General features: G+C 41.2%; 7 protein-coding genes across 17 annotated transcripts in view; 3 read left to right on the plus strand and 4 right to left on the minus strand.

Annotated features, from left to right (window-relative positions):
- efnb1 (ephrin-B1) overlaps positions 1-7,034 on the plus strand; it is a 58,813-nt gene extending 51,779 nt beyond the window's left edge. Inside the window, exons 4-5 of the mRNA XM_040120416.1 lie at positions 2,556-2,672; positions 5,010-7,034. Coding sequence (XP_039976350.1) covers positions 2,556-2,672; positions 5,010-5,401 — 509 coding nt within the window. The 3' untranslated portion in view covers positions 5,402-7,034. The remainder of the gene's footprint in view (positions 1-2,555; positions 2,673-5,009) is intronic.
- Positions 7,035-38,777: 31,743 nt separating this feature from the next.
- On the minus strand, positions 38,778-46,857 carry LOC120784946 (androgen receptor-like). Of its 2 annotated transcripts, none has more exons than XM_040119107.1 (9): positions 45,980-46,857; positions 44,651-44,787; positions 44,308-44,424; positions 43,752-43,898; positions 43,405-43,614; positions 42,802-42,946; positions 41,862-41,992; positions 41,568-41,719; positions 38,778-39,980 (listed from the first exon to the last, which is right to left on the minus strand). In XM_040119107.1, the coding sequence occupies exons 1-9, from the start codon at positions 46,855-46,857 to the stop codon at positions 39,816-39,818; spliced, it is 2,082 nt and encodes a 693-aa protein (XP_039975041.1). In that variant the 3' UTR covers positions 38,778-39,815. The 2 variants fall into 2 exon arrangements, with proteins under 2 accessions (XP_039975041.1, XP_039975042.1); XM_040119108.1 differs by having other exon boundaries at positions 39,816-39,980; positions 43,755-43,898.
- A 1,127-nt stretch (positions 46,858-47,984) lies between these two features.
- LOC120784947 (moesin-like) lies at positions 47,985-58,150 on the minus strand. Of its 3 annotated transcripts, XM_040119109.1 has the most exons (15): positions 58,061-58,150; positions 57,390-57,437; positions 57,096-57,179; positions 56,926-57,021; positions 56,614-56,736; positions 55,028-55,179; positions 54,859-54,942; positions 54,634-54,780; positions 53,637-53,733; positions 52,824-52,987; positions 52,555-52,685; positions 52,208-52,368; positions 51,624-51,716; positions 50,686-50,919; positions 47,985-48,633 (listed from the first exon to the last, which is right to left on the minus strand). In XM_040119109.1, the coding sequence occupies exons 1-15, from the start codon at positions 58,067-58,069 to the stop codon at positions 48,469-48,471; spliced, it is 1,788 nt and encodes a 595-aa protein (XP_039975043.1). In that variant the 5' UTR covers positions 58,070-58,150; the 3' UTR covers positions 47,985-48,468. The 3 variants fall into 3 exon arrangements, with proteins under 3 accessions (XP_039975043.1, XP_039975044.1, XP_039975046.1); XM_040119110.1 differs by lacking the exon at positions 57,390-57,437; XM_040119112.1 differs by lacking the exons at positions 55,028-55,179; positions 56,614-56,736; positions 56,926-57,021; positions 57,390-57,437; positions 58,061-58,150 and having other exon boundaries at positions 57,096-57,154.
- A 931-nt stretch (positions 58,151-59,081) lies between these two features.
- Positions 59,082-67,482, plus strand: zc4h2 (zinc finger, C4H2 domain containing). The gene is made up of 5 exons (XM_040119116.1): positions 59,082-59,342; positions 60,029-60,200; positions 60,465-60,637; positions 66,345-66,507; positions 66,807-67,482. Exons 1-5 carry the CDS (start codon positions 59,290-59,292, stop codon positions 66,918-66,920), a joined length of 675 nt encoding a protein of 224 aa, XP_039975050.1. The 5' UTR covers positions 59,082-59,289; the 3' UTR covers positions 66,921-67,482.
- An 89-nt stretch (positions 67,483-67,571) lies between these two features.
- Positions 67,572-69,030, minus strand: LOC120784949. Its single transcript, XM_040119115.1, has 4 exons — positions 68,984-69,030; positions 68,327-68,671; positions 68,073-68,225; positions 67,572-67,954 (listed from the first exon to the last, which is right to left on the minus strand). Exons 2-4 carry the CDS (start codon positions 68,654-68,656, stop codon positions 67,718-67,720), a joined length of 720 nt encoding a protein of 239 aa, XP_039975049.1. The 5' UTR covers positions 68,657-68,671; positions 68,984-69,030; the 3' UTR covers positions 67,572-67,717.
- Positions 69,031-70,545: 1,515 nt separating this feature from the next.
- Positions 70,546-73,157, plus strand: LOC120784948 (ankyrin repeat and SOCS box protein 12-like). 2 transcript variants are annotated; one of them, XM_040119113.1, is made up of 4 exons: positions 70,546-70,646; positions 71,049-71,373; positions 72,023-72,551; positions 72,651-73,157. In XM_040119113.1, exons 2-4 carry the CDS (start codon positions 71,089-71,091, stop codon positions 72,794-72,796), a joined length of 960 nt encoding a protein of 319 aa, XP_039975047.1. In that variant the 5' UTR covers positions 70,546-70,646; positions 71,049-71,088; the 3' UTR covers positions 72,797-73,157. The 2 variants fall into 2 exon arrangements, with proteins under 2 accessions (XP_039975047.1, XP_039975048.1); XM_040119114.1 differs by having other exon boundaries at positions 70,546-70,641.
- Positions 73,158-73,895: 738 nt separating this feature from the next.
- On the minus strand, positions 73,896-115,040 carry LOC120784945 (rho guanine nucleotide exchange factor 9). 7 transcript variants are annotated; one of them, XM_040119099.1, is made up of 16 exons: positions 114,964-114,991; positions 114,017-114,084; positions 111,928-113,607; positions 110,408-110,746; positions 109,465-109,591; positions 109,272-109,375; positions 90,579-90,758; positions 89,808-89,897; positions 88,514-88,714; positions 85,881-86,060; positions 85,240-85,472; positions 84,020-84,149; positions 83,033-83,164; positions 81,033-81,276; positions 80,587-80,655; positions 73,896-78,476 (listed from the first exon to the last, which is right to left on the minus strand). In XM_040119099.1, exons 3-16 carry the CDS (start codon positions 113,533-113,535, stop codon positions 78,301-78,303), a joined length of 3,813 nt encoding a protein of 1,270 aa, XP_039975033.1. In that variant the 5' UTR covers positions 113,536-113,607; positions 114,017-114,084; positions 114,964-114,991; the 3' UTR covers positions 73,896-78,300. The 7 variants fall into 7 exon arrangements, with proteins under 7 accessions (XP_039975033.1, XP_039975035.1, XP_039975032.1 ...); XM_040119101.1 differs by lacking the exon at positions 114,017-114,084 and having other exon boundaries at positions 109,272-109,372; positions 114,964-115,040; XM_040119098.1 differs by lacking the exon at positions 114,017-114,084 and having other exon boundaries at positions 114,964-115,040.
- Between the last annotated feature and the right edge of the window lie 21,111 nt (positions 115,041-136,151).

Genomic DNA, 136,151 nt, shown 5'->3' on the forward strand with positions numbered 1-136,151 from the left:
GATTGATTCCAATAGTGCAGGAGGGATTTGCTGATTATTTTGCTAAAGGGTCAACAGAAAATTCATTTGATTGTCATTTATACGCCATTTGTCAAGAAAATAATTGCCAACAATTGCTGGTTCTAGCTTCCGAAAGTTGAAAATGAGCTGCTTTTCTCTGTTTTATTTAATCATAAATGTAATATATTTGGCTTTTTGATTGCTGGTCAGACAAAACAAATAATATGAAGATATCACCTTGCTCTCTGGAAAACTGTGAAGTGCTCACTGTTTTCCGACAAATGAATCAACTTATTGAAAAAATCCTCCAAAGACTGATCAGTGATGAAAATAATCCTTGTTTGGAGAATTAGACTCTACCTTCTGCAGCCACATGGGTTGTTGATTCAACAAACACAAAAAAAGCTGGGCTCTGCTCGGCTCTGCCCCAAGATCGAATTGTTTTCAAGCCACATTTGCTCCGTGTCTGCCTCTGAATGCCAACACTGTCTCTAGCCAAGTCCCCAAGATTTTCCCATATGTCCACTCTTACTCCTTTGCACTTTGCACTATGCATCATATTTTGGTGGCTCATCCTAGTGTAAGATATGTGCACATTCTTTTAATATTACATTTGCATTTTTTTGTGGAGACAGTCCCATGTGTAATTACGTTGAATCATCCATTTGTGGGAAGTTATGCGCCCTGACACGTTGATATCTAATTGTGCTTTAAATGCCTTGTGTTCCGTCTTTTGTCTTTATATAAAATGTGAAGTAAAAAGGAAGAGAAATTGAATGAACGGGAAATACGTGGAGCCCATAATTTATACATCCATTGCTGTTCAGCGCTCTCTTTCTCCTCCACCACATCATGTCATTGTGCTCATTAGAAATATGTTGACTCACACACACACAGACCTCGCACGCAAACCCCCCCAACCCCCCGCTCTCTCGTTTTCTCTCCCTCTACCTCTCCCAACATATCTTTCTCTCTCTAGTGTCACTCGATCATTGTCTCCCTCACTCTCACTCCTCCTCTTCCCCCCGCCTTTAGGGAAATGTCAGCAGTACACACAGAAAAATGGGTCAGAACAGTACAACGTTCCCTGCACATGCTCAGTGGTTGACACACAGTGTTGGGGCTATATGCATGGAGTGAATCAGATCACTGTGTCCTCTCATATCCTTTGCCATGCGTGAATGTTCCCACTTCTCACTCCTGTCTTTTCTCATCAATTATTGATGGCACACAACAGCTCACGGCTAGGTTCAGCCCTGCTGCAATCAGTATGGAGCAATGGGGTGGTCTGGACATGGAGAAGACAAAGGGGGATTGGAGATCAATTTGTTAATAGTGTGGTTATGTTCACCAAATACAAACTAAAGAAAAAAGAAGAGGACACTGCCATGTATTCCTTTTTCCCCTTTGTCTCTCCACATTTTTTTCCCTCTATCTTTTCTGTCATTTAATCTGCGAGACGTCCCGCACCCAAATCATTTCCTTCCCCAAGTCTCGGCCAAACCGGTGGAAAGAGAAAAGAGACTACTAGACTGTCAGGCCCTTTTCACTCACACACACACTCTCTCACACACACACAGATGCAAAGCCTCACACATGCCTCACAAACTTGCCATGAGGGACTCAAATGTAAATTGCCTCACCACACGCCCTCCTCTCTGTTTCTCACACACACGCCTTAAGCAGGCCTTTGGGCAGATGCAGATAAGGCCTGATAGAGGAGAGGTATCTGATAGCATTCTGTGGAATCCATCTGACTGGCTTCAGTTAATAGTTTATAATAGTCCTCTGTCTGCCGGCCCTGCCCTCATAAAATCCACGCCGCGGACCCACCAGTGTTTACCGCACAAAGACTTCAAAGTGCGTGTGCTGAAATCACAACAGACAGACAGATAAACTGTCTATTTCCTTTGCGTTTCTCTCAAAGCTTATGTAACCCCCTCCCCTCTTCCCCTCCACTCCTCCTATTCTCCCTTCTTCGGAAGTGTGCCTCTGTCAGGCAGAGCAAAAGCCAGAGCAATAAATAAGGCATATTATGGCCTTTTAATGTGATGAATAATGTAAGACAATAAAAAGTTAATATATACCTACTTTACCCTCATTCTGCCATGCCTAAGTGTATTGTAAGTATATTCTAGGTGTGTGCATGTGTGTCTGTGAGGTTGTGTGTGTGTGTGTGTGTGTGTGTGTGTGTGTGTGTGTGTGTGTACGAGAGAGAGAGTGTCCTACGCTCTCATGAAAGTGTCAGTGTTGGAAATGCCTGTCTGAGTGTTTGCTGAAGGAGCTGCTGATGTAGATGTGAGCTCATTTTTTATGACAGGACAGGGATACTGGCGTGTTTCACAGACGTTTGCTAACTTGTCCTTCCTCTTTTCATGCTTTCATCTTCACTTCTGAGATAGTTTCAACACATGCAAAGATAACCTTCTCTGTGTATAAAAGATATATCAAAAGATAATAAAAAATAATCCTTGCCGATGCAGAGGAACAAGTCATTGTAATTCAGTGCGTGCAGCTTGCCAAGGCTGAGTTTCTGTGTTTTTTCATTCCCACAGTTCCAAACGCAGCAAACCCTGTGGCGCCAGAGGCTACAGAAGACAACGCCATACCGGAGTCCACTCCCAGTCCGCCTGACCAGGGTGGGATTGGACCTGAGATACCAGGAAACCCTGGTGAGCAGATTGACAGACCGACAGTGGGCCCATAAACTGCTTTTTGAGACTCTTTTCAGAATGCTTATTAGTTTCTAGAGTGCAAATATTTTAGTAAGATAAAGGTTTTTGAAATGTAAAAAAGAATATTCACAGCCTCAAGGGTTTTACTAATAATTAATCACATTTAGCCTGAAAAAAGAAAATAAAAATCATAGTTGACTCTCCTAAAGTGCGTATTCTCTCATATGGCTCTTTCATGCCGCAGGCGTTCCTTTGATTGCTGTGGGTCAACATGCTAAAATAGGTGTAAAACGAATGTTGTACAGAATAAAATAATACTCACCAAAATGCTGCTTGCAATTAAACAATACCCCACCCAAAACAAATACAGCTCACCCTGAGTCACTTCACGTATTCATACTGTAATAAGAGGGTGTGCTGCACCCAAGCAGACTCAAAGACATACTTTATTATATATCTTTGCAAACCTCATTAGAATTGCAGATCGATGAAGATTAAAAGCTGAGATAATTGAAGAAGTCACTTGAGCCTCATCGGTTGCTCTGGGCCCTCCTTGTTTCCTGTTTTCACCAGCACCTTTCATAGCTGCTTCCCACAGGACCGACTGCTTCCACTTCCCACTGCTTTTTTTTTTTAGATAGCTCCCTACATTAACTTTTTGACTTACTCAACAACTTTGTATGCCACAAACTTCCTCCAAGTACAGACTGTTCTGCCTGTCCCAATGTGATAAGCCGTCCTCATTTAATAATTGCTTATTTGACATTAGTTGCTCTATAAAAAGATTTCCTAATGTCGTTTTTCCCTATTCCCGGGCTTTTACCTGTCTACCATTGTTAGATCAGTGATTATGTCAAGTGAAGAAATAGAGGGTGGAATGAAGGACGTGTCACTGCGGTTAGAGGGGCTGATATTTCAGGAATGAAATTTCTGACAGCCTCTCCTCAGCGCCTAGAATGTACAAAATTCCTAGCGCCTCTGATTTCACCGATAAGACTGGAATCAGTAGCTTTCAGTGATGTCATTTAGTCGTGATAAGGCGTGGGGCGCAGTTATCCCCTTCTCAATAAATAGTTAAGTGCAGAGTGGTCAGCCGAGTGCGGAGACACAGTCATTAGTGGGGATGTCAGTCTCTGGAGGTATGAGGCTTTTATGTGCCTGTGTGTCTGAGTGTGTGTGTGTGTGTGTTGGGGGGTTGGGGGTCATGGACAGTAAAGAGGTGGTGCTGGTTGAAGGGGGGTGAGTCCTGCTCTTTGGCAGCAGCTGCGAGCATACATGGAAAACAGATTTGGTTCTTCTCAGATTTCAGTCAGTGGAGGACCCAGTCATTCTCTTTCCCATCAAGTAACAGCCCCCCCCCCCCTTCCTTCTACCATCCTGAACCATTTAGAGAAAAAGGATAAATAAAATCAGATGTTTAGATATGCCCTCTTCATTTTTTTCATATCGCACTTGGCCTTTGCCATATAACTTGGCCTTGACATGTCATGCAACTTGCCTGGGTTCAATCTTATCAGAGCAGGAATCTTTGTTATGTTGATAGATGACTACAGATTTCATTAGGAGGCTATTTTGATTGAGCAAATTCAATTAGATTACATCAATGAGGCTGTTAGTCATGTAGAGCAAACAACAAACCGGACTATGATCATAGTCGATGTAGTATCAGAACAGTAAGATCTACATATGACAGGACCGGCTTACTGTAAATGTTATTACCCCTCTGATTGTTCAGCAGTCTCTAAGGCGCTGTATGAAAATTGCTGTGACCGGGAGGAGTGCTTATAAATCTTGTATGTTATTTTATAAAAGAGCAAGGACATCCCCAGGGTTATGAATGTTTTCTTTGGACCATTTCTTTCAGTTGGAAAAAGCTGCAGTACCCTCTCTGCAATACTTCAAAATTATATATATTTATTCAAACAAATGGTGAGAATACAGCCCCGTTCTATTTGTGAATATAGAGCTGCTAAATAGTTGCTATTTTAATAGTCACCGAATGAGTGAAACAAGAACAGGCGACTGTGATGAGGTGCTTTTGCAGCGCACCTCATATTGTCTACATATTGTAAAATAAAACCCTATGGCACACATGAAAATCATCTTTTTGATGTACTTATTTGACGGGTTTTTTTCATATGGTAAATCTCAAATATATAATATAGAAAAATGGGAGGAAAAAAAGACCCTCCTCTCTTCTCCAAAAAAGTTAGACTCCGCTCCCTTCAGCAAAAATAAATTGACAATACCCTCCTCCTTCTCTGACCCTCCCTCTCCCCATAAAAACTTTTGTACAGTCCCTAACTCCCCTCTCCTTTTCATTTCTCTCTCTAGACCACATGAACCAGGACCAGGGTTCCTCGTCAAACTCGGATGGCATCCTTGGTTCCAGGGTGGCCGTGTTCTCTGCCATCGGGGCCGGCTGCATCATCTTCCTCCTGCTCATCCTCCTCCTCGTCATCCTGCTCATCAAGATGCGCAAGCGCGCCAGGAAAAATGCCCACTCGCAGCCCCGCCCCTCGGCACTGTCGCTCAGCACGCTGTCCAATCCCAAGATGCCCGGGGGCACGGCTGGCACAGAGCCCAGTGACATCATCATTCCGCTGCGGACAGAGAACAACTACTGCCCTCACTATGAGAAGGTGAGCGGTGACTATGGCCACCCCGTCTACATTGTCCAGGAGATGCCCCCGCAGAGCCCTGCCAACATCTACTACAAAGTCTGACACACTCCGCAAAGCCAGCGACACAGCCAGGAGAGAGAAAGAGAGGAGCGCTTGATTTATGTTCTTGGGAAGAACACCTTCCTTTGCATTCTGGGGACTTGATGCCACTTCAAGCCCCTGTTTTTTTCTACCACCTGCTGCACAAATCTGGAGAGACACGCACTGACCAGTAACCAGTGGGATTGTGAGCTGAATGATGAGAGGTTTATTCTGTTTGTTTGGGATGTCTGACAATCCCCATCCCCCTCCTCCTCCTCCCCTCAACTCCCACCTTTTACATCTCCCTGCTGTGCTCCGATGGGCGGGCGGTGCTGGAGCACACCAACAGATGGAAGTCTAGCTTCCTGGTTTGCTGTCCCCTTTAATGGGCAGGATATAACTTATCTCAGTTCCCTGAAGTACAGTCTGTGCTACACCCAATTAAACACACCATCCTAGCACACTAGCCAGGAACAGGCAGACACAGGCCCCGAACGCCACTCAGCCAGCAGTTTGTGTGCAAGCATAAAACATGTATGTGTGTGTGTGTGTGTGTGTATGTGTGTGTGCATGTGTGTGTGTGTGTGTGTGTGTGTTAGACAGGGCTCCGTGCTGGGCCAGGAAACTCTCCAGATAGCTCAGGTATCAGACACAGTGTGTGAAATAATGTGTTCCTCTCCCTACGCACCTCTGATGTTTGCCTTACTTACTATTTTTGATGGAGGATTTCTTCGAACCCTGAGTAAGTTCACAAAGCAGTTGTATTTTGTTAGACTTTTCCTACAAGTGCACAATGTATAGAGTTGAATAGATCATCATTATTACTCCATCTTCTCACTACCCATGTCATCCATTGCGCTCATTTTTTTTCCCAAGAGAGTACCATGACCTGGACTGTTGATGTCGAGGGGTGTATGTGTATGTGTGTGTGCGTTTCCGGGAATACTCCCTTCTCCACTGGTCTGATGTGAGCTTTACCATTACTCTGGTATTTATGATCTACTTGTGTTTATCTGAGGGTGTGTCCTCTGTGTGTGTGTGTATGTGTGTTTGGGCATGTCCAGACCAGTTTCGTATCTGGGCAGGCTTATTGGCTTAGGGTTAGAACAGTAAGTTACTGTATCATAAGTTTCAAAAACAAGACAGACAGACTAACGTGCCGACAGCTAGGCATGCTCAAGATCTTAAAAAACCCTTCTAGCGCTCCAGCTGGCATCAATTGAAGGTTTTATTGCGTCTGATTAGCTTTCAGGGAGAAGGTTTTTAAGACAGCAGACAGGTTGATATTTGTTTGTTCTAGCTTCTGGTGCTACAGTGTAAGCATCAAACAGTTAGTTTGGTGCCTGCTGTCTTGGCGAGGTGGGCGTAGGTTGGATGGTTGGCACTGATTGGCTGGCCTACATAGGTAGGATGCCCTATACAAGTTGGACGGCGAGCTACGGCTGAATATTGGGATACAGTATTGTCGGATGCCAATTGGCTGCCATCTTTAGATGAGTCAGTGGAGTGCGCAGTCGGTGTCGTTGCCAGCGTGTGACTAATCTATGTGCCATCGCCATGCCCACACTCACCAGCCGGGGAGGAGAGAGAGCGAGAGCGACAGATAAAGGAGAAAAATGTTCCTGTGACTTGGCTTTAACCTGAGAAGAGGATGGCGGGCGGGTGGGTGTTGGGGGTGGGGTTGGGGGTTCGGGTGGCGGGAGGGGGAAGGGGGGTGAGGTGGGAGGCAGAGGTAGTTTAGCATTCATTTTTCCATCCTCTCACCAGTTGTGCTGTGAATAAAAATGCTGTGCAGAATATTCCACAGTCAAGGTGTTCAGCCAGTGAGGACACTGCAGCTCAGCTATCACACAGCCCAGGGCAGTGTCTCCGAGACAGGATTTACTGCAGCTGGATGTGTGCACGTGTGCACACCGAAGCTCGCCTTTCGGTGGGGTGGGGGGTTGGAATGCACATGTAGGTGCGTCTGTGTGTGCTTACTTGCGCTTTTATTTGCTGTTTTTCTCTCGGTGTACGTGCATGAGAGCGATTGCTTCTGTGGTCTAGCAGCTGAACAGACTTGTTTGGGACTGGAGCTAGGTGCTCCAAACAGTGGGGCTGCCAAAGTGCAGAGCACCGCAGTCCCAGTTAATGATGTGTGAGAGGAGAGGAGAGAAGGTAAGAACAGCTATTCCTCAGCACGCAGACACGAGCTGACGTTTGATGCACATGTGCACACATATGCACAGACACACTGAGACTGACGGGTCCAGGTTTTTCTCCAGTCAGACGGTCACACTGCAGGTGAATGTTTATTCACCAGCAGAAACACCTATCGTCTGCAGCCATAAACCGTTGCCATCCACGGATGTACACTGCTGAGATAAAAGGCAGCCCAGTTCGAAGACTCGGGGAAGACTCCAATGGCTTTTGCGTGTCGTTAACCTAAGAGTTAACAAGCTGAACAGCTGCTCGTACTTTTGTGGTCCTGTGTTTTAACTCAGCATGCAGCCCTCAGTGGCCCTCTGTGAAACACATCTAGATCAAATATTTTTGTTTCGGATCGGTGCTCATTCATTCACCTACACCAGCCGAGGGAGTCATTACCAAATCACCACAAACCATATCTCATTTTCATTCATTCTCGCGACCACTTAATTTTATTCAAATTTGGGGGAGAAAAAAGAATTAAGAGGAGATAACAGAGAAATGTAAATATATGGATAGAGCCCAATTTAAGATGTAATGTCACCTGAACACTGCTCATAATAAAAATTTAAGATTAGATTTTTGTAATGGAGGATGTTTGTAAATAGCTGTCTTTTTAAAGTGTGTTTTGTATGAATCCTTGCATTTTCGTCTCTGTTTGCAATATGTTCTTATTTTATTTTCTTTTAGAGTTAAACTGAATATTGCAACGGACACATGAGCTGTCTTTTTTGCAGTGTCCAGTATTGTCAAAAAGTCTTTGTTACCACATGTGTTAAAAAAAACTGGGGTTCAGAGTTTTTACATCGTCATTCAACAGGATTCTAGTTGCTCAAAAACTGTTACGGGACTGAAGTTTTGCCACCGAGCGGCTTTGAAATGGAGAGGTCATTGAAACTATGAACGATAAGGCCCCTTTCCTGTTGGAGACGGCACTTAACTCTGCATATGAAGACTGTGTTATTCCACTGCCTTTGAGTTACATACACCTTCTACTCCATTATAAGATGTAACAGAAACATTTTGGTCCACAAAGATGAATCTTTTCTCAGTTATAATAAGTCTATTGGGCCAGGCGGAGAGAGACGTAGAAGGAGAGGGGGAGAAAAGGAGAGGAAAAAAGAAAAGGGACCACGTATGAGAGTGTGACCGTACTGCGCTTGCCAATAAATCATCCAGTTTACACCACTCATTATCTCCCAGGCAGTCCTTTGATTTAAAGTTGCTCTCTCTCCTTCTCTTTCTCTCCCTCCGCCCCTTTCCTTTGTCATCCCTCTTTTCGTAATTTAGCACAAGGATGTTGGTCTCTCATGGTATGAGTCTCACTGTAGGTTGATTTCTGCTATTGTTCAAAGCCACAGTATTATTTTTCAATGTGCATGTGTAAGCAAAACCTGTTGAATTTGTTTCCCTTTGTTTGAATCATAACTGTCAAGTTTTGTTATTTCATTTCTTTTTTTTTTTCTGCCATTCACTTTTCCGCCGCTTCTCAGCGTAACCTATTGGCACCAGCTACAATGGACATAAAGTTCCACCAGTTTGGAAACAACCGCATATTGATAAATAAAATTTTTCCCATGGAAATCGTTCTGGAGTGATGTTCTTTCTTTCTTCCTTCGTTGTTTTTCCTTTAAGCTTTACAATTGTGGGTAAATGATTTCATTTGCCATCTCACTGACCACCTCGGTTCGTGGTGGGAGCATAAACCAGCCGCCCACACTCACAGCACTTCCCTCTCAGCCCCCCCAACCCTCACCTCAGGGGTCAGTGCTGCACAGATGGGTTTGTTCTGATACATTAGTCAGATTGAAATCAGAAGCAGGCTTCATAAATTCATATTCGGGGACTATGGACACGCCTTTTTGCCTGGTAACTAATGCCCCTATCAACCCGCTCTGCCCTGGTGTCCTCCAAAATTACATTTTTTCATACATGATTAAATCTGATTGGCTGCACTCGGCATTTCCATTGCATTTGTCTGAAATTACAGTCTGCGTTTATCCGACTGAGGAACAAACTCCAAGTCCTCGGTGAAAGCAGAGATGGCATGAAATGTTATTAAAGTGATTGGGCATTTTCGCAGACAAACACATCAGTGTTTGTGGGCATGGCTTTCGTGTGGCCGACGATGTGAGCAGAGACAGAGTGGGCGAGTGAAGAGACTGATGGCAGGAGAGAGAAAAAGTCAGGGCAATGAGAGACATAATGTGCCTGTGGCTTCACTGCCCCCCACACACACACACGGGCACACACACACCCCTCACTCCCACCCCCACCCCATTTCTCTCTGTGCCCCAGGGCAGGTACGTTCATCTGGTTTCCTGGCTCAGTTCCAGGATACCCCCATAGATCCATGTTGCTGTGGGTTTATTAAAACCTTCCCCCACTGAGCTACTGTGTGAGTGACTACATGTTTCTGTGTGTGTCTTTGTGTATGTGAGTTGTGTGTGTGTGTGTGTGCGCGCGCGCGCATTTGCCACAGGGTTCTTCTGTTGTTCTACAAGAGAGTCATCATCACAAAAATAAGAGAATATTACTATTGCAGCATGTACTGCAGCATTTTTACTATTCATTTTTGGGAAAATGCATCCTCTAGATCCCTATTAAATTAAATATTAGCTCTACATTCAATTGTTCAGTTTATCTAGCAGTTGAGGACTTTACATTGTTAATACTAGACATATATATGCATATATATATATATATATATATATATATATATATATATATACAAGTATATTGCTGCATCATTAGAAGATTCTTCAGCAGCTTAGATGATGATCAAAGGTTGTCTGTTTTCATTGCAAAGATTTTTTTCCATTATCATGTCAGTTTTGAAGCATATGCCAGTTTAGACTTCACTTCATTTGCATATTTAGAGTCCAGTACATTTTTAAACTGCAGCAAAAACACCCTCATGAGTTTTCACAATGTGAGCAAGTGTAATTGCCCACATTGTTTTTTTTTTTTGTATACCGTGGTGGCGCACTTGTCTTTACAGATGAAACAAGTCACCTGGGAAAGCAACAGCTGCCAGCAGTTTGAGGTGGCTTGGGAACAATTTAACTTACACTCATTTTCATCCATGATCATGAATACTAATCATGAAAAGATTTTTTTTTTTTTTAACCCAGTTCAGTTTGTAATGTGTAAAAGAAGTAAATCAGTGGAGATTATCGTAGGGTCACTTTTGAGGCACCGAGACCTACAAGCAGAGCAAACTTGCATTTTTATTTTTGAAATGATGGTGAACTTTCTTCCTAAACTGACAAAAATTCATAACATAATTCATAGCGTGGCCACCATAGTAACTACTATCAAATTAATGTAAACTCAATGAGACTTTTAAGGTAAGGAAGAAGACTCATTGAGTAAGGAAGATAAGATTAATGCTTTTTTTTGGCTGAGCAATGCCTCAGATGATCACCAACCAACATAGTTTACTTATCATTTTGTTAATACATCACTGCTTGAAAGGCAATTCCTTTTCAGTTCTGAGGAGGTCACGAGCCTGGGAGACCCTGTGAAGAAGCCATGGATGGAAAATAAAGTTGGCCGCTGGAGATGCAAAGTGATAGTTAACCAGAGAAGAGAAGGAATTCAGTAACACTGGTACGATTCCTTTAGCGGTGTAAGATGGAACCGCATCTTAGTTTCCCCTCACGTCATTTCACACACTCCGCTCCGCTACAAAATCTGCTGCATGTGCAGACACAACCCTTGATCCGTTGCAGCAAGCAAGTTCGAACTCTGCAACTACTCAGCCGTGACCATGCATCCAGAGGGAGAGGCCGTCAACATAGATCTTAAGTGATTTTGGTGTGCCATCTCCTAATGTTTTTTCATATGGATCGTGCAGGAGACTCACACCACAATCAATATGACATGCTATTGGACATGTTCTTTCTCATGTAATGTACACATACATATTTAATGAGTTAATGCATCACTCGCCGTTCATAAATAATGCAGGCCCACTAATGCCTTTCATCAAATGCTGCTCATCAAATATCAAGCAGATTTTTTGGTCAATCTTAGAGCTACAGAGGAAACCTGAGATGGCACAAAGCAACGGAAACTGGGGGAAGAAAAACCATGAAAGGAGAGTTCATTAGTCAAACAGTAACATATGGATTCTTCGTGAAAGGCTAATTAATGTGAATCAGATTCCAATCAATGGGGGGAACTATATCTAAACAATGTTCCTCTTTAATCCCTCAGAGGGGCAGGAAATGGAAATTCCAGCAAAGCATCTTGGTTCTCTTGGGTTATGGTATGCTTCATTTTTATGTTTCATTGCATACATTCTCACAGACACAGCCATCAGCCACATATTGATAGCAATGTTACGACCAGAACATGCCTGATCAGGCCTGGGCTATGGCAGGTATCCAGGTCTGACCGAGTCTCATCAATCATGCAGGGAGTGAGAGAACCTAAGAGACTTACACAGGAAAAATGCGCGCACACACACACACACACACCACCCAGGCAGCTGGCTGCTGGGTCACAGGTGTGGAGACCAAGGAAGAAAGTGGGAATTATTCCCTTTCTTTTTCTCCCTCCTCCCGTTTAAATAGAAACAGCTCTCACTCTCTCACTGCTTCCCTCCTTTCCACATCTTTGAAAACATCCCATTTCCATCCACATTTCCTTCACCCAATTTAAAACCCACACTTCATTCGCCCCCTCAGCATCACAACCCCTCTCCTCCTCCATCTCCTACTCTCAATTAGGCCATGCCTCAAATCTCAGGCATTATCTCTGTTGGCCATTTATATAACATGACTCCAAAACGCATTTGCACAATTTTCCAATTACAGTATTATGCCTTGAAGCTTGGGTTCCTTCTGTCTCTCTCATTTCCCCCCTTTCACTCAAACTGCTCTTGATGTTTAACACTACAAAAGAGTCAACCCTGCAAATACAGACACACATTTCTACTGTAGAGTAATGTTTTTGTTTTTCCTGTTATACATTGTTGATCTTTATGAAACTTTTTTTCAATCTTTTTTTAAGCTATATCCAGGATTTGTGTGCTGGCCTTGGCTGACTGACAGGTAGGTGAAGGACAAGAAACTCAATAGGTACATCTGGAAAAGCCCAAGAAGTAAATTAAAGCCAAAAAATGTAAAAAAAAAAATTATAATCAAATATACTGTCTGAGTCACTGATACAGCTTTCAGAAAATACTGACTAAAAACCTGAAAATTTTAAATCAAACCTGACACTGCTGGATGAAAACTTGACAATATTGACACAGTCAACATTCAAAAATATTGAATACAAATTTAAGAATGTTGAATTTGACTGAAAATGATGATACTGGGGGAGTGTTGGGTCTCTGTAAATATAACTATAAAGAGTACGGTCTAAACCTGCTCTATATGAAAAGTGCACTGAGATAACCTCTGGTATTTGGCGCAGTATAAATAAAACTGAATTGAATTGAAATGAAAGAAAACCTGAGAATTTTGAATGAAAATGTAAGAATACTGAATTAGAATCCGAGAAAATCGATGAAAACGGCAATTGATCACAGTCCTTAGGATACTAAATCAAAGTTTGACAATATTGTATGAGAACCAGTGAATACTGGGTGAAAATTTTAGAATACTGCGCAAACACCAGCAATAACTGAACCTGAGAATTTTCAATGAAAATAGAGAATGTTGAATGAAAATCTGAAAATTAAAAAAAAAAACAAATTTAAAATATTGAAGGAAATGCTGAGAACAATGAAGAAAATATTGAATAAAAAAAACTGATTATACAGATTGAACAAACACCTGGGAATATTAAATGAATGCTTGACAATATCGAATAAGAACATAAGAAGATTCAAAGAATACCAGAAATATACCAAAAAATATTAAACAAAAAGCTATAAATAATTATCAAACCTCACGAATATTGGAAGGAAATACTGAGGATATTAAATGAAAATATTAAGAATACTGAACAACTGCCAGAAATCATTTAACCTGAGAATTTTCTATGTAAATTTGAGAACACTTAAAACCTGAAAATACAGAACAAAAACTTTAAAATTTTGAACAAAATGCTGAGCAAGAAAAACAGGAGAATATTGTATGGACAAAAACCTGAGAATATGTAATGAAAAGCTGAAAATATTTGGAAGAATATTGAATAAAAACCTGAGAATATTTAATAAGAAGCTGAGAATATTGCATAAAATCTTGAGAAAATTGAGTGAAAACCTGACAATAATGCACAAATATGTAAGATAATGTACAAGAATATTAAGTAAAAACTTGAGACTAGTACATGAAATATAGACATACAGTACTATGCATTATGTTCACATCAGGCTGCGTCATCTTTGGTGTCCATCGTATACTATAATACAGTATCAGCCTATGCTGTGTGTGAATGAGTGAGCTGACACTCAATCTGAAATAACCAGTGCATTTATACTCTTAACAGGAAAATACCTGATGATGAACTAGTCGTGGCCACTGAGGGCTGTATGGTGGCAGACAGTAGTAGTGACATAGGTGGTGTATAATCACATGAACAATCTCATTTCCACAGCTACACTAGAAGCATTCATGTGTACACTGGATTTTCATCGCAGTCTATGTCTTGTAGCTACAGTCATTAGCTGGACCTCAACGCTGTTTGGTATCCGTAAGTGAACACTGTCCGTTATTATTACAAAGGATTGCACTTCCGGCCTCTCTGGGGTGGCCACTGAGAGCTGACTGGTCTATTGTATCAGTTCCTGGAAACCCAAGCTAATACAAGCGTTGCTGACCACCCATCTGCAAACTAACTGACCTAAATACTGAGCAACATCTGTGGGGGCAGAGATGGTGGATGCTGACAGATAGTGTGTGTGTGTGTGCAACTGAGAGAGAGTGTGTGCGCATGCCTGTGTGTGTGCCTGCGAGTCTGTTTGACGATGTCAGTGTCAGAATAACAATATCTCTCAGTCAGTGCAGCAGTGAAGGATCTCTCAATGTCACTCGCCTTGAGGAGATCAAAACAGACCTTTTATATTTGGAGCCTCTCAGCTTAACAGACAAATTCGCAGCAAATATCCCGCTGAGAAATTAAAACTGAGAAGAGCAGTCAGGAAGCATCATGAGCGGGCGCAGACATGCCTTTGTGTTCCCTGCGATGCTGTGGCTGCACAGCGGTTGACAGGAGGCATTAGAGAATCCCTCAGTGAAGGGTGACTGACCTAAACATGTGACCTAAGTGCTGCCCTAGTTTTAAGGGTGCCACATGAGATCAAGAAGATTTCACTCAGCTGTGTTTTATTACTGGCTCCAGACCAGCACGCTTTGCATTTTGGGGATGAACTATAATACACATCCTAGTTTCTTTTTTTTCAGCAGAAAGAACAGCTTTTGGGGAACATTGTTACCAGGGCAACTTGTTTTCCCACACGCAAGATGACATCAGTGAGACATCAGTGGAACGCAGGGGGTAGCTGAATATTCATGAAGGGCAGGGACCCATTTCAGACCAATGAACACTCCCTCCCTCTCTCTCTCTCTCTCACACACACACACACACACACACACACACACACACACACACACACACACACACACACACACACACACACACACACACACATAGTCCAGTCACAAAATCACACACACACAAGAAGTGCAAGGACTTGTTCCATACCAGCAGGCACATACTCATCTCACGCCTCACTGCACTCATTCATATCAAAAGCGCATGCTCATTATATACAACAGCAGAACACACACACACACACACACACACACACACACATTAGGCCTCGTACAACTAATCTAACTTGACTTTTCTCATATAATAAACATTTGAACAATATCTCTTAGCAGAATTCATTGGCTCAATAAGTGCATTTCTTGTTTCATTATAAAATAACTGCTTAAAATGACTTAAGGCCAAATCGGCCATATGCAAAAAAGCATGGAGAAGAGACAGCTCTGCCTTAAGCAGATGGTTCCTAGCTGCAACTAACAGCTGGATTCATGTTTCCTGTTCATGCAGACATTGTTTGACATCGTGATTATTAAACAGGCCCTTTTCAGTGCTGTTCTCCCTCTGTGTTATTCTGATATTGGTATGCAGAGGCGGCCGCGAGAGGAGGTGGAGTTGACGGTGTGATGAGAGCATAGACTTGGATGTGATGAGAGGCTGAGGGCAGTCAGTCAGTCTGGACGTTTGGCACAGAGACAGTAGATTCCATTTCCATGCCAATCTGCCTTGTCTCTTTCTGAATCAGACTTGACCTTCACAGGCTGATGACTCCAGAGGCCTGGGACCAGGAGACGCTTTCTGCCTAAAACCAGATACACGCACACACACGAAGATGTATGTTACAGAAGGAAGCATGCACAATGGGAAAAACATTCCCCCTCTGTGCACGCACATCTATATTTGCACACATACATTCACAGTCATGAGTGTACAAAAGCTTTAACCATCGGAAAAAAGTCTTTCCCTTGATTTACTGTAAAGGAGTGATACAAAGGATTGAAATGAGACCAGATCGTCTTTAGAGAGCCAACCCTCAGCACAGATGGCTCTGTTTTTCATCTTCTCTCTCATGAGATCTCATTTTCTGAGCTCTGTTCAGCAATTTCACTGTTTTTCACCATTCGAGTTTGTTTCCATAAAACGACAACAGAATCCAGTTCAACAAAACAAATAATAAACAAAACAAATGGTTCTCCAGAGGTTCTTTTTCTTCCTCTCACAAGTTTTATACCTCCCCCATCTCCTGCATCTACAACTACAACAACCTGAGGTTCAAGTACCAAGCACCCGGCCTGGCTGCACCCCCTTTGTATTTTAAGCCAGACTAAAATAGACCTTTACAAGTTGTCCGGGCCCTCTGGTTAATTGACCACCTTTAATGAGTGTCAAACTGCAGCGGTCATTAGACTGGGGGCTGTTACGGGTCACCGCTGGGGTGAGACAGAAAGAAAAAAAAAAAAAAAAAAAAAAAGAAAAAACCTCAGCAGCAAAAAAAAAAAAAAATTTTTTTTTTTCATGAGTTCTGGTGTTGTTTTTGTTTTGTGTTTGTTGTGTGTGTGAACAGTGAGAACAGTGTGTGTGCATGTGTTTTGTGTGTGTGCACTAAGGGGCAGCACCTGTCCCACTAACAATCCTGACAATAACGTGCAGCAGTGTATATATATGGGGAAATTTTTTTTGTAATAAAACTCTACATCCAGATCAGCTGTCCTTCATCCCTCCACTAGCCTCATTCAGTTTCCTGGCTTAGCAGCAGCTGAAAAAAAAAAAAAAAAGGGTGAAAAACAAAACAGCATAAAAATAGCTCAAATTTTTTCCTTCTCAGTTCTGGCATTGTTTTGCTGTGTTTGTGATGTGTGTGAACAGTGTGAGGAACAGTGTGTATGCATTTGTTAATGTGCACAGCCTAAGGGCAGCACCTGTCCCACTAACAATCCCTGACATAACGTGCAAAGCAGTGGCCATATGGGTGGAAATATTTTAATGTATAAAACTCTACATCCCAGAGATCACTTCCTTCATCCTCCACTAGCTCATTCAGTTTTCCTGGCTTAGCAGCAGCTGGAAAAAAAAAAAAAGGAAAAAAACCGAAAAGCAGTAAAATAGCTCAAATTCTTTTCCTCAACATGAGTTCTGGCATTGTTTTGCTGTATTTGTGATGTGTGTTTTGTGTGTGTGTGGTGTGAGAAAGTGTGTGTATTTGTGTGTGTGTGCAGCAGGCTAAGCAGCAGCACCTGTCCCACTAACAATCCCTGACATAACGTGCAAAGCAGTGGCCATATGGGTGGAAATATTTTAATGTATAAAACTCTACATCCAGATCAGCTGTCCTTCATCCCTCCACTAGCCTCATTCAGTTTCCTGGCTTAGCAGCAGCTGGCCTCTTTTCGACAAACAAATCTAATAAACAAGGCAAGGAAAATAGAAAAATGTTCCTCAGTTTTTGCATGAGCCGGCAAGAGGCTGTCTGTCGTTTTCCATCTCTCATTATGATTTAGGAGCCTGGGGCAGTAAATGGCCACTATCATCTAGTCTGTCATCACTGATAGGGAAGAGATTTCTGCTTTCATGTGTGTCAGATGATCATGTGTACCGCTTTAAAGGCGTGCATTTACAGTTGATGACCTCATTTCGAAAGCATATTGCAAACAAACAGAATGTCCTTGTCCTTTATTTTATGTACTCTGCAAACGCTCCTCAAGGGTACACGCAGACACATCCATACATGTGCAGGCACGTGCGCACGTGCACACACGCACACCTAAAGCCCTTGTGTTATTGGATTGAAATGGAGCCCACCACACATTTCCTTGGAGTATTGATTTAATCAACTGCATATCATGTTTAGACCCGTATCATCTAATGCAACACACACCACCAGCAGCAAAAAGAAGCGATCCATCACCATTTAGCCGGACAGGCCCCTGTAGTCTAAACACGGAACCATTACGCATGGTTTAACATGGACACTTTGACCTCTGGGAGGTGACAAGGTCAATGACATCATTAGACAGGAGTCAGTCTGTGTGCCGGAGCAAGACTAATTGCTATCAGACCTCAATCACAAGTAATAACTGCTTAGATTTGTTTCGATACTCATATTATCCACTTCTAATATCCTGACAGATTTGTTGTCATTTCCACACCAACACAGGGAGAAGCTAGTTTGCACCTCATTTCGGTTTGTTGCTACGGTAGCTCAGTAGATCCCTTTATCTGAAGGCTCTGTTAGTCTATTCAAAGGTAGCTAAGCTTACAAAATAGCTAGAGGGTGATTTCCCACACACAGATAAAGCCCAGACTTGAAAATCACTTTCAAAGCAGGCTCTCCTCTTAAGATGCTTTGAAGCCCTGGAGAAGAGCTTGAAAAAGTTAAGCATGGGAACCTGAATTCTGAATCTAACAGAAATATTCAGACTTTGTTATCCCTCTTGTGCCCTTATGCTGCAGTTCACATCTGCGGTCACACCAACCCGGGCTCGCCCCGGAGGCGCCACATGCAGCCTCGCCCATCACGGCTTTGTCAGCGACCTCACTGGACCATGAATGTAGACAGACCACTCCGGAATGTCGGCAGGGCAGGTATCGACCTAAGCGCTCAAATGGAGGAGCGCACAGATGAGTGCATGCAAACTCACACGCATGCGAGCCGAAGTAACTTGATCCAATGACACAGGAGCTGCCTCAGTGTGCGGCTAAATGCCTTATCTCCCTCTGGCCGCGCTCCTCTTTCCTCTCAACATTCTTTCAGGTATTTGGCCGAGACCTTTTCTCTTTGTCTGCCCTTTTCAAAGACTTGCTTTATGCTGGGAGCCCTCCAGCCGTCATGCTGCAATCTCCTCAATGCCTCTCCTTCTCTCGCTTTCTTTCTTTCTCTCTATCTCTTTCCTTCTAACCACACATCTCCCAAACTTGCTTCCCCGCTTTCTCTTTCTAGTAACCCCCCCCACACACACACACACACACACACACACACACACACACACACACACACACCTCCCCAGTGTGTCTCCCACATCCTTCTCTTCCCTACTCTAATTTCCCCCCACCATCCCAGCTCACAATTGAAGATACCATGCCTCCTGTGCTGCCACCTAGAGACTTCAGTTCCTGGCCTGTGACGTTCAGACAGAGGTGGACTGAGGTTAGACTAATGGGACCTGTGATCTGGTGTTTGTAACTGAGCGAGAACAGCCTCCTTTGAAGAGACAGGTGGAGTGTTTCTGGATACATATGGGGGCGGACTGCAATCAGTGTGCATCTGTGAAGGGCCATCCAGCATCATCAAAAACCACCAGACTAATCTGTCATGGGATAACTGAGTAGTGATCACACTTCAGAAAGCAATTGCACCCTGCTACCTACACCGATGCTCTTTCCCGAGGTGATCTATGGATTTTTATTTTTTTTTTGCACACGTTCCTATATGAATACAATCAACACAATACCTGCGCAGCTTTTGGAGAGCTTTTGGTCTAATCAGCTCTGACAAGTGGAACAAAACAATTTAATACAGGGCTGATTTCACATCTGAGCGGCTCGTCATTTACATAAGCTTTTCACAGTCTGCTCACTGAGCTGCGACAGGCATGTGGTGCACCCAGAGAGACTGGAGGGCTGCTCCCAATATTCCCTCTCTATCTGACCTCACCAAGGAGAAGGCTACACATGAGCCTGTACATGCAAAGACACATTAGGATACACATGTGTGCAGATCTTAGCCCACAGTTGCCTTGTTTCCATCACACAGACACAAAAGCATGCATGCACTCACAGATTTTTAGTATCTTGTGGTTAGCAGAGAGAGGAAGCAGTGGCGCATCTCTGCTGACTTAATGTCTTTTAACAGTTTGGCTCCAGGACCAGGGGTTGGTCAGAGCTGAGCTAAAGCCAAAACTGGGCCTGATCATCTGTGACGGCAAGAAAAACCTGAGGCAAAGTGTGTGTGTGAGATATGTGTGTCCTCCCTATCTCTCGCTCCCCTCTCCTCTCATTTTCTCTCTTTCAGCCTCTCCGTATCTGCATGTGTGTGCATGACGTGTGTGCAGATGTGTGTGACACATCGCTGGTGGAAGCTACAGGGCACAGAAACACCAGCGGACTGAATTACCCTGGACAAAGCCACTGACAGAGGCATTAAAGTGACAATAGAATATTTACAGCCCATAGAGCTGATTCACTCTACTGCCTAATATGCAGCACATCAATATCCCGGAGAATGCTCGTAGCACAGTGCAGTGCATCGTGCTGGAAATTAGCCTGATGTACAGTCTCGCAGACACACATTTGCACAAACACACACACGCACACGCACGCACGCACGCAAACACGCACACAGACAGACACACACACACACACACACACACACACACACACACACACACACACACACACACACACACACACACACACACACACACACACACACACACACACAGAAGAAACTACTAACTGGTGCTGACTTGAAGGCAAACGGGGAGGGACTGGGAGCGGAGCGGAGCACAGCAGAGTGGGGAAATAACTGCTGCTCTGCTTGAGTAAGTTTCTCTCAGCACTGAGGAAAATAGATTGCTGTGTCCCCTTTGCAGAGCTTTACCTCTCAGGTGGCCTACAGGACACCAAGTCACCTTGCCATTTAATATCAGACACAGTAGAACAGTTGTACCTTATGAATGTTTATGCTGGTGGGGATTGGTGGCGTAATTACCTGGTGCTCTGTGTGTGTGTATGTGTGTGTGTGTGTGTGCTCATTTATGTTTGGAAATGATTTGAAGTTCATAGCCCAAAGACCCTGGGTTACCCCAGTCCACCACAGCTCCTCAGAAAAATCTGCATCAGATCACACAAACATGTCATTCAGTTTGCTAACTTTCCTCCCCAACCACTAACCGCTGGTCCATTCCTCGTATTCACAGCCAGTTAGATCATGCTCACATGCACGACAGACCTCTCTCCTCCTGTCTCAGTTTCACAGTCCAGAGCTGCTGAAATAGCCAACACATGTTTGGAAAATGAATGTACTGCTCAGAGGTCAAAAAGTTATGCAGTACACAGCTCTGGGCTCATTTAGTTAAGTACGGACCACCGCGTACTTAGCTTGATTATGAAACTCTCTCTGCTGTTGCCGTATGCTGGTTTTTAAATATTTTATATCATTTATAATTTAAAATCTCTAGAAAATTAAGAGCACTTATAAAGGTTGTAATTTGGGAGAAGAAACAAGTCGGTGGAGTGCCGCATGTTGACAGTGATGTATTTACACTGCACTGATTAGAAATGTACAAATTGTTATGTTACATGCATTAAAGGAGAAATAGAAACTGATATATTGCATGCTGGCACACAACACAGAACACTGAAGTGTTGAAATACATTGAACTCTAATGCAGGAGTGTGGCCTCTATGAAATGAGCCATTCTCTCATGTGTTTGGCATTGAACATAGTATATAAGATGATCGAGGGAAATGATCTGCAGTCTTTCTGCAATGGTACATTATGTGTTAAACCTTGACTTCCGATACAGTGATGTTAGAGTAATTAAAAGAGGGTTATTAGTGTTTTATCACATGCACTGCAAATATCCCTTTCTACAAACAAGCAAAATACTGCTTTAACTACAAAATGCTGCTAGTATCAAACAAACAATTTGCAAAGGGGGATGCCAAAAATGACTTGGCAAGGTTTCTTTAAAATTACAAGAGAAGTCACGCACAATGCAATGTTGCCACAAAAATAAGAGCCAGAGCCTTTCCAACAACAGTTTCTGACTTTTGATCACTGGCTCTTACCAAATAGTTGTTGTGCCTAAAACCAGCCAAATCTCAACCATAGAGGTGACAAATCAGAAAACACACACGCATGGATCATTTTTAACGTTGTTGAAAGGCACGGGTGAACAATGTTGATGGGGGCACTAGATCAGAAAACACTCGGGGGGCTCATTTTGGGAAGAGATGACAAAAGACCTGTTCGTTCGTTTAGGTTGTTGTACATGTGGAAAACATCTGCACAGTTCAAACCAACAATAATGAATGCAAAAAATTAAGAAAAACTTACTTTATAAAACACAATGTGGGAATAATGTATGACAATGTATGCTCTACACTTAAAATTGGTTTACAAATGAATTCATGCTATATATGTTCAGGTATATAAAATGTTCTGGTAATTGCTGAATATTTCAGTGGTTAGTTTTTTATACAGAAGACTACCTTGGTCACAATTGTGACCAACCATAAAAAAATCCTTTTTCACTGACTTTTCCTTTTAAATGAAAAATGATGCGTACTCCTTCAAGAAACTGCCTAAGGAGCATAACTTATGTGGGCACATATCTGAGAAGAAACTGGGATTAAATTGGTTAAATTAGGCAAAGCCATCTAGGTTTCTGTTACAGTAACAGATGTTTGGGATATGAGTGCGACAAAGCATGCAATAAACTTTCCAGACTTTCTCCTTGTCAACTCTAGCTGAAAAATAGACTGAATATCGTAGTAAGACAAATTAAGACCAGTTGTGTCATGTTAATAATTCATGACAAATGGTGCTTGACATTATTCATCTTGGATACACAATAAAATTAAAGATTTAGTCATCCTAAAATATTATAACTTTCTTGAACTGCCTCTAAGTTTATCATTTAGATTCATATCACATCGAGGTCAGTTTGTTCCCACAGACAGAGAAGTTGGTAAAGTAAGTATTGGTGGGTTTACTCTCCGCACATCCAAATGAACTAAACCGGAGAGAATTACCAATCCCACTGCGAGATGTTAAACTTTCTCCTCAAAGCCAAGTGGGAGCATGAGCAGAACCAGAGCAGCAGGGCAGAGGTGTGGATATTGACCAACAACAGATGACAGATGAAAGAGTCCAGCCTGTCTGCTGTCCTTCATTAAGACTTGTCCGGGATGCAGCTGGATGTACTTACCTTTAATAGTGCTGATAATTAGCCCTGCCATTCTACATTCTCCCGACGTAAACACACTTGCCACTCACTCACATACACAACCACACACACAACACAGAGTTTATTACTTGGAAGGGAATCATTATCAGGGATAATTTGAAAGCAATTTTGAGGCTCACCTATTACCTCTGTTTTGGTTCCTCCTGGTCATTAGCAGAGCTGTCAGGAAGATTGAATATTACACATTTAGAGGGGGGTCCCTGACTCCAGGTGTCAGGAGAGGTTAGGTAGAGCAAACGCAATGACAGACCATCACGCATAAAGCCCTGGCCTGTCCCCTGAACTGCACCTACATTTGTGTTTCTTGTTGAAAAATGAGTTTAGTTAGTAATTTTGCTAGTTTGTGTATTTATCACTGGGGGGATGATTCTTGCTGAGATAATTCTGGGCTCTGAGTGGTTAAACCAGTTCAGCCAGAGGTGCAGGAGGAAGTTAAGCACGTCTCAATGCAGTTTTTTTTTTTAACTTTCTTTTCTTTTTTTTTAATGTGAAAGATTAATCACTGTTTCAGGAAATGCGCTGAAGAGGCTGTGGAATATCAATAAAGGGCCCAATTATGAATGTGAGGTGTGGCCATTGTCTGTGGAAGACTTCCTCTTTGCTGGATTAATTATGGGGCTGCCTTTTACCTGCTGATTTTATTAAACCTTTTCATGTCTCAGGTTCCATCTATTCTTTGGGCATTAATATGCAGATCAAAAAAGAGACAGATTTTCTCTGGCAAACAGCGAGGTCATGCTTCAAATTAGCATATTACTAATCTACATAAAATTGCACCAAAGACATCGTCTTGTTAGAGTCACAGCTCTGGGTGCAGTTTCACGTCAGCTCAACCGTGACAAGGTTGAGTGAGGTTGTTATTCTAAATGTAACACTAGCCTATTAACTTTACACTGGTACATTCCATGGTATATGCTTGCATATATTTCGTATAAATGGCGCTGCGTTCATGGTCTGCGATTTACAACTCTTGTATTGGATATCAGTCCATTTTAGACTTCACTCACTCAACTGTTTCAGCTCAAAGTTACGAGGGAAATTGAAAGACAGAGAGAGATGTCTGTGCCAATGTCTGAAGGCTTATTGAGAGACAGTAGAGGAATAGGCAAACCTAGACCTATGAATAATCTGCCCAAGTGTTGTTGATATTTACAAGCTGGATGCAAATGTCATCATCTCTATAGATCATCTTTTTTCCCCTGTGCCCGGTGCTTGGGTCTGTTTTGTATTCTCTCAGCACTTTAAGGTAAAGCCAGAGAAAATTAAATCATGAAATCATTACTGAGAAAGGTCAGAACATAAATATTTCATAATCTGATATTTTCTATGTAAGACGGAGTTTATGCACGGTGACGTTAAAGCTGTGAGAATACAGAAATATCAGGCTACTGTGTCTTTATCTTAGCCAAGCAAGTTCACACTGTGAAGGCAGGGAAATCACTGGCAAAATTCTTGCTGAATGTCCAAACTCCGTCATTGTCCAAACAGTCTGGACAATGACGGATGAAAAATGGAACTGCTGCACTTCTTTGTAGTCTGCTCCAGCTGTTTTGCATAAATTAATCCTTTTTACCACTTCAGGCAGATCAATAAGGTTCTATACCTGCTGGTCTGGCTAATAAAACGGTCCGGTGACCCAAGTCTCCACAGCGTGTCCTGGGGTGCTGAGGCCCACAAGTCTGTGCACTCTGGCTCCCCACACCCTTCCCTTTCTTAATGATCAGGATTAGAGAGGCTGGGGCCTCTACTGTAGGAGGAAGCAGCTGCTTCCATGCTCATTATAACCTCACAACTCCATAGAGTGGTAACAGCTGGAACACACGTTTCAGAGGGAGAGAGCTGGGATACTACGAAGATCTCATGTGGCAATAAGCATTCCACAATGAGCAGTGAGCTGCAGCACTGCGGCATCGCATGACAAGCAGATGACAAGGAAAACAGAAGTGAACTGACGGATGCATTAACCGAATCATTTGTTTAGGTATTTTGTAATTTGATGTTATCAGCCGATGTCGGAAATGCTGCTCAATTTTCCAAGGCTTTCATGTCATCTCATAATCACCCAAATTTCTGTGTAGATGAAGAGATGGATTTGTGGCAAAATAACAGCAGTGTCACTTAATAAAGCATTTTAATCAAGGGCTGAGGTGTAGTTAAATGGCAACTGTCCACCAGACTATATCTGCTGCTGATGATAATAACGAGATGAGGTGGGCTAATGAAAGGGATGGGGGAGTACACTGATAAGGCTGCCTAGCCACAATCCAGACTCAAATATTACTTTAATGACTTGAACATCCTTTGCATGTATAATGGGACAGGGCTTGTCTGCACTGGGTTGATAAAACGGCTACAGTGTGCAACAGTGACAGGCCATTTGCTAAACATAAAATCTCACGACTTTACCTGCAGAGAAACACAGATGTACTGCGAATACAACTGCAGCGACAGAGGCAGACATCAGTGTGACACCAAGACACTTAACAATAACTTTTAGAAATTGGATGTCTGGGGCTGCCTCACTCGACATCTCCTAAATACCTGTAGAAATTGAGTTTGCTCCCATTTAAGTTCTCTGAGAGCATCCATTTTCTTTCTCCCTGCCTACGGCATCACATCCCCCCTGCTGTGAGAATGTGAAATGTCCCTGCTGGCAGGCAAGGACAAGGCTAGGGCTGAGGCGAGACGGGCTCTGTAAATTACCTAACGCCTCGCCTTCTATAATTTTCCACTAATTGTCTGAAGGTTCTGCATTCAGGTGTGGAATAATACTGACCGGTTGGTGTATTGAAATTCCACTGCTCTGCTCCCTGGGGTCACATTCACAATATCCTGCTCCACGGAGCTGTGAATCTAGAGTTTAGCCTTCTGCATGAGGTAATGAAGAGCCGTGTGCATTCAGAAGAGTTCCTCCTCCACCCCAGTGAGGCAGTGGCACCTTTGGGCTTATTATCGCAGCACTGCTATGACAGGTACAGACTCTTCACACCCAGACACACTGAACTTTCATTACAGAGCACCTCTGCGGAGGTGCCGGAATCATACCAAGGACTTTTATGTTCCTACATCCATCCTATCATGCCTGGGAAAGAGAAGAGAAGAGAAGACAAGAGAGGAGAAGAGAAGAGAAGAAAAGAAAAGAAAAGAAAAGAGAAGAAAAGAAAAGAAAAGAAAAGAAAAGAAAAGAAAAGAAAAGAGAATAGAAAAGAAGAGAAGAGGTGGAGTAAATAAATGAAACAGGCACAATAAGAGATGATAATGGAAAATAAGCAAGACAATAGGACAGGCAGAAAAAAGAAAGGATTTTACATGATAAAGTAGTGCATAACAAAAGCTCCACAGCAGGCCTAAAGCAACTCCATAGCAAGCCTCCTTTCCATTGTAACCCTGCTATTGAATGTATAGACACCATGTGGGTATGCATACACCCTGTACCACAAACTCCCCCATGATGACTAATGAAGTTGACGCAGGGCTTTCAACTATTCATGACTGGAGGCTTGAATTATTTGTTGGGTTGATGTAAGCAGGCAAACTGTGTTTCCATCGATCAGGCCCTGGAAAAAAAAAAAACAAAAAAACTGTCCCCCTCTGTGGGAATCTTCTGACTAGGCGTGCCTTTGATTTCAGAAACACTGTCTCTGTTTCCTACATCAGCCCCTCACAGTTTACAGCAGCTCCTTGGGGTGGATGCTTTGTGCAGCTGTGGGCATTTGAGAGAGAGATGGAGAGACACAGGAAAAGAGAGGGAAGAGGCTAAGCTAAAGCTCATTATGCTTCTTGCTTAAAGGCGTTGTGTGGATATTCTATTAGCCATATCTAAAGTGTAATTGTACCGTTGGGGGGGACAGTGTTGTCGGGGTGCCAAGCTTTCTCTCAGTGACTAGCGAAGTGTGGTAATCTCACACACCATCTCATTACAGTTTAAACCCCCAGCAGCTGCTCGCATTAGACTTTTATTACACGCTGCCGCTCACAGCTGTGCTGGCATAGCCCTGGACAGGATGGTGAGAGACGGGAACAAAGGCAGACAGACACAGGGATTCCAGCACAACATTTGGCTCCCATCAAAAAAGTGGAAATATTGAAGCAGAGGGTTGTAATGACCCTAACAGCCTCTCAGTGTGATAACTCCACAGCCCCCTCTACCCCGGACCCTAAACCGAGGCCAAGGACAGACACACAGATGGACCAAGTCAAACCCAGTCAGAGTGGGATTCAATCAAAACTGCCATACCAGTGGTTATGCAAAAGCTTCACGCAGGGCCAGCTTTCATAAGCATTAGTCTCATTCGGAGAGCAGCATGGGGCAGGGGTACTCTGTTATCTCAACAGTCACATCTGTTTTATGCAACTGTAAATGTTTGTGTGTGTGGTACATGGGTTTGTCTCTATGCATGCATGCAGGCAACAGTGAGCACAAGAACATAAACAACTGTACAACGTATGCAATATACTATAATATGTCTTATAAGCCTGAATGTTAGGTCATGAGTCAGTGGTCCAAACCCCAACACAAGAAAATTTTGACCAGACACCAAAAAGAATCTTTGAAATTGTTAAAAGTTTTTGGTTTTGCATATTGTATTTATTGAATTACCAGTTCAACTTTATTGTCTCTAAATTACAGTATATTTGCCAACATGAAGGTAGATGGGTTTTAAAGCCGACGCACTGGGGGTGGGGAAATTTATATTGATGTTATATAATATACAGCCTAAGAATATGTAATCAGTTCTATAAAAAGTCAACCAAGTGTTGACTTTTTAATTGCTAATTAACCATAAACTCCCACCAGTCAGCTACAAGCCCCAGATTCACAGAAAAAATACTTACAACCTTGACTCAGCATCATGCAGCCCTGCTTGTAGGGGTTTTATTGTGAGGTTTAAATTGTTTATAGGTAAAATGCAACACAAGTGAAAAAAATGAGACAACATATTAGTTTAAAATATGAATATGTAAATTAGACCATATTTCCTAACATAAATCAAACTTTTAATTAAAAAAAAAACTCTGTAAAGCTCTGTAAAAACATGGTGTTTCTAATCAATTATTTTAGGCATGGGAAGAAATAACTGACCCCTTTTTGGCGTTCTAAGAAAGATGCTGGTGTTTGTGGATGGTATATTTAGACTGAGCCAAAAAGAATTCAGGTCTACCTAAGAAGAATGTTTTTTATGATAAAAAGCAAGACGGTAAGAAAACACGTAGTCTAGACAGTTTATCAGGGAACCACGGAATGCCAAATATCCTGGAAGGTGTTCATATTATTTTGCAACCTCTGTATATAGAGCACCAAAATGAAAGCAAGAAAAAGAAAAAATTGGTTATTGGTGTGTTCATATTACTGTGTCGATCGTCTGTACTCGTCTATGCATGCATACACTGTTCTCTCTATGTGGCTGCACGTCCGTCTGTGCAGGTTCTGTGTGTGTGCGCACTTGTCTGTGTATCTCACCTTGACTTCAGTGAGAATGCGGCGTGCTTGTAGAGGACACTGGGACACAGGGCCCAGCTGGGGAGGGAGATGAGGCACAGCTGGGGATAATTAAACCCAGCACTGTCCTCATGACGGGGACAGGCAGCCAGGCTGGCCTGGTGTCCCCCAAACAGAGCAGCTTGGATTGGGACTGACTGTTCCCAGATCAGAGGAAAAGGCACAAATCTGACAGCGACTCAGCAGTGGAAATGCCTGGATAAAAACCCAAAGACACAGCTTGACTTTGTTATTATTTCTCTAAATGAACAACACATGATAACGCCACTCATTTGCAGTGATAGACAATGCAAGAGTGGAGGCATCTGAGAAGATAATTGGCCAGACCACTGATAACACGGAGGTTAACTGTTACGGACCTGGCCAACTTTATCAGCTCTAAATTTGCCTTGGCTCTGGTATGAAGCATGGAAGCTGGCCATGTCACAGCCAGGGCCTGCCTGCATCAAGCTGGGGCTGGGGTTTGTCTAATTTGAGGAATGCTTTTTCCTGTTTTTCCTCCACAAGGCTGATTAATTTACAATGGCACCGCACTCTGTCTCTGCTGCGCTGGTTCTGTATCATTGGAACTGAAAAGGTTTACTTTGAGTGTTGTGTTAGAAAAGTGAAACCCTTTCCAGATCACCCAAATATCTCTTTAAAAACCTATACAGCTTGCCAACTCAAACAGTTTTACATCGAATGAATTGACCTGTCCTACATTTAAAAAGCCTGTACTTGGTGCGATGATAAAATGACACTTTCCGAGAACCATCAAACTCCTGGCTCTTGCCAAAACCGCTGAGGTGAATGACCTACGGCGCAAAAACTGCAGTGTGATTAATCAGGAAAGGCTTGGGAGGAACGTACTGCTGACTGTGCCTGTGCTATCGCCACAGTTTTCACTTCCCACTGTTTGTTTAAATAAGTTCGACTGCGGAACGGAACCATTTGATTACAAAGGCATCGAGCTGGCTCATTAATGATGCCGCTAATGGCATCTTCCATCATTGTGGAATCACTGTGTTGTTGCACAAGCAGTCAATACAGCAGGCATTTCACCGCCTTTATCAAGTAACACTTTACTGGTCTGTAAAATTTGACTGTAGACATTTTATTTGCCACTTCTTGATAGCTGTGCTTGAAATATGGGCAGTGTGAGGTACCTATCTTGCTCTTCAACATGAGCTTATCTTACATTTGCTAGGTTGCAAATAATGTTTGTCTCCCATTTCTCTTTACACACTGTTTCATCTGTGTGTAACTTTGTCGCCTTCGCCATAAAATGAAGTGAACAGGGGCCAGTGGGAGATCATTAGTTGCAGTTAGGTGAGTTATTTCTCTGATCAGAGCCTCAGTGGTTAGTCTGAGAACGTGCTATATGTCTTCATTACAGAAATCATTATCATGTATTCTGAGTAATGGAGAGCCCAATTTCACTAGTTGTGAGTGAACATCTACAGGAATTTTGATTAAATCCCAAGGTACAGACCTAGATGAAATGATCTTTATTGGCAGTGATATTACTATCTATTGCCTGAACTTTCACAACAAATGGTATTTTAACAGAGCAAAGCTTATTTTTCCTATGCAGTCGATCTCCATGACAGGCATGGATCTCACAGGAAGATGTGTCGGTAGCTCTGCTACTGTAAACAACACACAAAACCGATACAGGCAGGCACACAGACACGTGCACACACCATGATCAGTCAGCCGTGTGTTGCAAAATAGACTCTGGATGCATTATCAAGCGGATTAGGAGCAAAACTGATAAACCCTGTAAGCAGAGCAGCTCACAAACAAGTCATGTGTTTGTTCATTTGGCCTTCATATTTACTCCAGTCTCTGTAACCAACAGAGAATGAGAATGGCACTCATTTCATATCAGGTAACTACAGAGATTAACAAACACTCTCTCCTGCTTCAGTGGCCATCGCAGCAGACAGATAACAGCGATCCCTCCCTCAGTTCTACACATACACAGTGCAAAGTAAAACAATTTAATTTCAGTGCATCTTCATGTCTATGAAAGGATCATTAAACTGAGGCCTAATAAATGCAGCTAACCATGATGGATGGCTGAACAACTTCATGGTCCTCTTCCTGCCTCGATGGAGATAAGTTGTTTCTGTGATGCCTCATTCATTGTGACATCTCCTCCGGGTTCTTGTGGGGAGGGAACTCACTCCACCCCTCGAATCCATCAGGCTTTAGAGCGGGGCTCTATACAGCTTGTTAGCGTAACACGTATGACCATGTAGGAGCCCTAATGAGCGGGGAGCTAGCCGAGAGAACTGTGTCTGGACGACAGAGAACATAAATCTCCTGTCCTGCTCAGCACCCTGGGGACTGCACGAGCACCAAAAATGTGTGAGTCTACGTGAATCTACGGACCATGCGTGTGTGTGTGTCTGTGTGTGTAGGGCGTGCATGCATGCGAACACACACATAATGCAGAAGACTATAGCAGTATCCTCCTGGGAGCCTCATCTACCATAGTTGAAAAAAGCAGGTTGTTTGAATTATGATCTAACAATAGTGTTCCACTCCCGCTCTAAATGAAAGCAATACTGGCATATCTATCATTACCACAGGACTTGCACTCAGCTTGCTTATTTTTATTTGGAATGAGTTTTGGAAATCAATCCAGCCCTACTCTGCTTTTCACAAACCACCATGCAGGTTATGATAATTTCTCTCTGTTTTCACATTCCCTGTACATAAACTCCAGTCTGTGGCATTGATCAGATTTAGTGTGTCTCACTCGCTTCCTTCCTGCTTCCGGAGAGAACTCTGTCTGCTATGCTTATCTGCTGTACCTCGGCGATAGAGAGCAACGTGTACACTAGTAGTCTTCTTCCTGAGACATACCTTCCTTCACCTTGCAGGGCAAAGGACTGCGGTGTGAGGTGTGTAATGAAGGTATGAAACTCCATTAAAGTCTTGATTTGTGGATAAATTTTACCTCTTCCACTGTGGGGTGGGAGCTTGTGTGCAGCTTTAAATAAAACTGTGTGTTCATGTCTGGGTGTCTGCTTCAGAGTGAGAGAGAGGGAAAGAGAGAGAGAGTGTGGTATGGACAATGTGCTTGCATGTGTGCCACAGGAATGTGTACCAGAGGGTGTGTGCGTGAGAGAGAGAGACAGTGTATGTGTGAGTTATATAGCCCCGGGGAGCTGCTATGGTCATATTTTAATAACTCGCAGTAAGTTGGATTATGTACTGTGGACTTGTAATATCACACCATCAGGACAAAGGCCTAACAGATTCTCTATTAGCTGGCCCTTAGCAGAAACAAAAAAAAAAAAAAAAAAAACACATATCAAGGGACTCGCCAATACATTGTTTTCAGTTTTGCAGCACTTGTGAAAATGTGAGCTCCCACATGATTCCAGTTCAAAGGTATGCCTTCACCTTTTTGTCTGCCTCAGCACGCAGTGCTCTCTCTTCCAGCTACAATGAACAGAGCTCCAGGTTTAATAGGCCTTAAGTAGAGCACCCCCTTTGCTGCCTTTGAAGAGCAAACACTCTCTACCTCGCACACACAGACACACACATACACACACACACACATATATATATATATATACACACACACACACACTGCTGTGTGAGCAATAAAAAACAGTGGAACAGTGGCTAGTTCTCTCTCTGACACATCAAAAGGGGAGCTGAGGGGAGTAATGTGCGGAATGATGTGTGTGTAGACCAAGGCCGGGATGCCATTCATGGTTGTACTGTTGTGGTTTTAACCGCCGGAGGAGACTTTAAGGCTGTGGCTGGCAAGTTCCACACAGTAGTTTTAACACATGGCCTGCTGCAATCTTAACTGCTGTTTGTGTATCATCAAAAAAAAAGAGGGACAGAGAGATAGATTTGCTTTAGTGCCTTTTTTCTTTACCTGAATAAAGTGCAGAGAACACAACTACATGACAGTCAGCAGTATCACTTCTTGTCGTTAAAATCACATAGCTCACTCTACAAAACAATAAAGACTCTAATGAGCATTGGGAAAAAACTGTGTTTTTGAGAAAAAGACAGTGAAACTTAAGCGGGTGCGAACACACAGCATGGGTGCATCTGTGTGGGTATGTACTTGCATGTAAGCACATATGCATGTTCTTGTCTGACTGTTAGCTATCGTATAACTCAGGCACTGAAGGAGAAGGGGAAAGTTACAATTAGCCTGCTGCCGAAAGCATAGCCTCATGCTATAGGGCATGTTTATGCTTTAGTCACGCAGTAATTACATATGTCATCTTTTGTTTTCTATTTCCCATAAAATGGGGAACATAATGAGGGAAAAAGCAAATTAGAAAAAAAAATTACTACATGGTGTTCTTTTTGTCTTCAAGCTCATTTAGACCTCAGAGAACATCTATGGGGTTTGAAATGGGAGGAGAGGAGGGGAAGAGAGGACTGTAAACAAGGACTTTGCTTCTCCAGATGGGAAAGTTCTGCTAAGCTGTAATGAGAATGCATAATGACGCAAATGAGCTTGATGGAGCTAGACATGGCAGCACCCTCATTCGGGAATGTGAAAACAAAAGAAAAACCCTATTATCATTTTTTTTTTATTTTCTTGTTTTACATGATATCCATTTCGAGCTGTTAGTGGAATGTTTAACGGAACATGTTCCATTTCTTTTTCATATATATATTTATTTATTTTTTACAGCTGTGCCCAATAGGGATGGTCGATGAAAAGGCAAGTATAAATGATAAAAAAAAAAGAATAGGAGTGACTGGTCCTAATGGGACTGTTTTCAGCAGCTGGATTAACAAGCCTGTTTGATTTCCCTCTCCTAAGTGAAGTTGTCAGCCCATGTGTCCAGCATGCTGGATGTTTAGGATGTCTAAAAGAGTTGTGTTTTCTGGCACCGACTGATAATAAATGCTAAAGGGGTGACCTTATGTCTCTTTCCCCCGTGTTGCTCTACGGTCATTCTCAAAACAGACCGAGAAATCCTCCTGAGCCGAGGGTCAAGAATCCATCACCGAGGTTTTTACAATAACACGCATTTCCATACTGGCTCTGTGAGAAACCGGCCTGAGGGAAGAGAGAATTGCCTCTGGTTGGTAGTGAACTCCTCTCAAAACATCATAATGCAGCATACTGTATTACTTTCAATTGGATCTCTCCTGTGTTAAATAAGGTTAAAATACTTGTAGCTCTCTGAGTGTGGTTCTTTACATATGCAAATGTGAGAATACTGAATTGTCTGTTTCATTTCCATAATGTGAATCATAAATGTGCCATAGATTTACTTGGGTGATTTCAAGCTATGCTCAGAAACAAAATCCATATCCGGACCTGTAAAAAGGAACAAAAATTAGAGTTGTGTAAGGAATGCTAGATTACACAGACATATATGGACAAAACACACACACGTTTCATAGATCATTGTATTGTGAAAGAGTACTATGATTGTGAATTACTTTACCAAGAATGTTTTGATGAAAATGTATTGCCTTTTCCTTGGAAATGTGGCACAGCAGTCGATATGGTTCTACAGACTCTGTAATACTCTCCACTGTGAAGGCAACAAACTAAAGACGCTCTTCGACTGATGAAACAATAGAGTAGGAGGAAGGGGGGAACATTCTTTTGCCGAGTCTGCATTATTGGATTTGGATTGTAACATGGTAGTATCAAGTTAGACTGAGAGGGGTCTGTGAATATCGTGTTGGAATCACAATAGACAAGGGCCGATTGTTATTGCACCGCACTTCCATTAATAATTCAATCATTTGACCCGTGACACGATTTCCCGTAAAACAATCTGATCCTCTGAGGGCTGATAGAGATATTTGAAATCTATGTGTGTGTGTGTGTGTTGTGTGTATGTGCGTATGTCTGTTTTGACCTTCCCAGTATGACACAGAACCGATGCCTGAGGCTAGAACTACAAGTATAATATTTAGAGGAAAGGAGAGGAGAGGAAAGAAAAAGGGAAGAGAGGAGATGAGAGGAGAGACAAAATATCAGAAAGTGTGAATACCGCACTGATCTGTGCTGCAGTGTTTCCCGAACTAAAGATGTGCCTGCCCCAAGGGTGCTCCGATAAGCACGCCACAGAAATGGAAGGCCTTACTCAAACTATGCACTTAAAACTGAGCAGCACTCTGAGAGCACAAGCAGAAATCAGAACAGAGTATGCAGAGTGCATTAAATGTAAAAACACAGTTTGTGAGTGAGTGAAAACAAAGCCCAGTAATATTATAATACATTGTTTGGGGGATCACTACTGACAGAGGTAATGTTGCTGTTCCAGCTTTGGCCTACGCACACACTAAGACTCACACAAGTGGACGTAGATGAATGAAGGGATGCAAATGCATACGCAGTTACACACATATACACAAAATAACAACACACTCACATGCATGTGCAGGAAAATAGCAGGGGTGCCATCTATCAGGCTGGAGACTGGAGCATTGGAAGGGGAAATCTTTCCTGTGATGGCTGCACATGAGGTCTGTGGCAGCGCTGTCACATTGTGTTTGGCTGGGACACAGGAGCTATGAGGGGCTACGAGTGGCAGAGGGCATGGACACAGTGTACAGATATAATGAACTTGGGAAATAGCTGGAGCATGGACAGACACTGTGATTCTGTCACAGCTACTGGTGCACCTACTGCTGCTGCAAAAAAAGGGAGGAAGGAGGAGAGGAAGTGAATTGAGTGCAGAGAAGAAATGAGTGAGGAAGAGGCAAAGGCAATGATCAAGACAGAAAAACAGAGAGAGAATTAGAAACAGAGAAGCCCTGGGAATGCATAAGCAGCCCCGCAGAAAAACACAGAGCTAATCACTCCTGGATTGGTGAGGCAATACCGGTGTTATACCAGAAGAATATTTACTCTAATTAGAGCCAGCTAATGTGTCTCCAGGTATAAAGGCTGTCGGCACTTTCCTGAGAATAATTAGAAGTACAGAGCATGCATTCTCCAGGAGAGCTGTGCAGAGCTCCCTTTGTACACCATTAACAGTTCACTGACAACAAAAGCGGAGTTAATAGAATGTAATGTGGTCTCCTCACCCATCCGTTTGTTGAAATGGTCATTAGGGTAATGCAGAATAATTCCCTCCTTCTGTGCTTCAACCCAAAACTCAATGACCCCTCCCAGCCCACAAGTGCCCTTCTGCAATATTTTTTTTAAAGTCCTGCCTCCATTTTCCTCTCATTCCCCTTGACGGAGAACTTCTCTAGTCTCTGTCCTCCACATTAACATGATAAACAGGATTTCATGCCGCGTTACAATCATCAGTCTTCGTAAAACATACAAAATCCTCTATAAAAGAATTAATTCTGCTTTGGAGAGACAGAGCCAAATGTATAGATTTACAATTCCACACTTGAGTTCCCCACCATGTTTTAATGCATCATAAACACTTGGTGTTTTCTGGTCTCTGTTCCAATAAAAACAGAGCGTGGGGGTGTAATATCTGGAGCTGGGGGAAATTAAAGCTGAAGTTCCTCTCCTCCTCAGTGCACTCCAAGCGCACACACACACAAACACACACACACACACACACACACACACACACTTAGACATACAGATACACACACGGTTAATCAGCAGCCCAGAGAGAAATCTAAGACCACATCTACACCCAGTGGAGGGAACCTGATACAACCACATCTTTTCCCCCCTTCCGACATTCCCCTCTTTCTCTTAATCATCAACAAACACACACACACACACACACACACACACACACACACACACACACACACACACACACACACACACACAGTTCCTGCTGATAAATTAGACGCAAGGCTCAGTATGATTAACTAAAGTTAATGAAGACTGAAAGTGATCTCAAACAAGGTAACCATAGAAAGGAAGTCTTTGAAAAAACATGAAAATTGAACAAGAAAACCAGTGGACATTTTTTTTTTCCATTTCTGCTTCTACTACTATTTCCAAAAGCCCTTTCAGTGTGCAGTGACAAACATAACCCTTCTGACTGGTGGAAAAATAAATCATACTTTCAAGTGAAGACAAATGCCTTATCCGTTGGGAGTAGCCTAAGGCTGTAGTCATAATGGCCTCCCCCTCTCTCTCTCTTTCTCGCTTGCTTTTTCTCTCAAGGCAGGGAGTTTCCCCGAACTAGTTTTAAATGTCCGCCCAAACCAGCCTTACACAGCACAAAGCTAGTACAGGGTAGATCATGAGCAAGGAAGATATTACTGTTTTAAAACTTATTTTATGATAAACTCAAGGATGGTGAGAAGCACTTTAAATCCTGGAGGCAAAACTGCTGTTCTGAGTAAACAAGAGAAACCCCATTAGTCACATCTCTGACTGACAAAACACAATTATGATCAACACAAGGCACAAGGCCATTGTTCATGTCTGATCCCGTGTCGGAGCCATAAAATCATGGATTCCCTAATGTTGCAATCCCTGTGTGTGTTTTGCCTGGCTCAGGCTTGGCTCAGCGCAGGGCAGGCCAGCTGCAGAAGTCTGTCGCCTCTCCTCTCTCCCCTCCTCTGCTCTCAGTGCTATCAGGTTGCCACTCCTCCTCCTCCAGCCCATTACACAGGCCTCTTTATGCTGCGCTAAAAGCTGCTCATGTTCAAACACTCCTGGGAAAAGCTCCTTAAAACACGTCAGGATGAGAGGCCCTGTCTGGTAAAATATTAATAGGAAGTTAATTGGTTGTTAATGGACTGGTGCTTGGGTAGGAATCGCCCTCCATTAGATAGGCCACCGAAATAACCCATTCAGAGGTGTCATCTTACCACCTTCACAATCTAATTGTCTTCCGGTCACTGTAGTCGTGAGTTGTGGTAACCTGGTGTTAAAGAGAGTTTTATGTAAGGTCCTGCAAGAAGTACTGTACCCCGTGAGCTTGGTATTGTGGGTGTTGGGTTACTTTAGCGTCAGGTTTTAACTATCCCCGCTTGTCTTTTAGTTGTGCACTGTTTTCTTTTGTGTCATCCTCACACATTGGAAGTGAACTGTGAAACTCTTTCCTTCTGTTAATCTTTCCGTCATTTACACATAGGGAAATTTTTCTAACCTTTGTTGTTTGAGGCCAGTGTGTTTGTGCTTTCTGTGGCTGCCATTACCCAACAGGAAAAATCCCTCTTCTGCTAGAGTAGGCATGTAATATTGATGCAGAGCAGACTCGGAGAAACAGAGAAATCAAATGGAATCTACACTAAGTTCAAATGTTGACATCAACACATACATTTTTGATCATTGCAAACTTACAAGATGCCATTCCTTCTAAGAAAAGCCAGTGGGGCATATGTAGCAGCGAATATATTTAGAAATAAGTGATATTTCAGCATGTCTTTCAATCCCAACTTTGTTCAGCTCCAGTTCATTTATGAGAGGGACAAATACTTGTTGAAAGAAGTTGTTCAGGAAATGGGACCTAAAACAGCAGTAGAAGTTACCCAGCCAGACTGCTTTTTACAGTTCGGGTTTTTAAACGCACAATGTAACTAAAATACACCAGCTCTTAAAGATATGTAATTTTCATTGTATGAAATGTCATGTTGAGTATAGTAAAATCTGCTTTTTTTAAAAGAAAGGAAAAAAAACCCACATTTTGATTTAGTTTACAATATCATGTCCCCATAAGATGAAGCTTTTACTTCCAAATTATGTATTACTTTTTCACAATTTAGCCCTGAACTGTGCTTTTATTCAAATGCATCCATTGAATACGGTTACCCTTTAATGCTATGAGCTCCCCTCTCGTGACTCTGACTATTTAACGGTAACCTTGTTCAAACACTTACTGAATCCGTGTCCAATTCCATTACGAAGCAAATGTCAATGGATCCAACAGATGAGCTATTGCTGAGCTTCATTTAACTGGTGTAGGTTCAACAGCTGCCACTAGATGGTATTAAAATGGAGGCAGCGATTTCAGATCGGTAGGCTTGGCTGTTTCTTACAGGATAACTAAATGAAATAAATCAGCCAGGCCACCTCGTTCTACTCTGTTATATGTCCTGGTTTCCTGGTTTGTGATCTATTACCTGGCTGTGTGGAGACTGAGATAATCCTGATGGCAGGTAATGCAGCGGTAGAAAAGACTTGTGATGTTTTTTAAAGCCTGTCTGTCCACTTGACTGAATTGCAGACTGAAATGAAGCTATCAGACAGAGAAAAACAGAAAGATTACTGTATTATCATCGGAATGCTCTCAAAAGAGACCATACTTTAACCATATTTGTGGAATAATGCGATAACAACTCTATCTTCAACATTAAGCAACAGATACACAACCATGCTTCAGTTTTATTACGTTAAGCTGTAAATGTTGCATCAAATGACAAGATTCTTGGCTGGACCTTTGATGTTTAGCAAAATGGTCAAAAGCTACAATGAATACATGATGATAAACAACAAAGCACCTGCAAAGAACACTTTAAGAAACTTTAGAAAAGTTACAACAGTATGAAATGTCTAATCTGGAAAATCTGTACTTGGATCTGTACTCAAAGACAAGCAAACTTAATTATGTCCAATAATTTCCTTCATTGTTTTTGGTGTGACCTTTTGACGTCACAATATTCATAAATATACATTTTAAATTTGAATTAATGCAGTGCCTTTGCAGCTTAAAAGTGTATTTATTTTGTCGACACTATTAGTTGACTACCATTTCAATGGATGAGAACAGCTTTCCAAAGAGTTTTTATATGCCTTCAGGTGAGACAGCTTTGCTTCTTAGCATACATTGCACAACCATTTATTAACTGTCAGTCAACGGCACTGTTCATCTCAGGTGCACACAATAACATCCATTGTTGGAAAAAGCTTGTCCTAAGTTCAAACTACTGCACACACAGACAAGCTATGGTGGTGTGAATTCGGCAAAAATGTTTTTCTTACTCCTGTCCTGCCTCTCAAAATGAAATATTGCCTGTTGTCACTATCTGTATGAAGGGTTGAGGAGGTCTACATGCCTTGCTGTTGGCCACTCATGGGCTTGTGTGGAGTAATGCATGCTAAGTGTTTCAATCAGCTCCAGAAACATTTGGTGTGTGTGATACAGAGAACAGGCAATAAGAAGAACAGAGTAGATGTAGCTAGATTACATTAGGCTGGAAGAATGTGCTGTATTCCCTTCTGTTAATATCCATTCATAGGCTCACTGTGCCCCGCTCTCACACAGTAGGTAAAGAGAGGCTTATCCTTTTTTCACCTTGTAAAATCATAAACCCTCTCTAGCCATTTAATCTTTACCAGAGATGGTTGAAGGACTGGGTAACAAAGCTCAAGTGACCAATAGGACAATCACAGAGACCCCTCTCTCTAGGCTGTTTTGTGGAAAAGGATGGGCTTGACCATGCCGGAGAGGATCTTGGGCACATGAACGCTCACAATCTCCGAGATCATCTCTGGGAAGTTGACACGTGTCTGCAGGGACTGAGCTTGGATGAACAGATCATAGGTGAACTGGTGTAACTTCTTCACAATCTGAGACAGAGGTAGACAGCGACAAAAATACCATGCAGAGGTTATTAGAAACAAAGGCGATGCACTTGTAAATGTGTACAGCAATGAAAAAGCACAAAGCCTGCAGTTAAAAAAGAAAAAAACGAAGTACTTTGAAGCCTGTGTTTTGACAAAACCTTTAATAAGTGGTTTAAAATGATGACACTCATTGTGACGCTCTAAGCTCCACAGGCAGGGTAAAGCCGAAGGGGTTTGAACTGCAAAGTCTTGACTAACTCTGGTCTGCTGCCTAAAGGGCCCTGTCAGACAATCCCTGGCTGCCCTCCAGCTCATAAGGCATTAGAAGATATGAGATGTCAGTAGGACACAGACAAAGCTGAGCTTTTAAGGGTAAATCCAAAGTGAAAGACATGAGGCTGAAGCGGCTGCAGCTCCGGTCTCTGTGGAAGGAAACCTTTCCAGCACGTTGCACTTCTGAACACGTCCCAGTCAGTTTTTCCTTCTACAACTTATTGTTCTAAAGGTATTAAGGAAGAAAGCTTCTACACCCTCTAGTGGTTACACATCTACCAAGGGTCTTTACATACTCATAACCCAACAAGAACAATATATTTTAAATCCATATAGTGAAGTAGTTTATGATATATATATGCATAATTATACACACACACACACACACACACACACACACACACACACACACACACACACACACATATGTATATATATATATATATATATATATATATATATATATATATATATATATATTTATTATAAAAAGAGTCAGAACTAACTGTACAGTAAAATCAGCTTCTGCAGCCTTCACAAACCATCATAAATAACCAAAATCTCTTAAAAACTGGAAACTTACGGGTTGTTTAAATTAAAAAAAGGTCTCAATGCATGCTTTATTTCAGGTTTTACTGACTTTATTTTTTTTGGCTACATATGTGCCTGAAGCAGGAGTTTGAGCAAAACTGGAATTGCAGTCTGCAGCTACTGGATGAAATCAGCCGCAACTGGTTTTCTTGTGCTTTGCATTTGTGTGTTGCGTGGGTCTTTATTACAAGTCCTTATGGAGTTGTTTTTGATGTAGCAATGCTACCACTAGAGGGTGACTCTCATTTTCCATTCCAATAAGCAGCCAGCATAGGGAAGCTAAAACAGGAGTCATATGACCCTTTGGTATGTGTTTAACATTAGTTGACGGCTGGAAATTTGTGCGCAAACTGTTAGTGTACCCTGGGTTGTTACTTGCAAAAAAATTAGAAGGCATTTCTTTTGTCAGGATGATATTACAGTCTGTACGGGTGTATCTGTAATTGAATACAAATAGACTGTTGATTAAATTGTACATGGAATAAGTGATGGATTAAACTGAAGTAATCCAGCCATGAAGTGTATAAAAAAACATTGTATCCTAGTTAGTAATTAATAAATCAACACTGTATTGCTGTAAGACAAATACAGTGTTTGTGTACTTGGGGGGTGCCCTGGGATCTAAACTATTTCCTGCTCAGGTGATTCTGTGACACTAACTAAAAGGACATTTATATATTTCATTTCATTTCAGAGTTATATGTGAAATGGAATTGTGTGTATTACCGACTGAAGGGAGTCCAGCAGCTGTGTGAGCTGAAACAGTCTCTGTGTACGGGTGGTCTCTCCGCTCTGGCTGGCCAAACGGTCCAGCTCCTTGATGTAGGAGGTCCGCAGTTGATCAAAACAATGTTGGCTCTTTAGGCCCTCCACTGGCACTGTGACCACAAAGCCAGAACACAACAGTAACTCTCACAGACCTTATCCACCCCATCAGTTCTCTGAAGTATGGCTACACTCTATTGTAGTCATATTTTAATTGCTGGGTTGACATTCAAGACGTGGTCTTAGCTGACTCACTGATGCTGAAGAGGACCAGGGCCTTCATGCAGAGGAACTCCTCTTGGGTGACCTTCAGCATGCAGAACCTTTGGGAGAGCAGCTTCATTCTCACGCAGTGTTCGTACATAGTGGACATTTGCATCCGGTGGCTGTGACAAAGGGACCGAAAAAACAGTGGATTCATTACCATGCAGGTCAGAAGCAGCACAGCAGAGTGACAGAGATGTCATGCAGACAGAATGAGGGTTTTGCAAATGTTGCAAAAAATACCAGTCAAGGGAAAGCTGCTATGAGGGCATGTGGCTGGCCTTACCATTGGGAGCAACACCCTCCTTCAACACCGAAGACAATTTACTGATAAGAGGCTGTGGAATTGTTATTTACACTAATCAGCCACGACATTTAAACCAGCCACAACATTCACAACAGTCATACATATATCGTGCACAGTGATTTGTTTCAGGAACTTTGTGTTAATTTTTAAAAGCAAAGAGGGGGTTGTAGTGCAAATCCAAAATTGTCAAAGTAAAAAAAGGAATGCTGTAGTGACTCTTGTTGACTGGTGACTGGTTTTGCAAAGATGAAACAGAATAAATCATCTGAGGTGATCTGTCTGCGGCCATCTATATCAGACAGAAGGGAAATGGTAAGAACAGAACAGACTTGTTTACTGTCTCGCCTATAAAGGCAACGTTCATTGTGTGATTTTTCAGCCTTCCTCTGAAGCTCGTATTCCACTGTGCCTTTCTTTCCAATCTTGATGACAGGTAAAATCTCATGATATTATAACAAATACAAATATCAAAATGATTATTACAGCTGTTTAGGTCCAAACAAACTTTCTTTACTTTATAAAGAAACTTTGTCGGGTCTGACAAACTTTTATTAACTTTGTTTGATTCAATGTTAGATCTTTATAGAAGTACACTGTGTAAAATGAATATTTTTCATGACTTACTCATTGAAGACTAGGTCAGGAGCAAAGTAGAGCATTGAGCTGTTAGTAAGTGTGTAGGACCTCCAGCCCATAGCAAACACCATCACCCCCATCCATGACAACTGAATCACCGACATCTGATCATCCACATGTAGGTCACGGAAACCTGTTAACAACACCAATTTTCATCAAACAACTGCTCCAGTCAAAGTGATAAAACATGATTGAATAACACCACACAGGTCAATTTAATAAATGGGAAGACTTCAAATTGTTAACAACAAAGATTACACAGTAAGGATTCATTGCTGGCCATTTCCAGCCTGCAAGTTTTGGCTTAAATATAAACATATCCCCCTCTAGTGGTTAACATTTGAACAGGCTGCTTTGCATTACATAGGATTGGCTGCTCCAACATGGCAGTTAAATTGGCACAAAATTATTTAATTAAATTCAACATTCTGGCTGTTATGTGGTGAACAAGATGGGGGCCCTACCCAATGCTAACAAATATGAGATACTTTTCCCAACTATGACAGCAATTTAAAGCTCACAGCCTTGTTAGAAACAACCTTGTGTAACATGGACTAGTTGGCAGGATGTTACCTTGGCTCAAACCGTTACCTGGTATTGCCTTGGCCCAACGCACCACGGTTACCAGCTGTCTTTCCCCGAGCTCATTCAGGCTGGTGAGCAAGGACGCAGGGCTGTCTGGCTGGGCAGGGTCATGTCCTGCATTAACCAAGGCTGGCTCAATGGTCTGCAGGACGCTGAGCAGGGATAAGTGGGAGCGCAGGGTCGGGGGCATGCCGAGAGTCAGGGCCTGGGGTGTTGCTGAATATATACAGACAGAATGATACACAAACCAGACGAACAGCACAAAAAGAAAATAATACCAAATCTTTTATGGCAAGAGGAAGCTCAATATTGAGTTGGCATGATACTTGAGCTTGTGGGACACTAGTCCTCACCACCTTGAGCCCTGGCAACCGCACTTCCAGGCTCCAAGATTAAATCTTTCTTCCCAGCCCTCTCTTCTCTTTCTCCAGGCCCCCAGGAAGCTGGAGATTGCTCCTCCACTCCGTTTCTCGTTTGTCCAGCTCCCTTCAGCCTGCGGCCTAAAATCCACCACACACAGTACAGACAAGTAGAAGACAAAAAGGGCAAAAAGGAGATAAGGAGCTTCAATTTCATGTTGTTTTGTCTGATTATTACACAATAGATAAAGTCATGAAGATACTGTAATTACTATAGATAAGGGTATACTTAAATGATGATTAGCCCGTGGAGCTGTTCCCTATTGTAACCATGTGGAAAGGTTTTTCATCATTGGCTGTTAGGCAAAAAAAAAGCTCTTTTGGCCTTTGCTAAAATCCATTTGTTACAATGTATTTAAGCTAGAACATTCGATTAGAAAGTTCTGATCCAATGCATGTAAGGTATCTGACCACCCTGGCCCCATTTTCCAAGTACACGCCACACATACTTTCCTTTCTCTATCTCTCACTCTGACCTTTAATTCCTCACCTTTAAGGCTCATTCCTGACATGAAGCACCTCTTTAAACGACACGAGGCACAGTTTTTCCGCCTCAGTTTGTCGATGGTGCAGTCGTTCCGGCTGGCACACAGGTGGTTCTGCTTACCTGGAGGCACACAAAAAATCCAAGGGGGATGAGGGAAGTGAGAGCAACAATGCCTTGGCTTCCACTCATAGCAACGATATGTGGGTGTTCACTGATAACAAATAACTCTTCCTCATAATGTCAGGTCACTGTGCCCTGCCCGCCTGAGTGATTGAGTGGGCGTAAGAAATTAAATCAGAGTAATTGTGAGTGTGCTCTCACGTGTGTTAGTGTGTGTCCCACCCACCTGCAGCAGCCCTCTTGAAGAACACTTTGCAGCTCCCACAGGTGACCGCTCCATAGTGACAGCCTGAGGCATCGTCACCGCACACCTGACACACTCTCCTGTCTGACAGGTACAAACCTGGAAAAAAACCCTCATGCCTGGACAAACACACATAAACAAATACAAAAATTATGTTTTTAAAGGATTCAAAAGGGGGCACAGACATTACTGAAACATTTTAAAAGCAGTATTATCCCTTGCAGCTATAATATACCCATAAAAAATTAGGGCAAACAGACGAATTAGCAATAGATTTGGGTCACTAGGTCTGTCCTCAGAGTGTAAGTGTGTCTGTTATGACATTGGGGTGCTGACTCCCTAAATCCAATCCATTTATAGTAGGAGATTTCCCTATCTCATGACTGATTACATGACATCACGTCAAGTTGATTAAAACCAAAGTATCCTATGATTAAAGAATTCCAGAGTTAGTCTTTATTATGAATCAGTAAGTAAAAATAGAACATTTTCTCCCACTCCAAGTAAAGGATCAGCAACAGGTGCTGTATCTCTTGTTTATGGTGACACTGATATATCAACTCCTATTTTTGCTTAAGTAATCACAGCACAAATAAGGACATTTTTTGGAAAGTTAGTGATAGGATGACCTTTGATTCAGTCTAGCTGTATGCTGAAACACTTGGCCAAGGCCAACAGCACATGGGGCTGTTGCAGCACAAATGATTTATGCTGATACAAAACTGAGTCTACAACGGAACGAGGCATGATTGTACAATGTATCAATGCAAGTTATGGCGAATAATAATACATAAAAATCGTGTTTACTGCATTTGATTTATTTGTGCTGTTATGATGCTCTGCAGCCCTTTACAGCAATACCCAGACGTTAAGTACAAAATCCGGCCAGACAGCACAGCTTTAATATCAATGAATTTAATAAAGCCTCAAATTCGTAAGACTCCTTTAAAAGTTAAAGACAATCAAACAATGTAACACTCCTTAGAACCAACTTTGACGCATGGCGGATTAAAGCATGGTCACTAGTCACGCTTTTCGCGCTCCATTTTTGTTTTTTTTTCTGATTCAAGAAAGATGAGACTGAACGAATGGTAGCAATAAGTGTATGTTGCTCTTTATTATCCTCCTGACCTGGTGCCATGAGTGCACTGGGAAAGAAATTCAGCCCTGGACTTTTCAGCTGGGGTGGGGGGAGGTGGGGGTGGGGATGTAGTGCCCAGGTTGGGTCTACCCAGGTCTAATATGCCCGACGGCCGTTACGCTACTGCCTGTTGCCAATGCAAAACAGCACAAATTATTATTATTATTTACCTGAAACTGCGATCTGCGCAATCCATCCAAACTGAAGGTTCGGTCTTGATAGAGGAAAAACTGGCCTGTCCTTGAGCAATTGCACTTTGATATCTTTCCACTTGGCCATACTCTTTTGCAATCGCTGCTCTTATGGCACCTTTACCACCCTGCTCGCCCTCGCTGTACCAGACACACTGGCAGTCCTGCCTGGATCCAAGAGGGGTTTGCTCACAGTTACAATATTTACACAAGAAATCATGTCCATCGGATCCGCTTCTCTCTGGCTCGGATCGACCGCTGTATACGCGCTCATTTGCGCACCACACACCCTGGGTATCTCTGTACAGGTTTGGATTGGCAGAGTAAGCACGATATTGTTTCAAAGGTAAGAGCCCATCCATCTTAGAGGGCGAGGGAAGCTTTACCACCGCGTTCATGAACAAGTTTGATTCCTTGCAGACATGTCTGGATATCACCGAGCCGCGCGTCACGGTTTGCGCGCTGTCCACTTCGCCCGATCTGAGCAAATCCATGCAGCTCACTTGCTGTATGCCATGACACGCTTCTCCAAAGTCGTCCTCTCTTAGGCTATTTTCATTCACCAGAAGCCTGCTGCCCCCTGGGTTCATAATTCCAGCCGCTCCTAACTCCTGCACTCCCACCGAACTGTTCCATATATTGGGCTCGTAGTCTGCAAAGGCACTACTGGAGCCAAGGCTCATGTTGTTGAGCGGAGAAGACACCGGATCCAAACCCAAGGACACTGAAACTGCCTTACTGAGCTCAACAGTTGTCGGGCAGGCAAAGGTGTCCGCAGTGCCCAACCGATTCCGCTCATTCACTCTTAAAGAGTTTGACGTTTCTTCTATAGCGGGCAATCTCGAGTTGTGGGCCATCTTCTGCACGCGTCGCGGTGGTTAGAACGGTGCGCTCGGTGCACGGAGAACAAATAAAACACAACACTTTCCAGGCGAGAAAATTCCTACCCAATGAGACTCCGGTCATATGTCTCAGTGGACAGGAAATTCAGATCAGTCGTCGACGTAGGTTGTAACAGGGTAGGGAGGTCCCGGCGATCCGCTTCGCGTTTGAGGAGCTGGGAAACTTTTTACAAACGGAACGTTTTTTCCACCGCTGAGCCTCCGACGATTAGATGCGACTGAAACGCGCTTCATGAGCAACGATTAGAGATCGCACAGGAAGACGTAGTACTTCGGTAGAAAGAGTGGTTTACATACTGAACAATGGCCCAGTGTAGTTAATGGAACTCATTATCTCGATGATCTATCGTCTGAATCCCACCACCGCGCTACTCGTTATTTGAATGGAAAACATAACCCCAGGTCTGGCGAGAATAGCCAGGGTTAAACAGTAAATTCACAGTATATCAACACAATACTGGGCCGGGCTGCTGCCATGTTACTCTGTTACACGCTCGGTGACAGCTGCCGCGTCCGTCAGCTCTACTGTGTTAAATTATATTTTAATTTATGCATTACTTTATTTGTTTGTTCGTGGTTGATGAAATACAAAAACAAAAAGACACAACATATCCACAAACAAAAAGAAAAATACAGCCCATCTATTACATGGATGGTTAATGCATGGTCTTGTAGTCACACTACATTTTCATTTGTTTATTTTTTTTTTTCAAATCAAAATCAATCGAATTTCTCTTAACGTAGGCATATTTCCTTGTGTGATGTGGTTATATCACACACGTTGCCGGGTCGTCTCTGGGAAGCCTGCGTTTTGTAGTTGAGACAGTGAGAAGGCAGACGTGCAGTGGCTGAAGTGGAGGATTTGGGGATTATATACAGAACATCAGTGCCATTGTATTTATTTTCTGTTCATATTCACAACTTGGTTTTATCTTTGATTACAGCTCGTATGTTTTTATCCTGCACAATCAGTTTGCCTCATTAGCCACACTATAGTTGATGGGAACTGATGCACACACAACACACTGAGAGTGTTTCTTTGTATTTTATTTCTGCAATAAAGTATACAGGATTTAACATTTATTTGGGATAATAACAAGTGCATTAAATGCCTTTGCTTTCATTAATCAGTATTAATTAGGTTTTCATTAGTTGACATATTGAAATTGCAAATGTGTGTAATGAAATTGACAAGGACAGCAGCAAACCATTTTATATATGAGAGCACTGATGATATGTTAGCCTCATATATTTGCAACCCTGAACTAGACTGGTAACCTAATGTTTTTTTGTTCCTTTGAAAACAGAAATGTATTTCCAAGGAGAGTTGTCATTTTCTTGGTGACTTATTTACCAATGAAATGGTATTAAAATCATGGACATTAAAGGCATCAAAGCACAGTATCAATATCATTTGCTGTCACATTCGACTTCAGGTTGTTAATACAGGCTAATTTACTACCCATGCAACTGAGTGCACCTACACTTCTAAAATCTCTCAGTGTGTCCAATTCATCATCTATCCTTCTCCTGCCTTCAGTCTGAGTAGGGCTACAACAGATTGTTTCACATGGACTCAAATTCATCTATGCGTTGTTTGGTGTTGCCCTGACGAATCTGACGTAGGGTCTTGTATTTGTCACGGCCTGCCTTCACATTTTCAGCATGGATCAGGTCATTGGGGGTCTTTTTGCTCTCATCTACAGCTCCAGAAAGCTCAGTGCTCAGGAACTAGAAGAGAACGCAAACACACAGTGAAACACAGTGAAATCCTCTTACTCTTTAGGAGACTATTCAGAAGCCTTACCCCTCACTCCTGTACTCCCCTCAATCCCCATCTGAAAACACTCTATTGTCCATAGTTATTAGGTCCATTTTTTGTGTTGAGTCTTCTATGCAACATCATAGCTTGTTATGGCTGTGAGATAGAGACCCATTGTATTTCAGTTGTAACAGGCCCTGGTCTGTATGTGATTTGCGACTTTAATGAAACCAACTGAATGATAATGTACCTGCAAAAATGTTTTAATACTCAGTGTGCCCTGGGTCATTAGTGCCATTTTTGGTGGCAATTTAGCTGCCAACTTTACTACAGAGTCAAAACCTCTATATGACTGTGTCAACAGACAACACAGTAAATTTGCCAAAACAATTTTAAAATCGTACCAACACAACAGCAACTATAATTTGGTTTAATAAGCCACAAACTGTATGAGGTGGGACAAGGGAGTGGCAACCAACATAGCTGAGTGTCACTCAAGTATACCTTCCATACCTCTTATTAGGCCTAATGTCTTCTAAATGAAAAAGTTACTTTAAAAGTGACTATCAAAACAAAGTTTTGAAGAACTGAAGTCAGTGATTGATAGCCTGAAATTTAATGGAAACAAAACTAAGAGTCTACAGCCACACCAGTGGCTCTGTGAGGCTGAACTTAGGCACAGTGGTGATATCAGATAAATGCTAATGTTAGCACTAACATGTTCACAGTGATAATGCTAATATCCTGAAATTTATCAGTTAATATTTACCAGGTTCACCATCTTAATGTAGTTTGTTATCTAACATTTGTTCATTAAAGCCAAACACAAAGTACATCTCAGGTTGATTGGAATTCCATCGGTGTTGCTTGTGTTTGGACATAAACCAAAATATTGGGCAAATTAACATTTTTATCCTATGATGGCGCTAGGTAAAACCTCAGGGGATCACCAAAGTTATTAGAGTTTAACTCTCGGGACCTTGAATATTTGTAGCAACTTTCACATCCATCCAATAGTTGTCAAGATATTTCACTATGTTCCTCAAATATCAACCTCATTGTGGTGCTGATTGTGGTTTCATCCTGTGGGGACCATGAATGTATGTACTAAATTTCATGGCAGTCCATTTAATAGTCCTTGAGATTTTTCAGTCTAGAGTGGTGGACCGGCCAAGAAAGGGACCAACATTGCCATCCCTACTGCCACACCACAAGTGAGCGAAATGCTAACATCAGCCTGCTAACATGCTCACATTGACATTACTAACAGGCTGATATTATGCAGGTACCATGTTCACCATCTCGGTTTAGCATCGTAGCATGCTAACATTTGCTAATATTCCCATTTGCTGGTGGGAATGTCATTCATTTCGTCATAAACCGAAAAAATTTAAAAATTTAAACTTTGACCTCATCATAGCACTAGTGGAAAGGTTCAGGGATCGCAAAAGTTATTAAAATTCATCCTGAGGGGGACATGAATGTGTGTACCATATTTCACAGCAAGACATCCAACAGTTGTTGATACATTTCACTTAAAATCACCAATATCAGCCTGTTTTGGTGGTGTGAGAGGAAAGGTCAGGGAAACACAAGAGTCAAAAAAGGAAATGAAAATGCCATCCGGTAGTGGTTAAGCTACTTAAGTCTGGACCACAGTGGTGGACCTACCATCTGGCATTGCTAAAAATATATTGACTCTTAATTTCAAGGGAGAAGTTGGGTGTTCATTTTAATTCAATCTTGTCTTGTTGGAGCTAATATTGGCCATAAGAATAAATGCCAATAGGCACAATCGCATTGGCCTCAGCATTCAGCAGGGGTGGTTCCTAATTTAAAAAATGCATTATTTACTGAACCTTTAAATTTAACTTTCAAAGAAATTTTATGATTTGTTTGTCTGCACTCTTAAAAGCTCCAGGGCAGCGAATCTTCAGTTAAACATGACCTCTCACCTAAAGGGTGTAAGAGAGCAGCAAATCACTAAACATGGGCATTTCACTACTTTTACTTAACCTTACCTTGAGGTTTTTCTGCAGTCTCTGGTTCTTCTGGGCCTCTGTTACTCTTTCCTCCTCACTGCGATCTCGGACCATGCCTGGAGAAGTCAGCTCAGCGCTCGCCTCTGCGCTGCTCTCATCCGTCTCGTCGTGCTCATGCATGTGGGGGTGGACTGAATCCTGAATGTGGACACCCATGAGTTTCATCTTCAGCTCGTCTTTGGTTCGCTCCAAATCAGCTTCTACCATCACCGCCTGTCAACACATGACTTGCAGTGAACTACTATGGTTGGATATTAAAGTGCAAGTGGCCTACTATATTTTATTCAAAATTTGATATGCACAATTTGAAACATGGGGCACCTATTCTAACAAAATGATTTGTATGCCTTCACTGAGATAAATTTATCTACTTTTTGAGGCTAAAAGCTAACTAGATAACCATTTGTGAGGTTCTTTTGTGTACTACAATTTTACCTACAAATTTTAGTGCTATTTTTTTTTTAAATCTCTCCCACTAACATTAACAAATATTTAATTACCAAAAATGTTGTCCTCTGAAAATAAAGTAACTTCTCAGCATTGAGTGCAACAGTCTCCCATACTCATTAGAAAATACAAGTAAGGATGACAATGTAGTATTACCAAACAATTTGGAGACTACATGCAAGTCAAGTATAGCACTCCTTATTTGTATGCAAAGATTTGCATACACTTAAGGTCAATCTTTTGCAAAAAATTTGCATGTATATTTAATCATTTCCTCTTGGCATCATGGGGGCTGAGGTTTGCTACATGTGACAAGGCAGAGACACTCACAAAATAATGATATACTTATTTGTGGTCAACACAATGCTTCTTTCTTCCCCGAGTTTAGCACTTAGTAGTGTCAGACATCTCTCTTTGCTTATGTTTGATTCATCCTTTACCTCTCTCATGGTTCTTTGATTAATTCTCACCCTTTTCTGCCATCTCTTTGTCTCCTCGTCCTTTTTCTTCTTGGCGTCTTCCAGCTGGGAGATCTTAGAGGTAAGCTCTGCCAGCTCAGTCGCCTATACACACATGCACACAAATGGGAAGAGAGTTAAGAGTTCTCCTGATACAAGGTCATTGTGCTCCGTCTGTGTGTGTGTGTGTGTGTGTCTAAGAGAATATGTTTGTGTGTGTCTGTGTGCGCAGGTATATGCTCATATGCAGAATCACAGTTCGGATTAATTTCTCATCAGTTCAAGCTGAAAATGTAAATAACATTTTTCTGGTAAAGGGAAAATATACTATCAAGCAGAATTATTTAAAGTGTCATTTAATATCATCAATAACTTGCCCATTTTGGTTCTAGGTTTGGGGACGTGATCAATATATGTAAATGCACAATAGTGAGTCCTTGATCACAGGAATAATATAAGTGAATTGGTTTCAGGCTAAATGTTGATTTTACAGCAACAAGCTTTTCAATTTTTAGGATTTAGAAAAAACAGTTATGCAATTTAATCCATTCAATTGAGTCAATATATTCAAATGAAAATGTGTTGTGAATGAGTACCAAGCTTTCCTGGTTCTTGATCTGGGTTTCAGATTGGTGTAGCAGGGCTGCTTTTGCTTCCACTGCAGCTCTACGGTCCTTCTCCAGTCGCTCAGCCTCCTCCTGAGCAACTTTCCTCTCTTTCTCTAACTCAAGAGCCCTCCGAGTCTGCTCCTCCAGCTCTGAAATACACATATACATGTGCGCACAAACATCCAACACACATATACAGACATGCCCAAATATTACAAGCTTTAAAGAGATCTCGCATTCAAAAATACTTCAATATACTAAGCCATTCTTTTAATGTGAAACAGAAAAAATAAAGCTCAAGTTGAGAAACATTTGTATTCATAAAGTTGTCAGACCATCTTGAGCTCTCTTTGTCTGCTCTTCAATCTGTCTCAATCTCTCCATCAGCTCCATGGTCTCACGGGCAATCTTCTCTGTTTCCTTTTCAGCATTTTCTCGCTTTTTTTTCTCACTCTCAAGCAGAGCCCTGACAGGAGAATGGTGCATAAATACACATCTGAAAAAACTAAATCACCCGACAGTTATTTCTTGAACCAGAGAGAACATACTGTAAACTGTTTTTTTTTAAAAAAAAAAAAGCCTTCATTATGTCCTCCTTCCTTACCTTTCCATCTGCCTCTTGTTCTTCTCCTCTCTGGCCTGGGCCTTCATCTGCTGCACCTCAATGGTGTCCGGTTTACGTCTGCGCATGTACAGGTCATGATTCCCCATACACAATGCCAGAATACGTTTATTGATGCGAAGACGAGGTACATAAAAAACAAAGTCCTGTAACACAAAAGTCACCAAGCAGTGATTGCCCTGGTGTTTATTTATGACACACAATTAACATCCCGTCTGTTTTACATTTACGCATGGGCTTAAATAACCTAAAGGGATATTTCAGTTTTGGCGGAATTTAATTTTTTTTTTTTTTATGAGATAAAATACCAGCTGCTCTCATTATGCATCATGCATCATTTATTCATTTGCAAAACTGGTAATTTTTCTAGTAACAAGGTTTTGGGGTTCTCTCTCACCTCCTGTTTACAGCTACTGTGAATAAATATGAATAGGCATATCTTTAATTAAGTTTTTCTAGGAATTTATCTATAGTTGTCAAAATGTTTTGCTAAAACTTGTTAATGCCAGGATAATTACTACAAAGTATGTACCCCTAAACCCTGGGGAAGGAGTAGCTATTTAATCCCATCCACAAACATCCATGCATTGAGTTAAGCTAAAATAAGCTCACAGTTCAACATAGGATCAAACTGCACTAGGAAAAATAACATATTTCCCAAAAAACAAACTACCTTTTAATATGGCCTGGCAGCAGTAGAGACATGTACTGTATTTCATGTAATAATGTGCTTCATAGAAATTGCAGCTGCTGCATATCAATCACTATTAAGTATCACTGATAATAATGGAATACCGGAGCCTTCTTGTCGATTGGCTTGATGACGAACTTCTTGTCATTGAAGGAAATATTTCTGATCTCACTCCAGGGGAAGCCAATCTTTGGGGTCATCCTGTGAAATATTGGTATGGTTTACCATCATAGTACGGTCAATGGTATAATTAGCAGATGTTAGCATATTCTTTACTCAGTTATGGCATGAAGTTAAAACATGGTTATGGCAGGAATGTGGTATATTTGAGTGGTGCTTTGAGTTTAATGTTAACATCAGCTTTCTAACAAACTCACAATGCATATATGCTGATGCTACACAAGTTTACCGTGTTGTCCATCTTCGTTTAGTATATTGGAATGCTAAAATTTGCTACTTAGCATTAAATACAAAGTAAGGCTTTGATAGAGTCTGGATTTGTCAACGAGGGAGACAAAGCAGATGTGCTTTTAAGAAATTTTAAGCAGTCAATTTCACTATTTTAGGGGTAATGATACCAGGCCAAAATTATTATTCAAAAAAAAGTGTTTTTACATGTCTTACACCATCTGTGAAGGAGATCTTAAAGGGAATGTCTGGACTGAATTACATGAGGGCAGTGCATCCAGTTGTCAGCACATCTCACTCTGACCTAAATGGTGGCACTAGAGGAAAATTCGACGGGTCACTAAATTCATTAGGATTCATCATCTGAGAGTCATAAATGTCTGCAATTGTAGTAGATGTAGATATATTTCACTGGATAATTGAAAGCTTTGAACCCACTCAGCAGGATTTACCCTCTGGCGCCATGAATGAACAAAATTTCATGGCGATCATTCTTATAGTTGCTGACATATTTCGGTCTGAACCACGGTGGTGGGCCAACCAACCAAAAGACAGACCGACTATTACATCATCCTTAGAGACGTACCATCAGCTAAAAATGTACATACAGGAGTATACAATAGTAACAGTAAGCATGCATTGATTCACGAGTTTGTCAGAGATAGACATATGCATTTTAAAATTGTGACCTACTTGTCCTTTTTGTCATAGATGTTAAGACCCAGGGCGTCCACTCCCAACCACAGCTCTGATCCTTTCTTGTTCTTGATGCTGAAATAATTGACACCGTACATCTCCAAATCCTGGGCTATCTTCAGGTACTCCAACATGGCATCTTCTCTGTGGTGTGGATTAATTTAATGAGCCACAGAACACCTGTTTGCAAAATTCCTTTTTTTTTAACTCAGACTTCAGTACCTCAGCATTCCCTTGTGCTCTTGATGCCACACTTGGATTCTTTCCTCCCATTGATTCTTATTCAGCTTGTGTTGCTCCAAAACCCTGGATATATTAGTTAGAATTCAGATGACTGAAACTGGACTTAAGGCGACCTTTGGTTAACACTAATATGCACAGGACTCACTACCTCTGAGGCAGCAGCTTTTCTCTTGTCAGGTATCCCGGTACGTGATAGTCTTTCCTGTAGTCTCCATGTTTGACCTGAACCGCGTACGAGGCCAAGAGCACCGCAGTCTCAGGTGGACAGTATATGTCATCATTTAGGATGCTCTCTTTTACCTAAAAAAAGACAAAAGGACCTGTTACACATGAATCCTTTATGTTTTAATGTTTTTTTCTTATGTAAAGGTATCATACTGAATTATATTAATATTGATTTGACTAACATAGAAAGTGTTCTGGCAGTGGTGGAAAGTAACTAATTACATTTGCTCAAGTACTGTACTTAAGTACAGTTTTGAGTTACTTGTACTTTACTTGAGTATTTCCACTTTATACTACATTATACTTCCACTCCACTACATTTCAATGGGAAATATTGTACTTTCTACTCCACTACATTATTTGAAAGCTTTACTTACTATTTACTTTTAAGATGAACATTTTACACAATGGATAATATAACAAGCTTTTAAAATACAACACATTGTAAAACATTAAACCAGTGGTTTCCAACCTTTTTGGCTTCTGATGTCTTACCAAAAGCAGTGTGTAGTTGCAGTCACAACAGATGTCTATGAGTTGTTAACAGCTCCACCTAATAGTGATTTTTACCCCTAAACTTCTCAAATAGTTTAATTTCAATTAATGTTCAAATGATCTCACCAAAATTCAAAAATTAGAGTATAAGGCCAAAAAACTGAAAACAGATTTGTGTGTCAGAACTTTGTTTTTTCTTTCTTTTCTCTCCCGTTAATCACCTCATGACCCCTCAGATTTATCTGGTGTCCCTGTATATAAAACTATATATAAAGTACTTCCAACTAGTTCCACCTCCAGCAGTGACAACAGTAACATGCTGCTTACACACTGATGCTTCAGTATTGACCATCTAATTATGTCATATGTAACAATATATCAGACCAGTACTTTTACTTTAATACTTTAAATACATTTTGCTGCTAATTTTACTTAAGTAGGATTTTTCATGCAGGACTTTTGTTTGTAATTGAGTATTTTTACATGGCTGTATTGATATTTTTTCTTAAATAAAGGATCTGAATACTTGTTCCACCATTGTGTTCTGGTGTTTAATTTGTGCATCTGGATCCATTTTTTGTATGCATGTATTCCCTAACGGCAAACCCACAAGCGTAAACGGGATCTGCATGAGTCATCGTGGAACCCCCACTGGTCATTAAGACAGGTTCAGCATTTTATTTTCATTGAGATTCCTTATTTGTCATTGTATTTTAAGGCTGCAACTCTTGCACAATATAGCATTACTTACAGTGTGATAGCCACTTTGTCCAGATTGATTAGAAATCTATGTCTAAAGAATTGCTCTTGTTATGTTATTGTGAACTTTACTTCTCTTTCAGCACATATCAATAAATTTAAGAATGTGAATTGTTTGCTTGAGATAAAAAGAAAAAAGTGGCGCAGTTTAATTCAGAAAGTTACCGAGAACGATTAGGAAAGCCAAGCATTACAACCCATGTTTCAGGGGTGCAAATTTAAAACATGATTCCTTTACGTGTACTCATCTCCAACCTGCAGGAAGAAGAGGCGCTGCGTTGCCTCTTGGATCAGTTCATCAGCGACATCCTCAGGGTAAAACTTGGCCCTGAACTTAATCAACAAAGGGTTGTCCCTTTTCACATCTTGAGCTGTCACCTGGGATTGGCACACCACAGCAGTGGGATGCCGGAATGAAGAAATACGTACTAATTAGCGTCAGTGGGGTGACATAGTAACATTACCAAAACCATAAACATGATTACATCTTCATTCATATCCAGCTGTCGGTGTAGTCAGATTATGCCATCATGGGATGTAAAGTTGATGCGCAAACTTTCTCCTCACCCTCTTGTTCAGCTTGAGCCAGGTGGAGAAGCCTTTGCTGTCCTGATACTGGAGGCCAAAGAACCAGGTTTCCCTCAGCCCGATTGTCTTCACTATCTAAACATTACAATAAGTACATGATCATATTTTTGTCTGCCAAAGTGCCTGTTTGATTGTAATGCACAGTGTACCTGGTCAAAAAGCTGTTTGCCAGTTGTGCTGGGCAGGATGGCAAACTCCAGCTCAGCATCCATGGTTGTGACCCGAACATTTATCTACCAGAGAAAACGTGCACATTTAGATACAGGAGGAAAACATCCCTGCTGTTCATTCATCTGTGTCACTGGAGAAGCATCAAGGATCATGCAGAGCAACGACTGAGATATAAAGAGCACTACCAATTCTGTAATAACTTTATTTGTTCTTTGAAACAATGCTAAATTTGTTGGGTTTTTTGCAAAATGACCAAAAAGAGGGTTCCTTACATTCTTCTGTTCAACCAGGAGCATCCAATCACAAGAGGTTGGAGGGGACTACAATCAAAAAATGAAGCCCATAGTATATTTTAGTCTTATCTAAGAACATGGGGGTTCATTCCATGATGTATAAGTATTAACAACAGGGTGAAATCAGTGACACCCATTTAAAGTTAATCTTGCATAGTAGTATCAAACCATATACAGTACATATTTGCAATTGCTGGTATGGACTGACTGGTAAAATATTACCAAGCAGCATAGAGGACAATTTGTTTGCTCAACACCTCATACACTTTTCTGAGATTTAATGAGCAAGGCAGCCTTCCATTGGTGCCTATAATAACAATAATGTACTGCAGTGGTAAGCCTTGCTGAACAGACTGTTCAGTGAATATTTATAAAAATAAGAAGGGAAAGCTTACTTTTCGTGTGTTTATGTAGATAGAAACCAAACACAACAAATTAGAAACATCTAGTAACTGTGAATGATATTGATATGATCTTACATTTTGATCTAAAAAATATTTTTCAAGTTTAAGATCTACAGACAAATGCCTTCTTGTAGCTTTTACATTACTAAGCAGGTTCACAAATATCAATCGAACATTTAAACATTTCAACCAAATATGAAACACAGTGAAAATGAAGCTAAAAAAAAAAGAAAGATAGCTACTTACAGTTGACATTTGTATTTTGTTTAATCTCGAGCCGAAAAACTTCTTCAGAGAGGTGCTTGTAGAAGCCTTTTCTCTGCAGAGTCATATGAAACTGCTTGCAATACCTACAAGGATTATACTGAACGAGAATGGACCATTGTATTGTTCCAAGTACTTCTCTCGTAGTTAATCCAATAACAGCATGAGGCCCATGCTTTTTAGACAGACAGCCTTCATCTTCGGTGACCATTTTTCCTCTGAAATGAATTTGATTTTGACTGTGCTTCATTCAGCAAGGACCTAGACAGGGTCTTTGTCTCCCTAAACCTATTTACAGAGGGACATAAATCAACAGTAACTCAGCAACACCTGATGTTCCAGTAGCAGTGAAGGGGCCAGCACATTCCTTTAATGTAATAATCGTGCCAGTTAATGTTTTAAGCGTATGTTCTTATGGCATAGGGTGATTTTGCAATTGGTGTGGGGGTGTGTTTGGTTGTAGGCCTAATAAATATTTTGCATACGAACCAGAACGTTATCTTATGAAATGCAGTCCACTGTTATAGAATAAACTGCCCACAAGTATATGAAATTGTTTGAATTGGCTCCACCTCAAGCTACAACATTAAAGTGATGCTTAGTAATAGGATATGACAACAATAATAATCCATTGGTATGTTATACGCTGACAAGGAGCATTCTACATGAGTACTTTTACTTGGTAAGTATATATATATTTTTTGAATGCAGGACTTTTACTTTGAGTACTTCCTCCCTGTGGTAGGCCTATTGCTACTTTCCATTATCAGTCTGATCTGAATATTTCTTTCACAACCAGCTACGGCCCTGATAGCTTGCGTAATAAGTGGAAAGAAACTTATGCCATATTGTCCCTTGATATGACCTTTTTTTTTTTTTTTTTTCCTCCCCAGTTTTTTCCCCCTGCCCCCTCCACTACTCAGACGTCTGCAGTGAGTGTCATTCATTTATTTCATGTAAGACTGAACGTGGTTGTTGGAGAGAAGTGGTTTCCATCACGGTGTACCAGACAGCTTGAGGGCCAGCTCAATCACAGGTTGTGTCTGGCAGAGCGCGTGGTGCCACTGATTGCACGTAGCCAAGGTTGCACATTGCGGGCGCGTGGTCGCGTGCGCGCTCACCCCGGCTATTGTGTTTTTATCAACAAGGAGACCACCGTGGCCTCACGGGTAACCGAGCCAGCCAGCTGAGCGACGAGGGACCGTTAAACCATGGCTGACGAACAAGAAATAATGTGCAAATTAGAGAATATCTTGGAAATACGGTAAGACTTGGACGTGGAATAGAATTAATGGTCGTTAGACGTTTGACACGTACCGAGTACATTATCTGGCTAACGTTAGCCGGCCAAGAGGCTTCGCTTTTGTCACTGAGCTAGCTAATATTAGCCGGTCTGCTGTGAACCCTTTTAATAGGTTTTTGCTCCTTTTTGTTTAACGCTGGCTTGTCTCCGAAAGGGTTGACAAGCAATTGCTATAGTCTAAATCAGAGATAAATACACACAAGTTGTAGTTAAGGTGCACGTTCGGATCTTACACGCATCAACAATCCAGATGTATATCAACAAAATGCCAGATGTGCGCTGCTAGTAATTGCTGTGGGTAAGCTAACTACTTAGCTAACAGGCTTAGCAGTCTATCATTAACTCACCGGTGGCAGATTGGTGTTTGTTTACCAGGGCTTCTTTTCAACAACACTTAATAACGGTGTAACAGAATACATTAATTCACGGCTGGAGTAAGCGGGCATTCCGTTTAACATTAATCCAGAACATCCATTAAGTTAATGCTAATTTTGCACAAATTAAAGCAATCCATAACGGATGGTAGTGGATGTGGTGGTTTAGATTTTGTTGTTTTTGAGAAGAAATCTCTTTTATTTATTTATATTCGCTTCTGTGAGGGAGATAACCTGACAGCTGCTGTCTTTTGTCTTCGCCACTGTCGGCAGGAACAAGACTATCCAGATGCAAAAAATCAAGTCTCGTCTGAAGATTGAGTTTGAGGCGCTGGAGTCTGAGGAGAAGCATCTCAAAGAGTACAAACAGGAGATGGATCTCCTTCTACAAGAGAAAATGGCACATGTGGAAGAGCTGCGGCTCATCCATGCAGATATCAATGTGGTGAGTGAGTACTACATGCAAAGAAAAGAAGCCTCTACAGTGGAGGTGTGACTGAAATCTCAGTTCAACTTAAGATGAGTAAAATTTAGCAACAAAATTGTCAACAGCAATGTTTAACCAACACATAATAAAGATATTGTGGATGCAATTTCAGAGCCTGTATTATTATCAATATAAAAGCTATACTGTAGTGTCTACGCAACCACAAATAGTTTTATTCTGAGCACATTACGTGTATATTAATATCCAATCCTGTCCTTTCAGATGGAGAGCACCATCAAGCAGTCGGAGAATGACCTGAATAAACTGCTAGAAACCACTCGCCGCCTGCATGATGAGTACAAACCTCTGAAGGAGCACGTTGATGCCCTCAGGATGACTTTAGGTCTACACAGACTCCCTAACCTCAATGAAGAAGAGGAGAAGCTCTCCCTGGAGTAAGTATACACACACATAAAAAAAAACACACACACATTTTCAGAGGCTCAAAAGTAATTGGACAAGTAGTTTCATGGCCAGGTGTGGCCTGTTCCCTTGTTGTTTCATGACAAATTAAGCAGATAAAAGGTCTGGAGTTGATTCCAAGTGTTGTATTTGCATTTGGTAGTTCATGGGAAATCTCAATATGCGGTCCAAAGAGGTGTCGATACAAATAATGGAGGCCATAATTAGGCTGAAAAAACAACACAACCCTATCAGACAGATGGTAGAAACTTTAGGAGTGGCCAAAACAACAATTTGGGACATTCTTAAAAAGAAGGAATGCACTGACGAGGTCAGTAGCACCAAAAGGCCTGGAAGACCATGGTAGACAACTAAAGTGGATGATCACAGAATTCTTTCCTTTGTGGAAAAGAAAAAAACCCTTCACAACATTTAGCTAGGCCAAGAACACTCTCGAGGATGTAGGCGTATCATTGTCAAAGTCTACAATTGAGAGATGCCTTGTTGAATGTAAATACAGAGGGTTTACCACAAGGTGCAAACCACTGGTAACACTCAAAAACAGAAAGGTCAGATTAGATTTTGCCAGAAAACATCTAAAAAAGTCTGCCCAGTTCTAGAACAAGATTCTTTGGACAGATGAAACCAAGATTAACTTGGACCAGAATGATGGGAAGGGAAGAGTATGGAGAAGGAAAGGAAGGGCTCACGATTCAAAGCCACCACATCATCTGTCAAACATGGTGGAGGGAGTGTTACGGCATGGGCATGTGTGGCTGCCAATGAAAATGGGTCACTGGTGTTTATTGATGATATGACTGCTGATAGAAGAAAGAGGATGAATTCTGAAGTGTACAGGGCTATGATATCTGCTCAGAGTCAGCCAAATGATCCAAAACTGATAGGACGGTGCTTCACAGTACAGATGGATAATGATACAAAACAAACTGCCAAAGCAACACAAGAGCTTCTCAGGCCAAAGAAATGGAATATATGGCCAAGCCAGTCACCTGACCTCAACCCAATTGAGCATGTGTTTCATTTACTGAAGACAAAACTGAGGGCAGAAATACCCACTAACAAGCAGTAACTGAAGGCGGCTGCAGTAAAGACCTGGTAAAGTATCTCAAGGGAGGAAACTCAGAATTTGGTGATGTCCATTGGTTCCAGACTTCAGGCAGTCAATGACTTTAAAGGATTTTCATCCAACTATTAAAAATAATCCCTATAATTATATTGGTTTTGTCCAATTACTTTTTGAGCCTCTGAAAATAAGGGACTATGTATAAAAATGGATGTAATTATTAAATGGTTAATGCAATATTTTTGTTGAACCTCTTGAATTAAAGCTGCAAGTCTAACTTCAGTCACATCTTGATGGCTTCATTTCAATTCATGGTGGTGGTGTACAGAGGCAAAATTATAAAAATTGTGTCACTGTCCAAATATGTAGGTACCTAACTTTATAAACAATTAAAATCACATCATTCAAAAACACACAGTACAGTAAATGTAAAATACTGTTTTTTTATGGTGTTGCACATCTTGACTGTAACCACACAGATTCTCAGATATAAAGTAGCGGGCAAAGACAACAGAATCTCACTTCCAGTGCAAAGGGAAAGTGGAAAAACATAGCAGCTAGCTTACTATATAAATATTCAATGTTCACTGTCAAGGTAAATTTGAGTAGCACACTTCAAAGAGTGCATGCAGCAACAGATGACATTTCAGTTTGCATCATCCTATTGTTACAGAACAGAATTGGGTGCGTGACGTGCTATGTACAAGCATCGAAATCAAATATCTATTTATTTAATTTAAATTTTGTACTGTGCAAATCAAACACTAATTAATCAGACTCGCAGGGACATAATAGGTAGTTTAGTTAATTTTGTTTATTCATAGGTGACAAGTACAGATAAATATAGCATACATTATATGAAGAAAAGTGGTCCAAGAATGGAGTTTTGTGGCACCTCATATGTAATTAATGACTTAATTAGTAACTAGTGAGAAAATTACTAATTCACAGAATGTTGGAATTTCCATCCAGTAAAAGAAAACCACCTCAGTGCAGTCCTTTTAAAAATGACCCATTGCTTCAGTTTATTAATAAGGATACTTTGGTCTACTGTATCAGTTTCACAATCATCATCAGGCTGCAACATCACTCAACGAATTTACAACAGCATCTGCCACACATCACAATGATTCGGCAACAACAAATTCCAAGCAAGAAATTTTTTAATAAGGTTTTGTTACCATTCAAGGGTTTGAGCTACTTAAGGTAGTCGTGAAATGGGCCTGTATGAAACCATGTGGATTAGTTTATTAGCAATGTTTGCACACGAGCAGCCTTAAAATGTTCAGACACAACCAGAGGACAGAGAGCAATCTGGTTGTTACATAATTTAAAAAGGAATTTGGTAGATTTCATGTCGACAGTGCTAGAAAACAGGCTTACATCTGAGAAAAGTCAGTTCACGAGATCATCCTAATCTCACTCAGTAAAGAAATAAGGGCAGGAAATCCTAGATCAGCTGTCTTTAGAGTCATCCAAGAAGGATAGAAATGTTCGGCTGTCAATACTTGAAAAGACAAGGACACTTGAAGGAAGACAGGTTCAGACAAGGGCCAGTAGTATTAAATAAAAATGTTTGATTAGGCTTATTGTTAGAGATAAATTCAGAAAATTAGTTTGCCTTTGCATAAAATTCCTTTTTCAAGGATTTTAATAAATCCTTCATATGTTCAAAGTGCACCAATTTTTTTTTACTTTTCTGTATAATTAAAGCAATGATTGCTTTTATTTATATAAATCGATATACTGATGGTTTTGGGTATGTATTTCCCAGAGTGACAGTATCTAAGGTTGAAAACAGGATGTAATACCTTTGATCATTAAAGACGCAACGGTGAACAGTATAATTGTAGTGTTTTGTAAATACTCCAAAAGAACAAGCTAAATATCCAGTTTAAAAACTGAATCTAGAGTAAAAATTCAGTAATGTTTACAAATTCAGTAGCATATCCTCCAAAGGAAAAAAGAGGGAATGGAGTGTAATGATTAATTTTCAGCCTCCAATAGTGCAGACAGAAAGTAACATAACCATCTAACTCATCATTGTGGATATTAAGGTTACTATCAATGGTAGTTGGGGGCAGGGGTTAAAGTTTGGCTTGTTTGATACATTTCTAGCCACAAAATTCAGCAGATTTCTGCCTTTACCTGAAAATGAAAATGCAGTTTGACCCAAGTTGTGCAACATTGAGCAATATTAAAAGGTTAATCAAAACATGATTATAAATAGCAACAGCAAATAGTTTTTCTGACAGTCGTGTTTGGTGGTGATGGATGGGACATATTACGGCTGTGTGGTGTCCAGGTATGCTATTGGCTGGTTTAGTAGCGTAACCAGAGTCTTGGATGGTAGTTGCGGAGATGACAGGATGGTTGTAAGTCATGAGAAAATTGGACTACTGCCTGGTAGAGACACGTTGGATCAGATGTTCAGATCAGACAGCTCAAATGTCAAGGACAAACGGTAGTTCCTGCCCTTTCGTCACCAGTTTGTCATTTGGCTTTTTGTTAGGATGGGGAGTGCAGACAAAAACGGTAGAGCTTATTTTTAGGACACTGGGATGGAGCAAAGCCAAAGTATGATAGCGAGCTGAATTTGACGCAGTTTGGTTGTGAGACAGTTCATTTCCTGCATAAAGGGAATATCTTTTGAGTGGGGGATCATATTACTTTATGGCCATCAGTGATCTGAAGAATCTGAATGGTTTGTCTGATTTTATTATTTAGTCACTGATATTTATGGGATGTTTGGAAGATGTCCACAGCCCTAGTGAGATCTTTGGAATATCTCATCAAGTTGGGACATTGTTTGTGGAAAAATGTTTTTCAAAGGATGTTTTTGATGCTTGGAGCACCGTAACCATTACATTCACTTCCACAGTGTTGGGATGGCAACTGAAGCATCAAATATCTGAAAACTCTGACCTATTAAATCAACACTACAATATCTGTGTGACTAGGTACCATGAGAATTAAATGGAAAAATATACTTTAAAGAAAATCTTTGTTGATTGTGCTAGAACATGAAAGTGAGGTTGATCCCAGTGTTGGACAAGGAGACTCAGGTATCCCAAGTCAAAATGTTAGCTCCGTTAATTCCATCATACACATTTTGATGTGTAAGAAAATGAAAAAGTGATGAGAAAAGCCCAGTAAGTAACTCTTTCAAGCTCTCAATACAGAACAATGTGCTACTGGCCTGGAGCATTATGGCAGGTGACTGGTTTATTTATGATGAGGGTGTCTAATAGTGCCAAGGATCATATTCATGTTTTCAGGTGTATGCTAGGACAGTTCTAAAGAAATGCTTTTTATCTGAGAGTATTTTCTTCCATTGTATAGACCAAAATGCAGATCCAGTTTGCCAGTAGTAATTCTGATGGTTGTTGATGTGGTCCCTTACTCAGAGGTATGGCTGTCAAGATTTGACATTCCTGCTCAATTTGGAATTTTTTTCTAACTTGAAAGTGCATAGGAAATTAAAAAAAAAAAAATGTAATTTCTCATTTTTGTTGGTTAGGATATTGTATGTACTGCTAATTGAAATTTTCTTAACAACTAAAGCTCTTTATTTGTGATGATAAGTGCTGAACCCCTGCTTCTCTGCACACTGACAGCATTGTTGGCAGGCTGGCTTCTCACTTTGTCTTTGTACTGCTTAGGAGCTTGGATGATGAGTTCAATTCTGGCCAGGTGGTAGTCGTCTCCCTTTTACTTCGTGGTGGTGTACTTCTTGATGTTCCCTGAGTTTATGAGATAGTCAGAAAGCTGTGGCTTATCACTGTTGTTTGTCAGTGATTCTTGTTAGTAGAGAGAGATTTATGATGTCTGGGGAGATGTTAAAACTATCACTCTCACATCTTGGTGCCAGAAAAGTAGTTCTAAGAGTCATTTTACCTAATAGTAATAGTGCCTACTGCACTTGTATTACAAGGTGTGATGGAACAACTTTGGAGAAAATTAAGTTACACCTTACAGGCCTTACAGTGTTGGGTACAGTTTAAGCTACTGTGTGAGACTGATAAGTCAGCACAAAACCGAGCACTCTACACCTCAATAATGGCAAAAAAATAAATAAATAATAATTTATATGAAAAATATAATGGCATAGAATTCATATCAAATAAACTTGTACTAACTGAGTTACTGTAATGCATATGTTAATGTAGTGCTTATAAACAGGCTTTGATGTTTGGTGCTCTAGTATATTGTGGTTACGGGAACAACAACCCATGAAATTTGTTCTGTGAATGCTCAAAGTTCTACGCTATCACAAACCTATTTTGAACTAAACCAGAGTGTAATGAAATGGGATTGCATTTTTTTTTTTTCTTTTTGAAAACGGGCCAGTTAGGCATAAAGTCCAAGGCCAAATATCTTTCCCAGCCCTCTCCTGCCCACACACAGACACACCGTTACATGCATGCAAACACTCTCACTAGGTCTGTACTTTTTCTCAGGGTTGTACATAAAAAGAGGATGTGTGAGCTCAACTACGAAGTTCTCCAATTCCATCTCTTAATACACAGCGTAGATGGGATATTCTTAACTGTGATCATAAGCTCTAAATAAAAGTCACATCTAGCCAGATTCTTCTCTTCCTTTGCTTCCAACAGTTACTTTGAGAAGCAGAAAGCGGAGTGGCAGAAGGAGCCACATGAGCCTGCCATCCCAGAATCCCTTGCTGCCGCTGCAGCAGCAGCACAGCAGCTCCAGGTGTCCAGGAAGCAAGATGCCCGCCAAACAGCCACCTTCAGACAGCAACCCCCACCTATGAAGGTATTTCTCCTGCTGACCTAAATAGCAGCAGTAGGGGTGTAAAAATTGTCAATTTTTCAAGTTTGAATAGTCAGTGGGTGGCCTGACCTAATCATAGAGAAATTTGCAAGACGTAATTGCCTCTAACTGTGCCATAAACGGAGAAAATGGTGAGAAAAACAAACCACCCTAAATATAAATGAATTATAGACAAGACATTGTCAGATACCACCTGACTAAGTTGTCTGCTTATCTCTACAAGACAAAAAAAAAGACATAATGTGTAGTAACTGTTCTGAAAATTCCTCTCTTCTCTCCAGGCTTGCCTGTCCTGTCATCAGCAGATTCATCGTAATGCTCCCATCTGCCCATTGTGCAAAGCCAAGAGCCGCTCCCGTAACCCAAAGAAGCCCAAGAGGAAGCCAGATGAGTAGATCCTACTCCACCTTCAGCTTCAGTAAGGTTTAAAGGGAAGCAGTCCGATACATTGATCGAAGATCAGCCATGTGTGTAACAATGTATGGCTGAAATAACAGATCTGTGCTTCAGGAACGATTTCCACATTCAGTCCCCACTTTAACAGTAACTTGTTCTTTGTAACTTGTTCATAATCTGTCAACAATTGATCGAGGATCTGAACGTAATTTTTGGTTTGTTTTTATTAGTGCTTTGGATGTGTTTATATGTAACTGTATGACTTCCATAGTAGGCGAAAATGTCCAAAAAAAACTTCACCCATGTCGCTATTATTTTGCCTTAGATATTGTACTGTACTTCCTAAGTTTTAATGCATGCACGCTTCCATGTTTGTTGTGTATTATTTGTGCCAATATAAAATCTAATAGGTTTAATTAAAGTAAAATAAAACACAATGTTGTTATGTTTACAGTGTTCAAGTGACCACAAACTGGACAAAAAGGCCAGACTCATTTGCTCTGAATAGTGTTGTGTGTTTAACTTTAATACAGTGTTATGAAAATAAATGGCTGTTTTGTACTAACCTTGTTACCATGTTCTTTTTTTATGCTCAGAACAAAGGCTCCGCGCTTATTTTAGTGGTGTGAATGTAAACAGTGCTGTAGCTGAGGAGGGTAAATGAGGACTCCGCCATCAGCATATGGATCGGTTTATTGGGCAAAAGGGTGTGAAAATAAAGACGTATGAAATTATTTGATTCCACCACAACATTGTCCCTTTTATTGTATTAATACTGTGCCCGTCATGTCTGCAGCTATCTGTCTGGAAAAGGACAGCGAGGTCTTGCTAAATTAGTTCCTATAACACTTTTGTCAGGGTGACCCCTTATTTCATCTGTTGCCAGGGCAACTCCACGTTCTTTAGTGGTTGCTACGGCAACCCCGGGTTGCTGTGACCCGCGTATCTTCACCAAGTAGTTCCTCCCAAATCCAGTGAGGGGCATCGGAGGACTTTGGGAGATTTTTCCCAAACTCGTCCAACTCGTACAACCCTATAAACGAGGAAGAATTGTTTTAATCATGTAAATAACCTCTCTAATCAGTCGAACTGGCGTAAATATTAGTCTGACAGGTTTGACACCGAGTTGATCTTTACTTAAAGTCACTTACTCTCTGGCCCAAGTATGTGTTTAGTCTGCCCTTCAATGTTTGGAACTGCAGTTGTGTCTTCTTCTTCCAGATAAAACGTTTCAAGGCCAGAAAAGCCTGTTCCTGCTCACACACACCGCAGGCAGCGGGATCATGGTCCTCCACCTCTGCAGCCTGCCACAGAAGATAAACTCACTTAGTGAGGAAATAAGGCCTTTTTCTATCGTAATAACGACCACATGGTAAAACAGAGTCACGCAAGATCGTCTCCTAACCCGTCTCAGCTCCTCCTTGAAGGTCTTGAGCCTCAGCATTGAGATGAGCTGAAGGGGGACGGCCTCAACTTCGGGACCTTGACATATGAGACTAAGGGAGGGTTGGTGTCTCCCCCGTTTCGCACAGTCCAGGAGAGGGAGGTTACACTCTGTGTAATCTATTAACTCGTCCCCTGCTACAAGTTGTTTTCCAGGTTTAGCCCCCCCTCGGCATCCTTTGTGTCTGTCTGTCCTCTCTTCCTCCCCTGAGGACTGAAAGTGCTGCTGCTTGTTTCGGACACGATCAATCATTTTTCTGCAGTAACTTCTCAGAGCGTCCTCCTCCTCCATTTTGTAAAAAAACACCTGGAAGTATTGTTAGTTGTGCCTCATCCGTTAAACTGCAACATTAGGGTAGTAACACCCCTCGACTGATGCTAACGTCAACTTAGTAATATTACGTTGACTGTAAGTTAAAACGGTGGCCCGTTTTTTTAGAGGGTTGTGCAATAAACCGAGTATCGTAACTACCCGTTTTCGTTTAGCGACGCCAGACTTTTCAGAGAGAAATATTAAAATATTTTAAACGACAAACAAAGGTAATTGAGAAAATAGCTGTCCTCTACCGAGCTGTGTTTGCACACCCTCTTCTTTACTGTTTACGACATAGGCACTTACCGCTATCGGTGCATCACTATCGCCCTCTGGTGGGCGACAGGGGGGATGTGAAGGGGAATCGCTTGGACACGTTTTGTCGCCATTCGAGGAATTTATTGTTATCAAGTTTATTCATTGATAAAAACACCTAATAAATTTACAGTTTATATATATATATACTATAATATTTTTAGAAAATTATATAATACATGAATTATTTTTTGTTACTACTATCAGCGGTAATATGGCAAATAAAAACTGAAGGTTTGTCAACCTTTTTGGAACATTATCACATATGTTAGATAACAGACTCATCATTAGCTGATGATGTGTAGGCTTTACATTACCTGGAAGTGATAGGGTTCACATTTAATGTTGGAGAGTGTATCCATAATAATAAAAAAAGAATAGTAATCAGAAATGAAATTGGGATTCTAGCAAATGTCAAAAACGCAGTTAAATTCATGTAAAGTGCCTTCAACAAAGTTCATACTTAATTCTTATAGACCTTTTTCAAAGAAGACATTTTGACATGTCACAGTAGGAAAAATACAAGTGTAAATAATGAAATCAATGTTGGCTGAATTTCCTGTGGTTGCCAAGGTATCAAGGTCCTGATATTGTTCATATTGGCTCATTTTCACTGGGTTTACTGGGACACTTCTTTAGACCGGAGTCATAGATAATGTTAGCAGTAACACCTGTGCTTTTCCTACTTTGACAAGTATAAATGTCTGCTGTGAAAAAGGCCTGTTTTATTGTATTGCAATTACTGATTGCTCTTGTTTTGTCACTGTTCTCGAGTCAGGATTTTTGCATTAAAACTGAACTCTGGTTGTCCACATTTAATTCTTCTTTGTGTGCTCAGATAAATAATTAAAGCGACTTCATGGATTTATACAATGCCAGGAATCCGGACTCTTGTGCCATCTGCTGAAAGAATGTGGTGTGTCACAGCCCTCCTTCTATACATGGGGCACGGGAAGACACGGGTGGGTTTGGCAGGGGAACAGCTGACTGGCTGCTCCTGACATTCACGTCGCTGACACTTACTAAAATGGCTGCCTTGGTGTGAAACAGGGTGATAACAGGACACCTACGGCAGACTAACTGCCTTTCTCCTAGATTATTTGGTATCATCGTCCCACTGGGAAATACAGAAATGCAGTTGACGGCTGTTGTATCTCTAATAGCTGCTAGTTTGACCAGCTGAAACTACTAGCGAGGAATTCTTACATGGTTAACACTGGCCCAGAGCCCTAGACGTCTCCATTTCATTTTTGTTTTTACCCAGGACACAGGGAACGACACAGTCACACTCACCAATCACAGACTGGGTGTCACAATTCTATCACCTTTCTAATTATAAACCTGAGCCATGACTCTCCAAGAATGGAAGTATGGCCAGGCCCATCTGTGGCCTAAAATTAGCCCCCACCCCCCAGAAAGGAGCTCTTGCCCCTCTGTCAGCTAATACACACACACACACACACACACACACACACACACACACACACACACACACACACACACACACACTATGCTGCATTTTTCACAACTCACAGCGCCTGTACAAGTTGGAGGACCTTTCTTTCTTTCTCCCACGTGACCTAGTGGAATATTGAAAGGTTTTAACTTCTCTTCTAATATCTTTGGAAATAACATTAGCCAGCAACAAGGTGAGGTAAGTGTCTTGTTACAGTTGGTGCCAGTTCCCTGCTGTTGACACCAGCCTTATAACTTTGTTTCTACTGAGCAAAGTCTGTGGACGTTTAGTGGGAAAGCATTCACTTTGTGAGTTTGTGTATAAAATGCATTCATATTCGATTTTGAAGCCACGCACATTATGTCTGATCTATCCATTTAGGCTGCATTGCTGTGATTTGCCTTAAATACAATGACTGTGTCATGTAAACCACCCGCATTGGCTTAAGGTTGTACTGTCTGGTCATGGTAGGAAACTGTCATGGTAACCACTTGATTTGTTAAAGTAAAAACCATGCCTACCAAAGATAAACCAAAATGACAAGAGTATTTCCGCTGTGCATGTGTTTGGGTGCATCATCTTCTTTCTCTGTCACTGCAGATGGGACAGCTTTGAAGTGGCACTAGCCTGGAGTTACACTATGGTTCTGGGCCAAGCTTTCAACATGAGTTTGATGGACATTTCTAAGATCTTCTCCCTGCTGCAGCCTAAGGAGGAGGATGAGGACAATGAGCAGTGTGAGGCCTTGAACAACGCCGTGAGCAGCGATGACGTCACTCTGCTCGCCAAGCTTCTGTCTCAGGAGAGTTACAGGGGGTCTATCAATGCCCGAAGCGGGTGGGGGGTCCCAGTAACCCCCTTGCGCACTGCTGCCGCTCTGGGACACTTGAGGTGCCTGGAGTTACTGTTGGAGCATGGCGCAGAGGTGAGACGTAGAGAGAGCATTTTGTTGTGCAACTTTCAGATAAGGATGATGAGATGGATTTTTGAGAGTGGGTGTGGAACGGGCGAGTGGGACACTACAACTGTGCCCGCTGGTGGGTGTAATGGATGTAAGTATCCTATTTAATAACCAAAATTACATACTGCACTCATCCCTCAAACACTTCCTTTAAAAGCCAAGAATGGTTCCGCCATTATTCCTGCAGGTTTTTTCATTTATTAAAAATGATGAGTACGAAATAAGAAATGAGATTTTCATTACATTTTACGCTTTGTGCATTAAAGCTGCTCCAATTAATGTTTATATGAACAATGGATTAAATGACTATGTGTAATATAAAAGAGGTCACTACTAGTGACAAGCCCACATAAAATTAGTTCCCAACTCTGCAGTTCACCTCTCTCCTACTTCGCCTTTTTGCATGTCTCATTTTTTGGTCCTTCTAACTCAGTTGTTATCAGTGTTGTTTCCAGATGCAACAGGCAGCTGTTTGCAGTGGAAAAGGCTCCACTCAACTCACTGTACACTATTTGTACACTGCTTTAAGTTCTTGGATCATCAAACCACTATTTGCTGGGATTGTGTTCCCTGGTGCTAAACCCTGTCGGTGTTCTCCTGTGTTCGGATCCAGATTGACAGCCTGGATGTGAAGGCCCAGACGCCTCTGTTCACAGCTGTCAGCGGGAAACATCTGGACTGTGTGGTTGCTCTGCTGAAGGCCGGAGCCGATCCCAATGGCAGCCAGTACAACAACTGCTCTCCGGTGCTGACTGCCGCCCGGGAGGGTGATGTAGATGTGCTCCGAGAGCTGCTACGGTTTGGAGCCGAGACGGATGTCAGATCCAAAGTACCCGACTGGGCTTCCAATGCCACAGCCTGCAGAGGGCCCCTTTATATCTCAGCTGTTTATGGACACCTGGACTGCTTTAAACTGCTCCTTCTGCATGGGGCCAATCCCAACTACAACTGCACAGATGAGAGGATGCTGGCCAGGATAAAACAGCCAAAGACAGTTCTGGAGGTGTGTCTCCGTTATGGCTGCGGGGTGGAGTACATCCAGCTTCTCATAGACTTTGGTGCAGACGTGTATCTACCCACACTGATCATTGACAAGACTACAAAGCAGAATGAAGCTCTGGTTCTACTGCTCAAGGAGAGAGGTGAGACACTGATTATAGTAGATTTAGATAGAACTGTTCTGTGAAATGACTCAAAAAGCAAATGTTGATCCACCTTTGTTTATTCTGTTTCTGCTCCAGTTTGTCCCAAAGCACTGATGTCTCAGACTCGGCTGGCAATTCGAAGATACATCTCCTTTGCTAATAAAGAGCCTTCCATTGACAGCTTGGACATTCCTCCTATTCTGAGGAACTACCTGAAGCACGACACCTCTGAACTCATATGATGCTCATGATAGCATCAAGAGAAATGGCCAGTGAATTTCATTTTTATCTAATTTTATTACCTCATTGCTGTGCACTCACGACTGAATAATGGATTTCTAGCTTTGCCAAATTTTCCTATAGGTAGGACAAGATAAGCGACACTCACACAACCAACTTCAAAGTGCACACTGTGTAATAATCTCTCTGGTTCCTTTAGAGGTCACTGTTCTGTCCTACTGCTGTAAATTCTTTTTTTTATTATTATTTCTATACAAAGACTGAAGTTTGTGACTTGCTGTAGATGTACTTATTAAGTAGCTTAAATTTATATGGATATTTTTAGCTCTGCATAGCTGATACAAGTGTCTTTTGCAACCACAAACAGATGATCATCCTGAAGGGCTCCCTTTTGGAGAATCTGCCATGTCCTTGGGAAGTGTAACACCAAAGCTGACCACTAGAGACCACAGTAACACTGCATATTGCTCTTGTCCAAATATGAGTCTTCTCATTGGCAATTTTGATATTCTGTTAAAGCCTCTTTGCATAACCTTTAGCTCTGTCCTTTTTACAGGTATCTTTAGACAATCAGATATATAGACTCACTTCAGCTATTTAGACATCCAGACACTCACTGCCTGCATTACACAAGGATGTTTTAGAGCTTGCCTGAAAGTCTTGCATCTGTGGACTCCAAAACATTAGGAAGCGGCAATCAGCCAACACTTCAGCACGGCCAACTAGGAAAGTATATTTGCATAAGTCTCACTACTAATTGCATACAGCATAGTTATTTTGCAAGCTAAAATGTGTGGTTGGAAACTTGTTGGAATTTTTCTTTTGTGGCTTGTGAATACCAGTCTGATGATGTTCTCACCTAATCTTATGTTTTTAATCCTAAGTACGGCCTTTCATTTGTAATATATCAGCTGTTTGGAATGGGGAGGCCTAAAAAACAGGAAATGATGTCACACGACAGGAAATCCAGCACAATGGTCTCACTCACACTTTGACGCCTTAACACGCAGTTCTGTAGAGTTTTTATTTTCAACAAAAGTACAGCTATATCAGATATGGATTTATTTTTACAGCAAAGTACAACATATTCCCAGTGCTTCTGATTACATCAAAACATACAATGTACATACAGTTGACATCTCCACTCTCCCATTCACAGTTTCTGGATTGAATAGGCATTATTTTTAAGGTTTTTCCTTTTTACAACAAATAATCAAACTCAAAGGCCAGCAAGAAAGAAAATGACAAATGTTTGCATATGGTGACAAAGGATATGGATACTGTGAGTAAATTCTTCTGTGATAGGCAAAAATCCAAACCTCAAACTTGATGGTAATATACAATGGAGAGATTTCAAAAGTGGGATGTCAGTCTTCTTTTTACCTTGTTGTCATTGAACACCACATCGATATATGGCTGATTGAAGACTGACTATTCTGAAACTCAGGACTGCATAACCAACTCCGAGGAGTTCCTACTGAAGATGTTGCTATGCTAAATGTGAGAGAATGTGGTTACTGGCTCATGTACACCCTGGACTAAAAGAAATCACAGAAATCTGAGCGAACTCTGGACAGTCTACTAACTTGGCTGTCTTGGTTTCATGTCCGGAAAGAGAGATTTAAAAAAAAAAAAAATCAACTGCACAGAAGGCTGTCCTCTCATCTCGCAGTACAAGGTCAGACTGATAATTATATAAGAAAAAATAAAACCAATATATACATCCTTTTAACAATGTGGCCAAAATGGTACTATTTAATACTGCATTCAATAAATACAGGTGCGGAATTAACTGTCAAGTCATTGTACTTCAAATAATCATTTGCCATCTGAAACAAGAGCATATGAATTGCAACACAGTACTGTGTGTGTGTGTGTGTGTGTCTTCAGGATTATGTTTATTTTTAGCTCATCCCAAGATGTTTCGCATTTATTCAGCTCTTCTGCTCGACTACAAATCTATACACAAACACCCATGATCGGTGCTAACTCCTATTTGGTTCACTGTTATCATAGAAAAATTATACCCGTTTTGCCTCAGCAGTTAATGGCATTCCAAAAAAACCCCAGCAGTTTAGACCATGATAGTGTAGGTTGGAGTCAAAGAAAAGAAAATAATATAATAAAGGTTTAAAATAATATGACAGTTTATAGTAACCATTATATCTGGGCAAAGAGAGCATCAGTGCCTTTCATTTCACCTATCAACATTTTAGTCTTTGAGTCAGCATGAGGAAAAGAGGTTTCCCCCCTACCTGACAATAAATAAAAACAGAAGCTACAACCTGTAATGTGAAGTGAGCAGGAGACAGGTGGACAGAGAAAAGAACTCCCTTTAGTGAGATGGTGTAGGTTCACAAATGAATGGTTCCGTGTTGTGGAAAAAAAAAAAAATCCCATTGGAAGTTAAATGAAACTAAACAATCTGTTAAGAGTTGTCTTAAGTCTCATGCAAAATATTGGATGCCACAAGCATGCATTTACCTGGTACTGAGGTCTACCGCACGCTAGAACTGGAACGACATTCGTCTCCAACGCAAAATACCAATATCCAAATATATGATCTGTTCTTTTTACAGTATTTACAGTGTGTAGCTGATAAAGGTAAAATAGATGATTCTTCTTTTGATTCATAACTCACTGTTAATAATATACTTTGAAATGTGAAACCTAACTTGACTAATGAAAATCTGTTTCCTACTATATATTCAAATGAAACCATCTTTTGGCATGTGAAATAGATAAAGGAATTCTATGTAGTTTCTAAACGTCTGAAATAAGAATGAACTCTTTTGTGCAATAAAATTACCGCTATATAAGTGTGATATAATATAATAAGGTGTTTTAAGTGTTTCAATCAGACAGCACAGTATCTACTCATATGGAAAAGGCCTGACCTCTAGGTTTCTGTCTGAGTGGATGTCATGCACCGGGGAACGAGGAATTCCCAGTGTGTATGAGAGAGAAAGAGAGAGGGAGAAAGGAAAAGAGAGAGAGAGAGAGAGAGAGAGATGCAAGTCCCACACTGAAGGGAAAATACATGACTAATTCAAATCAGCCTGTGAAACTGAATAGATAATCACTAGTGGAATGCTGGAAGGCACTGTTAGATAGCATCTCTCTTCTCCGCAGCAGAACGGGCCAGCAAGTGCGCATGATTGTGTTTCTGTGTGTGTGTGTGTGTGTTTGCCTGCATGCCTGTGTCTGAATGTTGTTACTGGTGGTGGCGTGGAGTTGGGAGGTGGGGGATGGGGGTGGGCGTAGCACGGGACCTGAGGTTATCATGGCCTGGGAACCATATCTCTTTGCTGTGCCAGATGAGGGAATTATCTTCCGAAACAATCTCACTGGGAGCCATCTCTACAGACACCAGCAGCCAACTCACCCATTTCTCAACTTTCTTTACTGAAACAAAACATAAATTACACAACATACAAAGCAATTCTAAGGTCTTTTTTCCAATAGGTTATAAGTCCTGTAAGAAGGCAAACAAATGACATAGAACGATATATAACTCTTTCATATCACGTTGTAGTGAATAGTGAAGATATATAATGATATATCACATTGCACAAGTTGTCATACTGTATATGTACTGTCCATCAGGTGATATAATTCAACACAAAATGTACTTCTGTATCTGAGGTCAAAATATGATCATAAACCATGGACAGATGTTTCACTTACATTCCAACTGTGGAAAAAGAATACACCTCGATGAAGTGTGTAAATTGGTAGTTTCTCCTCAGTTGATCTTCTCCTCTCTAACACCTCAGCTGAAGGACTTTATGGCAGGATCTCTCTCACAGCAGCTTCAAGGACTTTGTTGATTAAGCAAATCAACCTGATCAGGCCAAAGTCCTTTGTAAATCACTTAACAGCGCCAGAGCTAACTGCCAGAACATGGATCAGACCTGGAAAACAACATGACGGGGAGGAGTGCCAAGATTTGAAGCTGCAGTCTTTGGAGACGCATGAATCTGTCAGAGGACACCTGCATGCTACAGATTAAATTCACCTTTCCGCCTCCCCACCATATTGGCTAACACTTCTGCAGGGTACTTTTCTTAATTCTGAATCACAACCAAGTGATAGGGTTGTCCTCTTCATTTACAATTTCTGCCATTTTTCTGACCATTTCCCCTCATGCTGGTTAGGGTACTCTCTAATTTCTCACACTGTGGCATTGCTCTTACTCAAATGAGAGAGAAAAGCCCTCCTCAGACCGACTACGTGCTGTGCTTTGACAGTGTGAGCAATACAAAATAATTAAGTCAACTGAAGAGGTCTGTTTTTTTTTTTTTTACAGCTGACATGAAAAAGAGATATTATTTTAGACCTTGGCCAATGCATCAACTTCACTTTTAGCTCTCAGTGGATTTCCGGAGGTAGGCTGTGCTCTTTCCAAACACCCAGTGAGCTGCCAGCACAGTGCTACAGGGGTGGTCTCTGGGGAGAGTGGGGGAGGGGCTCGGACACAAGGCAGGTGGACCATAGCCTGCCTTTCTCCTGCTCCCGGCTGTTTTATCTGAGCGGCAAGCTCTCTGTCAAATGCAACCCACAGCCCCTCGGTATGATCGGATATGAATACCCTGTCAAAAGTGGTTGGTGAAAGGATGTAAATATTCTACTGATGTTTCAACTATTGATTTGTCCCCTGACCCATCATATCATAGCCAATGGCAGGTTTCCAAAAGAATGAAGCACTTCCTCTGAGAGCCACTGACTAACAGAGGCTGAGCAGATGGGTAGAGAGATGGAGTTGACAAAAGAGGGATGCAGAGAGGGAGGGAAACGCTGTGAACGTCAGACTTGAAGAGAGGGCTACTGTGCACAGACAGCTAGAGAGAGGAGAATGGAGCGCTGAGAGTGAGGAGGAGATCCAGAGGCAGACATCAGTAGAGCAGAGATGGCCTGACCAGTCTTTGATCAGCGGCATGATGGATCTAACTTAGAGGTGACGCTGACAGTGGAGCTTCATAGGTCCTTCACACGCCACAGCCTGTAGCTGAGGCCCGCCATTATTCAATCCCACATTCAGAAGAATGCAACAAGCAATCTCACATAGCAGCACAGCAAGATTTCAGCTTTTGGACACAATCAGACTATTAGGAATGACCTGGCTTGGCCTTGTGTTTCTTTCCAGATGATAGATTAAAAATGAAACCATATAACAATCTCAATAACTCCAGGACATTCAGATGGTGTGAATATGCAGAATCCGAGGGGAGGAGTTCATGACAGTTGACTCAGCTGGAGAAGCGTGATAATTGAGAACGTTACTAACATATATGAATTGTAAAGTTTTATTTTTTCTCATTTTTTAAATCCCAGTCTTCAGTCCTCTTGCTGCTTTAAAACACACTCTATATTAACATTGGTCCTTAACTTCGGAGTCTCTTGTGTATGTGTGTTTTTCGTATTTTTCTTCATCATGGGAAATGATCATCCAGTGTTTAGTGCTTCTAAGAAAAATAGCTGGTCCTTCAGAAGAGTCTTTGTATCTCTATTTCTTAAATGGAGCTAATCTACTAAAATTCTGCCAGAAAGGAGCCTGGCCTCTTTTGGATTGACTGAATTCAAAAACCTCTCCTTGTGCCATGTCCTCCGTTACCTCATACTGCCCCGCACTGAGGGGGTCCTGGGGGGGCGGGTATGAAGGGAGCGTGCACCTGTTTACACCTAGGGAGGCAGGTGCAAAAAGAGCAAGAAGGGGGTGTGAGGGGAAGGGGACAAGGAGGCAGTGCAGGGCACAAAGCAAAAGAGACAAAGAGGGGAGGTGGATAGCAAAGAGGAAACATTGTCAGTATTGTATCTGAAACAGACACAACAACACAACATCAAGTCATGCTTCCACAGAAAACAGGCACAAAGACATACAAAATGGGCCGCCAGTGTTAACATTCCTGCATATTAAACCTGAGATATGATACAGTATGATCATATGATGACAGCTGAATTGGGAGAAAAGTGGAATTCAGCTCTAGCAATGACACAAGGGAGACTAAAGATGCTATTCAATCAAACTCTGTAGCAGGCAAACAAGAGAACAAACAGATTACATCTGATACAATGATGAAACCAGGCATTTGGACAAGGGACACTGTTCTTCCATGTTTGTTGACAGAACTTTTGTTTGAATAGCACCCTCGACACTTGAGAACACAAGAGTGGCAAAAATAGAGCCAACAGAAAGCTGTTAATATGCATTTAACTACAGTCTACAATGTCATTTAGCTACAGTCTACAAGCATCACAACTAATGTAGCTAGTGTAATTAAAAATTAGATACAATCAATATTTGGAGATGAAATATTCAAAAGTTGCCATGGCATCTTAGAAAAAACATGAAAAGATGAGAAACAGTGTCTTCTGTTAGGGATAGTTTTGCCAAACACTGTTTTAGCAGTTAGAAGGGTTTCATGTATTTGTGTTAGTGGAACCTGTTTATTTTGGACAGTCAAGATAATGGTTGTTAACAGATTGGACAGTGACTGCATGCTCCAATGCCAACGTTAATCACAACACCTCCCAATTCTGCTTAGTAGTTGCCATGGCATCTTATTGTGCTAGCTCTAAGGAGAACTCTAATGTATATACCTTTATCATTTTCAAACCATGTCCATACAACATGGCCCTCTTTCTCAAGATGAAATCTATAAATGAATCTGAAATTCAAGAGAGTACTTCACCTTGTGCCAGCCATGTACACATACAGCACTTAGAAACACACAACATTTACTTCTGACAGACATCTACAGGGATCCTAACGTCAGAGAGAACATTCCAGCAGTGGTCATTGGTTAATTAATACCTTAATGGATGGTCATGCTTATTGTGAAACTGGGAATAGCAAGAACGTCAGTAATGGTAAATGTACAAACATCTAGCCTAGCACTAAAATGGCTAAATCTTAAAGGATGATACCAGCAGTTTGGAACATGTGGGTCCTCTGTCTTTGAGCCTTTGTCAGGAACTAGCATCCAGAATAACTTGTTTGGCATGTTTTTCTGTTACTGAGATAGCTGGTAACTGTTGGGGTTAATTTTGCAATAATATTTGGACATGTGTTGTGTTGTAGTCAAACAGAACATGTTAAATCAAAAAAAGTGGGAGAAAATACCATGATTACCCTCACTTTTCTCCTGACCTCAAGGTGACATGTCATTCCATTGTGCTAGATTACACAACGCAAGGTAAAGACTTCTTGTTGTACAATTTAGAAGCTGTAATAAAACGTAGTAAATCAACTGTGCAACACCTGTACACCTCAGAAGTAAGTATAAACTTAAAAGATTGAAGAGTGATTTTTGATTAGGGTATTCGTTGACAATCTGGATGTTGATGGAAGTGATAAGCACCAGCAACAACCCTGACTCAGGAAAAGAAAAAAACCTGCAAACAGTTGTCTGAGGTATTAAATTATTTTCCCACAGGTCATGAACACTGGTATCGCCCTTTAAACTCAATAAATCATGCAAACAGCCCTGTCTTTTCATTGATGCTTAACAGCTGCTTTACAACTCATATCAAGTCATCCTCATATATGGGCTGACAGACATTTAACTCAAAGTAATACACTGTAGTGAGACGACATGAATTCTCTTGACTCTTCTAGCTTAGTACACAGCTAGTCTAGATCCATTCATAAACAAAGTACGTGTGTTTAAAAAAGGTGTAGAAAGTAAAAAAAGAGAGCAGGTTAAGGGAAGAGTAAACAGCGATGAGAAGACAGAGCACACCAGCGAGGAAAAAAAAAGGGAAATCACCTGATATCTTCTTGTTGCCTCACCTTTCTGTTTGGTCACCTTTCTCACTGTCATGGCCGCCTGCCGCTTCTGGTACTCAGAGATCTCAAAACCTAAACAACAACAATATTGTATGTTGGACAAATGTTCCACACAGGGCCTGTAGATCATGTGAAAAAAGATGTAATAAGTTGCAAGAATTTGCCTTTTACGTTGGCTTAAGAACAGTTGATGCATTGTTTAGGTTTAGCTTTTCAAAATAATATCACAGTAAAGCACCACATTTGACCACAACACATTACAATTTAACCATAACCCAACCAATCAGAGCTAAGGCCTAATAATCAAACTCACTTTGTGTACACTACACAGGGAAGCTTGTGTTTTGAGCTAAAAAAAAGTCACCATGTCCTGTGCTGCAGGAAATACAACATGTAACTGAAGCTCCAGTGGCCGTTGTGAATGGACCACAGAGAAGTGTGTAACTAACCGATTTTCTCATCTTCCTGCACCATCTTCCTCTCCTCATGGAAGGCCCGGAGCCAGCGGATCTTCTCCTCTGGTTTCTTGGCCAGGAAGATGTGGATCTCCTCGCTGTCTTTGTTGCACAATTTGAAGGCGTTCTTCACACTGACGTTGAAGTCATCATCACGCCCGTCTATGGCGTCCCGCACCTCATAGCGATCCATGTCAATGCGGCCCTTATAGTACAGGATGTCCCGGCGTATCAGATCCTGGGTAAGAGGAGGGGAAGATGTCTATTAAAGTGTGTGTGTGCTTGTTTGTTTGTGTTGAACCTTAGAGGTATCAGCAAGCACCCTTCCCTCGGTTTCCTGAGAACCTGTCTTATGCAATCTTTTCCATCTGCTGCCCAAACACACACATTGCAGAATGCCCATTTTCTCAGAAAATCTGCTCCTCACTAGATTTAAAAAAAAAAAAATCTAATGTGCTATAACAAAACAACTCTGCAATAAATCATACTTTTGTGATGTTTATAATACTCGTGGAACCACTGTAACTTCATAAAATATACAAAACAACTATGAATATTTAATTTATATTTTCTCAGCTACACCGGGACAGAGGCTGCAACTAATGATTATTTTCATGAACAATTTATCTTCCGATTATTAATGGTTTAATCATTTGGTCTATAAAATGTCAGAGAATAATTAAAAATGCACCTAACAATTACATAAATCCCAAGGTGATGTCTTGAAATTGCTTGTTTTGGCCTGACCCACAAAAACCAAAAAACCAAAAATATTTTAAATAACCCCAAAATATTCAGTTTAAAGTCATGTTGGACAATGAAAAGCAGCTAAACTTCACACCGGAGAGGCTGGAAACGCAGACTGTTTGGTCGTAAATTAAATAATCAATCATCAAAACAGTTGCCAAGTCATTTTCTGCCAATCGACTAACCAATTAATTGACTAATTGTTTCTGCTCTTCACTAGTACTTCAAGCACAAATAACTTTAACTGATGGATGTTTCGTAATTTGCAGGAATAAGACTGCCACGTAAAACAATCTTCATCGTCCCCGTTGCCTCAGGACCAAAAAACATCCATTTGTACTATAAGGTCAAGAAGATAAAGGAATAAAAAAAGGGAACAGGAATGTTTAAATAAGCATGCAGAGACAATTCTGCATTTGTGTGCTGATAAGGAAGACATGAGAGGAAATGATGGAAAGCTACATGCTATGTGCTACTAACACACCCTGAGGGCTGCCATTACACAGGTTGTACTGAGGATTCTGAAGTAGGAAGCGTAGAACAAAGACTAGAATTTATAATTTAGTGTGTCTTGCAGCTGACTTTATTTAGTGCTTCAGAACAGCTAACACACGTGTGTGATCTGCAAACGTACTGGAGTTTGTTTCCGGTGCCAGACATTTTCAAATGTGAGAGAAGGGGAAGGATGACGACAGAGGGATAGATAGAGAAACAGAAAGACAGTATATCTATTCGTGTTATGTTCTTTGTCTGTGTGTGTTTGTGTCTGTGATGGGGAAATGATTCTTCCTCTGTGCGGACACGTGTGTGTGCGTGTGACGATGCAGTTATTCTGCCTCTGTGTGCTTTTGTGTGTTGGTGTCTGTCTGGATTTGTGTCTGTGTCTCTGTGTGGATGCATTGCCGAGTCTAGCCAAGCGTGAACATCCGTCTGACAGGAGAGCACAGCCTTGGTGCATTACAGCCCAAACTACCACAGCTCCATTTTGTGAAAGGTGCTGAGGATTTGAACGTATCTCCACTTAGGGCTGGTGTGTCTCGTACAGCATTATGTAATTTATTTGCAGCTCTCGAATACGGTTGCAGAAGTCACATTGTCTTCAAGCATCTCCGTCACCAGGCATGTGATAAGCAACTTTCAAGAGAAAACAGGCTGAGGGTGAATTTTAACTTATCAGCTTGTTTTCAGCCAACAAAATCTTCAAATAAAAGGAAGAAAGTGAACAAAGGGAGAGAGATAGCACCTACCTTCTTACAGAGGACCAGCTGGTGATCAAAGAGGAAGAAGACCCGCTGCTGGCTGCGTCCATACGGCTGATAGATCCATGACAACTCCCCAGTGTAGATGAGCTCCGAGCTCCTGTCCAAGATATCATCTCCCTAGACACACACACGAACACAGATACACAGTTAATAAATGAAAAGAATACTCTTGGCACAGCAAAGATCAGTTTACTCATCCTGGTTAGTGCTTCTCATCCTCTGTTGTGTACTGTGTATTGTCTTCTGTGGCTCTGGAGGAGCATTGTCAAGTCTGAGAAATCAACCCTGGCGATGTCATCATAGTGATGTCATCAGCGGGATCTCACCTTGGGCTTGGAAATGACATTTTTTTGTTATACAGAAAGCCTGCTTTACAAACTGGGACACAGGGTTAATAAGACATGGCGGTTTACCAGGTAGGGGAAGTTTAACAAAAAATGCTATCAAGTTGCACTATGGGAAATGTATGCTCCAGGGTTTTTGGAGCTTTACCCACACTAGAGACTAAGATTCAGGATATCGCAGCCTCCACTGCATTGAATTTTTATTTTTGAATTTTTTTTTTAATGTGTCTCTTGCAATCCTCCTAACTTTGTTAATGTATAATACTAGTTATCTGGAATACCCAGGTGTCAAAAAGGTAACTTATATTACACAATGAGTCATCCAATACGGGGGTTATGTCTTGGTCTGAAAGTGTAAGTTGAAAAGATGTCCTTTTCAGTTTATCAAAAAGAAAAACAAAAATCATTTTCAAGATAAACAAACATCAAATGAGATGTTTTCCCGAGTAAAACTGTCCAGGTTTGGTGATATATGGAGTAAAATGTGAGTTCTTCCATACATAGGCCAAATTTGTAACTAAATATATGGATTGAACAGACCAGACCAGATTTAGCCAGTAAAACAACACTGGATGACATCAGATGTCAGATGCTTTGTAATTACACCACCGTCAGTACAAACACATACCTCCCAGTCCAGAACAGAGGCTTGCCACTGGGCGATCTTGTCGATGTTCTCCAGCCTCCTCTTCCTTTCATTGATCTGCTGAGTGACGTTCCGCATTACTGCAAGGGCTGCTGCCACGTATCGATAGTCACTACGGACACAGTGTATACATAATTACTCCTGGGTTTTAAAGGGTGAAGACATAGTTCTTGGAGAATGGGCACTCTTTAAAAAAAAAAAAAAAAGACATGTAATTTTGCAGTAGTGAATGTTGTGATACAGAGTAGCCTTTTTAAGACAGGGGTTATAAACTAAAAGTAAGGGCAGTAAGTCTCCTGGAGCACAGTCAAAATAACAAAACACTATTTAATTCCAATCAGCCCCTTTCTCTATCCACAGTTAACTCTGACTGCATCTTTGCTAACTGAGCTGGATTTATCACTCTGGCTTAGATGTGCTATGGATCCAATCTGCACTTTGGAAGATAATGCTTGTGTGTGTGACAGTGCTGTGTGTGTGACAGAGAGCAGGCCTATATCTGGCAGATTCTCCACATCTCCTAACAGTCAAACACTGTGATCTGGCAGGCCTCGCCGCCAGAGCTGGCACCTATCCCTCTCTGGCTGAGAATGCGTGGTTTGTGAATGACCTGGAGCTGGCTGAGACACGCTGAATCACTTACACCATGTTTCTGTGGGTTTGCACGCATGAGTTTGCACATCTGGATGCTCGCATATGCGTCTGTTCACGAGAGATCCTTTGCAAATGTTTAGATTGTGTGTTGCGGTTCAGTGCTGTGCATGCAGTGTGGACTTTTGATGCTTGTACAAGTGCCAGCAAAAGCTCAAATTCATATTTAATCTGAATCTATTTATATACAGAGTTCTATGCAATGATCAAATGGTCATGTATTGATATGAAAATTATTTGACTCGCTTTTGAAATTTAGTACTGTCACATACATATTCCATACAACTGAGATTCCTTGATGAAATGTTTGGCTCTAAAATGTCACAGAAAACTGGTAAAATAATGCAAAACAGCATTTGTTTCAGTTCATGCATGGATAATCGCAGCTTCAGCAGATTAAACCCAACACCTGCAACAGCTGCATCACGAAACAATGCATCTGGAACAAAATTATGCATCAGTAGTAGATTATTTTTAGAAACAAATGAACTACCATCAAACAGCAACACATTCAGCAGATTAAATGTGACCTTGGCTATAGTGTACAGTACCTGTGCTCCTGTGCAGTGTATTTGAGAAGCTCAGCCAGCTGGAGTGGATATTTGCAGATTTTCTGGACGGGGGTGAGCAGGAAGCCATCTATGGCAATGTCAATCATTTGCTGGAGGAGGCGACAGGCCTCAAAGAAGTGCTGGTACCTGCCATCCCTCATCAGTTTGCTCAGCTCCATACAGGCATCCAAGTGGTTGTTACAGTATTCTGAATAGATCCAAAAACCATCTTGCTGTAGAGTAAGAGTAGAGTATACAGGGATATGATCAGAGCGGAAAATTAGTTATGAACCCTCTTTTCAATAAAACATGCGGTGAAGAAGTCAATATGTACAGAAGAATGCTGTGGTTGCTAAAATTTTTATTAGAGCTGTGTTCTCAAGATCATAACTTAATTATCTTGTTATCTTTAGATGAACTGTTTGCTGGTGACTTAATTATCACCACAACTTAGCTGTTATCTCAAGATAACGAGATAATTAAGTTCTGATCTTGAGATAACAGGCCTAACACAATTATTAGCAATTTTGGGTGCTCTCAGCTGGACAGTGCGTACAAGTCTACAAGTCTCATTTTTCATCCTAATTTTTATCAGATGGTTAAAAAGAGAAAATACTTAAGATAATACTATTTGAACTCACGTGTTCTAAAAAGCATGGTCCGATTTCAGAGAGGTGGGGTTCCTCTGTGTTGTACTGTTTCTCCAAGTCTCTAACAAAGCCCATCTGGAAGCGGTAAATGTCCTCGATGTTCCCAAAGATGACCTTCAGCTGGTCATCATTGAACATGTCCACACGCTTCCTGCACTGGCGCAGGTAGCCCTGCAACAATATGGGTTACAACCACCGTGAGGTTTTCAAAGATGATACGGTGCCAGGTCCTATATTGTGATATGGCTGCAAGGCTATGAGTAAGAAAATGCTATAGAAAGTTGCAATCTACTCCTTAGCTTGTTTCATTTCATCACTCATTGTAATGAACATGTTAAGTCATTCTTTAAATATAGTTCATTTGAATTAAAATGAACTATGACTCTCTAGAAGCTTTTGTAGAGTCAAAAACAACTCTGTGTAGGTCGAACTGTGGTCCCAATTTGTCAGTCCAATATTGTGGTTAATTAAATGCGCTGAAGCTTTGGCCCTGGAGCTTTAGGAAAGATCTGCTGTAGGAGGTAGGTTTTCGCTCTTTCACACTCCACCACCCAGAATACTCTCTGTTGTCTTTGTGAAATACACATGCTTAGCCTTGAAGTTTTGTTTCTTGAAGTCAAGCTCAGTCCAAATAATCAAAATTAAAGCCATGATTTAACATGTAGAATCCTCCTTTTGAGTAATGTAGTGTGTGGAATGTTGAAGACATATATTTTTTCAAAATAATTAACAGTGCAAATGATTGTGTGTGTGTATACTGTATGTTGTACTACGAGATGTGACACATTTATTGTAATATGCACCTTAGTACCTAGCATAGCTGTTACAGTTGTGGAGTGTTTCAATAAAGATTGCCTTAGTGGCATTTTGACTTAATGAGCGCAGGGATTCTCATGCAAATTTCTCCTCTAATTAGCTTTCCTAAATCCTTAAACCCTTTATTTTTACCTATGTGAAAGACACAATTTGCAAATAGTTACGACACAGTATAAATCTCCCCTTTGACTGGCTTGTTCCTATCGACGTCAAAGCACAGATATCACTCAACTCTACTGCTATACACTTCTTGCCTGTGCATGTTTATGGCAAGTTGGAAAATGCAGGGTGCTCCCACAGACAAGAAGTGTAGAGGTGAGAAGGTGAAATTTACCCTTTATTTTGAACCATTACGCTTCACCTGGAATACAGACAAAGGGTACACAGAGGATTAAGGAAAGATGATTAGATAAGCAAAAATTTGCACTCAGAGTCAATGTGATGCAAAGCCCTTTTGCTCTGTATTCTGATATAATTGCTATGCAACGAGCTACCATGCTATGCCTGTGCTGGTGACAAATGACTTTTTAGAAACAACTGCTTCACATGAAAAAACGAATTATTATATCCTACTTGAACTAAGTTGAGTTTGATGAATATTTTCACATTATCAGCAGGAAGACCAACCAGTGGCAATGGACCACTGTACTTAGCAGTCTGTTATATTGTTAATGCTGGCAGTAGAACAAACAGCTAGGTCTATAACTATATGTAATATAGTGTATGACTCTGGCCTGCTCACTGTCATAAATATTATAAACATATAGCTGGTTGGTCATGACCGGAAAAATTTAATGCCTATTCATCAGTTCACATTAACATCATACAGTAATCATCTTTCTTCTATTCCCCCAGCTATTTGTTTCTGCTGAACGAATTATCATGTGGCACAACTTCCTATTGAGTACTTGATTTTACTCTCATATACGTCTATGTAAATTATATACATACATTAAACGCTTTCGTGGGTCTAATGTCAATGTAGTCATCTCATTCTGTCTCAAACCAGAACCTGTCATTGTTAAGTCTGGCATACTAACAAAGATAAAACTGTTGCATTTTAGATAAAATTTTTTATAGAATAAATACTTGTAAATAACAAATATAGTACTGTACATCTATACTCTACATGCACACACGTATTAGGCTACACAGTGGACTAACACTACGCTATGCAAAACCAGGCCCATATAGATACAAGGCTAGAAAAATTCACAATCGGTGAAAAAGGTACCTTAAAAAAGGAATGTTCAAGAAGTTCAAAAGAATGTAGGAATTAAATTGTTAAAATATTTAAATGTTTGACTCTAAATAATATGTCTAAATTTTAGATTCTGATTTAAATTTGGGTGTGTCATGTTTTGAATTCTTATAAAAGGCTGGCCATGCTTAAATGTAAGCAATGGCAAAGCTTTTGTTTAATTTAACTAGGTGTGAATTCTACCTTGTCGCTTCGGCATGATTCATAATATAATGACAAATTTAACCTGGACTAGATCGCTCTAAATATGGCTGCTGCCACTACTGTGTACAACTGACATATTGTGTTTTCATATTTAAGAAAAAGACCATTATTTTTGGACTGTTTTGGAATCAAAGAATAAAACATGTCTGGGATGAAAGTGTGAATGTGGGAGTGTTAAGAATACAAACGACACTCTTGTTTGGCGTAAAAGTACTGTTTCTTCTCTCATGTTTCAGTTCCTTACCATTTACCTTTCCTACTGTACCTTGGTATTAAAGCATGACCTGGAACAGCAGTCTGAATGCATTTGTGTGTTGGTGGATGTGTGTACGTAATTTAGTACCTCACAGATGTCCTTGAGGTGTTTGATGTAGTGTCTCTCTGTGCTCATGATCTCATTGATGACATTAGCTCTCATCTGATCTCGGTTCTGGAGGGGCGAGCCCAGACACAGGCAGTCATTGGTTGGGTCCAGGTGCCCATTCTGCACCTCGCTGGTCCCCTCAGCTGGCTCTGCTCCCCCGTCCTCCTGGTTCACCCACAGCTGGGGACAAATACATTCACACACACACACACACACACACACACACACACACACACACACATGCAATTGAATATGAAATGTGCAGTTAAGTAATAAGTGTATAAACCTGATTAAAACAAGTATTAGTAAACATATATTTAGGTATTCATATCACAAAATCTTTACCCACTCTTCATGAGCATGAATGCACATAGCACACACACCCACACCCACACTACAGACATGAACACCCATTTCACACACACAGAGCTTGATTTAAAGGGTTTCTGGTAGTTTGAGCAGTGAGTAAGACTCTTGGTCCACTACGTTAGAAAGGTGCAAGAAAGACTGCCAAACACTCCAGAGTTTAAAATAAGCCTCTTTCTGAGACTGGTTCCCGGAGGATATTTAATGCCCAACTTGGGCCCTGTGTGTGACTCAAAAAATCTCCCCTCTGCAGATATGCATGCACATACACTCACACGCAACCTCACGATTTATTCACTCAAGCATGCACTCACCAACACTAATACACACACAGACCCACATACATAGTGTATTCCACTCTCGCTCATAGAAAGGGCCAAGTGAGTGTGGTTTCAGATGCCCAGCAGCCAACACCTGATGACACACAGTTTGCCAAGAGAACATCAAAGAACCGACGGGTAGAATGCCAAACACAAGATGAGAAATGCAGCGCCACAGACAAGCAGAGTGACGGGTGGTAGAGCACTGACTGCAGACGAGTACTAGTTGCGCAGCATTAAGACTGAGAAATAGTCAGAGTCAATAGTAAATACAATACTGAAGAAAATGAACCATATTTGCAATGGATATAACCATGAATGTTAGCAAGAGTAATGATTCCAAAAGCCATCTAATTCTATTTGAATGTATTTCGAGAATTTAAGTATAGGCCATTGAGAAGACAGTTAAAATAATCTTTACTTTTGACTCATCAGTTCTGCCTCTCTTTTGACCCCGTTAAGGATGATGTGATAACGTCATGGGAACGTAAATGTTTGGTAATGTCGAGGGTACGTTGCGTGGACAGACTGGAGCGGGCGGGTGGGCGGGCAGGCTGGATGGGTAGATGAAGCTGGGAAAAACGCACCTTTGACGTGGTGTTTTGGAACCGTGGAGTTGCTATGGGGTTGATATAGAAAACCTGTTTTGTTTGGGGCTGAGGAGGGTGGGGTTCCACCTTGGAGAGAGAGAATGACAGAACAAAAAGATACTTTTTGGTTGACAGTCAGTCAGCCTGTCTGCCCTGCCCTCTCAGGAGTGAATATGGAAGGGTGGAAAGGTGGGAATGGCCATGAGGAGTGTCTGGGGAGGGGGGTTATCTGCTGTGGAAGCCTCCACCTACAACAAGGATGCTAAATCTTCTTTCAGTAAGTTAAGTGAAGGAGGTACGGAATAACATGTAGCAGCTGGATCAGTTCTCTGTGTCAATGCACTTTTGGGTTTAGTTGAGCTCAGATATAGGTGATATAATATAATCACAATGTAAAGTAAAAACGTTCAAAATTTAAGTGGATTTCAAGCTTAGGAGTTGAAGGTGATGCTAAGCTAAAAAAAATGGCTCATCAGCATCTTTGTTTCGCTGTCCCTGAACACCCGATAAAAGGCTCTTAGCTAGCTGTTCTATGATCTCTTGAGTGTTATGCATTATTAAAATAAAACATTATTCAATTGAGTATATCTGTGTGTGGAGCAAGCATATCAGTGTGTGTGCAAATGATAAGATACTTGTGCGTGTGCACCTTGCAGTATGTGTATTTATCAGCTTTTGTGCATATGTTCATGCGCCTCCATTTCTGTATGTGTGTGGGTGTGTGTTGTGTCTATGGTCGCTGGCCAGCCATGGCTACAGCTAACTCACCCGTACAAAGCTGGCAGGGAACCATCCTTCCTCCTCATCAATCTGGCCCCACCACCAGTCCTTGTTGGAGGCGTCCAGCACCTTGATGACATCACCGGCCTTAAACGCCAACTCCCGGTCCGCCATGGTCACATGGTCCCATACCGCCTCAGCATTGACGATTGAACCTCCACTTATCAACTGAAGAAATCGGAGGGAGAGACAGGCAATATCTTGTGTTTTATTCTCATTACATGAAGCCACTCATGTGGAAACACCACTAAAACAGCATAAATATCAATGCAGAAATAAATACGGACCCACGTGATCTGAAACGGCTTATAAATCAAATTTGAAACTGATTGTAATACAGTAATCAGCCTTATTTTAGCCTTGATTTGTGTGAATCCTTGTTGTTTTGTTAAACCCACTCAGATTACTAATTGATGCAAATACACACCCTCAAAGCCAGGGCCCAGTGGCAGTTTAGGGATTGCAAATAGAGCAACACAATAGCTAACACAGACCACAGTACAACACAACAAAATACAACAACACAAAAAAGGCAGAGCCATTAGCGGAGAAACAACACAGCGTTCAGAAGCACAGCACCAACAGTCTCCACACAGGGATGGTAATCGGCCCATTATGACATTAGAATAATTACCTGTGTTAATGTAATATAAATGCTGAGGAGCAAACAAATTTGAAGGGATAATCTCCCTTCCTTCATGCTGTCACCAGGGCTTGTTATTTTATCTGCAGCACAGTCTTTGACAAAAAATGGAAGGATGACTCATCATATCTTCTCTATTGAATTTAACATCATGAATAGATAATGTGGACATTATGCGACACTGAAAATAATTGTTTAAATTGTGCAACTGTGTGCATGTACATGAGCAGGGTATTATTTTATGTGCATACACTGGGTACAGTCTGTAAAGGCATGGAAGCCTGTCAGGTGATCAGTATTCTTTACGAGATTTGAAGAGACTAAAGGTTGTTCTCATTAAAGGACAAGAGACACTGGACAATGTTCCTGAGAAGAACCTGAGTCTGACATTATCCATCTACCAAACAGCACCAATATTATCACACTGAGGACTTAGCTTTGTTGCCTTCAGACTTGCATAGGCACACATGCATACACTCACACGTGCAGCCTTTTAAATTCGTATGCATTAAACCCGTGTATGCATCTGTGGCACAGCTCGAACTGTTTGTTCCAATTGTTTCTCTCCGAAGTAGTGTTCATCAGCATTTTCTAGTCCAGAGCTAACCATGCATCCAGTCCCTGGGGCTGTGGGCAGAGCAGCCAGTGCTAACCAAGCCTGACAGGAGCTGCTTAGGCTCTAGGTAAGGAGTTATCAAAGGCCTGGAGACAGGTTTGTCCCATGGATGGACATAAATTTCGTTCTTTACTTGTATTGAGGATTATGCATATTAATACTGAGGCAGTGGTTTTTTTTTTTGTTTTTTAGTTTTTTAAATTGAGCTAGTGATGTTTTCCCTCAATCCTTTAGGATTTCTTTGCTGTTATAAAAATGAAATCCCTAGATGAGAAAGCCTTTTGAAATGAACTTCACCACTCCAGCACAAAAATGCTATTCCACCTTCCTGCTGATGAAGTGTAGTTGTAAAAAAGTCCATGAGAAACAGCAGATTCTGTGTGTATGTGGGTTTGTTTGTATTCATCCAAACCCCTCATGAGGATCTAAGCTCTCAGACTCAGCAGCTATGTTACCCCTTCAACCTGTTGACAAGCATACCTCCCCGATGGCTTACTGAGACAGCTACAGGGGATATAAGCCAATCAGGGCAGAGGAGTGAACATAGGGAGGGACGTCCATGCCTGGAAGGGAAAGAACAGCCGTAGTCATGGCGACAGATGAGGATGCTTCACTGCTATTGACAAGATGATGGGATGAGGCAAGGACACTTCAGGATGCAGCAGAATATTTTCAAATTTAGATGTTTGAGTGTCTCTTGTGTGTGAGTAGACATACACAAAGAGTGATCACTGAATAAATGCAATATCACTCTGTTATAGACTATTACCACGACAAACCAATCACATTACAGAATTCGCTATCATGATAATTTCTTTGTTGATGTAAAATTTAATAATGTAGGCCTCTGCGTGCAGGTTTTAGATCAAAGATGTCTTTGAGTAGGTTGATTCAGTCAGGTATCACACAGGGCTGGGAGCTGGGGTAACAATAGCTCCAGCCTATATCTCAAAGCTTTCCACTACAGGAAGAGAGGAGGATTACCGCAAAAACATGTGTCACGCTGCCATGGAAACAGGACCAAGGAATAGTGCTTAAAAGATTTTAAAAAATCCTTGTTGATTCAGGAAAAGGAATTTGATTTAAATGATTTAATACACAAATGGATAGTTTAAAAAAAAACATTCTGGAATAACTAGTTGAGGCCAAATCAGTACTGCTTGACTGTCACCATCTGACATCAGGACCTCTGTGTGAAACAGTACCCATACAACAGATGAGCCTTGGCACTGAGGTGCCCCCCCGACCCCCAAATGCACACACTCATGCACTCCCTCCAGCACCACTCCATTTTCAGCCCCATTCACTCCAAGCACAATCTCTCCAGACCCCATCAATCTGCTGTAATATGGGCAACAGACAAGAAGATCGAGGGAGAGAGAGAGATAGAGATTCATTCACAGCCAATGTTCCTCCTTGCTTAGTTCTCTCTTTATCCTCATCCCTCCATCTCCAAAATGAGATCAGCACTGCCCTCTCCAATACATTGCATCCTTTTCCCCTCAACATGTCTGAATAAATTAAAAGCATTACATAATCAATCTCCCCAATTCTTGCCTTACCACTGGCTCATACCTAGCTTGATCAAATGGCATACAGTATACACTTAGACACGCAAACACAGAGAAGTCTTGGCACAATACTCTTCATTACCTGTGTGTCTACCAGCCTCAATGACCTATGTCATTATTATGGTTACACTGCAGTTACAACATCAAAGATCAGAGAGTAAAAAGTCGTCTTTCAACCGCAAACCTGTATTTGGGTCAGTGCAAATGAATGCAGAGGAATCTGTCCCTATACGTGGACATTTTTGACAATGCTTTCTGTTTCATGTTCAATCGCAGACATGGAGAATGACAAGGAAATACAGCATGTAAGAGTATAAACCCGATTCACTGGCTTATATCATCTTTGCAGCACAACACATCAGCATTCACTGCACTGGCAGCTCCACTGCATTCCAACATCCTCCTCTATCTCTAGCCATGGCACAGCTGCACCAAAGCACCTACAGCATCCCTGAGCAAACACATACACACACACGCCTTTAGCCAGCCTTACCATGTTTGTGGCATGTAACTGTTCAGAGAGTGTATGCATGGAGAAGTCCGGTTCATACAATCATGATAATTAAATCCTTCTTGGAAATGGTCAAGGTGATGGTCCTCCGTAAGAGCTGAGCCTGAGATGTCGAGTAACAAGGTGCTGTATTCCAGAAACAGGCTTCTCTTTCCGACGCACTGAGTGAGTCTCTCGGTCCGTCCTCCCTGTGTCTGCCAACCCTGTTATGTAATACACTTATACCCTGAGTCTGGGAGCCAATCAAAGATGCTCTGCCTAAAACACACACACATCCTCACACACACTGTTGTCTCGCGCGCCCACACCATCCGCACATTGACACTTCTGACTGCACAGCATTTAACAGAACTCTATTAGAAGGCACCTGCCCTGGAGGGAATACAAATGTGTGAACACCTGGGACGAGTGCTGGACTCAAAAAAGAGGAGCTACAGATAACACCCACCCAAGACTATCTGAGACACACACACACAACTTAACACATTCACATGCTTACATGTGAACACACATCTGTAAGTAGCACTGCGTTATCACTGCCAGCCAAGTGCAGCATAAATACTACGGTATATAAAATTATGATGACATGTTTACACTCCCATGGGGGTCCCCGCAAGGAGAGCTGTTTATGCCTCGTACCACAGCGATGAAAACACCAGCCCACATGCCATGGCATGTGATGGAGGTATATATGTTCATAAAACATGGCCGCCAAACACTTCTTTGTACACCTACAGTACAGCATTTACCACTTAACTAGACACACACAAAAAACACACAGCACTTAGCCTGAGTTGGAGAGAGCACATACAGTATCTTCAAAAAAACTCAGCCAGCCTGTCACCACTATTAATAGGACTGTCATGGACAGCTCTGGGATAGGCTTTTAGAATATCTATTTCTGACATTCATTCACCATTCATGACACCTGCCTCCAATCCTTTATTAGATTATGCCACTGCATGTGGAATAAAAGGAAATGGGCATTTTTATAGCCTTTCCACTTGGAGGAAATTTAATCTCAAAGAAATATGCATATTTACTGATTAGTTTTTTATTAGTCGCTATTTAGTAACCAGGTGCAATAATGTGAGGGATTCAGAGACAGGTGCTACAGTGAAATGTTGCAAACGGGAGAAATGTGAACATTGTGGGCTATGAAATGGGAGCTGGGTTTAGCTGGATCTAAAATGGGGGAAACCTGGGCCCTCCTTTATTAGGCCTAGGCCTGCCTGCTATTGGTTACTGTTCAGATGAGATTAGCAAACAATGATCCTCCAGAGTCTATGATCAGCAGCACAAACCTCTCACTTGCACTGCTATTTGCTTCAAATATCACATTTACTTCAGTGGAGGGATCACTGCTCAGCTACTAGCTGCCATGTTGTAGATGTGGCTACAATGGAACACAATGGAAAACAAGTCCTGACGCAGCAGTAGGTTATGGTTGAAAACAGACCATCAGATTTTTCATCTCAAAATCGAATTATTATAGAATAAAATTAATCCATGCTCATAATCCACAAAATACAACATGGAGGAGATAGGGAGATCGACGTGGTGGTGGGGGGGGGGGCATATTTATATGCGGGGGATATGAATTTCCAGTCGCCACAGAAAAGGTAAGAGCATCACAGATCTGTATCCGCACAACTAGGACCACCACCAGACAACACTAGCTATCACAAACGGTGAGAGGACACAAGACATAACGAAGGATTGGGGAGGGGGGGTAACAGAAATACATTATGTTGTACCAACGTCATTCATTTCAACGCGTAGCCGTGATGGAGCGCCGGGTGTCCCCGCTCTCGACCAACGCGCACTGCCTTTCTCTCCTCTCCTGTGCGAAAGTGTGGTGCGCTGCGAACCGGGCCCCAAGCGCAGATCCATTAACGAGTACCGAGGATGAACATCAACAGCACGTTCACAAGCACCAGAACCGCGATCACCGTAAACACCGCGCAAGTCTGGACGTCCAAGGCCATGGCGCAGCGCTGCGGGCCGATGCTGAGATGCGCTCTCTGTGACGGGCGGTATTCAGCTCCCCCGTCTAGACGCGTAGCCTCAAAGCGACCAAGAAATCCACCATTACAGTTAGGCAAGAAAGGAAAAAAAAAAAAAACGATGCCCCTACGCCTCTTCACACTACGCGATGTAATTCATAAAGGCACGGGAAGAGATGCATCATCCTCACCATCATCATCGTCATCAGTCTGCACCGCGATTTCCCCCGCTAGTCAACACCTGCCGGTGTTTCGCCTCTTCCCCTAAACCGATGACTCTCGGGCCAATAGATTCCCGGGGCAAACGAGAAAAGTGGCTGTGCACAGGCTGTTCGCAGCTGCCGAGCTGCCTTCCGGTGAGTGGGGGACCGGGGAGATCGGCTGTGAGTCTGAGAGGCGGTCCTGTATTAATACTGATCAGTGCTCCACCGCAAGACTACCGGCTTCAGCCATGACCTACAGTCGGGGGAGGGGCACAGCCAGCCCCTCGCTGACTACATCGACCACAGAGGCCAGAATCATAACCTCATTCATCTCCCACCCCATCTAAAAATATCACAGTGCCGTGGTGATTTATTATTTATCATTAACAGCCCGTGATGAAGGAGAATAAATGTCAGAGTAATGAATGCACGTTCCTCAAAGTGATCACCACCTTATAATTTTATTGGCATAATGTCAGCCTTCTCTGCTCGTCTGTGGCCACGCATCAATCAGATACGGTATGCCCAGCCATATCTGATAATCAACCAAATTTACACTCTGTATTACCACTGGTCCACCAGACAAACATCACTGATGCAAGCAGCTTTCAAAAAAGATTTAAAAATGTCAAAAAAAAAAATCGGGGTTAAATTGTAATAATCCACGAAATAGTTTTACTTGCTCAATTCACAATGCAGGGGGCTTGCAAATGGTAGATTTTCTAAAAAACAATCAATGCAACCAATGCAACAGAGGTCAAGATGCTGTAACTTCACTCAATACCTAGTACAGGTCAAGTTCCAAAAATGCTGGATCCTACATTTCCCCTAATACAACTGATAAACACACAGATAAAAAACTCCCCACCCCTCACTTTGTAACACAGTCTCTCTGTTCAAAATGTGTAATCCTCCCACTTTAAGACAATAGCAGTTATTTATCAAAAAGATAAAGCTCCTCCAGAGCCACACAAGACTTCCAATTGTTTTTACATGCTGAGTTTTACACACTGGGACTTGTAAACTGACCTTGATGTGTAAATTCAAAGCTCCTGTTTAGTTTAACTACACACTATGTAAACAGACCAGCCACAACACTGAAACCAGTTAGTGGTTTTAATGTTGTGGCTCATCAGTGTACATCGTGTAGGATCAAGTGCATTTAAACTTTTGTGTATAAATTTTAATAACCTTTTAATTGTGTACGCTGAGGCAATAACACAAGCACACACACTCACAAACCTGGATTTATTCTAGACTATTTACATAAAACTGAGGCAGGGAAATGTCTTAACCACCATCGTTGCACAAGGGAATTCAACTGGTTTGTGAGACTGTCCAAACCTCATTACCACCAATGAGGTGCCCTTGACTAACCTGTTAAACCTCAAACTGCCATGGTGGAGCTGCTCAGTGTCCCACAGATCAGACTGTGGTTGTAGAAACAATCTCAAGATGTAAAGGTATGTAACCGTGTGAGTGTGCAACAGGACATAATCTGAAATAAAGCATAGGGCTCAGCTATCTTAATCTAAATAAATGAAGGTACTAAAAAAGGTTGGCTGAAAGCTGAAACATGAACAGCTCTAAACATCCAAATAACAAAGGTGTACGTGCAACCCTTTAAATTAAACCAGCGCCACCAAATTTGTGGAACAGGAAAAGATCATCAGAAGCACTAATGTTTGCCCATACCAGTTCAATCTCATTTCCAAGCCCCCAGGAAAAAGGATGTCTGGTAATCCATGTGAGGCCCTTGGCCCAAAAAGACATTATGACATACACACACTTTACAAAAGGAACTATTGTAAAACAGGATAACAATTACATGAGCGTCACACACATTCAAACACCAATATAATTTGGGCCCAATATAACTTTAAAGGTCACAAGTAAGCTGTATGAAGGTATTACTCCCTTGAATTAATCACTTGTGCCCATAAAGTAGCATGGAGATATTCTTGTAGCAGTTGGTAGCACTGTTGGAACATACGAAGCATATGGATGGACAGTGGCAAAGTGGATTATGCTTTGGGGTTCTCAGAAGTCTCTGTGGATGTTTTGATACTTTTTCTCCACCATGAAACTGCTGTTGGAATCCACTGTGGCTCCATGTGGCTGTGAATCCATGCAGACTACAGCTGACGTCATTCACAAAGGAGCAAGCTACAAGCATTTCAGAGCCACCTTTCAACCATACAGGATGTTGAGTGTATGGTATTCACAGCACCGTTTTTGGGTGCAGTATTCCTTTAAGGCTCAGTGTTGTGAGTGAGTTGTGAGTGACAGGACAAGATGGCCCCAGTTCCCATCTGATGCACGTGTTTGCCATTGGCATGTACATCGTTATTTTACTTAAGGAGAACATTGTATTACACAAGCGCATCCTGGCCTGCAGCCCTTAGTCATGGTGTCTGCACCCCCCGTTGTTGGGAGATTATGAAAAGAACACAACACGATCATTAATGAACACATAGAGGAGAATTAGTTCATTCAAGTCCCCACACTCCAAAACCAGCCACCACCTAGTTAGCCACCCAAAACACACACGCACGCACACACAACCTCTCCTAGCTACATTGTGTCTTCACATTCAGCTGAGAGCTTTGGGGTGGATCAAAAGACCTCAGAATAAGTTTAAAAGAATAACACCAAAGGAATGCACTATATCAGTATTTTTAAAGCCATAAATAATTTCCAGGGCACTTTCTGCACATACATGCTGATAAAAGCAATGGCTCTTGAAAGCCGGGGTTTCAGTGAGTTGCAGAAAGCTGTATGAGGCATCACAGCTGATATGTGACAACCGTCCTCAAACAAGCTTTTTTTTTTTCCCTGCGCTGTGCTTGTGTGTGTGCCTGCGTGTGTGAAACGCAGAGTGAGCAGTTACATAAGCCTGCCCTACCTCTGTGGGCTCCCTCTCCAATCTCCCTGACATTTAGACAACAAAGGTCACATCTGAAAGTCTAAATCTGCGCCGACACCAATGCTAATATACTCATACATATACAGAAGAGAGGCAGAGCTTGTAAAAATGGGAGAATATCTCCCACCAGCGGAGGATCACATGTTAAATGAGACTCAACTTAAGCTAACTGTATGTGAATTACATGAACAAGCACTGATGCAGCTAATTAATATGACTTGCATCATGTTCAGGACTGTCATTATTGTGAGGGAACTGGGATTTAACTGATGTAAGGCCTAGACCTACATAATCACCATAGTATCTTTAAATTTGACCATTTCGAAGCCAACAAATTTGAAATATTTCTGAAAAGTCAAAAACATATTACGAACACTTTATAGTGTCAAGAAGTGCAACCTAAAAGCACCACAAATTATGGCCTCAAAAATTGCTGTGAACTCTGACAGTTAATTTTTAGCACAAGATCCATTTACTGGAAATTTTCTGGCGCTCTCAGTCACAGCCTGTGGCCCTCATCAGCTATATAACACTTTTTTGAAGACAGTTCCAACAAAATATCTTAGGGGTAGTGTTTATTGCTGGATCACTGTATTACTAAGTATTGCATTGTATCATGCGAATGTTCATATTATTGTGTCCCCTCACTGTATGTGCATAAACTATACTTTAAAGCATGTCAGCAAATAATATAAGAGTTTCCAAGTAACCCTTCAGTTATCCCAATGAAAATGAATTAAGATAATTAGTAAATGAATTAAGGTAAAATTGGTAGCCTATGCTCTTTCTTGTCAAGGTTGTGAAGGCTTTATACCAACTAGAGCTGATGGCAATCAGTCGAATAATCAATTAGCCGATCAACAGAAAATTAAAGGACACCTATTTTGATAAATTAAATACTTCAGGCAAAGATGGAGAACATTACCCAGTTCCAGCTTCCAATTATTGAGGATTTGCTGTTTTTCTTGGTCTTCTGTAATAATAAAATAAATATCTTTGGGTTTTGGACCATAGTTTGAATGAAACAATTAATCAGAAAATCTCACAGTGGGTTCAAAAAAACTGTGATGGGAATACTTCAAAAGTTTCTGAAATTTTACAGAACAAATGAAAGATGTATCAATTAATCGAGAAAATAATCAGCAGAATATCGCTAATGAAAATAATTGTTAGTTTTGGCTCTAATTCTATCCATTTATTCAGCCATCTTTCCATTTTCTTGTCATTTATCAAGCTAAGAGTCCAAAGTAATAACAGATTAAGCAGAGCAATGCAGACCACTTCATTCTGTCATTGGTGTGTTTCAAATTTTTTACGCAATTGTGTATGTCCATTGTACCTTCAAGGGGAGGTGCCTTTGTAAATAGTGGAGCCATCTCAACCGGGTACTCTTAAGGTTTGTCTTTGAGATCAGTCCTTGCTGATCTCCTCACCCGGTCATGAAGAAAGACTTGCAGAGAAACTCCTTGTATTTTAAATCACATCCTCTCTGTCTCTTCTCTAAACCTGAAACCAGGTTAGGGTCAAAAAGAAATTAAAAGGTAAATGGTGACCTTTGCCTCGTGGTTCTTTACTCTCCTTATCGACAGGGTCGCTATAATGTCTACTACTGCAGCCGCTGCTCCAAATTGACAGTCAATCTCATGATCTCACCCTTCACCATCTCTTGTGAAAATTACTCTGAACCCCTTCCACAGAAGCAGCTCTTCACTCTCAACTTGATTGGGACATCTTTTCCCTGTGAGAGAACTACTCCAGTGCACATCAGATACCACAGTCCAATTAAGCCAAGGGGAGAAGATCATCTAATAGCAGAGGCGGATCTAATGTCATCAAACTGGTCTCTCTTCAGACCTTTGAGTGTGCTTTAAGAGCCTGTCAATGAATATTACAAACAGATGTGAGTGCAAAGCACATCCTCAACACCTTCCTTGAACAAGGTTGAGGCAACACTGCCAAAAAGCTAAATGTAATTGCCCTATTGATGCAGAGCAAAAATTCCCAATTTATGCCTCAGGGCAATATTTACTCATAACAGTTAGCTGTATCCTGGTAGGATGTGGGGAGGAAGCTCTGCTGATTTCGTAGTTTGTCTCAATATTGGCATAACTGATAACTGACACACTGACATCCATATGAGGAACAATGTTTGCATCTCTCACCTTCAGATGAAAGACTGTAAAAATATTCCAGAGCCTCCCGGCATTTTTTTTAAACATTACCTCAATTCCAACAGCAGTCAGAAGTGCATGAATCAAATTGATGAAGGATCTCTTTCTGCTGATTTTCTTTTAAATTGTGCATACACAGTGAATACTGCTGGACATCCACTCATTATCCAACCACACTATGCAGAAGTACAGTTTAATGAATTAGACGAATTCTACATCTGTTTTAAAAGAGCACTGACCATGTTCATTTACTGGTCTGAGATCAGTTCTTTAGGTCTAACTTTGGCTCTAAGGTCAGTCCTAACTCTATTGGCCTGTAGCCAACAAACCATGTCTTTAGAAAGTCTCTCCTTGAATAAAACTACAAAATTTACTGCTAGCAAATGAATCTGTTTGTGGTCAGTAGGTATTTGGCAAATGGGAGGCAAAGCCTACCACACCCATTTCCCCTCTAGTCTGCTCTACTTCTTTGTTCAACTCCCATCCCCACAACAACCACACTGACTTCCTGCTTCCTCCAAGGACTGCTAGCCACAAAGGGCCCTAAAAATAAATCGCTGGACTTTTCCTGAACACAGTTGTGTCACCATTGTTCAGAAATCAGCTGTTTATTCGTTCAGTTCAATTTTGCTGTTAGTGTAAAGGCGAGTCAGTGGGTCAGAGCATAGAAAATTGTAAGAAATAGAGTAAATAGAAGATAGAAGAAGAAGTTCATGCCAAGTAGGGTGGAGAAGTTAGGGTTAAAGACGTTACAAGTGATATCCCAAACATTCCTAGACCAAACAGCTTAAGGGGAAATATTTCTACTCATTCATGCCTTGGGACCAGTAAAAATGAATTATTATTTCATGACAAACCAGTGTAAAGCCTGTGTGTTCTGGAGACTGTGTTCTTTATGTCAGCTTCCAGAGGGGCTGCATAACATTGTGCAGTTCTAACAGGGAAACTGATGACAGAACGTCTATATAAACACCGCCAGAATTTAGGCTATATTAAGTCTCTTGTGGAATAAAAAGGCTTTTGAAGACAAGCTTGCAGAGGCAATACATAAAATATGAATGTAATTCAATACAAAACTCACCTGTATTACAGACTTCTTTGATGGAAACTTGGCCATTACTATGCTACTTTGATAACTGTATTTTATTTGCTAGGGGAAAGTAGGTTAACTGGCATCAGTGGCTGAAAGGATACAACTCAACACTCTCCCCCGAACCTCTATTAAAATAATATTGGAAGCACTGGGAGTAATGCTCAATGTTTGCTGACACTCCATACTTTGCTTGACAATTCCCACCAAGGGTTATGGTAAAAATTCAAGGAACCGTGCAACATTTTGGAAAACCTGATTATTTGCTTCCTTGCCGACAGTTTCTATCTTGTTTCTTTAATCTGTGCAAAAAACAAACTACAAAATCAAGACATTGTCATTTTACAAGGGATTTGTGCGGGACTATTTCTTGGCCAGATTGATGCTGTAATTTGTTGGAGGCTACGCTGGTTGCCCAGCAACCTCGTGGTGATGCTTAGACTCAGGGTCAAGTCACTGAGCTCGACCTGGAAGCAAGAGTTATAGGAGATATAATAGGAGATATAGCATGAGCTTTAGAGGTGCCGGTGGGTAGAATTTGTTATCTTTGGACAGAGCCGGGCCAGCTGTTTCCCCGTTACCAGTCTTTGTGCTAAGCTAAGAGAACCGGCTGCTGGTTGTAGCTTTATATTTTTCTTACAATCATGAAAGTGGTATCATATTATATCATGTTATGGTAATACTTTTACTGCAGTGAATTTAATCTATATTACCTATTCATCAATATTAATTTGATTTCCGCATTTTCTGACCAGTGGGCTCCCTTAGACACATGTTGACGCCTTTACATGTCCACTAAGGCACCTCCTTGATTAATTTAAAGAGTAGAAGATGCTTTAAATCACTAATAATTCTGAACATTTTCAAACTGAAATCCGTAAACTTCTAAACTCTTCTGTGAAGGTGTGGCAAGTATAAAATTTCTGTAAAATTTCTCCATAGAGGAAAAACAGTGCCTCTGCTAAAAGACACTGTAACAAGCTCCCCAAAGACAGCATTGTAGCTTTTTACAAACCGTAACAAAAAGGAAGCATTAAGGAAAACTATTGAAAATACAGTCTGTTATTTATTTATGTTTCTCTTCAGCATCAGTGCCAGTGCGTACTTAAATAAAGCCCACAGATTGGTCATTTGAGAGCCCAGCTGTGGGGTGAAGGATAAAACCAAATGACCTATACTAGGATTTGTTGGGTTGCCTCAGCCAGCACTGCTTTACTGTACTTCTACTGTGCTGGATGTGAGTGTACTGAACGTGCTCGCTAGTGTCACCATTCATCAGGCACTGTAAGCCACCTGCGGCCCAAAACACTGAGAGGTACAAGCCGTAGCGCCTTCCCATCCTTCCTGTGATCTCTTGCTGCTACATTTGCATGCAGTGTTTGTTGGATATTTGTTTTATGCCTCTTTTGGATAATATATATATTTCGATTTTTTTGGTAACATTTCTGGTGAGGTTAGTCACATTATCTGAGAAACTGCGGCTGGTAATGACGAGCCCACTCACCCACTTTAATCAACTTTCATGCCCACTATATGCCATAGATGTGCAACTCACTGTAAAAAGTGTGTGGATACAAAAATCTACAGCTCTACCTGTCCCCTGAGCTAAAATGATTTCTACATTCTCACTGCTTCCACACCACAAGAGTCCAAAAGCAAAGCAGTGGATGGCAATTCAAAACTCTGCAGTGATATGATATTTGGCTGCAAACTTGTTTGGCATTCTGTGTTTCTCAGCACCTTACTTCTTGTTGGTAGGTCAATTACTCCCATAAAAGATTTCAGAGACTCCACCTGATATACTGCTGGCCTGTAAAACATTTACTAACAGGTTTTCATCTAAAATATATGACTGCACACAGGAATGGGTGCACATAGAAAGTTGCATACTCTTATACTCAAACACACAAACACTCACAGACACAACAGCCCACAGGAAGCAGATGTTTTCACATGCCTGGATTTAAGAACCGACGGGGGGGTGCTTGATCTGAGGACAGTAGAAAACAGAGATGGAAGTGATGTAGGGAGGGATAATGAGCTTTGAGGTCAGGAAGAAACAGAGGTGGATGGAGAGGGGGAATGAGGAAGAAGTACAAGGAGCTAGGGGTTGCATAATACATGTTGTGATGGAGGGTTTTCTCTGACGCTGCATGTGGTGTAGAAGGGAGCCAGGGAGGTCAGATTCAGAAAGTTAAGCTAAATAATGTACACAAGAAGTGGCAGCTGCCAGAAAAATCCAGAGGAGCTTTCACAGAGGCCTGCAGGATACATTCTAAGTAGCAGAACACCGTAAAGGCGGTTGGCTTCTGTCCCTTTTTTTAGGACAGGGACAAAATGACCAGGGCTGGAACTATGTATTTTACTCATAGTACAGATACTCAATTAAGTTGCATTTAGATCACAGCAGTTGTCTAGAAACTTACAAAAGTAAAATGCTTGGAAGAAGTCCCAACTATTCAGTTACCTTGAAAAAAATCTTCAGAACTTATTACCCACTTGATGGATCATGTCAGGACAAGATTTCTTCTGAGCTCATAAAAAAGTACAGAATGACTGCATGACAATAAATGTTACATGTAACTGTGCTCACTATTCCTTTATCTAAATGTAAAATCTGCTCAAATAGAAAAGCATTGCTAAGATCTTAAACTTCAGGGGAACAAAAACTTTTACAAAAAAAAGAAAAAAAAAGAGTTGCAGGTCGTATATGGTGTGTCTTTTGATGGATTTTACTATGTGCTCCTCCATTTAAGTTTTGGTCACTGGGGAAGTTGCTGCATATAGCAAAGTTGGTTCATTGTTTCCTTGTAGAAACAACAGATCACTTGGTTAACAATGATGAATCTATACATTATATGTGGGAGATTTCCAAGTCAGGCGCATTAAGGTGGCTCAGTTTTAAAGACAAAGGTCATTTATGCAAAACAGACATGATTCCCTATACAACAGTCAATAGAAGGTTAGGAAGGCTTTGGCCTTGAGGTGGTGCAAGGGGAAGCTGACGCAGTCTCCAAAATGTGAAGAATTTTGTGCTCAGTAAATGTCAGTAAAATTCCAACTTTCACAGCTGAATTTTTAAGTTTCTCTGTTTGTACCAAAATCACAAATTTGCCTCAAATAGCTTGTAGATAGATAAATAAATTCCAAACATACCTGAAAAATATAAATCTGGGAAGACCACTAAAAACTGGAAGGACCTGGGCCACACAACCTCCTCTTTACAATGCAATTTACTGTAGATAGGTAATGAGTAGTTACATTGTAATGAGATATGTAAATATACAATTAAAGGATATTATTTTGCTGGGTGAAAAGTTAAAGTTGTGAAAAAAATTCGATGGATGTGGTAAATGTGGTCATATAACATATAAAAAGGTATCATCATATTACCTACCACAAGGTGACATTCTTTTGTGACGACTTAAGACCAGAAAAACTCTTTATCCCTAATATAAACCTGTCAAATAGCCATGAAAATAAATAGTGTATTACACAGACATTAGAGGCTGATGACTGTGGGTAAAATCATCTAAGCAGCCTGTGGGGAAACTATCACAAATGATACAACTGATGCTGGATAACAAGTGCTGAGGTGCCTTGGGCCTTAAATAGCCTCATAAAGATCACTGCATGTTCTGACATTACTGGAACCCTCCACCAATATAGCCTTACTGTCCTTCTGTGGCAGCAACATAACACATTTTGAATGATGGTTGACGGATAGAAATACTGGCCTTCTGAGATATAAAACAGAATGTACTCCAAGAAGGCACAAACACGAATCTGTACATGCTCAGACATGCATGATCTGACAAAATACAGGGTATAATGCCGAGATACTGTAAAACGGGATACACCAGTGAGTCAGAGAATTAACATACGGCACTGTTCCTCCAGTCCCCGGGTACATGCAGCCATCTGAAATAAAAGTGGAAATGGCTTTTGTAGGGAGCAAAGTAAACCCTCCCAACAGTTATATAAGAGAAAAGGCCCTGAGCTTCTCTGTCTCTCTTCCTAACACACACAAAAACATTCACCACATAAGCATGGAGTCACACACCTATGCATACACCACCAACAAACAATACACATACACACACCTGACTGGCAGAACCCCATTCTTTTGAAGAAACAGCCTAGGGAGGCTCTGACAAAACCACCTGCTCAGATTCAGTCAGCGGCAGTACTATTTAGTGAGGCCACCACATCTTACGAAACAGCATAGGCTGGTGGCTGCAGTAAGTCACAGCAGATATGTGCCTTTACCTTGGCAGGGGAGTGAACACTGATAAGGGATTGTGATTAGGTCACCCGTGGCTCAAAGTGAAAACTGTACATACATGCAGTTATTATGAGGAAGACCTATTCCCATGGCTTGTCGGACAGGGCTCTAAAATAAAGCCCCGGGTGAAACAAATGCTACACATTCACAGTGTGTTTGACAGAGATATCACTAGCCAGTGATATTCATTCCTCACCAAAAAACGAAATTGTTAATGCAATGACTCATACACCCAACAGATGAATTCTGAATACATCAAAAAAGCACGTGAGGTGTGTGTATGTGTGTGTCAGAGTGTTAAGAAGATTTGTATCATAGGGGCTGAGGCCTAGGATGCAGATACAAACAGAGTCTTTGTGTTTAAATTAACATATAAGCGCTGGTGCTCCCCATGAGTATAAAAGAGTGTGCATAAGACGTTGTTCAACTCAACATTGTCCTTTTTCATCACTTCCCTACTACTTACCCAACTAGCCACTGCCTACTGACTCATGCATTCATAATAAATAGATAGCACTGGATAATATGATTATGACCAGACAGACCCAGGTTGGCCAGAACTTAATCATATAGGATTTCTGTTGAAACTTTTAAACTGCATGAAGTCTTTAATAAGACCATCCCCCTTTCTGACAAGTTGACAGCAGAGCTTCAGGCACAGCATTAGTAACACACAGGAAACTGTCCTCTCATCTGCATAGGAATTAACAAAGACTGCTATTGCTTAGTGTTTGTTGGAGGACAGGAGAGGAGAGGAGAGGAGAGGAGAGGAGAGGCGAAGAGAAGAGAAGAGAAGAGAAGAGAAGAGAAGAGAAGAGAAGAGAGGGCAGTGACTGGGGGAGAAATCCATTTAAATGAAAAGGAGAAGAGAGGCGTCAGCATTAGCAGTTAATCCACTGCAGTGAGAATGCTTTCTCTCTGCCTGCGGCCTCTAGGCTCCAGTAGTCAACCTAACAGGAAGACTGTAACATATTCTGCACTCTATCACAAACAGCAGATCCAACCCTGACATGACAACCATCCCAAATAAACAATGCATGACTTACCAGAAATAAGACAGCAACACACACATTTCATGTTGAAGCATCATCCATCCATGTGACTGCATTATAGCTGCGTTACCATGTTATGTCATATTGTGCGTATACAGTATGCTACCTCCATGTTCCTATCATTTGAGCCAGCTACAGATGAACTTCCCTCACTATTCCAACAAACACACAAGACATTTCCAGTGTTATGTGTCCAAATTCCCTACCCCAGGGGAGGGCCATGACACAAAAGTGCACATACATAGAGAGAGCCTCTCTCTTCCCCTCTCTGTTTCTCTCCCACCCCTTTTTCTCTCTCTCACCCACACACTTTCTCTATTTAGCTCACACTTAAAAAGGCTGCCTAAAGATAGAAGCAAGAAGATGAACAGGAGCCAGCGAGTGTCATGGCAACAACGTGCAGTGGCTCACAAACACTATTTAAACCAGCAGCAAAAAGTTATAATCAAACCTTAAATGAGTAGTATCACCTCTTCAAAGTTTACTAAATTTCATTGCAAAGACATGCCAGGAGTGAAAGCCCGGGGCTCAAAATTCAGCAGTTGAGTAGACAGCATCTCTGTCATGAAAATGGACTACTTATTGTACTTCAAATGTTGCAGTAAATCCACACTGACTCCTTGTGTATAGTTTGAATTTTAGTCTATATATATATATATATATATATATATATCTTTACAACACTATGCATATTCATTGTTAAATAACCCTGATCATTTAATTATTCAATATTTTAATGGGAAAATACCCATTTAATACTATATGCTAATGAACATGTATTCAAAATTCTGAATCAATCGAAGAAAAAAAGTGTCACAGAGGATAACACTTAAAGCATGCGGTACCCAGTTGCGATACAATTTAGTATAATCAAATAACGATGTAAATAGTGTTTAGCTCATGCATTGCAGTTCTGTAGAAATAGATGTTGGACACGGACCCAGAAATGTGCACTACCCTGTCAGGATGTTTCAGAAAAACTCTGCATCTCCTTCAACTAGAATCCCCCTGAGGCCACTTGCACATCAAAGCACCAATTCTGAAATGCCTGGTTTCACTTCCTGAGTAGTATAACTCCAACATACTCTGAAGCTAATTTTACACAACTGACAAAGACACATTACATATCTTACAGTTTTCAGCACACCGGGTATATACAAACGATTTAATGTTATTCCCCTTTCTGCTGTGAAATTCACTGTTTATCAGCTTGTGTGCTTGTCAGGTTAAAAAAAACATCTGAAATGTTAGGTGTCCAATTCAGGATGAGTAATGGCCTAGGAGGACTTGATGACATTAATCCACATGACCACCATCTTTACAGATCAGTCCCTTCATTATCTGATGAAACACAGTGCTCCGTCATCCCAATATTACCGGTATCAGTGAAAGGTTATCGCCCTATTATCTCACATCTACTCATATTTCCATCAGGTAAACAAACTCAGTGCGACAGTACACTATGTACTTGTATGTGTGTGTGTGTATGTGTAAATATAGGCACTTAATATCATATATACAGTGGTCCCACTATTGACAAGGTCAGCAGTAATTAGGTCAATCTATATGTGAGTGTGTCTGTTTATGAGGGCAAGCATGCAACTCACTATGTTGACCTGCAGTGGTTCTGAACCAGGTCTCAACAGCCTCTTCCTCCTGCGAGAGTCTCCAGACCGCAGACGCACCGACGATGACGACTGACCCATGTCTGCTGGACAGACATAGAGACAGACAATTGAACATACACATGTCATTCACAAGTCTGCATATTGATATAAAATAAAAAATGTGCTATGGTACCTGACTGAGGCAGGAGCAGCGCCAAGGCAGTGAGAGTGCTGGGGGGAAGCGGCAGGGAGCGGCATCGCTGGAGAGATGCCCTGAGTGGGGGCTCTAATGGTGACACACCCGGGGGGCGAGACAAGGCCTGGAGGGTACTGAGTAGTTAGGGCATCTCCTATAGTCTATACGGAGTAACTTCGATACACAAACTCACACAAACACACACAGTTGAATGCACACACTCCCCTGCCCTTCATTTTAAAAGAATTCTTCCTTACTGCCTTGTACCCTTTTTGCAGTGAATTAAAGTATTTCACATCCAGAAAGTCTATTCTGGTGCACTGGTCGGTGTGCATGCCCTGCAGCAAAACCATGAGAGACTATACATCATGCCAACCAGGCGGTCTCTCAGGTTAAAATGAACTGACTCTGAGTTAGGGCAATGAGAGGTAGAGCTTATGGGAGCGATGAGGCAGAAAATTGGCCACATAGAAAGAATGAGAGTGAGGGAGAGCGAAAGAGAAGCCACACAGAAAGAAACAGAAAGAAAGAAAGGGTGAGAGGGAAGAAAGGAAAAGAGAGAGAGAGAGGGAGGTGAGCTGAGGGAAAAGCAGCATCCAGAAATAAAGGCCTCTATAAATGGGGCAGAGCATGCACGCATTGTTGCAGCTAACAGTGAGTGGTGTATAAATACTGGGTTAGTACTGGGCTGCCCTTCAAAGTCCGTAGTGCGTGTTTGATTCATTATGGGCTTGGGTTATATTTATCAGCGAGTTGTTGGAGACTACTAGTAAGACTCTGCCCACCTATTTTCATTTTTTCAACATTAGGATGTGATATTTACTCATATTTACTCAGCATGAAAGCGTATTTGGGTATTTTTGGACTGCTTATTTGTCATATTTATGTCAGTGTTTGTATGTTTACTTTCAGTGAAAGCGTTTGTTATTTGGCATCTTACTCTGTGGTGCAGCTCCGTGGACTGCGGATCCCTAGTAACACTGGTCTCTATGACAGAGCAAGGCCTGGAGCGAGCAGCCATCCGTCTCTGCCCCGGAGAAGGTTGTATGGTGGGAGCAGGCCTGCGTCTCCGCCGACACAGTGAGCCAACCTCACTATAATGATTGTAGAGATCTCGGTCTGGGTTGGGCCTCCACAGGTCCAGGACAGCTGAGGCCGGGCGAGGACGTGGGCGCGAGGGCTTGTGATGTACAGAGGTCTTCTCTGTGCTAGAGTGGGGCATGGCTGAGCCTGGCTGTCTTACACTGCAGCCTGTCTGGCTGGCAATCTGCTCACACAGCTGTGATTTGCATAGATACTCAGCAGTTTGGCCCAGATAAAGGTGCAACAATGCATTTCTTGTGCAGGGAATTGGGAGGAATGTCTTTATAGATTTAACAAAATATATCTCGTATTTCATTTCAAAAGGTTCTACTAGCCATGAGCTCACATTCTTAATAGCAATGCATCAGTAGCTAGCCACAAGTGCCAAGACTGCCCCTTAATGGCAGTTAAACTTCAGAAAAGATTAAAAAAAAAATACACCCTACTGGTGGATTTAGTTTGTAAACAGTTGGTGATAATGGAAGAGGATTTTCCTGGTGCCATCACTTCTCTTAAATTATAGTACAACTGCACATTACCACCCTTCCCAAAACACAGATTCACACAGCCCTTGCACTTGCATAATAAACCCCTATGAAAGTGTGCTGAGTGTTGAGATGTCATATCTCATTTTGTCATTAAGAGTTAGGACTAACATGTCCTGACTCGCTGGTGTGACTACAATGGAAGATGACTAATGCCTCCACTGGAGTGAGAAGGGAGGGGTGCCGTCATGAAGCACAGACGTCACAGAGCTCTAGTGCTACCACAATTACACACGCCCAGCTCTATGGGAAATAGGGTTTCCTTGCATGCTACACGAGGCTGGCTATGCAGGAAAGTACAAACTCCTCTAGTATGATATTGTCCACCATTGTAATTACTGACTATTTCCTCTTCTCTCCAACAGATGGGGCAAAAGGACAACTGTAGAGTTGGTGCCCACTTCGTGTCCTTACAGGCTGGTGTTTTGAATGTTTTTGTTTCTCCCGGGCAGTTAATGAACCACACCTAGGACTTATATCATGAGGAAATGAGTAACAGCTCTGGCACCGTTTAAATTCTAGTTCAGTGTTGATGATTTTAAGAAGCAAAAGAATGACCATGGTTAAAACAGTTACATAAATGATATTTTCAGCATTTATGCAGTAATTACATGATGCATGCCTCTGGCGATGTTAATGATGTGGAAAGGCCTGCAATGGAATGTGGTTATGGCATAAATGTGAGGCAAATTATACATGAAAATGCTATTCTTTTACAAGAAACACAACAGTAGTTTTCCGATACAAATCACTAACTTCTTTACCAAATGCATTTATTCAAATTCAGTAACACATAATTAGGGCAGCTAATTTTCTATTTAAAGTCACATACCTTAAATATTTCCTCTGTGGAATCTGATGCAGGTACGCTATTGGTTGTGCTCTCTTTATCACCTTGTTGTGATTGGACGTTCACTTCCTGTATCTGGTGGGAGTCAGGTGGAGCATCCCTGGAATCCTGCTCATTTCCTGTCTGTCCCTCTACCTTTTCCTCTTGACAGAGACAGTGTAACGGATCCTTTTTAACCTCTGCTTCTTTTTTAGTCTCTGTGTTTGGACCTGACTGGGGGATATGATTCTCTACTATGGCTGTGGAACAGCAGTTTGTCTCTCTGTCTATATGTTTGTCTGTACCCTCAGAACACTGGAGGCCATTGACAGCTTGAGATCCTGGGCATGTCCTAAAGGCTTTCAGGACCACCTTAGGGGACTGTCCACCTGTCACAGCCGCTGGAGCCTCGCTGTCAAAGCTACTGGAGTGTAAGGATTTAGTGTTTACTGGTGATGATGGGGTAGGCTGGGATATTGGAAGTCCTTCACTGTGAAGTGTCAGGGACACACTTTGAATGTTGTCCAATGTGCGCTGTGGGGCCAGTGGGGAGCTCATCGGAGTCCTCTCTCCCTCTGGAGGAGAGAAGGAACGTGATGTTGCCCGCCATTTTCTGGCTGTCTCTGCTACACTGTTGAAAAACTTAAACAGACCACCAAAGTGCCCCTTGGTGTCAGAGTTTTTCGGGGGCGGAGGTTGAAAGTCTCTGACACTCTCAAAGTCTACAGAGCCGTAGTCTGAGTCTATGGTTTTGTCCAGAGAGTGAAGCTCAGAGTCAAAGCTCTTCTCTGAGTAAACAGGATTGGCCTTCCCCAAAAGAGAAATCCTCCTCAGATAACTCCACACATCTTTCTGTCTCCTTCCTCTCCCCTGGTGGGTGCTCGGGCTACCTTTAATGCTAGGTTCTTCGTAGCCTGCAGCTGTTTTGTTACAGTTGGTTGAATTGTTGTGGTTTCTTTTAGTATAGGAAACTCTTTCAGATGGTTTACAACCATTCTGTGTTACAGCCTCTCCCATTACAGTGGGATTATAGCCATCTACAGGAGCTGACAGGTCAATATCTTCGAATGAGCAGTCAAATTCTGCTGTATAGCCAGCATATGAGTGCCTCTTGCCACGGTGTCGAGGCATGCCCCTGCTGGACTGCTGTGGAGTGCCAATGTCATGGCAGAAAGAATCCTCATCCACCATTGAGTTGCTGAACTTTGCAGTGGATAATTTCCCTGTCCTCCCTCTAAACACAGAGGGGGATTTAAGCTTCTTGAATGAGCGAACTTTGTCAGCAAATGAGAGTTTAGGGATGGACGCTTCCCCAGGCAGGATCATGGAGTGGGGTCTCCGCTCCAGCTCTGACACAGCTCTCTTTCGGTTCAAGATCTTCCAGATGCCCCCTGTTGCACGGGGCCTCCGGTTGACCTCCTGTCTGTCCTTGACAGGGGACTGAGAAGAGGCAGCCTGGGTCTCTCCCTGCCCCTCTGCAGGCCCTGGCCCAGTCTCCTGAATATAAACACTGCTGGTCTCATTCTCCACATCCAGAGAAACATTAAACACTCGGTTGACAAACCCATTAGGGTTGTTGCTCTCAGAGGCAGGGTTGTCTGTCTGTTCCATCCTCTTTCATTCTACAGTGTCAGCTATCAGCTCCAATGGACATCATGTCTCAGGCCTCTCTCTCTCAAACACCTGGAGGAAAAAAAAGCACTTTTTTATTCAGCAGTTTGACATTGAATTGACTGCCTTGTCATTTTATATCATGTTTATTCTGTCTGAACTTGCTCAGAATGCCCTTGGATGTATGCCATAAATGCTAAATATATTATATTAAATATTCTGAGTGGATGGTCAGCTACATTTTATCTACACGGGAGGTCAAATGTTCAATAGATATGTAGTGTTACTAAAACACAATGAAAGCATTAGATGTCTCATTTTGTGACCCTCAAGACAAGGCTATTGCACCATTAGTCAACAGTCACAAACACCCAACGCCCCCCTCCCCCCATATTTGGTCCATATTATCCAAAGTAATTATTTGAGACAGTCCCTGTCCACCATTTAAACCAGGAGGCTGTGTTGTCATGGAAACACTCACTACTGAGATGTCTGGTTATTTCAGGCCTGCTCTGGCTGTGACATCATCAAAGCTCGGACAAGCTCCCTCTGAGGAAGAAGAAGATGCTGGGCAAGTGCTATACTACTACATGTTAATTACCCCCATTTTATAATCCCTTTAATGTATGGAAGCATCTTGTGTAATTGGGGCCCCCGGCATACATCTTTGTTGGTACATGAGATCATCACTAAGGATGTGTTTCAATTAGGATGGCCTTTTAATAGAATGTCACTATTCAATTTATATGCTTTTTACTGATAAGCTCTTAAAGAATGCTATTAAAAGACAGCACTCAATCGTTTCAAAAAAAATATATATTTATTGGGGGATTAGGGTATAGTCTCCAATCACATACATCAGCTCTACATTAGCTTGTAAATGTAAAATGTGACGCCTCTTTAACGAGACTTGACTCTTAGCTACTCCACTTATTCAGATAACATGAATGTAATTTTTTTAAATCTGCTATAAAGCCTTTTAGAAAGTCACGAAGGCTAGGTGGAAACGACTAAAATACACAAGCATGCATTTTTGTTGTTGTTGTTGTTGTTGTTGTTTTGCTTCCGTAATGTGACAAAACGTAACTGTTTCCACCTAAAACTGACAGTTCAAAGCAACGTTACCTATGACAGATGACTTGACTTCAACTTGGGTTGGGCGTCCAAAAACGTATGTTTAAAAAAATGGCGTCAACGAAATCAACGTTAACGTTGCAGCAGGTTGTAGGAGTCGGTTTCACCAAATTCATCTATGAAATTGTTTTATAGCATAGTTTGGCGTGACTGCAAGCCGAGTTACCCGTCCGTAAAAGTCACACTTTACTATTCAGTGACTTCGGGGAAACTTGCTTACCAAGTTGCCCCCGCGAAAAATAAACTATCGCTCCTCTTACCACTGAAAGTTGGCTGTTAAAGCTGTTAACTTACCCCCAGGAAACTCCCCCCGTTTTAGAAGGGCATCGCCGTTGCCGTCCTTAAAGTCAATAAAAGAAAAAAGAAAAAAAAAAAAAAAAAAAAAAACGCCGTTAACACTTTATGCTTGCGCTAAACTTATCCAGTGTACTTTACGGGCTTAACTTATATCCATGAGTAAGGCTGAAGTTATGCTGCGGACAGCGACTCCTTTGTAGATCACATGTGCTCGGTTTTTGCCTCTAAACTTCGTCAGCTATCATCAAACTGAGAGAAACTCCCCGAGTTAGCGACAGACCGGTGAACTCTTGCCCTGTAAGCTCCTGCAGACGCCGACACTCTGATTTGTGATAAAGCTCTCACTCAGACAGAGCAACACACACACACACACACACACACCCACACACGCTCTTCACACTCATACACACAGAAAAGACACTATCACACACTCAAACACAGTCACTGAACCTACACACTCAGAAAAAACAGACGAATTCACAGTAATTATTTAGTTCAAAGATAGTCTTTTGATAAAAGCAACTTTAGAGCTAAGTTTGTCTTTATGTATTAGCTATATAGTTTACATTATATTAACCTTGGGATGTTCCCTGTGCTTTCAATCCTATTTTTATCCCTTATTTCATTACAACTATTTTCCATGGCCAGTATAGCATATTTTTTGATGGATTCTTAAGGGTTTTTTTCTATCCAAGTTTGCTGGATGGACTAATAAGGAAGCACTTATAATTTTTCTAAAGGAACATCAGTGAAAACAAATGATTGACTGAACTCTGGTCTCACTAGCTGATCCTCCTTTGGGATTTGCGTTGAATGTGAAAATCCTTCTATTGAAATGACACAATAGGGAGAGGGAGCCCCGGGGGGGTGGGGGGTGAGGGGGGGGAGAATTCACAAAAACTAAACAGCTACAGAGCTCCATAGCTGTGAAAGAGGAGATGGTGGAAGAAGGGGCCTAAATTTAAACATTTCCTCTTTGTCCTGTTTTGGGCCCATTGTCATCTCATGGCGTTCTCCCTTCGGCACAGGAAGGAGTGGATCTGACATCAACGCTCTCAGGCTGACAATGCCAGGAAGTCTGTCTGACTGTATGTAAATATCTCTATGTGTCCATGCTTCCCTTGCTTGCCCGCAGAGCCGCTCTCCTCTCCCTGGCCCTGTCAGGGGAGCGGCTTTAAGTACTCGAGGGTGTAGTAGTAGTAGTAGCAGCAACAATGGTGATTTACATGTTACATTTCCACCGTAACTCATCCGCAACTGTCACTGCGAATTACAGCAACCTCATCTTCAAATGTCTTCTCTTCTGATGGAGCATCTTTAGTCCAAGGCTTCATATGCAGACCTAGTAGGCTCGTTTTTGTTTTTTTTTTAAATTTATGTACATACATTAACTTATATTTGTATGCTTCTGATTTCTGTGTTTTGCCATTTCTCGTTTGTCTTGTCATTTTTCCTCATAGTTTCGCGTCGAGTTGGTGTTTGTTACCCTCCTTCACTTCCGTTCCCTCATTTCTCCCCTCCTTCCCCTTATTCACTCACTTCCTCAGAACCCCAAGCAGTCTTCCTGCCGTCCTCTCCTGTCCAAAAAGACATCCTGGCTCGGACGGGCAAAATGTTTCAGCTCAGATCTGGTTTATTCAGACAAAAAACTAACCTCTTATCTTTAGAAAATAAATTAATCCATACTGCATTTTGTATGAGTGACAGAAAGCATGAGAGGAAAAGCGAAAGAGAGTGATGAGTGGAGGGAGACAGATTAGAGATTTATAGACTCTCAACCACTTGGGCCTGTGTCTGAAATGATAAGTTTTTGTTGATGTTTGGCGAGCCGCGTACATTACAGCGAGTTTACTTTGTTGCCTGTTTACTGCGAGTGTTGAACACTCTGAACAGAGCTCTTTGAAATGATGTCATTGGCTTCTCGTTTTCAGAACAATCGCCCTCTTCCTCCTCTTCCTATGACACAGTCCCCACTGGTGGGTTTGGTGGAGATTACTGGAGACAAACACTCACTGAGTTTAGGCCCAGCTGTAATTATTTCACCAGTCTTTGTCAAAGCCTCTGAGTGAAAACAGGCTGCCGTGAAAAAGCTGGCCAGACAGGGAGGGAGGGAGGGAGGGGAGTGCAGATATGTTGTGATATCAAATGAAAGGCTTACTAAAGCCTGGGAACTGGATACAGGAGGTGCAACTTGTGTGAGAACAGCTGGGATTTCAGACAAATTTTATTTTTTCAGAGCAGGTGTTTGGGAACATTGAGGCTAAAACACTGTGTGGCTGTATAATGTTGCTACATGTCCTTGTCCATAGAGAGAGATGCCGATGTCGCTGTGAACCTGTATAAACTATGGCTCCTTACATACATTGGCATGTTAAAGCCCTCTGGGACGCTGCCACACACACAGGTTAACATTTCCGCACACTTATGGCATAAAATATGCCCAGGTAGTAGTCGCCTGCAGTGGTAGAAGAGAGTTTGAATTACACTGACATTCCTGACATTCCCTCAGCACTGACCTGCATACTTCCCTGGCCTGGCTGCACATGGCACTATCCCTGAAACACACACACACACACACACACACACACACACACACACACACACACACACACACACACACACACACACACACACACACACACACACACACACACACACACATTTGATCTCATCCTGACAGTTTAGTTAACTGCAATCAGTTTGGGATAATCAATCAGTTTGGGCTGTGTCACACGCCAACACACGGACACACACTGTATGTATCAGCTCACATGGCACACACATGGACAGCTGGAATGTTAACATGTGCAAAGGTCTGAATGTTGTTGGTGATGAAGGTTGAAGGTTAAGCCATCTGAGAGACAGCAAGAGGGAAAAAGAGCGAATGAGGGGGACAGGACAGAGGGAGTGTGTGTTTATGTGTGTTTCAGCTGGGGACTTTCAGTCACTATCAGGATGAATCTGAAAACAGGAAGGCGGGTTCCAATAAACAAGACAAGCGGAAGACAATCACAGCTCTACTTCCTGTTTTAGAGCAAGGGAGGAAACAGCAGATTTTTTAGGAATTCAAATCAGAAGCAACGCTCCGGAAAGACCATCTTTATAATACACAAAATGCTCTAGCTTTGACAAAATTATTAGCATTTGTGACACTACTTGCTTTTTGTCAAACCTATTTTTATAGGTGGTTTTAATACAGCAGTTTTTTTAAGCTTTCCTTTCAGTTAATGTTTCTGTCAAAAGTGTGAACAGCCAGATGTTTATCCCATTTCTGTATCTGTGTGATTGTGTATCTGTCTCTGTATCTTGCTATACAGTCCTTGACGCTGAGCTGGACTTGGCTGTGTTTGTGGGCCAGCAGCAGCCCGGCACACAAAACACCATTTCTGCTCAACTGGGTGCTTCCAGCTCCTCTGGAGAACGAAGTTTTGGATTGGGAAAACCCAGGGGATGGGGTGATAAATGGTGGGATCATAATCAGCAGAGGAGGGATATTTAACTGAGACGAAAAAAAGGAGATAAAAACTTTGCAAATCACCCTGTGTCTTCTCAACACAATGTGTCAGCGTTACTGAGCAGAGTAAAGGGTTGAGATCTAAGATGAGATAGTACACAATTAGTAGTGTGATTGATAGTAAACTGGCATTCCTCTCACTGATTTGTCATTGAGAAGGTTCTTTTAGAGTTGTCTATTTTATCTCCTTGATGAATGTTGACCTCTGACCACATCATTGTCTCTGGTCAGTGTCCTCTGTGCTGTTTAGGCTGTGAAAATAGTGGTTTGGGCTGCCCCATTTTTGATGGAGATGGAGCAATAGCCACTTTAGTAGGCCTATCAATTATAACTGAATGTAATGCCTCCCTCTATCCCTCTCTCTCTATCTCTCTGTCCTTCCAACGGCTCCTTCCCCATGTCCTAGTTAGAGGCTGATGATAAGCATTACGAGTGTGCAGCTCCCTTCCCATTCCTTTGCTGCACATTCTCTGTCTTATCACCAAGAGATGGAGCAAAAGAGGGAGTGAGGCGGTCATTTTGTAGATTTACATTGTGCTTTAATATTTTGAACAAGTAGCATAACCGAAATATTCATTCATACATAATCCTGAGATTATAAAAATTTTTTCTGAAGAACATCCTCTATACTCATGTCTACTTATGTTTAAGCCTGTCTTAAATTTTCTAACAGAAAAAAAACCTTAAAACTAACCAATGTTAGTTGCAAATGTTAGTTGCAAGAAAATGTTATGTATGGCTCTGATGCAATCAACAATTGCCTATGCATAAAATATCTATCACCATGTGTTTTTTAACAACAATAACAGATTGTAAAAAATAAGATAAGACGCTTTTTGCATCCTTGATTGCTTTGAATAAAAGAACCCACTTGAGTATAAGACATTTTAAACCATTAAAATGCTTAAACACTGCTAACAGGGTTCAGCATTTAGCAGCAGGCCATGTGTATAAAGGCACCAGACTATAAAACAGTCTGGTTCCAAAAACTTGTAAAAGCTTTTACAAGTTTTTTTTTTTTTTTTTTTTTTTTTAGCATACTAGACAACAGCATAGTACTATACTAATACTGTACTAACCATAGCCAGAATTCAGTCTGAGTGCATAGATAAGGATCTATGGCTCAACCTATGTGTAGGTTTCTTTATGGCACAATAAAATCAAACCAGGCCATAGCTGAAGCGGATGATGCAGAGCTTCCCATGTGCAAGAAGTACAAGCAGCTCACATGTGCACATGTACAGCCTATGGAAATTGGACAGGCATTGGATTATAAATACGGTATACTTGTATTCTAGGTGTGCACCCCTCCCCACCGTCTGAGCAAGCCTACCTCCTTCTAACACACGTGCACTTAGATCTCTCTGTTAGAGTGATGTATCTGCATGTAGAGGTTAGACTTTCCAAATATCCAGAAGCAGAAATAAACTCAGTTGAAGAGAGACACCTAGTGGAGCCATCTGAAACTGTTCTCTTCATTTATTTTCTAACAGGGTGTGAATGGCTGTTTTTGTCATGTCTGATGCATGTTTTTTTTAAAATGCAAAACACGAGACAAGGCTGCCTCTCCCTGAAGCATGTGCTCTCTCTACCTGTAAATACTTTTAGTCTATGTGAAACTTCCTAGGTAATGTATTCTACACACCAATCTGCAGTGATGGACCTGTGCCACATGATGGCAGTCTGGCTCTTTCAGTGGCTGTAACTGCATCTTGCAAGTGGAATAGTGGATTACAAGACAATCCTTTACTATTAAAAATCAGATACAGCGTGCATTTGAGAATATAGCCTGTTTCCGGGGTAATACCACACAGGCAAATCCAGGTTTCAGGGGAATCAAACTGACAGAGTGAAACTGGAGGAAGTGATCTAAAATGATGAATTAAAATTGACTAAATTTGATTTGAGGATTTTAATAAACTACCAGAGTTCTGAGGTTTAGTTAACTCTCTCATTGAATAATTTGTTACTGTGAGATGGGTTCAACGAGAAACTGCTACCAAACCTGATAAAGGGGTGTGATTGTGCTCCGCAATGATTTGCACCTGAATTTAGGCCCAGAAGTAATTACAGAGGTACCCTAAGGCTTCAGGTTCATCTCTTTGCGATGAAGGTGTAGTTACATGTGCAGTAATTCCACAGGAACAGCCAACCATATGTGCTGCCAGGAATCCTCTCCATTGGGATTCAGCCTTTAGCCACGTGTCAATCAATGGATCATGGTCATACTGCTGAATCTGTGACCACAGATACATTTGTTGAGAAAATGTGCCAGGGGCTGAAAAGTAATTTGGTGTGAAAGTAAAGAATTAGACCTCAGAGATGTGGCTAGCATTAAAGGTAGATGTGATTAAAGCTACAGGCATCGATCGGATCTCTGTTAAAAGTTACCAAGCCTCGGGATGTTCTGCAGAATAGTGGAATCACTCCATTCAATTTCATAATTTTCCACTGTGACACTATGAGATGATTTCATTTGCTCTACACATTTGCAAAGAGGCTCAGTCAAAAAAAGCATGATCTCACACTTTTGCTGCCAATTCCATACAAACCAAGGATGCCAAATAGATACAAGTTAGCAAACTGCTTGCTTTAAATTAAAAGCCACAAGTCAAGTGGATTTTTCTTATTTATTATTCAGTGAAGCACATTGTCCTTGCTAAAAAATCTTTAAAAGGCAAGATAAGAGGCTTTATAATCTGTATATGGGAGACATACATCTGGTTTCAGCTCAAAATTCCCGTCAGTCAAGAAGAAGTGAAATCAGTAGAGACAGTGTTAATGTGTTTTTATGTTTCCCATGTGTGATTTTCCATATTACCTGGGTGCACATTCATTTATTTAAGCGTGCTTATTGCGATTACAGAGTATGTGAGGGAAAAGAGGTATTGTGGTTATTAGGAGGAAAACTGTTGAAGAGGTTAGAGCCTAGCCCTCCGAGCTGAAGCCACTTTCGCTTTCATGTTAGCAGCTGTCCAAGTCCAAAATGGCCAATTACCATCATTTCTCTGCTAGTGGTGGTAATGTTAGCGAGACAGTCAGAGAAAGAGAGAGAGAGAGAGAGAGAGAGAGACAGACGGAGAAAGATGCTGAGGGAGCCCAGAGTAGATGAGGTAGAGGCATCTGAGATAAGCCCGAAAATAAAACCATATTTCCACAGCATGGAAATCCGACAACTTCCACCATGACAGAAGGTGAATCCATCATCTGCAAAGGAAATAGATTCAATTAGATGGGTCCCTCTGGTGTGTGAATACACGGAGATTGTTTTTATGGTAATGATTGTAATTGCAACGTCTCTCTTTTTCTCTCTCTCTCACTATATCTATATCTCTCTCTCTATATATATATATATAGAGAGAGAGATAGATATATATACAAACAAAGGAAGAGAGAAAGAAAGAGAAAAAGGCGAGGAAAAAGAAAGACAGCGAAAAATGATTGTGTGGTATCTTTGCATATTCCAGTCTGTAAGGATGCATGTGTTATTATTATTGAGAGTGAGATGAAGACTGAGTTTTCCCCAGAGACTCCTCCACTGATCTGTTTCTCAGTGTCTCAGTCTGATCTTTGCCAGGAGGTAAATGCTGTTAGAGCTTGAAAGATTGTGTGCACATTATTTCTTATGGGAAATATACGATATTCACTCGCAAACAGCATGATGTTTTTATCATGCTTTCTAACAGGCTAAAAAGCTAATCAAGCTGAGCCAATCAAAGTCACGTTCCATAAATTCTTAAAAAGTAAATATGACTGGATTATTTTCACCCCTTTCCATTTTGATAATCCCTCAAGCACATGTTGCCTTACAGGGGGCAGCCAGTGCACCTCATAATTTCACAGACTAAAAACTAAAACAGCCTCAGCCACAGGCAAGGTCTAAGTGAGAGAGATGACATTTCTCAGTTAGGTTAGATGAAGGATCGCCTCGTGTCTTTTCATCAGGATTGATAATGCAGTGCATAAACAGTATTACATGTGGGTGGCCTTGGTTGCAACTGAAAAGGAATATAGAGTCTGTTCTCTGACCTTTTGTTCGACCGACTACACCTTACCAACAGATTGACATCAATATTGGACTGTCTGACAGAAAAAAAAAAAAGAGAAACACCATTTTGGTGACAGAGTATGATCGGGGAGTTAAAGCGAACAGTGGCAGAGGGGTTTAAAAACACCTGTACTGGAGAGTGTTGATGCTGAGCTAGAGGGAAAGGGCATTGCAGAGCTGAATGATAATATTATAGAAAAAAACAGAAACCTGAAACCAGATGAAAGATTTTTTTTTTGTTTTGTGAGTGATTCCCGAGGCCAGAAGTTGAAAGAAGCTGAGCGTCCTCTGTGGTCCAGCTTCAAGCTGAGGCACTGTTAATTCTCATTTTAGGTCCTTGTTTTCATTTGATTCATTCTAATGCCAGCCTGGGATGATAACAATGAGGGTTGCATGTCTCACTGCCTCCATCTGTCCTACTAGAACATGTTTGGGAACACAACATCACCAGAACACCAGAACGGTTAATCTGCCTTATTTACTTCTCCCAATATGGCTGCTTTGTCACACACATCGTTTGTCCTCCAGGATAAATATTTCCCTAGCGTCCATGCACACTAAATGTTGATTTATCCTCAGCCCGTTAAACTGGCCAATCTGCATATGGCGTGTTTGTGTTTTGTCAGGATGCATCCACTGTGACAATATATACTATAATTATCATCTAAGTGTGACAGCAGAGCTTGAGTCCAATCATTGGTCTGCAGAGACCTGGGTGTGTGTGTGTATGTGTGTCTGTGTGTGTGTGTGTGTGTGTGTGTGTGTGTGTGTGTGTGTGTGTGTGTGTGTGTGTGTGTGTGTGTGTGTGTGTGTGTGTGTGTGTGTGTGTGTGTGTGTGAACTGAGTTGTCATTTTGTCCTGTGTATTGAAGATGTCTCGTCTGACAAAGGGCTGATTTAATAGGAGAACCATTTAATGTTGCCTGATTTCATTGTAATGAACAAGATCTCGACTCATTTTACTCTCCTCAAAGGGAGAGAAATAAGGGGGGAGTCAGAGCGATAGAGAGAATAAGAAAGAGATGAAGATCTGACTCGTCGTCTAACTATTTATGTTGCTGAAACAAAGAGAATTTGGAGCAGGCAATTTAACTTAATGCTCTCTCTTCTTTCCTAATGGTCTTAAGATAATTAGTATTACTAATCAAAACACTTGTGTCTCCTTTCTCCTGGTGTGTCATCTTCCCCCAGGGCCAGTGTAAACTGTTTACTGCTATGAAGGGCACTCAATTGTTCCTTTTATGTTTCCATTGGATATACATGAGCACAATCTAATGTATTTCCCATCTGCACTGTTTATTGTTGCAGCCTTAATGTCTTCAGTTCGTTGTTTTGGTTTAAGTCGCCAAGTATCACATAAAAAAAACCCTTAAATCACCAACATGTTTTCCTGATTTGGATTCAAATATATCAACCAATCTCAACTAGGGAGATGAAAATGGGATAGAACCAAGTATAGAGCATTAGCAGGAGAATAAGCATTCTAGTAAGGGCTTTGGTGTCATTGGCTCAACAATTCAGCTCAGTGCTGAAACAAGTAGTCAATTAATTAGAGAATCAATCCATTATTTTGTTAATTGATCATCATTAAAAGAAAAACAGGTAAAAATACCTTGTTGTGAGGCAACACTGGTAACCAAGGACACTCTGATGAAAAAATCATCACATAACAGACGTAAAAGAGCACAGTTATAAAAGTGTATAAAACATTTATACACTCATGGATTTACCAAGTAAGTAAGTGGAAAGAATAGGAAGCACTAGAGCCCAAAAGCATAATGCTGGTTTCTGTAGAATTTGTACCTGTATTTTATCAGTGTTTTCTCTCTAGTTGACATTTCACTCAGGACAGTGGATATTGGCACAGAAGAGGGGGGTGGTTGTGTGTGACAATATCTCAACAAATTACAGCCTGTCAAGGATTATAGATTAATTAGTTTGTCCTTACCTGAGAGCAATGAGTGGAATCAAGTGATGAAAAGACCAATTTTACACATCTCTGATTAAATAGTGTCAAATTACTTTTTAGAAATATCAGTCTAGGGGAAAATTGTGGAATTTTAATTTTGTTTTCACACTGAGACAATCTAATGGGGTGCGGGTAGGGAATTCTAGTCCACTGGACTGTGCATCAAAAAGTTAAAGTTGCAAAACCATTTCTTTATGATGTGAATTAGCCTAAAGATTAGATTAAACTTTGAATTAAAAGAAAAACACTCTTTGTACCGAGGAACATAGTTTCCTGGGTGTCCCTGGATGTAAGATGAGGCTTGTATACAGCATAAGATACCCTGTAAATCTAGAATAATTCTCCTCCAAAGTATCTTTGGATGGCACCTAGCACCTGTGTGGTTATATTTGCACTGCCTGGAATGGAGTCGTGCAAAGTTCCCAAGGTTTCCTTCACTGTAAAGTCTTAGTTTGATATGAACGTCTATACAGGGAAAGATCTGCTGGTGCAATGTTATAATTGTTGCTGTTTTGTCAAGGAATGTTGAATATTATTATTAAAGCAAAAATTTGAATAAACCCAAGATTGGCCAAGAAAGTTCTGTCTATTCTTACTATACCCAGCATTCATTGGATACGCTGCATTCTGAGATCTTACTTAACACCACACCATGAAGACACCCCGAAAAAGTCCCCGGCTAGAGCCAACTTTGTGACTGCTAGTCTAGCTAAAGTCTGTGTCAGAGCAATACACACAATATTTCACTGAAAGAATCATCAAAAAATCGATAAATATTTGTGGATTGGGAAATGATGCATCCTTGGGTTTTCTGTCGTGCAGTATCTAAAGTCTAATATGTGTAGGTTAAACTGTTAGTACGATGTTATAGTTTTAGTATTTGGAATGAGTAAGGTTAGCCATCTTGCATCTACCTAAAACTTTATAATAATTTTGAAACGTTTTAAAACTGCATTAATCAATATTTCTTTATTAATGAGGAATCAAATTTCTATGTGTAATGTGAAAGGTATCACTTGTAGTGACAATAACTTAAAATAAATCTCATTTTCATCCAATTTACAGCTAGTGGTTTTTAGCTCATTGTTCTGGTCTTACTGGCATTACCATATTCAACTCTCACCACTCACGCAAGCCTCATGTCAGGCAGCAGGCACCTATTTCCATCTGATAAAACCACTGTACGCTATCTCCCTGATAAACTTAATGACTCCTTTGGTCAGTAGTGGCCATGCCAGTGCCCATAGGAGTAGCTAGCAATCATTGTAGCAGCAACAGCAGTTTGCTTTATGGTTATTTCACCTAAACTTTAAGACATGTGAGTGTTGTGTTTATTTCAAGTGTGGGTATGGCACCAAAGAATTAATTTACCTCACTTGAAAATATAATATTATTCATGAGTCACCTTTTGCAGCAAAATCACTGATCATCCAAAAAGCTGTTGAGGGCTAAGCCTGGATCAAAACAGAACAAGAAAGTGAGAGTGTCTGTGACTAACAATCCCTGGAGAGAAAGCAACCTTGATGGGTTTCAGACACTGCTGGTGTCTGACAGGGTTGTTTGGTCTCTCCCTAGTGCCCTTATTCATGAGACTTCTTCAAAAACCCTAGATCAAACTAGCCTAGTGCTCCTTGTGCTTGATGACAGAAAATTATATCTAAATAAAATATGAAAACCGAGCGCGTTTGAAAGTTTCTGTGAGCTGTTTATTGTCAGATACAGTATGTGCACAGTATGTGACAACTATTTGTGTATTTGAAATCTAAGGGAAAAAATGATGTTCTAATTTGAAATCTCATGCATATTCAGATATTAAGGTAGGGCAGCTTCACTCTTTAAGGTGTTTCATAATGTTCCAGCTTTACTTATCTGTCACACACTTTGTACTGTGCAAGAACTCTACTAGGAGAGGGTTTTGCAAAAGATTCCTTTCAACATGTGCTTTTGGCAAGTGATGAGCCCCTTAGCCAACTCAGCTCTGATACGTATGTTGGAACTAGTGCATAATAAGAAAATGGTCTTAAAGTGTGAAAAATCTCATTATTCCTCATTTAGCTAGTCTTCTAAACTCTTCAGTATGAGTCCTATCAGAGAGGATAGGGTGCTCCTGCAGCTGCCGTTATTATGTGCAATATGCATTCACTGTGTGTGCGCGCGTGTGTGTGTGTGTGTGTGTGTGTGTGTGTGTGTGTGTGTGTGTGTGTGTGTGTGTGTCTGTGTGTGTGAGTGTGTGCATAACTCAGCTGCACATGTGTTTGTGTGCTTGAATTTGTATGTGCATGTGTGGGTGTGTGTCCCTCTGAGACAGGATTAAGTGTAGATAGAGTTTTCAGGGTAGAACCGATCTCTCTGAGAGTCAGGGGTCTCTGGGCTCTTAGTGCAGAGCCCCGCTTCTCCTCCTCTGCATTTCCCTCCCACTCCTCTCAGCACCATGCTTAAATACTGCGGGGCGTTGGGATGAAACCTGGGTACTATACTGTGGTCTCGGGGTTGTGGTTGCTGTTACAAGTTTTCTACAGGTGGTGAAAGAGTGAGAAATCTCGTAATGGAGCGATAGAGGGATATATACTACTTTTCTTTCCCTCTCTTCCCAATCAGTGCGGGTGACAGGCTTTAAAAACTGCAAAAAAACGTACTCTGTTGAGTATGTGAGGGATGAACAGAGAGGGTGTAGATAATGTCCCTGTCATATTCAAGGCCAGAAACAACACTGAATACCTGTGATGTTGATATTTTTCATTACCCAATGTCCGTGGGAGAGTGAAGGCAAAGGTTTTTTTTTTCTTTTGCGCACAGAACAAAATTGCAGAGACAAGCAGACATTACCTTACAAAGTCAAGACCCAACATTTGCGATGCGTATTGACATATTGATTTTCCTTGGCAGCTATTGGCAGAAGGAGTAAGGAGGATGGGGCCGTGTGTGCGGGTCCACGGGAGCTTGGTGAGATCCAGGCAGCATTATGCACACCAAGAGAATGAGGCTTAGCATATATTGAGTGTTTATGCTGCAGAATAGAAAGTGTGGAGCACCTTTTCTTAAACTCACTGACTGTTAAATTGGGCTTAACTAAAAATCCGTCTTACACACAGAAATTGATCCAGAATTTTTTTTTTTTTTTTTTGCATAAAATATTTTTCATGTGTGCATTTTTGCAGAATATTCTACGTACGTTTTTTTTTTTTTTCGTATTGATGGCCCTATATACAGATATATACAAATATACAGATAAATGTTTAGATGAAAAAGATCAAGACAGAGACGGAGTATGGCCAATAGATGAAGGATAATGTGTTGAAAGAGGTGATCTGGAGGAGAGGGAAGGATATCCATTGTTTGTCTTCTTAAGGGCAGGGCACACATGGGGGACAGAGCTGGAGTGTATGTGGATTAGAGTAAGGCTCTGTCCTGAATATATAACCAACCCAAGGTCTCCTCTCCTCTTCTCTCCTCTCCTCTCCTTCTGTACAATGGCCATTACAGGAATTGTGAGACTGTGAAATATTAACACCCTTAAAGTATTCTTACTGGACACCCTTTTGATGTGAACAGATAACGAGAATAACATATGACATTTATGTAGCTTATGCAGTTCGCTCACGTTTCTTGCCTGATGTAAAATGGGTCAAAAGTAGAAATCATGGTTTGGGCTCCATTTTTTATGGGTTGGTTATGAGCAGGGACGGGGAAAAGCAGTGTAGGTCAAGACGTATTTTGATACAAGATATAAAACTCTCCACATATAAATGTATGAAATAATGTACAAATAGTGCAACCTTAACTTGGAAACAAAACAAAATACAGTATCTTTATTTGAAAAATACAATAAAATTCTCTTGGCAGCACTAGAAGACTGCTTCACTTAACTAGATTTCATGTGATCAAACAGACTAAATGATCAAACGGCAAAAAAAAATGAAATGCACAAATAATCATCAGCTACAGTAATTACTCCCTTGGCTGATAAGGTCAGGTAGTATTGTTATGCATAGTAGCATGTCTTCAGTTTTTTTGTTTTGTTTTTGTTTTGTTTTTTACAACTTATACAGTTTAGCAACATATACAGTCTCTTAAACACCTGGAGTGTTTCTGTGCCATGCATTGTAATCTGCTTGGTGCGCCTGTTTGCTGGCAATTAAGAGCTTAACACAGTAAAGCGTTGCTTTGGCTATGTGGAGCATGCAGATGGCATGACCAACATAACCAATCATGTCAAATTGCTCTTTCTGATTGTTTTTTTTGTGCAAAATGTCCAATGTCCAGCAGCTAAAATTAATGCATTAACTCTGCACTAAAACAAAGGTCAAATCGCATGTTCCCACTGACCTCTTGGTGATAAGAGTCTGAGGAAATGATTGTGTTCAATTTGCAGCTCTTGGTATGCTGCTTAGGGGTGATTTAAGCTTGATGACGAATGCTACTGCACATGGATAAAATGTGTTTTTGGATTGAGGCACAGGGTTATGCTCTGTCCAAATGGTGTAACCCAGGCTGCTAATCGAATGAACACAAATAAAGGTCTGAGGGATGGTAGTTCTGATAGAAAATAAACATGACTTTTTTTTTTTCTTCCCCAGCACCTTCAATTACAAATCGCAAAGTACACTGTATTATGCATGTCACATATATTGGATGCAGCAGTTTGACATTTTGGGAAATATGTTTATTTGCTTTCTTGCCAAAAGTTAAGTGAGAATACTGATACCGCCCTCATGTCTGTCTGCCAAATATGAAGATTAGCTTAGCATAAAGACTGTAAATGGGGAAACAGTTATCTTGTCTCGGTAACAAAATCCAACCAACAGCGCTAAAGCTTACTTATTAACAAGTTACATCTCATTAATCAGCTGGTTGCTGGCTGTAGTTTCATATTCACTATGAGGATATCCGAGTGGCGTTGATCTTTTCAAGCAGATAAGTTTATTTTCCAAAATGTCAAGTTATTGGTTTAAGGCTGGAATCACAGGTCAGCATTGTTTTACACTCAAGCTCCATAGTGAGAAGCATGTAGTTGCCTTATGCATGGAAGACTACCAAAGTACAGCACTGTGGCTTCATTTGAACCCTTCGCTCCACTTGTCCCTGTCACAGAAGACGCCATGTATTTTAAGCAGCGTTGTGGCAGTTGAAGTATTCACACATAACAGTTCCTCTCATCTCAGTTTCTTCCATATCCCTTTGTGGAAATACACACGTGTATTTGGATGCACACAGTGAGACAAGCTGAGAAACTCACACTAACGCATGCACTTGTAAGACATTGCTGTTATGTTTCAGTTGATGCTGGAGGGCTGATGGTAAGACACAGCTTACCCCCAACTGAGCAGGCATGACTTAGCCTGAGTTTTACAACCAGCATTATTGATTTACTCATTATCTTCTTCACAGGCGATCCTCTTGTAGGGGATCAAAGGCCACCACTCCATTCTCTTCTATTCTGTTCTATTCTATCCTGAATATATAAAGATGAGAGGGTCAGTTCACTAAATCACAAATAAACATAATTTCCCATTTACCCCTATTGGCATGCAGACTAGTTTGGTTTTATTTCACCACTTCTTTTCAGAACTACTTTCTACTTTCTACCAAATGTATTTTTTCAAAGAGTTGAACACCCATTGGGGCAGTAGCAGACACTGTGGATGGGGATATCTTAAAATCTTGGTATAGAAAAGAAAAAAAAAAGATCTGAAACAAATAAACTAACTTAACCATGAAATGATTCTATTCTATTATAGGTTAAACATTTATTCTTGCCTTGGAAACAGCAGTTTCACAACAATGTCAATGTAGTAGCTATTTTGGAGCTTGCAATCACATCTTGATCATATCATGATGAAAATCATGTGAAATGATTTAAAAACTCTAGAAAAGCTACTAAATGGACATTGTGATGAGATTATTCTATGCATTCTATTGTATTTTGTTCTGTTCTATTTTATTTTATTCTAATCTATTCTGTTCCAAATTTCAAAGTTAATTTTTGATCCTGGTAACAACAGTTGACAAAAATATCCCTACAATGTCCACGTAGTATCTTTTTGACCATATTACTTGATCTTCATCATGATTTGATCAAAAACTCCAAAATTGTTTCTGGAAGGACCTTGTGGTAAAAATGTTTTGTATTCAGTTCTATTCTATCCCAAGTTTCAAAAGTTAATCCTTGGAAACAAAGAAAATGCTCTCTACCAGGTCTATTTAGTAGCTATACTGGAGCTTGAGGTCACATTGAACGGGCTTTATCAGGTTTGTCCATTCATTCCTCTTCTTGTTTTAATTTTTTCTGAGCCCTTTAAAGATGTCTAGCCTGGGTTAAACAATGCGGTTCTAAGTATGATCTTGAAATTCAAAATGGCAGTTGAGAAAACAATCTCACCATCACATGGTCTTCATCATGATCATAAGCATGACGTGATCAAGGAACGGGAACTACACGGACCTTCTGTTTCTCAACTGCTCTATTCTATTCTATTCTATTCTGTTCTATTCTGGTAGCCTAATTTTTGAAGAACATAAACTCTGACTGTTCTTCAAATTCCTGTTTTTTTTTTCTTTTTACGTCACATGGATGCTGATACATTGACAGGCTCATCTTGAGAATCAATGTGATATTCCTTTGTTTATGCTGGTGGTGTTAACAGTCGGCACAAATCGCATCAGGAAGGAACTGTGTCATTGTGCAATAATTGGAATTATGCAAATAGTGACAAGGCAGCACTTTGTAATAACCACACTTATTCGTAAATTTTCTTTTTTTATTATTAGTTCACTCTGAGGCATGGACTTGCTTTTTATCATTTATGTTGTATTCATTATTTTCTGTCACCACCTTATGTTGCTTTTATTGTGTTGACTTGTAAACAGAAGGACATGAAAAAAACAAGTGCATCCTATTGAACAATGAGCAGGGAAACAAAGTTAACAGTCAAAGAAGCTTTTCATGCATAAGTGTTGATTTCTCTGGGGAGGATCAGAAGGCACTTTTTCTCTCCCTCCCAATTCGATCCACTGGCGCGCTGCTGTAAAGTTAGGCTCTGAAGAGACGGAAGAGAAATCCATACGTGTCTCTGTCTGGCCATTGATATTCTCCTTAGTCCCTTCCTTTTCTCCACACCTCCATCACCCCATCTCTCCTTCTCTCTTGTTCTTGCTCTCTCCGTGGGTCCGTGGTGGCCAATCCATCCTCACGCCCTCCACTGGCCAGGTCAGGACATCCAATATCCCATGGATTCACACTTTCTCTCCCTCCCCAGCTGCCTGCACCCAAGTACCAGCCCCACCAACCCACCCACTCCTCCACTCTGTCTTTCTTCTCCTCCAACCTCACGTCAATCTTCAAATCCTCTCCTTTTCTCTTTTCACCTTCTCCACCCGTTCTTTTTGCTGTGAGATGCTTGTCATGTTACTCTTTTTGAGCCCTTTTGCTTTGTCTACAGCAACACTCCTATTTCCCCACTAAACACATGAAGAATACTCACCTGCAAGTGGAGGATCACATAATAATTCTAATGCCCACCTGTGACCTCAACTTAGTCTGGATAATCAGAAGAGCTTTATTTTCCATGATTATTCTGTAACATTTAAAGCTTTTGCTTTGTAAAGGATTTTTTATATATATGTTTTTTTTAATTTTTACAAATATAGACAGACACGTTGACTATTTGGGGTCATCTTGTTCACTGTCTTATGGGGAGTTTGGCAGCATTGGTCCACTACATGTTAGTTTTATACAGGGACCTTGTGTTGCCAGGTATTTTTAAAAGAAAGCCTGCTCAAAAAGTCACTAAATGCTGCTAGATTATGTCGGGCAATAATTTTCCTTGACTCTAATTATTTATATAGAAGCTTTTAAAAACAAATTTACAAAATGAAAACAAGCCACATTAAACTGACTGTAACTGGCTTTATCAATAACTATTGTTATTTTTCAAGCTGCCATCATCTCATTAATAGCAATCTAATCCACCTCTAACTACAAAAACGTTCAATGTATGCTGTTGTATAAACTGTGGAACTGAAGTGTCATGAGTAGAGAGGATCCAGACCCTGGAGTAAACTCACTCTGGTAGACTCTGTGTATTCTGAGAGAAAAAAAATAAAACCCTAAATAGTCAAATTACATTATTTACAAAAACCAAGGAGGAGCCCCCAGACAATGGGAATCAGTAATTGGTCGCTGGGTAGGCACATTTACAGCTCATTTACGTTTCTGTGTGGTTGATCAAATCTAGTGAAATCGAGCGAGAACGCCTCTTATTTGGCAACATTGGCAGGGACTTGGCTAGTCTCTACCAAAGGAGGAGAAATGTGACTCCCTGTAACTCCTAAGTTGCCATATTTATATAGTGTATCTTCTTAGCTGGCTTGCTAACATTGGTAAGCCATTGGTAAGCCTTTATTTACCTGGTTTTATTCAGAGAACCTCTTGGACAGGACTGTCCTCTGTATATATATATAGATAGACAGATAGATAGATGTGACAAGCAGGTTGGTTGCAGAGTCAGCAGTGTAAAAGCTAAATAGAAACAGGGAGAGAAAAACACCTTTGGGAGAATGTGTACAGATATTGCACCTATATTACATTGGTCTAGCTGATAGATAGTAATAAACCCAATTTATTATGGGAGACAGAAACAGCATGTTTTTGAGGTTGGAGCAGAGAGGCCTGGGTTGGATTGTGTTAAAAGCACTACAAAAATCAAAACGACACCCTGACAGAGCTATCTGCATTTTTTTAAGTGCGCGTACACTTTTGAAGCATGAAAAGAATGGCATCCTCAACACTAATTTTGGCCCGGTAAGCGAATTGCAGTGGGTCCACATATTAGCCTGCCAAAATTTGAAAATGCTACAAAACAATCCTCTCAAAAGTTTTCATTATGTGTGAAGTGAGGGAAAGTTTGGAGAGGATTTTTTTTTGTTTGAGGGAATTGGATGTCAGATGTAAACAAATAATACTCTTCTATGACAGCATCTGGTGTTTGGCTCTCCTATCATTGCTTTTTTACTATAGCCATCCTTTTGGTTATGCTGCACCTAACCTCATTCTGTCAGAGCTGTAGTCCCGTGAGAGCGGTGGAAGGTGATAAAAATCAAAATTAATGTGCAATTTAATGTATACATAAACTTACACCTGGACTAGCTGGTGGTGCTACTGTAACTGGAAGGCTGCTAATATGGTTTAGATACTTTGCTTTAGTGCTGCTACTTTCTCTTGGCCAAACATGCAGAGGAAATTGGACTGCTACACACTGCCATACACAGTCTTGGGCCATTTCCAGTTAAAGAATTAGGAAATTAGAAAAAAAAGTGCAATTGTAAAACTCAGACCTGCCTTGGCATTTCTTGTGTTGGTCGACCTTTTAGGGTATAAAGATTCATATTAGGCTGCAAAATTTCCATTTAGCTTTTTCCTACATGTCATTAGCCATTGTGAAAGGTGATAACATTCAAATGTAGAAAATTTGGAGAGAAGGGGTCAAATTACCCACCATAGCCTGGATGTTAAAATTCTGCACAGCTTTACTCAGCCTTTTTTATTTTAAAAGCACCAAGAAAACTTCACTAACCCCACTCCAAAAAAGGGGTGCATCTCTTAATTACTGACATAGAGCCAATTTGCGTCGAGCATGTCTCTCAGCAGATAATGATAATCATTATAATTGCTTGAAGCGTTTGTTTCATGCAGCAAAAGCAATAATGTTCACTCAGATCTTCTATAATAAAGGCTTTGGCTCAGCACTTGGCTTCCTCCAAGCTGTTATACAGTGACTGGACGTGAATAATCATTAGTGAAATTGAAATGCAGGGGTAAATACATGGCTGTGTCTGTCCTCTCCTCTGTACTGCCTGTCTCTTTTTGTCGGTCGCTGGGTACAGAGCCAGAGACTGATCAAAGACTGACTCTGATTCACTCTGAATGATCAAGGGGAAGAGACAGGGAGCTCTGTGATTACTGAACATTGACGTTGTATCAATTTTTAGTCCTTCTACAATGCGTGGCTGTCACACACAAAGTGTATTATGCACTCGGCCCGATCACCTGGGATCCAGTCGATCCAAAGGGATATCCTTGCATTTTTCATGAGGGAGATGAAATTTTGTGATCAAAAGTGCCACTGGCCCAAATCCACAGATTGCCTTGAAAGATCAGGGTTGGAGAAGCGAGACAGGCATGCTCTCCCCTTTGCAACAACTACAGCTGCACTACAGCAGTTAGACATTTTTAGATATAGCATTATTCATTTACTTAACGAGGGTTAGATGAGAAGATCATTACAGCTCCCATATAAATTATATCCGGTAAATATAAGGGTAGATTCAGCAGCCAGCTAGCCTAACTTAGCATAAAGGCTGGAAATAGATGAAACAGCTTGCCTGGCTGTGCCTAAAGGTAACACCATTCACCTACCAGCACCCCTAAAGATCACTAATTAACATGTTGTATCTTGTTTTGTTTAATCTCTAAACTAAAACTAATCTATTTCTTGGCCTAGAGCAGTGACTGTTAAAGCTAACCGGCTGCTGGATGAAGCCTCATATTTACAGATATGAGAGGGGTATCTTTCTTCTCATCTAACGCTCAGCAAGAAAAAAAAAAACATATTTCCCAATGAGGCAAACTATTCATTAAAGCTTAATTTAACCCCAAAACTAGAAATAGTATGCATACTTTGGGAAGATGTAAAAACAGGGAAAAACAGCTAGCCTGGTTCTGTCCAAATGTGACAAAATCTGCCTGCCAGCACCTCCAGGACTCACTATCTAATATTTTATGTATTGTTTGTTTAAATCATACAAAAACGGGTGCAACAACAACAAGCTGTGGTTTTACGAGGGCAATATGTGCTAGGATATTTCTTGGCCAGGTGTCCCCCCGTTTCTAGTCTTTATGTTAAGCTAAAGCTACTGGATGTAGCTTTATATTTCCAGCACAGATATGAGAGTGGTATTGATTTTACTATCCAATTCTTGGCAAGAAACCAAATTAATGTATATCCCAAAATTATTCTTTAAGCAGGAGACTTAGCCCAATGGAGCTGCTCAGTAGTTAACTGCAGAAAAGAGTGGCTGTTTTTGGAAGATGTAAATAGCTGAATAATCCACCTGTTACGACATCTGAGAATATACTTTTAGTCAAATAGAGTGATTTAAAAAAAGCACAAGATTATTTGATATACAACCAGTGAAATGGATTCAGTTTTCTTGGCATGGTTGTTGCACGGTATGAGGATCACAGCGCTGCTGCAGCAGAGATGTATGGTGTTTTATTTCAACAGGGAAAGTGGTTCTCCTGAGGTGACTGAGCCGTTTTGTTTTGGTTATGGTCTAGCAGTTTACTGTGTTCTACAGGTGCCATGAATAAAACATTCACACCCATCAGAAGAGGCACCTTGGCTAGAGGGTCAGCTGTCCAACTGCAGCTGGAGAATAGTGGAGCACCCCATCAGGAGAAGTGCGCCAAATCGCCGCTGTTTGATGGAAAAAGCTGCAGGGCCAAGATAGTGGGAGATTGGGTGCAGAGTTAAAGCCCCACGATGCATATCCACAGGTAGGCTACTAAAAGGTAATACCCTTTGAGGATTACATCAATATTGGAGCTAAACGTGTAATCATACACTGAGGCCACGCTCCAGATCCATCTGGATAACC

The sequence above is a fragment of the Xiphias gladius genome, chromosome 23 (assembly GCF_016859285.1).
Source record: "Xiphias gladius isolate SHS-SW01 ecotype Sanya breed wild chromosome 23, ASM1685928v1, whole genome shotgun sequence".
In the NCBI taxonomy this organism is placed as follows: Eukaryota; Metazoa; Chordata; class Actinopteri; order Istiophoriformes; family Xiphiidae; genus Xiphias; species Xiphias gladius.

Bases quoted from the DNA above. Each gene is read 5' to 3' on its own strand.
- LOC120784946 (XM_040119107.1), bottom strand. From the start codon at position 46,857: ATGGCCCACAACTCGAGATTGCCCGCTATAGAAGAAACGTCAAACTCT. The intron at 44,425-44,650 runs GTGGGTGGGACA...GTGTGCCTCCAG, and splicing joins CTTCAAGAGGGCTGCTGCAG to GTAAGCAGAACCACCTGTGT. The intron at 43,615-43,751 runs GTGAGGACTAGT...GTATATATTCAG, and splicing joins GGTTGCCAGGGCTCAAGGTG to CAACACCCCAGGCCCTGACT.
- LOC120784947 (XM_040119109.1), bottom strand. The intron at 54,781-54,858 runs GTACTGAAGTCT...TCCACACCACAG, and splicing joins GAGCACAAGGGAATGCTGAG to AGAAGATGCCATGTTGGAGT. The intron at 51,717-52,207 runs GTACTCATTCAC...ATGTGTGTATAG, and splicing joins TCAAGAACCAGGAAAGCTTG to GCGACTGAGCTGGCAGAGCT.
- zc4h2 (XM_040119116.1), top strand. From the start codon at position 59,290: ATGGCTGACGAACAAGAAATAATGTGCAAATTAGAGAATATCTTGGAA. The intron at 60,201-60,464 runs GTGAGTGAGTAC...CTGTCCTTTCAG, and splicing joins TCCATGCAGATATCAATGTG to ATGGAGAGCACCATCAAGCA. The intron at 66,508-66,806 runs GTATTTCTCCTG...TCTTCTCTCCAG, and splicing joins AGCAACCCCCACCTATGAAG to GCTTGCCTGTCCTGTCATCA.
- LOC120784949 (XM_040119115.1), bottom strand. From the start codon at position 68,656: ATGGAGGAGGAGGACGCTCTGAGAAGTTACTGCAGAAAAATGATTGAT. The intron at 68,226-68,326 runs GTTAGGAGACGA...CTTCTGTGGCAG, and splicing joins TCAAGGAGGAGCTGAGACGG to GCTGCAGAGGTGGAGGACCA. The intron at 67,955-68,072 runs GTAAGTGACTTT...CCTCGTTTATAG, and splicing joins ACACATACTTGGGCCAGAGA to GGTTGTACGAGTTGGACGAG.
- LOC120784948 (XM_040119113.1), top strand. From the start codon at position 71,089: ATGGTTCTGGGCCAAGCTTTCAACATGAGTTTGATGGACATTTCTAAG. The intron at 71,374-72,022 runs GTGAGACGTAGA...GTTCGGATCCAG, and splicing joins TGTTGGAGCATGGCGCAGAG to ATTGACAGCCTGGATGTGAA. The intron at 72,552-72,650 runs GTGAGACACTGA...TTTCTGCTCCAG, and splicing joins TCTACTGCTCAAGGAGAGAG to TTTGTCCCAAAGCACTGATG.
- LOC120784945 (XM_040119098.1), bottom strand. From the start codon at position 113,535: ATGGAACAGACAGACAACCCTGCCTCTGAGAGCAACAACCCTAATGGG. The intron at 86,061-88,513 runs GTACTAAATTAC...ATATTGTTGCAG, and splicing joins ACCTCAAGGACATCTGTGAG to GGCTACCTGCGCCAGTGCAG. The intron at 81,277-83,032 runs GTAGGTGCTATC...CCTCTTACCCAG, and splicing joins AGCTGGTCCTCTGTAAGAAG to GATCTGATACGCCGGGACAT.